The 144,179-nt window shown below is 37.2% G+C and overlaps 2 protein-coding genes across 4 annotated transcripts in view; one reads left to right on the forward strand and one right to left on the reverse strand.

Moving 5' to 3' along the window:
* Positions 1–8,076: 8,076 nt before the first annotated feature.
* Positions 8,077–108,464, reverse strand: LOC145681098 (uncharacterized). 3 transcript variants are annotated; one of them, XM_081752495.1, is made up of 7 exons: positions 108,309–108,463; positions 100,883–101,008; positions 94,531–94,696; positions 90,692–90,912; positions 81,430–81,667; positions 76,038–76,146; positions 8,077–9,718 (listed from the first exon to the last, which is right to left on the reverse strand). In XM_081752495.1, exons 2-7 carry the CDS (start codon positions 100,990–100,992, stop codon positions 9,579–9,581), a joined length of 984 nt encoding a protein of 327 aa, XP_081608621.1. In that variant the 5' UTR covers positions 100,993–101,008; positions 108,309–108,463; the 3' UTR covers positions 8,077–9,578. The 3 variants fall into 3 exon arrangements, with proteins under 3 accessions (XP_081608621.1, XP_081608622.1, XP_081608623.1); XM_081752496.1 differs by lacking the exon at positions 108,309–108,463 and adding an exon at positions 108,125–108,302; XM_081752497.1 differs by lacking the exon at positions 8,077–9,718 and adding an exon at positions 43,947–44,752 and having other exon boundaries at positions 108,309–108,464.
* A 12,062-nt stretch (positions 108,465–120,526) lies between these two features.
* LOC145681099 (coiled-coil domain-containing protein 22 homolog) overlaps positions 120,527–144,179 on the forward strand; it is a 56,251-nt gene continuing 32,598 nt past the window's right edge. Inside the window, exons 1-6 of the mRNA XM_081752498.1 lie at positions 120,527–120,684; positions 128,076–128,247; positions 133,452–133,584; positions 134,246–134,458; positions 136,243–136,400; positions 137,888–138,070. Of these exons, the coding sequence (XP_081608624.1) occupies positions 120,635–120,684; positions 128,076–128,247; positions 133,452–133,584; positions 134,246–134,458; positions 136,243–136,400; positions 137,888–138,070 (909 nt within the window). The 5' untranslated portion in view covers positions 120,527–120,634. The remainder of the gene's footprint in view (positions 120,685–128,075; positions 128,248–133,451; positions 133,585–134,245; positions 134,459–136,242; positions 136,401–137,887; positions 138,071–144,179) is intronic.

The raw sequence follows: 144,179 nt of genomic DNA on the forward strand, positions 1-144,179 counted from the left end.
TACAAAAATCACATATAAATCATATAAATTGTGTTTCAGAGTTTGTATCTCTTTTCTATGAACCACTTTTTCTGATTCAACAGTAGTTCTGAATAGTAGAGACTATTAGCTTTAATTTGACACCAGAAACACTTCAATTGGCCGAAAAATAAGGGAGTTACGTAATTTTTAACATTACGTGTCGATTTTTCCGCGGCAGAAGTCTCGGAAAATGACAGATTTTCATTTATTTTTCCTGAGGTCCGTTTAAGAGATAAAAATCTGCAAATATTCCTGTGGTCATTTCTCATGGGTATCTACCCACAGACAAAATATGAAGAAAATCCATGATGTAAGGGCAACCATAAAATCTGATATTGGTTCATTTGACATGGAATGAGCCAATAATAAGTTGAATTCTAGGGCGCTAACATCCCAGAGCAAATATATAGCCGGCGCATTTTCCCCTCTTTTTGGGGTAGGGCGCAAACATCCCAGTGCAAATATATTGCGAGCGCATTTTTTCCTATTTTTGTGGTAGGGCGCAAATTTCCCGGGCGCAAAATTCTCGCATTCAAGGAAAATATAATGTTCGTGAAGTTGACAAGCCACTTATGTCAGACTCCAATTTCGACTTTAAACGTCGCTAGTGCTACGTTAGTGTTCGATAGTGACGCAAATCGTTAGTACTCCAACTGCATGCCAACACGCCCACTTCTAAGAATCATCTCAAAAATGAGGTTAACCGTTAGAGCAAGTAAGTGCTCATTGGTGCCATTAACATTAACGTTAAAGCCTCCATCGTACGGCCCTTTGAGTAATAATAACACCACGTTTTCTGCTAGTCTCAATGCGTCCCTATATTCTCGCGAACATTCTGACGTGCCCAAGTTAGTTACTTTCTTTTTGGGGGGGGACTATTGTTTATCTGTTATTGTTTATTGTTTATTGCTAGTCTGCAGAGTAGTCCTTACATTAATATGCCATTGTCCTTGATAATCATTGCGTATTTACAAGCAATTTGTTATTACTGTTAGAAGATATCAAAAAACAACAGATAAAATCTACTACTTAACGGTTCATATTTTTCTTTTACAGTACATAAACGATTAATAATAATAATAATAATAATAATAAGACTATTCCAGCATAAAATTTATCAATTGCATCACACTGGCAACAAGCGACGCATATTTTAACTTCATAAAAAATCGTTTCTCACGATTTTCTGGAAAACTACGTATGATAACATCTTCATTATGTCAAGTTGTTTATCTCAGTGTGATATATGTCTTACCTCTGGACAATATCACAGTAAAACAAAAAATAAATATTAGGAGTATATCATACTTTTGGACTACATCTCATTAACCATGGGAAGATTGAGTAGTGTATACTTTAACACTTTAGGATGTAAGTTTCAGCTTAACTTGCATTATACATTCTTAGGATTACAAAAAGGAAATTTGTTCGTTTGCATTTGAACAAAATTCTTACGATTATAAAAAGAAAAAGTAATCTTTCCGAATTCCGGAATTTTTCCGAAATCCGGAATTTTTCCGAATTTCGGATTTTTTCCGAATTCCGGAATTTTTCTGAATTCCAGATTTTTTCCGATCCGGAATTTTTCCTAATTCCGGATTTTTTCCGAATTCGATTTTTTCCGGAATTTTTCCGAATTCCGAATTTTTTCCGAAATCCTGAATTTTCACGAATTCCGGAATTTTTCCGAATTCCGGATTTTTTTCTGAATTCCGGATTTTTTCCGAAATCCGGAATTTTTCCGAAATCCGGAATTTTTCCGAATTCCGGAATTTTTCGATTTTACTTTCCGGATTCCGGAAAGTAAAAATTCCGGAATTGGACATCCCTAATATATATATATATATATATATATATATATATATATATATATATATATATATATATATATATATATATATTTGGAGTGAAACTATAAGCTCCCTAATGCTTACGCTGCGCCGGTAGCTAGTAATATGTAAATTAATTTATGAAAGCATCGAAATTAGTGTAATGAAACTTTTATCATGATACTTTTAAGTTAATAGCAAATAAATCTGGGTAAACTTCTCTTGCGAATCTAGGTGAACTTATTCAGAGTCCTACTTCCATAGATATTTCACAACTTTTCGTTCAGAAAACTCATACTTCCGCATCTGAATGAGGTATACACATGTGCCACAATAGAAATCTAAATGCTCAGAATAAGGATCCTAAACTTTGGGTATGCGCTATCAAATATCCATTACACAGCAGTAAATTAACATATACAGCAACATTGTTTCTACCCCGCGAACGTAACACATCAGGTATTTCCTGCAATTAAGGCAAGTTATAAAATATAATAAAGTTGTGTAATCGCATTCTGCGTAAATGATCGCTTATTAGATTCACGAGTTCGCACACAAATTGCAACATTAATCAACAACTCTGACTTCATTCTATTCCCAGCCATTAAAATGACTAATATAAAAATACAGGTTGTCCACATGGAACCTCCCTGATTACAAATATTAATTGCATGGAAATTATTAGTGCCCGAGAATAACGGTTTGCGGCATCTTGAAGAGCAACTCAGATTTTTTGTCCATATATGCACTAATAATTTTGGGATGAGTTAGAAAAGGCTATATCAGAGATTAGGAATAGAAAGGTAACCGGGATAAATAATATACCAATCGAATTCGTTAAAAATATGGGAGACAAGGGAAAGAAAGAATTGTTCCGACTATGCAAAGAAATACATGAACCGAGAGAGTTGACAAAAGACTTCCTGAAGACGATCATGATACCGATGATTAAGAAATCGAACCCAAAGAGATGTGATGATTATAGAAATATTAGTCTCATATTTCATGCAGCTAAAATTTTACTCCGAATACTGAACAGGTTATATGGAAGAACAAATGAAGAAGTTGAGGAAGAGCAGTTCGGGTTTAGAGGAGGCAAGGGCACAAGAGATGCAATTGGATTATTAAGGACAATCGGTGAAAGATTTATGGAAAAAGGGAAAGAGGTCTATGTTGTATTTACTGATTTAGAAAAGGCTTTTGACCGCGTGAATTGGGAACTGTTGTTGGGAGTTCTAACAAAGATCGGGTTGGAATGGAAAAATCGAAGACTCATAAGAAACTTATACATGAACCAACAAGTAAGTGTGAAGATAGGGGAAGAACTGACGGAAGTGAGTGCAATTGGAAGGGGAGTTCGACAAGGATGATGCCTCTCGCCAACACTATTTAAGGTCTATCTATAAGAGATAGTGAAAAAGACTATATGATGATGATGGCATTTCGGTAGGAGGTAGAATGATTAGATGCATAAGATTTGCAGACGATGTGACGCTTGTTCCAGAATCTGAAAAGGAAATTAATAAAATGTTAGAAAACCTGAGGATGGGCTTTGAAGAATATGGGATGAAAATAAATGTCAGAAGACAAAAGCCATGGTGATTGGAACGAAGAGGTCTGTGTCAAATATAAAAGTGCGAGGAGAGAAATAGAACAAGCAAATAGTTTTCGATATCTGGGTAGTATTCTTAGTAATGACATGAAGTGCAAACGTGAAATAAAAGCAAGGATAGGAATGACGAAAGAAGCCTTTAGGAGGACGAAAAGTCTGTTTTGTGGGACCTTGAAAAAAGAGTTGAGAAGACGACTCATAAAATGCTTCGTTTGGAGTGTTGTACTATATGGGCGGAAAGGTGGATATTACGTAAAAGTGATGAAAAACGACTGGAAGCCTTCGAAATGTGGGTGTTGAGAAGAATGGAAAGAATTAGCTGCGTCGAGAGGAAAACGAATGATAGAGTATTAGAAATAGTGGGGGAGAAAAGAACAGCTTTAGATATTGTTAAGAAGAGGAAGAGAAACTGGTTGGGACATTACCTAAGAAGAAATTGTATCATGTGGAACGTCCTAGAGGGTATGGTGGCGGAAAAGAGAGGGATGGGGCGAAGGAGACTAATATTAATATATAAATTTTATAATAATAAATATATAGGTTCTATATAAATTATAAATATATAAATAATAAATATATGATTTTTATAATAATAAATTATAAAAACAGAAAGATCATACGTGAAGACGAAGAGGTTAGCGGAAGACCGTGGAGCATGGAAGCTTCTCAACTCCTGCAAGTGACCTGCCAGTAAGGGCAAAATACCTATGATGATGATATATGTACTTCTATATGGGCCCCGTTATTAGCTCTCAGAATGTCCAGTTGATATTCAATCAATGGTGTTATAAAATAGAGGATCTGCCCATACGTATCTTCATCATATGAACTCAATGAAGCCTAAAAACAACCGAGCATCGTCTGAACTGGCACGACTGATTGGCTACTCTCGTTTCCGCCATGATTGTTGGCTCGAAACATTGTGATCTTAGTGGCTCGGAGTGGGCAGAGTAGGTGTGGCGAAGCTGTGACGTATGGCTTTACGATTTTGTTGTATGGGCCCTATTTTATAACATCATTGTATTCAATCTTCCGCCATGTGTTGTGTAGCATGTCCGGTGTGATCGAGTTGATGACTTCCTCAATTTTGTGACGAAGAGCAGGAATATCACGTACAGGCGGGCGTAGACCCTATCTTTGACATAGACCCATAGAAAGAAATCCATAGGGGTTATGTCGAGAGATCCTGGTGGCAAAGGAGTGGGTCCATCGCGTCCAATTCATCGCTGTGGAAATGTTCGGTCTAAAGCCCTACGAACATCTAAACACCAATGGGTCACCATCCTATTGGAATATGACGTTTGGTTGCAAAGGAAGTAGCTGTGGAAAAACACAGTGTTTTTATCGCATTTTGCATGTGTTCTGTTATCAAAGGTTGGGGCATTGGTTTCAGTTTTCAAATATACCCGACATTGATATTTCATAAGACTCCCCTTCCTGTTTCAATACCTTACTATATATTCACGATAGTGACTTTCAAGATGACCGCCAAGCCCGTGTCGTAGCATATCATGTATCTTGATATCATCCCGGTGCTTCTCGTCTTTTCCGTTTTCGACATAAACGAGTATCTTGCGACATTTACCTTATATCATATTGTCGCGTGGTGCGTTATGTTGCGGAGCATATCTCTGGTGTGTATGGATGGGGGCAGCTCCAATTTGGCATTTTTTTCTTCTTTTGTATTCTGTGTCCTCTGTATATGAAAGAGGTGCATATGCATGTGGATCTTAATTTCCGCCATCGGAGTATTTCCGCACAATTACATTTTATATTTAGAAGTGTAGCGTTATTAGTGTAAAACTATTACAAGTACTACAGAAATTCGTATCACTCCAAAATAAACAATAAATTCCTTGTAAATGCAACATAAATACACTAATCTAACCTTACCTATCATACTCTAGTGAGTTAATCTAATCTAATCTAATCTACTAACGTAAACTCTCCTAACCTAACCTAACCTACCCTAATTTAACCTACCTCATTAAATTACCCTCCCTAGCAAAAGTTCGACTTTACTTTAATTGCCTAGCCTAACCTACCTCACACTCTACTTTGCCCTAGTAAATGTTAATGCATGTTTCTCCGCATGAAAAATCGTTTTCATGGCACATCACTTTGCACGTATATTTGTTCTCAATTGTTTGAATATGCGCCAGAAAACAAAGTACATGTCTAAGAGAATTCCTTCAAGGATGAAAAGTGAGGCATGTTTTTTATTTTGATGAACTATTGTAAATATACAAGCAAAGGGTTTTCTATTTATTGGAGAAACGTTGGAAGTTGGATCAAATGTTCCGTCATACGAAAACGACATGCCACTAGCTACCACACACAATCAAACTAGAATTGGATGAAAAGTTTGATTTAACACTGGATGGAAAAATGGATCGTCTATATATAGTAGCCTCAAGTAAACAATCATTAACACTTTTAGGGCCTTATGCAGAATCGTTTTGTCATATGATTAGCGTCATAATAAAGGCCAGACCACTGCAGGAAACATATGTTAGTCAAACTCTTTAGTATGGCACTAATCACGCGTCAGAATATCTCTGCATAAGGCCCTTAGTCTTTATCCCTATTCCAATGGACGTGTAGTGGTGTTTCGTGGTATTTAATCTATATTATAAAAGAGAACGTACAAATCCTTTGTTCCCTCATCACGCTAATACGGCTGAACCAATTTCTTTTATTTTTGGGGGGTTATTAGGATTTGGACCCTAGATGGTTTTTATCATATCACTTTAATTTTTAATTACCAGTGTCTTGAGATAATTGACCATTCAAGTGTCCATAACGTACAAATCCTTTGTTAGTTCATCATAGGTATAAAAATAAACGTATTTATATGCAACCCGCATGACCGTGTCACTCGGCGGGTTAACATAAATGACAGGCGCTATAATGTTAACATTTACTGCAATTTGAAAGCGAAAAAGTAAAAATTATCTAAGTAACAAAGTTTATTGCGTTCCGGGGTGACCGCAGCGAAGCGGGGTGAACGCTGCTAGTATTCTTATAAAGGAATGCTTTAGTTGAGAACATTTGATACCTTAAATGGATACATGGATACCAAATTATACTCTTAATAGAATAAATCGCCATCTGACTCTTTCCTTTTTGATTCTCTGGAAAAAAAAAAGAGATTTGTTTGAAACGATTGAAACAAAATCAAGCTTCAAAGGGTTAAAATCAAAACCGAACTCAAGAAATGAAAAGACCTTGGGGTCTCTATTTTTTAAACAAATCTTTCACTTCTATAATTTTTGACTCTTCAATGTGCGTAAGTTGAATTTTGCTGCGTAGACATTTTAAGACGTGTAGAATTGAATAACACCAAATTTGAACTAAAAAAATAAAAAGACTTAGAAACCTGTATTTTGGGGCAAAACTTCCTCTTAATCTGTCCAAGTTGAAATTTAGTGTGTGGTAATTTAGACCTGTAGGATCAATCATCATCAAATTCGAACCCACCACAATGAGGTCTAAAATAGCTATATTTTTTGCACAACTTGGACCACCCCATAACTTCTGACCTTTTAGTTTGGGTGAAAAGGCCTAAAAGTCAGCAGAAATGAGTTTTTTTTTTTTTTTTTTTAATAGGGAGGGGACGAACTTTTTTCCACGATTTCCTTGCCTGGAAAATTTTGTGCTTTTAAAAATGTATCCATAAACTAACATTTTAGTTGAAACTGCAGCTTTATTGAAACTGAACCAATAAAGTTAGCCAGATCTAGACTGAACATAGAACTCACAAGTATAAACGTTGTAAAGGCATTTCTTAATTGTGAAATCCACTTAAAAAAAACAAAGGTGATACTTGATAAGGTAATCACTAAAAAGTCAGAAAAAGTTTCCGTTTTTTCCCTAGCTTTTTATGAGGAAAAAAAACCTCATCCCAAACAAGTCACCTATTTTGCATCCCTTCTTGTCTGTCCCTGAAGCTTCCTGTTAACTACTTTGTAGTTTTATTTCCACGATCACGAAACATTTTAACAAATTTCTTCTTTTTAGTTAGTAATCTCCACTATAACTTTCTCTTTCACTTCCCTCAATACTTTTTTTTTTTTTTTTTTTTTTTTTTTTTTTTTTTTTGTTCCTCGACATAACTGACTATCTTTTCCATGTTCTCATTTTTACGGTCAGCTGACGTTCCAGAGTTTATTAATATTCATAATTTTGATGTCAACCTGTATGCATGTTTAAAAATATATATCTTCTGGAACTGTATGTGTGAATACAGATATTACCAGTGCGTTTTTGCTGAAAAAAAAAAAAAAAGGTGCAGGTAATAACTCACTATGAGTATGTTATTACAGCAACTTCCATACTTTTGACATTTCCCCCGACATACCGTCACTTCTCATTTTATTGGCGATATTATTAATGCGCACAATAAAATATAGACATTTGCAAAACCTAGAACATATACAATATACTGTATATATATATATATATTAACAATCAAAAGTGGGACTAGGTATCACTGCGTGCCACCAGAAAAGATCCAATGCATATTACCAATGAATATAAAATAACAGGACTTCAAAATTGCTAACTAACTGACTCTCAGAAGGGTTAAGAAAGGAACATAAAAAAAAAACTCCCTTTATATATCACTGCATATATATTATTCTAACACACAAGTCAATTGTCAAGAATTAATCTGCATCAAATGTTAACACAAACACAAGTATCCGTTTTATATCAGAATTTTATCATTACCTCCCTGAGAGTGAATGTAACAGAACAACTTGTCCTTACATACTGTTCAATGAACAATTTGCAATCTTATGAAACAAGTAACTACACTTCAAGGTTATCATCGTCATCTTTAACACTGCTATTCATAATAATCCCTTTGGTTTACTAACACAAGGGTAAAGCAGGATTTATCCTAGAACTTTACTTAATTTCTGCAAAATGCTTATTTTCCTAATTATATATAATCCAAAACCTATTTCAAATGCGTTATATCTGGCACATTCAAAGATGGTTAATCTTGAAGGAATAAACGACTATTTATTTATTAAATGATTCTATTGAACAAACAATACAAAGCAGATTCAGAGATGATATAGGCGGTGATTAGGTTTAATACCACTATTGAAGAGTAGAAAGAGATTTATCAATACTCTCACTGTCGAAGGTTTCCTTCATAGTTTAGTGGCTAAAACGCTTTTTGGTGCACGTGATTCTGGGTTCCACTTCCATCTTAAACTGTAGGCCCACGTCTCATACAGCTTCGGTATTGACAAGAGACTTAATTAAATATCAACAATCAATCAAACAAAATGTCTTCCAGGTGTCTTCTTTACATTTTTAAAAACCGTTTCTTTACTCAAACAATAGTGTTTAGCCATCATAAAAAGTTAAAATTGTGAATTTACAACAGTTCTCAATTGTAATTCAACGATACAAAACCCATACTTTCTTAGAAATATACTTTCCAATAGAACACCACATCCGATCCGATCCGATCCACCGAAAAAGTATAGCATTAAAAATGGAAGTTAACCTTTCATGGAGATCATCTTCGCATTACTTTTACAAGTAAGGAGCAAGCACAGGAAAACGTATAATTAAGATTTACACAATTATTTCTTATTTCACCGACAGGAAATGTGTATAGCATCTACATGTTATATAGTTTAATATAACTAATTTATCATTTCACATCTTGTTTCTACTTAACGAAATTAAACAAAATATTCCTTCGTCATTTAGTTTATTTGCTATTATGTTCACCACATATTATTTCCGTGTATTCATCACATATTCTTTTGTAATATATCGACTATTGCCGCGAAGTCATTTTTTCGAAGTTGTTGGTCGTCATGAATCTGCTGATATTCCAACATCTAACCAAGTTATCTTAGTGTATGTTCACAAAATATGCAAATCATGTTAATACTCTTCACAGAAAAGTGTTAATCCATTTGTATATCCAGTTTGACTAGCCTAGAACTGGTTCTTTTTAAAACAATTCGTGTAAGTTTAGTACAGCCAAAACATTCAATTACGGTTAACAATAATAAACAATCAATAGCCCCAGATAGAAGTGATGACTTCTGAGATGACAAGATCTTGTGTTTCTCGCTCAGCAGCATTTACTCAAAGAACTCGGCTACCTCGTTAAGCTCTCTTTCTCTCGCCTGTTGATGAGCCCAGCGGTCTTCTGCCAGCTTCTCGCTTACACGCCACTTGTCGTGGTAGATCTGTTGACCACATTCATGACATTTCTTTCCACCTGAAAAAAAAATAATAATAATAAAAACTTCTGTTACCTTAACTTATAACCTTATACAACACAGTGCTTCATGTCTTGCATTCTACCTAAGCGCTCACGTAATTTCACAATTATTTACTTCAAGTGCAAAAGTTCGGGTTTGCAAAATAATACAATTTTCATTACAACCTTTATTGTACAGCATAATTTATACTCAGAAGTTGATTTTGTCTAATACTGTGTCATCATTCCCCGCCCCCCTTTTTTTCCTCTTTTTTTCTTAAAGCGTTGACATCATTTTAATAACAAAATGCTTAGGACATTAGTTCTGTTTAACCGTCTGTTACCTATAGACTCGAGAACTGTGCAAGATAGGCAAACTCTGATTTCAGGTTCAAGTGGCCATTGGTCCAGCGGAATACAGTCGCTTTATACAAATATAGCGGTACCCATTGGACCATAAATATAAAAGATACACAAATTTCGATTTTAAATTCAAGAAGTCAAAACAAGTCTTTAAACAAAACCACAACGCTCCCTCTTAGATCGATTGATTGATTACTGGGAGTTTCATGGAGAGGCTATTTGTCTTCAAAATGATAACGTCAATGGTTACACATACTGTACACTGAATATTTAAAATAAAACTCCTAAAAAGTTCAAATACAAATTCGACAAAAACGAAAACTGGGAATGTAAATATATATTTGGTGTTTCAAATCAACACCCACAATGTTTGGGATAGCACCAAGAGAACCTGGCACCAAGGTAAGACAAAAAGTATAGACCAACCTGGGTGCACAAATGCTTCCTTTCGGAGTTATAGGCTACCGAAAACAAGAAAAAATGAACTTTAAAGGTCCATAGCTCCAACCCTACCCTAGTCGGGTCAAGACTTCACTTAGGAACTAATATGTGCACTATCCAAAAATACATGTTTCAGAATCCTAAAGTACTCTGAAAACGGTTTTTATGAAGGGAGTTTGGATACGGGCATACAATCTGAAGTACTCACCAATTACCTCTGTAAAAAATGTTTCGGAGCTACCACAGGGTTCTGAAACATGGATATGGACTAGTTTTGGAGCTATGGACTTTTAAAATTAATTTTTTTATGTTTTCGGTAGCCTATAACTCCGAAAGGAAGCATTTGTGCACCCAGGTTGGTCTATACTTTTTGTCTTATCTTGGTGCCAGGAATCACATCCCAAATGTTGTAGGTGTTTTGAAACACTATATATATTATACAAATGTGTTACAATATTTCGAGAACATTTTCTTCACATTAAAATACAAAAAAGAAGTACATATCGATCTGTGCTCAAAAGTGGATAATTTCGGAGTTATAGGTTTCCGAAAACGCGAAACAAGTGAACTTTAAAAATTTATAGCTCCACTACTACGGGACTTATCGTAGTAAGGTCAAGCCATCACTGAGGAGCTGTATGTGAACTATCCAAATGTCCATGTTTAAGAGTGCTCCAGTACGTGCACACCAATTTTTAGAGGTAGCTGAAAAAGAGTGATCAACTACTCCCAAACAATATCTCTAAAACTTATTGTGCAAATACATGAAGTTCTGAAAGATGGATATTTGGATAGTTCACATACTAGTTTCTCAGTGATGTCTTGACCCGACTACGATCGGTCCCATAGTACTGGAACTATGGACTTTTAAAGTTCACTTATTTCACGTTTTCGGCACTCTATAGCTCCGAAACTATCCACTTCTGAGCACAGATCTATATGAACTTTTTTTTTTCTTATTTTAATGCGAGGAATCTGATCTCAAAATATTGTGACGCATTTTATTTTATTTTATTATTATTATTATTATTATTATTTTCGTTTTCGGTACGCTATAACTAAGAAACTATGCACTTTGGACCACAGGTTTGTATCTGTGGAACTAACTTTATTATTTTGATAAGAAAAACCTATTCCCAAAATATTGTGACAAATTTTTGTAAAACATTGTGTGTGTATATAGCAACAATAGTAACACAAATGAAAAATTTTAATAGAAAAACTTATACTCCAATCTGATGAATAAATTAAGAATACAATCAGTAAAGATCGCACTCTCTGCCGGACCCTGATTAAGATTTTTAGATAGTTTTGCAGTTCTGAGACCTGAGTGTTGTGAAACCTTTACAAGAATATCTTGAGTACTGAATGGGATGATACAATTTTTATAATATGGATATTTAGCGCCACGCACTAAGCTGCTCCTAAGAACCACCAACTTTCGAAATTTTATCTTTTAACACCAATACGCTTTTTCGAAGACTTCAGAAAGTAGATAACTCAAGAAAGTCAGGAAGCAGATAACTCAAGAAAGCTGAAGGTGAAATATTGAAGTAGTGGAGGCCCACATAGAAGCACGTCAAATCGACAACATACTGCGTTTAATGAAAAAACAAATCCTTTTGGATGCAAGTAGATATCAAAATGTACGGTAGATCAAAAATTGATACGGAGTCACTCGGTTTTCTCACTAGAAATCCAATATAGTTGCTATTTTCAAAAAATGGCGACTTCTCCAGCTCTCCTCACATTTCTGCAAATAACTTTACATGTATAAGCATTTTCTACAAAACATCTTTTGCTATTGTTAGAGGATAAAATAAGCTTTCGAATGATTCCAAACATATACATATTTGCTTAACCAATATGGCCGTCATTTCCCTCTCCTTCGCACGCTTTTGCTAATAATTTATATTTTATTTAAAAAAAAAAATAAAATAAACCTTTCAATGAATACACACATATATATGTTCTGTTAACTAAATAGCCGCCATTTGACAACATCTTTGTTCCGGTGCGATACTATGTTATTTTTTCCAGCTTATGGATGTGCTTTCAGAAAATATCAAGAGATAGCTCTCTACAATTACGTTATTTTTATTTACAATTATTTATATTGTTTCATTGGAAGGTGAATTGTAATGTGTCCTCCTCACCTGAAACTGGAGATGTATTCAGCACTTAAAATTACTGTAATTTATATCACAACTTGTCGAGTACAACCACTCACTTTTCGTTTCATGGAACCAGTACACCCTTATTTCAGACCCCTGAAGATGGTAATCTCCTATCACACCGACCAACTGAGCTACGTTAAGTCTGCCCGTATGATTCCCCAAAGGAATACTGTTGTTGCAGCTAACTACTTAAGTCTCTACGCTTCGCCAAGTTCACTTCTACATTTTTGAATTGTAACGAATAACTTAAAGACAATGAAGAATAGCAAAAACATAGAAAGCGAGCCAGGTAGTATTTGCAAAACGCTATAAAATAAACTAATAACCGTCTCCATTTTTTTTTTCTTATTGATCAGAAATTTGGATGCGCAGTTTATGATGTCATACTTGTTGGGCACCCAAATTTATACACAATACGAAGTATCTTCAAATCATTTGTTAGTTCATGTCATATTGTTTTGGAGATACTCTCTGACTCACTTTCTACATTCTTGATATTCTTACTTTCTGGCTCACTTTCAACATTCTTAATATTCTTACTCTCTGGCTCACTTTCTACATTCTTAATATCCTTACTCTTTGGCTCACTTTCTACATTCTTAATATCCTTACTCTGGCTCACTTTCTACATTTTTGATATTCTTAATTGTTTCAAAACTACTCACTACAATTTTAAAAAAGCTGCGACGAGTTTATCACTATCATCACAGGTATTTTGAGGTAGGTGACCTACCTCAACTGAGAAGTTTCCAATGTTCCACGGTCTTACGCTAACCTCCTCATCTTTACATATGATTTTTCTGTTTTGATACCGTCTATTAATTGTCTCCTTCGCCTTCTCCCTCTCTTTCCTGCCACCATACCCTCTAGCACGTCTCTCATGATACAGTTCCTTCTTAGCCGATGTCCCAACCAGTTTCTCTTCCTCCTCTTAATAATATCTAAACTGTTCCTTTCTCTCGCATTTCTAACACCCTCTCATTCGTTTTCCGCTCGTCCCAGCTAATTCTCTCCCTTCTTTTCCACACCCACATTTCGAAAGCTTCCAGTCGTTTTTAATTACTTTTGCGTAATGTCCATGTTTCTACCCCATTCAATATTCATGAGCTTAAGTCATCTCAACCATTGTTCTTTTCATCTTGCAGGCCGAGATAATAAGACATTACTACTGGTTTTACTCTTACATACAAGAGGTACAGGAAATCAGAAAATCCTCGTCAGTGTATCATGCATGCTCAGCATGAAGCATTCTCCTTAAATATCAGTGTATCACAGCTTCACACTGAACGGAAATCAAGACACGTAAAATTGCAAAGAAGTAGTTGATACTTTTTTCTTTCTTTTTTTTTTTTGGGGGGGGGGGGTACATACGCTAATATCGACCATCCATGAGTTTGCTTCGCTGGAAAGTTTTCATGATCTACCAATAACAAAAGGATTTTTTTTTTTTTTTTTACCAAACCCTCACACAGCTAACTATTTGCGAAAATGTGCAAATAAGAGATTCAGGAACAGCCAGACTGGGAAATGGCGGTCATATTTGTTACGAAACATACGCCTGTTTCAATCGTTGGAAATCCTATTTTATGCTCTACCAACGCCGAAAAGAAAATTTCAGAGAATTTTTATACAAGTACATTAAAAGAAAGAAAAAAAGATTGTGAAGGAGTTCTAGAAAAGAGGCCATTTTGGAAATAGCTTTCACAATTATTTCTAGTGTGTAACTCAGGTGGCTTAATATCATTTTTTGACCATCTGGATACTAGGGATGGGCAAAGCTGGATTTTATAAAAACCGGAAACCGGTTTCTAGAAAAACCGAATACATTTCGGATTTCTTCAAAACCAGTTCGGTTTCCTCCAAAAACCGGTTCAATTTTAACCGAAACCCGTTTTGGTTTTCTCCAAAACCGGTTCGGCTTTCACCGAAATTGGTTTCGGTGAAAACGTTTGGAAAACAAAACTATTTCTGTGCAAACGATTCGGTTTCCGGAGAACAACAAAACACTATTCTGGTCAGAAATAGAAAAACATTTTGGAAAAAAACCGGAACCGGTTTTGAAAATGAAATGAAATGAAATCTTTGAGTTTTACGTCCCACGGTTATGCCGGTTAGGCTAAAGGAGACGGTGATGATGAGTGATGAATGAAATGGTGGAATGAAGAAAGTGGGAGGAAACGGAAGAACCCCGAGAAAACCCACGCACACGGTGTTTGTCCACCACAAAGTTCACTTGGCGGGGGCTGGGATCGAACCCGGGACCCCAAGCACCAGAGGTGAACGCTCTACCACTGAGCCACCGCGGCCCCCAGGAACCGGTTTTGAAGAAAACTGAAACGGGATCCGGTAAAAAAACGATAACCGGTTTTGGAGAAAACCGAAACAGATTTCAGTAAAAAACGAACCGGTTTTTGGAGAAAACCGAAACAGTTTTTGATTTTCAAAAACCAGTTTCGTTTTTTCTAAAAACCGAAAAACCGGTTTTTGTGCCCACCACTACTGGATACCTACTTATATGCAAAAAGACTTATTTGTTTCATTAATTCCAATATTTTAGTGTTTTCTTACGGGAATGCCGCCTACTAATAGAATAACGCCTTAAATGAATCACATCAATGCCAAAATTGTCGGGTTGGCCATTAATAGCTGAGTTTAATTTGGTTTCAAATTAATGTTGTCAAGTAATAAAGTACTAGGCGATAATTATTACAATCAATTCTTCATGTGGATAATAACAGTCTTTTATCTCTATTGCAGTTTTAGTTGGTCAGGTGGAACTTATACAGCTGCCATTAGCCTATCAATACCGAATATTACTTGTGGCTTTCTTTGCTCGTAGTTCGTTACTTCCTAATTCAAATACATCTAATAACCTCATGATACCGGGACAATACAAATCCTGTATCCACGATTACGAGGAATTAAAGTCACGATTGTGCGTGGTACTCATTTACCTACATCAATAATTGCAGTATCAATCACTGCGGGTCAGGACAAAATAAGAACCATCCTCAGGACAATTTTCCTTACCCCCTGAGGCGACGGACTGTTAAATGTGCGTAAATCGTATATTCTCGGAATCTCTTCCATTTTGAGTATCGTGCTTGTTGTTTCATGTATCTAGGCGAATTAAGAGTTTGAGCTATGAACATTTGCAAGTAACTAGATGAAATAACCATTTTTCTCAAAATCGGCCCCATATCGGCCTTACCATATGAAATAGGCTTCATACTCACAAGGTTAGAGGAAATATTTTTTAGTCAAAAGTCAAGTTTTAAGTTATGTATACGATGGCCAGCCAGACTCATCCTGTTATGTATGGAGTTAAAAAACTACAGATCATATACGTTTTAATTTTTATTCGTGGGCCAGATCCGGCCAGTGTACCGCCATATATAATAATAATAATAATAATAATAATAATAATAATAATAATAATAATTGCTGGAGCTGTCGCTAATATTTCCCATACACTATAATAAATATAAAATCAGTACAGGTACGTTTCCTACCTATGTTCAAAATAATGGAAAAGCTAATTCTCAAAACACAAATGAGAAGGAAGATTGGCTTGTTTCAAAACAAGAAAGAGAGAAGCCCGTTTAAAGAATCCTTGGAAGAATTCTGCAGCACCTCGTGGGAATGAAATGAAATATCCTTTAGTGCACCCTTCGTGATTGTCTGTGAAACATATGAGATTTGAAGACTATTGCAGCTGAGGTGCTTTGTCTGCCCTGGTTCTGCCTCGTTTGCTGGCATCTATCCAAGTACAATCCACCCGATCTATATAGCGCCCGGACTGGTCCACGTCCGACTAGGGAATACCTTGACCTCTTCGCAAAAATGCTACCCTAAATTCCATACACGATGCACCATTATAGGTAAAAATATCTTTCCCAAATAAGGGGAGAGGAATTAAAGGAAAATAGAACGATTAAAGGAAGGAAGGAAATGGAAACAGGAAGGCGCAAGAAAATAAGAAAAAGTGATTAACAACTACAGTCTTATTTAATATTCAAAAATTGATGAATAAAAATGCCGCTACAAATAAATAAGTATATACGTCCGTTTAAATGTAATCAGGGAATTCTTACGTACTTCTTTTTTTTAACTAATCAAGTCCTCTCATTAACTTCTCCAATCAAAAAGAGAATACATCTACAAAATGGCCTACTTTACTCATTATTAAAACAAACTGTAGTTAGCACGGCCACATTTCGTAAAGCTAAGTTTCGGGTTCAACCCAACTTAATGAAATAAAATGTATAGTTTTACGTCCTAGGCTTGTGTTCTTTAGGTTAAGCACTAAATGTGTGTGCAAAATTTCAAACTTGTAGGTGCAAAAGTAAGACTGCCAAATAATATCCCCACAATACCCCAGATTCCCGTATAAAACAGAATCTCAGGTAAAAATTTACTGAGACATCCCTATTTTTTATCCTAGGATCATAGTTTGTACATCATTCTCTTCAGAACAGAACATCCTTTCAAACGATATCATTCACATGTTTCCATCATGTATCTGAGGCGGAAAAACCGGGAAAAAAAGTACAGGGTGTCCAATATACAATGCAACCCGGAGTTTGGGAAAATAGAACTTTTGAACCTGAAGTGATACACGAATAATGGATATACCAAAATGAAGCCTTGTTCATGCATATATTTTTAAACTAGGAAGCAACGATTGAAGTACGCTAGGAACCACACAGTATTGCCAGGTGTAACCGAAGGTGTAATTTTTTTTTTCCAAAACATCTAAATTGACTTATAACTCATACGTATGGATGTTTTGTCGTTAATTTTCAGTTTGTTTAGTTGGAGTGGCTTGGAAACTATGGAGCAGAAAAAAGAATTTTTCATTTCCACCGATAACTAATCGGATGAGGCCTCTGTAAGGGGGAGCTACGGAAATCGTAGTTTTCATAAATTAACACTCTGAATTGGCAACTTTGCTGATGTTTCAATGCATCAAAAGGTGTGTTAAGGATCTGTCTACATTACGCAATTCCTGAAAACAATGAAAAACAAATTTGGAATTATCATGATAAAACATTTACTTACATGCACCCGGCAACACTGCTACTATCAGAAATGAGTTACCAGCTCTACAGCGGATGCTGGGAGTGTCCCCTGTTTTGATTCAAACACTGGTTCACACGTTTCATCAGGTTGGCAGCAACTATACGAACATTAGAAGTATTAATGTTCTCAATGGCACTGCAAATGTTCGTTTCCAGGTCTTAAGTAGTTCAAGAATTGTTCTTGTATACCTCTTGCTTTAAATAGCCCCCCCCCCCCCTAGAAATGAATGGCAGTGTTGCCGGGTGCATGTAAGTAAAAATTTTATCATGATAATTTCAAAGTTTGTTTTTCATTGTTTTCAGGAATTGCGTAATGTAGACATCCTTAACGCACCTTTTGATGCACTGAAACATCAGCAGGGTTGCCAATTCAGTGTTAATTTATGAAAACTACGATTTCCCTAGTTAACCCTTACAGAGGCCTCATCCGATTAGTTATCGGTGGAAATGAAAAATCCTTTTTTTCTGCTCCATAGTTTCTACGCTACTCCAACTAAACAAACTGAAAATTAACGACAAAACATCCATACGTATGAGTCAATTTACATGTTTTGCAAAAAAAAAAAAAAAAAAAAATGATTTACACCTTCGGTTACATCTGGCAACATTGTGTGGTTCCTAGTATACTTCAATCGTTGCTTCCTAGTTTAAAAATATATGCATGAACAAGGCTTCATTTTGGTATAACCATTATTTGTGTATCACTTCAGGTTCAAAAGTTCTACTATCCTAAACTCCGGGTTGCATTGTATATTGGGCACTCTTTTTTTTTGCCCCTCTGGATCCTCCCCCGTGTTTACACAGAAATCTGAAAAATACTAAGGGGGTACTGAATATGTGTGTGCAAAATTTCAATCTTCTAGGTGCAAAAGTAAGCTCTCCAAAAAATAATAAAAACAGACATAAAAAAAATATTTTTAAAAAAAGTTATGACGTCATCACACCCTATGTCTCGACGCAGAAAGGCGTGAAACCACACGTAACGTGTTCTACAATGCCTCCAGGCTTGAAAAAGAAAAGAAAAAAACGAAGTTAAAAGCTTTATTGACACTTTCCTTAATCGAATAATGAAGACATTACCCTAGTACCTAAAAATAGGCACTATAATTTAAAAGGGTTAAAGGAGACGGATGATTAAAGAAAATGAATTATGAAATAATTAGTGGAATGGAAGAAACGGGAGAAACCTGAGAAAATCCAAGGACACGATGTTGTCCACCAGAAACTCACATGACGAAGGGATCGAATCAGGGACCTCTCACACCAAAGGTGAGCGCACAATCACTTAGTCAGTGCCCCTCAAGGTTTAACTCCAAAAGCGAATCCAAGTTTCGTACAATACAGGACGTAAATATAACAATGGTAGAGCGTTTACCTCTGGTGTGTGGGGTCCCAGGTTCGATCCCCGACCAAGTAAGTCTGTGGTGGACAACAGTGTCCGTGGGTTTTCTCGGGATTTTCCCGTTTCCTCCCACTTTCTCATTCCACTAATTCTTCCATCATCATTCACCTGCTTTGCCTAAACAACATAATCGTGGGACGATAAACTGAAAGATTTCATTTCATTTCTTAAATATGAGACGTTACGATTCTTAAGTACCAGGAATATTACCATTTACAATGAATGCTATAGCATATACTACATCACTCAGTATGATATTTATATTTATTTTTAAGCTGGGGGGAACCATTTACGTACTCAACTGGTGACACTCAAATTTGTTGCTTAGCAGCGTATTGTGTTTGATATATCATCCTACAAACGAAATCAAGTGCAATTTTTTTAGGATAAATCTAGAGCATTGATACTGCCATGGGAATAATGGGATTAGTGTAGAAAATTCTGATATTATGTTCCCAAAGATGTAGCTTAGGGCTTCATCAAAGGAAAGAAAAGAAAAGTGTACACAGTGCAGTATAAGATTTGTAAAGCTATAGCTTAGGGTGCAACTCTCTTGGAGCCCCCTCCCAAAAAAAAGAAACTATGTACATTTCCAAAATATAAGATGAAAAAATAATAAAACCTATATACAGCAACAGTGTTTTGTGTTGCGTAGGTTCCTACGATAGTAATGGGGGTCTCTCATGCTGACCTGCTCTCTAAAATATCACTAGTTTGATCATTTCTGTATATAGAGTGTCACCGTTCTGCATGAACAGTTGGACATAAAAAGGACCCTATTACCTTCAATAGCTTAGAGCTTCATTAAACCTGAATCCAGCTTTGAGTATACATAATCGCATTAGCCACGTTACGAAAAGGCTAGCAAAATTGCTTTTGAAACTGCTGGCAAGTCACTAGTGGTTGTCCATCACTAGCTAAAACCACAAATATATCACAAAACTGTGTAGTGTACGCATACTTTAAGCATAGTATATACTTCCCACACTTCTGATTTCAATAGAGAATTAAGGGCATTTGTTCTTGCAATGATGAATATATATATATACAGATGATGATCAGAAAAATGGAAACACCTGTAGTTGGCAACACGTCAGATGTATGGGTTGGCAGTGGTGTCCTAGCGCCCGCAGCGCCGGACCGCTGGTGGTGGTGTGTTAGGTCGGTCTCCATACTACGTCAGGCGCAGTGGAACAGCAGTGTCCAGTGGCTGCAGCAGACGGGGGTAGTGTAAAATGGGAGACCTCTCAGATTTTCAAAGAGGGCAAATTGTTGGTGCGCGGTTATGTGGAGTGAGTGTGACGGCAGTGGCTACTGCGTTAGGTGTGCCGCGTGGGACAGTGTCGAAGGTGATGACGGCCTACACAACACACGGGAAAACCACATCGGGGAAGCGGAATAGTGGGCGGAAGAAAATCATGAGTGACAGGTCACGCCGGGTATTAAAGCGCATTGTCACGCAGAACCGTCGTGCCACTGCGGAGCAAGTGACGGAGGAACTCAATCAGCACCTCCCCAACCCTGTTTCGACAATCACAGTCCGCCGCGAATTACATTACATGAACTTACGGGGTCGTGTTGCACGGGCCAAACCGCTCATCAGGGACCATAACGCTTTCGCACGCCGCAAATGGTGCCGCAACCATGCAACTTGGACGGTTGAGGACTGGAAACGTGTGACATGGTCGGATGAGTCATCCTTCACCCTATTCCCAACCACGGGCCGTGTTCATGTCTGGAGAACGCCCAAAGAAGCTTATGATTTGCAGTGTCTCCGCCCAACTGTGAAACATGGCGGAGGCTCGGTGATGCTGTGGGGCGCCATATCATGGTTTTCATTGGGTCCTGTGGTCACACTTAGCGGACGAATCACTGCCAACGATTATGTCGCAATTTTAGGACACCACTTGCATCCTATGGTCCAGATGTTGTTCCCGGACAATGACGCCATCTTCCAGGATGATAATGCACCCATTCACACAGCTGGCGTTTTTGCAGCGTGGTTTGAGGAACATCGGGATGAAGTTTAACACCTCCCCTGCCCCGCCCAATCCCCAGATCTCAACATAATTGAACATCTGTGGTCAGTCTTGGAAACACGACTCCGGCGACGATTTCCACCTCCATCCTCTCTCACAGAACTGGCCGGTACCCTGCACGAGGAATGGTGTAAAATTCCACTTGCTACCATTCACGACCTCGATGCCTCCAATCCACGTCACATCAAGGCTGTTCTGAAGGCGAAAGGTGGCCCGACACCATATTAATCTGATAAGTTGCAATTTCGTTCAGGTGTTTCCATTTTTCTGATCACCATCTCTCTCTCTCTCTCTCTCTCTCTCTCTATATATATATATATATATATATATATATATATATATATATATATATATATATATATATATATATATATATATATATATATATATATATATACACTATGTGATCAAAAGTATCCGGACACCCCCCAAAACATACGTTTTTCATATTAGGTGTATTATGCTGCCACCTATTGCCAGGTACTCATCAGCGACCTCAGTAGTCATTAGACATCGTGAGAAAGCAGAAAGGGGCGCTCCGCAGAACTCACGGACTTCGAACGTGGTCAGGTGACTTGGTGTCACTTGTGTCAGAATTCTGTTCGCGAGATTTCCACACTCCTAAATATCTCTAGTTCCACTGTGTCTGATGTGATAGTGAAGTGACACGTGAAGGGACACGTACAGCACAAAAGCGTACAGGCCGACCTCGTCTGTTGACTGACAGAGGTCGCCAACAGTTGAAGAGGGTCGTAAAGTGTGTAATAGGCAGACATCTATCAAGACCATCACACAGGAATTCCAGTTTGCATCAGGATCCACTTCAAGTACTACGACAGTTATGCGTGAGGTGAGAAAACTTGGATTTCATAATCGAGCGGCTGCTCATAAGCCACACATCACGCAGATAAATGCCAAACGACGCCTCGCTTGGTGTAAGGAGCGTAAACATTGGACGATTGAACAGTTCAAAAACGTTGTGTGGAGAGGCGAAACATGGTACACAATGTGGCGATCCGATGGCAGGGTGTGGGTATGGGGAATGCCCGGTGTGTAGTGCCAACAGTAAAATTCGGAGGTGGTGATGTTATGGTGTGGTCGTGTTTTTCTTTGAGGGGGCTTGCACCCCTTGTTGTTTTGCGTGGCACTCTCACAGCGCAGGCCTACAGTGATGTTTTAAGCACCTTCTTGCTTCCCACTGTTGAAGAGCAATTCGGGGATGGCGATTGCATCTTTCGACACAATCGAGCACCTGTTCATATTGCATGGCCTGTGGCGGAATGGTTACACGACCATAACATCCCTGTAATTGACTGGCCTGCACAGAGTCCTGATTTGAATCCTATATAACACCTTTGGGATGTTTTGGAACGCTGACTTCGTGCCAGGCTTCACCGACCTAATTCGATACCTCTCCTCAGTTCAGCACTCCGTGAATAATGTGCTGCCACTCCCCAAGAAACCTTCCAGCACCTGATTGAAAGTATACCTGCAGGAGCGGAAGCTGTCATCAAGGCTAAGGGTGGGCCAACACCATATTGAATTCCAGCAGTACCGATGGAGGGTGCCACGAACTTGTAATTTTCAGCCAGGTGTCCGCGAATACTTTTGATCACAGTATATTATATATATATATATATATATATACTGTCCAAAAAAGTATTGTCGGAACTGTTTTGTTCTAGAAAAGGAAAAGGAGTGGGAGATGATCGTTATGCGCAGGGATGTTAGTAGAGGATGTCATGTATACGACATAACCCGGCTTAGTTGTCTGAATTTTTGCTGAGTGTGGATCGAGCCAAAAGTGAACAGTGGATCTGTGCTATAGTCACGAATTAAGATGTCAAACGTACTGCAGATGAGATAAATGTGTTCTGGATTAGTTTCGAAGGTTTTATTCGGACAACACTAGGAAACTCGTCTGTCGATTTCTCACGAACTGTTGCAACATGTGAAGCCTGAGCCTGATTATTTGGGCAATTGTAGTGAGTTTCTAGCGAAGCACAACTTGGCAACGCTGTCTCTAGCACCCTACAATCCAAATTTGACCCTGCTCAACATCTTTCTCTTCTCTCGGATGAAACAATGTCTGAAAGGACACCATTATGATACGGTGGGAGGAGTGCACGCAACTTCGACACAGTGCCTGAAGAAGATTGTTTGCATGAGGCGTAGCATTCGTGGCAGAAGCACTGACAACGCTGTATTGAGGCAAAAGGATCTTACCTGAAGAATTTCCCCACTGTACATATATCCGCAATACACATGTTTTTATGGACGTATTCCCGATACTTTTTGGATAGACTGTATTTAAAGAACTGTAAATAATTGAACTTTTTTTTGTTTCACTGAATCCACATTAAAACACAGTTTATCGCTGTATTTGACCGTTTTACTCTATTCTGATTAACACTGAAACCGGAAATTGTAATTTCTACCTTTCCGGTTGGAATAGACGGAATGGACCTTATTTTTGGCACGCTAAATCCATGACAGAAAACAATTTCTTGCTATATCTTATCGTTTCCTCTTTGATATCTATTCACAGACAGGTAGACAAATGGCAGGTGATCTATAAGACTTCAATTATTTATTCAAAGCATACAGCAGTTTGAAAGTGACACACTATTGTTAATGGACAACAATGCAAATCTGTGTTAGCTCATAATAAATTCGAATTATTTCAGTGCTACAGACATCAAATCATTGTAGACAAGCTACCCCGTGACCATTCTCGAACTGGCTGAGCTAGATATAGTTTTCAAGCTTGGGTACTTCAAAAACTATTTTGTTCGCGCATTCGGCAGTTAATAGCTATGACCAATTTATTATAATTTCTCCCTCTCTTTTTTTGACGAGAACTCTCCGTCGTTAAATTAGTTAACACGATATTTAAGTTTAGTGTATATGTATCATTTCGTAAATCCTGTACGGTGTATAGATCAAACTACTAAAATAATATAGTAATAATAGTTGTAAATTTAATGTAATGCTGGACTAAGTATTATATATTTCGTCTTCAGTAGAGCTGCTACATATACGAAGACGTGCTATATACTACGGTATCTGCGTAAAGACGAGTTACACAGTTGTGCTTCGAAATCTCACAAATAATGAATACCGAGAGACATTCCTCCTGGATCAAATGCATATGATGAAGAGACATAATTCCCCAATGTGGGCAATTTTGGTGAGCAAAATGCATCACTCGTAAGTCAAGAAGTCACAAAACCGACTTTCCAAGGAATATTTGTCTCCACCAATGAGTTTGAATAATAAGACTGGAACAATTTTAACCTGACAGATCCATTACTTATGACTTTTATGCAAGGTGACCAGAATTCTTACTTGCAAAAACGGGACGCATACGAATCAGCGACGGGGGGAAGGGGAGTAAATATCTGATTTCCAGATTGCATTTTGGGACTCAGCAGTGTTTTTAATTTTACAAAATACACAAGTAAGAGTGATAACACAGCGTTTTTAACTTAAGTACTACCCAACAATACTTTTAACTACTAATAAACTACTTACATCATTATTGAATATCTGTTATTCTTACTATATCATTACTTTCACTACATCATCTATAGCGTAATTTTCACTGGTATTTTTGGAATGAATGGATTTTCTTTAAAAGTTCTTTGTTTGTTTGCACTTAACAATTTGTAGAAATTGATACAAGACTGATCAAAATTAATCTTACTGGTCAGCACAGCTTCCAAAGTATCTGTAAACAGTTGGGTTTTTATCACTTTCCCACAAAGCATTCATGTGCGAGAATACACGTTCAGTTGGAGCATTAGTCCCGGGTAAGCAGAGAAGGAACTTCACAAGTTTTAGAAGATTTGAGTACGGTAGGTTATAAGAACAGAATGGGAAAATACTTCTACCCAGCAGTTGTCAGGAGATACTTTATTTGAGTTACACTTAAATAAACCTTTCCAATGAGTATTAGTACGGAAGAGTGCAGAGTTTGTATTGACCATTTATATTTTGAATAATAATTACGGGATACCTGGGTCATTTTTACTTAAAAACGGGACATTTAGGCGTCCCGTTTGACAATCAGAAAAAAACGGGACAATGATTGAAAAAAGGGACTGTCCCGGCTAAAACGGGACGTCTGGTTACCTTGCTTTTATGAACCACAGTCCATTCCTCAAGTAACTCGTGAACCACTTTACAACTTAAAAAATGTAATTATTGAAATAATTTGCAAATTCTGAAATGTCTGAGACTGGAGCCACCAGAATAATGGAAAGTTAAACATTTATAATGAGACAACTGAAAAGGAGGCCAAATGGGCGTCAGGCTCGACTACTAAGTCGGACACGGGACAGGACCTCCAAAAGCCGGACTATCCGGCCAAAGGCAGCAGGACATCTGGCCACCCTACACCGTGATGCATTTGCGTCGACAACTCTCTGCTACCACAGAGAAAAAAATCTGGGACCACACGAGCTCATCACTCCAGAGTACTTACATACTTTAAGAAACTACACTGCTAGTTTTTAATTTTTTTGGAAGGGGGAGGGAAAGCAGAAAGTTGCAGTGTATCTACGGTCAAACATCCTTACAGAACGAAAATCTGACATTAAATGGAATTAATGAAATAATAAAATATGACTTTAAAAAACATTATAAAAGAGCAACCTTGACCTAAATATTAGGTAGTATTGTAATCTGCAGTGAAAGTGTATCATGTTTGAGGGTACGAGAGGAATCAAGATAACTAGACATGCAATGGAGACGACTACCTATTATAACGAAATAAAAAGAAACATTAATACTGAAGACACACATGAAATTTCTTTACTTTTCCTGGACTACATATAAAAAGAGAAATAGAACTTCCTTGTTTTATTCAAATGACTCGCAAGACTTCGTGCTACTAATGAATGCAAAAACATTCGTACAAGAAAGAAAGAAAAATTATATAGTGCAAGAATATAACGGAGAAAATTATTGACGAGTAAACTAAAGGGAGTCCCAAAGTTTGTCTTTTGATGGCCTTGTTTGTATCCCGTGAATGGGTTTCGAACCCGGTTATTCATGTAAAGACAATCTGCCCCAGACGGCGCCATAGACTGGCGGCGTCTCGCGTCTCATCAGTCTTCAGAAGCCACCGAACCTTCGCATTTATCGCATCAAGCACGCGTCACCACATACTTCAACTCGTCAGCTTCATTCGTGCCCCGCCCCCACCTGTTCATATAATTACGCCACCAGAGGAAAAGAGTTACGCGATGGAAAAATAACAAGACAGAGAAAGAGTTGTGTCGACAATTTTCAGAGCGAAAAACCTCATATCTCATGAAAACACAGCATCTCTCGCTCTCTCAAACCTCTCGTATTAGCCAACTTCCACGTGCTTCTCTGTCAAACGGAATTTTTTCAGAACCGTATTTCCGTACAATCAGACAAACAAATTTTGTAATTTTTCTAATGGATTCGCTATATTAGTAATTTCAAACTTCTTAATCTTCGTAGTGTTACCTAAAATACTGAGACGAAAACGTTTCATTTCATTTTGAATATTACTAAAACTACTGCTCATTTTGAATTTCTTTATACAACAACGAGGTTATGAAGTATGTGGTGACGTGAGCTCCGAGCCACGACGGGGCTTGAACCCAGTGTAGTTGGTAGGTGCACACCAACCCTCACAGTATATAGACTGCTCCCCACTATCCTATCTTGCCTCCAAAAGCTGGATAACAGAACCACGCCACCAGTTGATTTTCAATTCTTTTACTGTCAAGCTAAAATATAAAAATTTAAATATGTGTGCTTATGACAAACACATGGATAGGAACCTGAGATTTTATTTATTTATTGTCCATTCGTCTAGGCAATATGATCCCTTGGAGGATATATTACAGTGGGACCTCGATAATTCGAAGATGAAGTGAACAGATAAAAATTCGAGTTATCAAGTTTTTCGAGTAATCGAGATTCGAGTTACCAAAGTGGCCACAACAAAAATTCGAGATATCGATGTTCCGCGTTCCTAATGAAAAGCGACTATACAACTTCTATAACTCGAAGTTTTATTCATTCAACCTCGATAATTCGAAGCTATGAAAGTTCCTTAAAAATTAAATAAGATTACTAGTAAAAATAAAATACTAGACATGAGTAAAACACAATTACAATACACATTAGTAACAATGACAATTACGTAAAAGGATAGAGCTATAGCTTCGAGTTATCGAGGTCACATCACCAGAAAATCGACTTACAGATGTAAACTTCAACACGTAGAGGTTCGCAGATACGGAAGTTCGAATTACTAAGGTTCTTAAATATGATTATGAAAATGAAACGCTTAAAATTCGACTTATCGAGGTTGTAATTTTTACACATTCGACTTACAGAGGTTATTTTAGCATTGAGTGCTATTAAGACTTCAAGAGAAAGTAAAAAAAAAAAAAAAAAAAAAAAAAAAAGGAGTTACCGAGGTCCAACTGTTTTAGGGATCCTTCGTGGCTAAGCGGTTAGCGTACGCGCCTTTGGTGTGGGAGACCTGGGTTCGATTCCTGGCGGGAACTAATGTGGTTCGGATTCCACATTAATCAGTAGGTCCCGTTTACATATAGCCTCGCTGCTGCAAGGGACGTTAAACTCAAAGTCCACTTTACTCCAACTGTATTTAGAAACACAAAAGTGGATTTTATTTCCCACAGTGAAACTATGGTAAACTTCCAAATTATAAGGACTGAGTATTGAAGCCAGAAATGTTACATTTTTCATTTCTGAAGTTTCAATAAAGAGGTAACTTCGGAGATGGAACTCGTGGGACGCTGAATTCATATCGATTTATTTATTTTACCTGGCACATGCCGACACACGCACATAAACATAACCGTTCTGTAACATTTGCAATCTTATACATAATGTAGTTTCAGACACTTAAAACACTGCAATGCAATGTCAACGCCATAACGAAGTCACTAAGCCATATTCTAGAAAATACAGAAGATATAATCAAATTCTAGACGAATGGCCTTACATCTCGAAGGCATATCCGCAATACTATTTACAAGAATATTTATACTACATGCGTTTCTCAAGTTAAATTTATAATTCTTTCTAAATTCATTTTCATCCACAAGATTTTTTCCCCGATTGTTAGCGACAGGAGTTTTTCGTAGTTTGAACTTAAACATTTCGCATTTGAAATTAAAAAAAAAAAATATTTTGTCGCATTTTGAGATATAAAATTTCTCATTTTGTCGCTTAGTAAATTATTTTACAAGCTCTAGTATACAAACTCTAATATAGGCCCAATATAAGTAATAAACAATAATACTACTTAGAACAATGAAGTTATTTTTCATGCAGTTACTAAATAACAACAAATTACTTCTTTCTTCTTTTACAAGTCCAAAAACTTAAAATACACTTGCACAGATCTTTACGATTGCCATCACAAAACCCCATACATTGTATTAGCTATACACCGGAAACACATAGACATGCAAAAAAGGGAAATACATAGATAAAACACATTAGCGCAGTATCTTCTTGTATATCTTGTCTGCAAATTATTATTCTGATGAAAAATGCAGCATGTTGCACGTTTCAGCATTTTCTTCTTTCATTTGTAACTTTCCATTATCAAACTATATTTTAAAAAAAAATCACACTCAGTATTTGTTATTGGAAGCCATAGTGCAAATAGGCATAAGTTACTGAAATTTAAATTTTTCTCCCTTTTGGTTCTCTGTGCAAGTAAAATATCAATCACACTGACATTGCCATATTGGCTCTGCATCACAACTTCCTTCAAACTCTTATGGAAATAAGCATACAAAAGGTTCATATATTGCAATTTCCTTTGAAAATCCTGGCATGTGAACAAAAAGTTTGCACGAAGTCTTTATATCAGGATTGAGAGGCATCCAACAAATGAGGGAATAAATAATTTTCCAAGGCTTTCGTACATTTCATTTAATTCCCGCTTTTCTTTCCTCAAGGCATGTAACTTTAAAAGGGACTTTCCCCCGCATCTTTTAAACAATATTACCACGACACTGAATGTACTACATTCCACAACTATCAGCTATGAACTTGAAACGATAGTAGTAATCAGCATTGCCAATTACAAAAGGAAAACATTGCTTGGAAAGTTGTACTTTTTATTTCTGTATTTTAACAACTGAATTTGACGTTTTTAAAAATTCGCTGTTAGTCGCGTTTTGCGCCATATTTCGCTCAAAATGTCAGTTATCGCATTTTGTCGCGACTTCAAAATACCTATTTCCTTATTCAATCTGACGTAGTTCGTTGAAAAACCAACTCTCGGCTTCGTCAGACAACTTTTGCGATTTCGCAACTTGCGAAAAACTCCTGCCCTTACCGATTGTACAATCCGCACCAAAAAAACTGCAACATGAGCATGTAAGTTTATTGTGAAACTACGTTTAACAGCGCAGGGAATCAACATGACGTCTAAGTGGCACGAATTAGGCCAGGAGAAACCTCGGCGTCCTCCCCTGCACATTTATTTTGGAGCAAAAGACTTGTCGTTTCAGAATAAACTTACCTGCTCATGTTGCAGGTTTTTTTGCTGCGGACTGTACCAGTGCGTAAATTGCAAAAGAAAACTTGAAATCTGTGCCTCAAATTTTCTCTATTTCGAAGATTTCTCTCTTTGTCAGTAAAAACACAAAAATCGTGATTTTCTTTCCAGCAAGAATTAAACCTGTGTCGAAACACATAACGAAGCACTAGTTAATTAATACTAAATGTGCTTACATGATTAATGTCATGGTAGCAGCAAATGTCACAGAATCGAAATATGCAAGCACAAGCCTTTTCTCCCAGTATATCACGCAAGTGAAACATCAGCGCCATTAACACAATTTATTTTATTGCGTATCAAGCTAACCATAAAACGTATACTAGCAGGAAGCAGTAATATTTAATAACCTACATCTTAGTTAAATGAAATGTATCGATCTGTGTTTCTAGAGCAGAGCTTCTCAAATTGGGTGGCGGGAACCCTGAGGATTCCGAAATTAGCTGAAAATGACTGTGACTAGTTAGAATTTAGCAGCGGGAAAATACGTTCTTGAAGATTATTCTGAATTTCTTATGTTAGTAGACATACTTTTATTTCAGCACTTATTATCAAATACAGCGAAGAATATTAAACAAATAAAGACGAGTTAAAAAAAAAAATTGAACAGCTCCCTCGTGGCTATATGGTTACCATACCGGGAGACCCGGGCTCGATTCCTGGTGGGAGCTCATGTGGCTCGGATTATACGTTAATCTTTCATTTTAACGTCCCACAATTATGCTTATTAGGCTAAGGGCGAAGGACGATTAAGGCAAGTGAATACTGTAGAACTGGTGGAATGGGAATGTAGGAGTATCCCGAGAAGACCTACGGGCACGATGTACGGACTACTAACAATGGCGCTACTGCTCCGCTATTATAAAATTTGGAGAAACAGATGTTTAAAGTTAGATTGCCATGCTGCAAGAATCTTGTAACTGTCATTAAAAAAAAATCTTACAATATTTCTCCGTGTAAACATAATCTTGAAAGGGACATGCGATATTTTTTTCGCCTTGCAAGAAGTCAAACCGTGTTCAACTTTCTGGGTCGTCTTGCTTGCTATCTGCTATCGCCCACCCACTGACCATAAAGAACAAAAGTTTCGCCGTTTACGAAAAGACGAATTATTTTGGACAGGGAGAGGAAGCGAGCCAAAATACACGTTTTTATTGTGGAAGTTCACTCTTTGTTTACTAGAGTGCAGTGCTGCATGGGTGGAGATATCTTTCTTGCTTTCAGAAAGTTGTAATGTGTAAATAGTAAATAGAAAGACTTTTTAATGACAGCTACAAGATTCTTGCAGCATGGCAACCTACCTTAAGTCTACTTGTCTATTTTTCATTGCACTTTAAAGTAATAGTTATGTGTGAGAAATGGTCACTTATCGTGAGCACTTGCGGCCAATGATTTTCTCTTTTGTTTACAATGTGAAATGTTGGGTTGATAGTTTACATTTGCTGGCCGCCAATGAAATGTCCGTCCAAAAATCAAAAGAAAGCCAGGTTCGGAGATTCGGACTGAGCATAAAACTCTTAAGTAGTGAATGTTGTAACGATACTTTTTAAATTGTAGAATCCAGTACAGGAAAACAAAGACAATACTTGAATAAGAGAATCAAAGTGAAAAAAGGAGAATTTCTATTAAAAAAAAAAAAAAACAATCCGACGTTTTATTGAAAAAATTGCCACCCCCTCCCTCAAGCTAGCTTTTCTGCATCTCTAGTCTTCAGTGAACGATTGTTTTCGTTCTTCAATATTTAATGTTGGTACACTGTCACTCGTGATACATGGCTGTTATGAATTACATTTCCCTAAGTTTAGAAATATTAATAGAAAATACTGTCTTACACAAAAAGACTAGGTTAATAGGAATATCATACGCACGGTCATTAATTATTGTTCAATCTAACCGAAGTTAAAAAAGAATATTAAAAGAGATAACCATACTCGGTGGCAAGCAGTCTGTGTGCAAGCACCCTGTCTTCACTGAACTGTATGCTTGTCTCTCTTCGACCCTATTTTCCATAGTGGAATTCCTTGTACAGAAATAACTGTCTCGAATACTGAACAGCTCTAAATTGCATCAACTGTCAACAGAAACTAACGCAGCTGAATATTAAGCGTAGGGTCAACAGTGCCATAATTTCTACGAAATGGGAAATGCACACAAAGGAAGGAAGGAAGGAAGAGAGAGAGAGAGAGAGAGAGAGGGAGGGAGGGAGAAAACTTGTCTTTCTAGTATTGCATTCACTGATAAAATTTGCAATTTTGAAAGTCTTTTTTCTCTCTTTTTTCATATTTTACTAAGTTATTTATTTTAATGTTGAATTTTTTTTTTTTTTTTTTTTTTTTTTTGCGGAGTTTGGTTCACCAAAATAATTCTTTACATATTTACTCTGCCTGGGAGACACGAAAGCTCAATAATTACTTAATAAATCAGCACAATCCTTGCAAGGATGTTAACGGTTAAAAGTATGGAATCGATTTAGTTGATGCGGGGCCGCGGTGGCTCAGTGGTAGAGCGTTCACCTCTGGTGCTTGGTGTCCCGGGTTCAAACCCTGCTCCCGCCAAGTAAACTTTGTGGTGGACAAACACCGTGTGGTGGGTTTTCTCGGGGTTCTCCCGTTTCCTCCCACTTTCTTCATTCCATTTCATTCATCTCTCATCATCACCGTCTCCTTTAGCCTAACTGGCATAATCGTGGAACGTAAAACTAAAAAATTTCGTTTCATTTCATTTCGATTTAGTTGATGGAGGTGATCCAGCCATTTGATACCAAGATATGGAGAATAAAAAATCGGTTCCCCATGTAGACGTTTGCATGGGCTCGGGCTTAAGCCCGACTCGGCCCGGGCTCAGGCCGTACATTTTTAAATATGCAACCGTATTTCTCGGGTCTAACTGGTAAATATACTGTACAACGATATTTATTGAACCTTTCTTTCTGAAGAACTTTTAATGCACAACTGCAAAATTAAACCTCTAATTGCTGAAAATAAAAATATAATTTTGAGTTAATTATTAAGTTTCTGTAATTCGGGCTCATTTGATTATCACACGAGCTTGGACCGGGCTCGGGCCTAAATGCTAAAACATATATCGGACTCGGGCCGGGCCGGATCCGGGCTAAAAATTCCGGCCTGTGCAGACCTCTATCCCCACGTATTCGAATAGGAGTAATTATTGATATTACCCTTGCTTTATAGACTACCCGAACTCCTGGTGAGACCAGCGGGTTAGTATAATGCTCAGGATGCAAAATACCGTACTAATCTATCCGTATAATAAAACGTTAAAATTAATGACTTTCTACTCAACATATCTAAAGATTTAAATATTTTATAGTTACAAATATTCGTTCACTTTAAAGTATATATTTAATTTATTTTAAAGTACCAGAGTCGTTCGGAAAGTAACCTCCAACTGGTTAAAAAAGAAACGCCAAAGGAAATAAGAATAATTTATTATATATACACATCTGAAAACTATGTTGCTCTATTTTTCAACATAGTTTCCATAAACATTCAAGGACTTATCATATCTCTGCACTACCTTAGAAATTCCATCTGCATAAAAATCTCCCGCCTGTGCCTTGAACCAGCCTATCACCGCATCTTTCAGCTTCCCATCATCATCAATGCGCTGAGATCATATAACACAGTCCTGGAAATTTGTGGAAATTCATTGGAAAGCTCCAAGATTGTAAAACGTCGATTTTCACGAACTTTTCCATCAATTTTCTGAACAAGTTCATCAGTGACCAGTAATGGCCTGCCACTTCTCTCTTCGTCATGAATATTTGTTCGTCCACTTTTATATGAACGAACCCATTCACGAACACCTTCTTCACTCATGACACTTGCACTTGGTCCATACATGGCATAAAGTTCCCGATAAGTAGCTGGTGCCGAATGTTGTTTTGCCGTAAAAAAAACTAATGCAGCACACAGTCTGAGACGCTACAAAAGTGGAACTAGTGATCAGACAACCTTCATTCTACTACGGGTGGATGAAGACTGACCTACAGCGCACGTTTGTGCAAAGATGGTAGCGCTACCCCACTACTTCACGCACAGTGATCAATCGTAGCTAACTTTACGAACGCGCCTCGTAAAATGCTATATTTATGCCTAGGCATGTTAAGTATTTTGCGAAAAAGCAAACCAAATTTCTTGATGTGGTGTACACTATAACACTGCTACTTATTTCAAGGAAAACAAGTTGTCCATCTTCCAGCTTGCCTACCACTTTCATTTGACTCTTGCGATCTGGATCGTGGACACGGCGTTACGCGAAATATATAATTAAAATATGTATTAAACTCACGTTTTAAATTTTCAGATTTTGTAGCAAGTGGATTTCGTTCATCAGTTCAACGCTACTGTATAGTTAAGAAAAGCTGGCGTTGGACAGTTGGTCAGAACACGTGATGTGATGGAGGCACTGTAGCCAAAGGCATTTTTCTACAAGCAGTATGTGTCACTGTTACAGCTATATGTTTTACTGTTACAACACAAACAAGAATAGATACAATGCATTACTTAACACCGTTTTTTAAATATATATTTACAGTGCGTAAATAAATAATCTGCTCCGGCAAAATAAAAAACTAGTTGGCAATGAACGATTTATTTTTAGCGCCGTACAAATGAGTTCCTCGCGATTTTCTCTAAAACTCCGATTTTATTCAATATATAAAGCGCAAAATGGCGTTGAAAGAAAAGTGTAGAGAGTTACCTAATGAAATTCGGTTTATTTTTCCACGTAATCACCTTTGTATATTTAGGCATTCGTCTCAACGTTTCACCAGTCCTTCAAAGCTAGCAGGAATAATGTTCGCGGTTAGTGTAGTTGCCAATCGGTAACTTCCCAATGGAACTCTGCCATATCCTGGAACCGGCGAATACCAGGTATTTCTTCAGTGGTCCGATGAGAGGTAAGTCCGATGGTGTCAAATCTGGGGTGTATGAAGAATGTTGCACTCGTTCCCAACCTAAGGTCATATTTTTGAGCCACTGTGGTATTGGCACTGTGTGGATGAACCTGTTACTTGACAGAAGAATGCCAGCTCTCAAAGAATTTCATGCAAATCGCTGACCGTAATATCCTCAGGGTTCAGGAATACTACTAGTCTTCAGTGACTGTGATCTGGAAGGCAGCAATTCCACGAATAGATGCCCTGTCCCAAAGACAGTAACAATCACTTCAACTGGGTAACCTTAACGTTGGTTGATTTGGGGTTCTCCACGTGCTGTGTCGGAGTGGGCCTCGGTGGGTCATGGTGGATGGCGGGTCACGATGGGTGGTGGGTCATAGGTCGTTTTCATTGACCCACGCCATCTCTGACTACGACTTTTGTTAATACCCGAAACTTCGATAATATTCGAACTTTCGATAATACCCGAAACTTTGATAATATTTGAACTTTCGATAATACCCGAAACTTTCATAATACTCGAACTTTCGATAATACCTGAAACTTCGATAATACTCGAACCTTCGATAATACCCAAAATTTCGAGTTTTACGGTTTCGAGTAACCGATGACAATTTGATAAATTTTCACTCCCGAAATTCGATAGGTCCTCAGGCTTATCGAACACCCCTACCATACTTCATTAATTATCAGGTAGTCTAAAAAGTATTGAACCTTCTGGGCACGAGTTGGCGTTAGTGTCATAAACCTCACGGTATATAAGTCGCAGCGGACCAGGTCTAACGCATTTGGCAGCTGACAATTGAAACTAGTATATGTGTCAAAAGTACTGGAATGTTCATAATCAGGTATAAAGTATTATGGTGTAAAGACGAATGAACTTTCCGCAAAACTGTGTTACATTTTATAATTTCATTTTTTCCATGATAAAGGTGCAAATGCTCCGCAGGCTCATGAAGAGATGTTTATGGGCAAGATATATTATTAAAACAAACTGCCAAAAGATCGCCCAATCTCTTTCGTTTCGATGTTCAAGATCCTTGCAGTGGGCGATCACTCACAACAAAAGTCGATGATACAGTATTGTGGCAAAAGTTGAGCAAGACCGACATGTACGCAGTCAAGACATCGTCAATGGTCTAAGCATCACCAAACAGTGTTAAACCATTTGTAAAAGACTGGCTACAAAATGAAGCTCGACGTTTGGTCGCCATATGGATATGATTGGACTCAAAAATATTTACTCGATCGAATTTCCATCTGCGAATCTCTAGTGAATCGTAACGAATTCAAACCATTCCTGAGCCGGTTGATCGCGATTGATGCAAAGTGGATGCGTAAGACAACGATGCGCGAGAAAGATCGTGGTCGAAACGAGGAGCTACACAGCCCACAATGAAGATCAGAAAGGGTATGCTGTGCGTTTAGTGGGATTACAAAGGCATCGTGCATCACAAGCTGCTACCGCCGCACATTGAGTAATTTCACGAATCTAAGTGGCCAAAAACCATATCTTGACAACGAATAGTCCAATTACCGTGAAATCTCGTATTTCAGATGACGTTTTGATTGCCACCCCATGTAAAGCTTAATAATAGTAATAATAGTAAGTATGATAATTATATACTGCTATCAGTAATTATGAATTGAAATTCTACAAAGAAAGACTGTGATAATATAAATGAAATCAAAATACAGGTACAATATTTTTATAATTGTTGAAGTATTGTTCGTGGCAAAAATGTTGTAGATACAATTAGTCTGAAATTATATATTTCCACTTAGTTTTAGTCAGACTGTGCATAGGCGGTGTGTGTGTGTCCTCGCAGTCACTGTCATATGCATCAGAAACAGCAATATGAGGCTCGGAAAACTCGAGAAATTGCTTTGAATTGTCCTAACCGTAATTTCCGTAAATTGGTGACATAAGGATCTGAAGAAATTAAGTTTGTCGAAAAAATCTACCATTGTGTCCTATCTTGAAGTTTTGCGTGTGAACAGTTCTCTATAACGCCTCTTCTCTTTGTTTCTTGCCTCTTGTGCTTCCTGAGATAGTTGACTGGTTGGTAAAATGCAGTGTTCAATTATTTACTCCCCATGAATCAACAACTTGTGTAAAGTTGCTGGCATATAAAACCATTCATATTGTTTTATATATAAAATGCGTGTTTCTTTAGTGTACAGGCCAAACGCTTCTTTATTAATGGTCTATCCACTTGATATTGCTTTTAATAGTATCCATAAATGTATGAGATCGATATCTATGCCTGTTATATTGGATAATAGGCGAGCCTCCCTGAAAAATCTTCTAGCTGAATTTCCATCTTGGAGTTTTCATTTCCTTGCTTTGGCAGATCAACATACAGACCCACTTCTTCTCTGAACCGATAATGCATAGCCTTCTTCCTCGTACTAACTAATGCCTTTTCCCTGTCATCTTTTATTTGCCACTTACGTACATCTAATCTGTATGCTATGTGTGGCTGGCATTTGAAACATTGAATAAATCCATGATGCAATGACAATATCCCAAATTTCAAAGTAGAAGGGCCATATTCTTTGAGTCACTTTATTAATGTTATTCATTTCTTTCGGAGTTACTTCACATATGTATAGAGATGCAAAAAAGCCGGCTTTTTTGAATCGATGGTTTTTTTCACATAAAAAGCCGGCTTTTTTGGGGAAAAAACGAGAATTTTGGAAATTTTTTTTTTCATATTCATGATTTTTCTATCCAAATAGCTTTCTTATAGTATATTCTATAGTTAGATAAGAACTCCATGACCAAAATGTCATTTTTAGCTCTGTAATTCACCATCAAGATGGATGGAGCACATGTTTTACGAATTAAAGCTAACATGAAGAATGTAGTATTTGAGTGCAATTTTACAGGTTAACTTTATTTTAACTTTTGAGTTATAGATATTTTTTTTCTTCTCTAGATCATTTTAGTTTGTCATCCGTGTTTCATTTCTAAGAGCTTAGTACTCTAGCTTCTAGCACAAAAGTTAAACATACGTTTTTCTATATATCCGTCAAAGCATATGTTTTTCAATATGTCCGTCAAATCGTACTTCCACATTTCTGTTATACTGTAGTTGTGCTATGATTTAGCAATAATTTTCCGGATACAACCTTAATACCAATTTATACAAATAATCAGTAGCGGATTTAGAAAAGTACTTTGGGAGGGGTTTCTCTGATTGTTTCGTTTACTAAAAAGTCCTAATTTTATTTGGGAGGTGCTTGAAGTTCATGAGTATAGGCATAACTAATATTTCGTTTCGTTTATATGTTTAGCAATAATCTTCCGGATACAACCTTGAAGATCATTTTATACTGAGAATCCTTGGCGAATTTAGAAACGTATTTTGGGAGGGGTTTTCTTACTACTAATGTTTAGTTTACATTCGTAATTTTTATTTGACGGGAGCTTAAAGTTTATGAGTAAAGGCATAATAGATATTTCGTTAGTTTTAGACATTCCGCAACTTTGGGGAACAGGCTTCAGTCCGAAAGACCGACCCCTAACCTTCGCAAATCCGTCACTGCTGGTAATTAGTAATACAGTAATAACGATTTAAAAACAATAAGAAAGGAAGTCGGCCAACTCCTACACTCCTAGTCGGCCAGTACATGCACTATTTCTACATTCACAGATGGAATGAAGGAAAACTTGGTCAGAATGGTCGAATGCTGGGTTGAATCCCGGACTTCCCGATAGAAGCGCAAAAGCCAACCACTCAGTCATGTTTGTTGTGCAGTTGTATTTAGCTTAACTTAACCCCTTCAGTGCGTAATTTTAAGATGCGAACCGCTGTAAAAAGTTTTTTTTTTTTTTTTTTTTTGAGAACTTTGGAATTTGTCACCTTTTAATAACTTTTGATCCTCTCAAGCAATCACAATGAAATTTTCGGCATTATGGTCTTTGTTGCTTCTAATTAGCTACTATAACTTGTCATTGTCGTATTTATGTTTATCATCATCATCATCATATGGTTAGGTTACACAAAATTTGGGAATGCCCCAACAGATCAAGCCCAATTTTTCTGTGTGGTCTCTTGGGGTTCCTAGGTGAGCGCAAACTCGCTAAATATTGTCGGGAATAACATTACTCATACTATGGGCAAGTATATTCGCCATACGCAATACAAAATAGCCAAAGCAAAATGAAAGCGTATATATACGCCATCCGCACAGCAGGTGCGTTTTGAAAACACGAGTTAACTCGCCACCCACACTGAAGGGGTTAAATATATTCCGTAGTCTTTTTTTTGGGGGGGGGGGAATTCCGTAATGATATGTTGAATCCCTCTTGTTAAAAATTCAGAAAACTTGAGGACTGGGTAAACCGTGATGGTGAAGGGCGCCCATGTTGTGGTTTCCAAGGGGGGGGCAAATATAAGCGACGTTTCAAAAATAGTTTCAAATTTTGCTGTAACTAATGTAAAAATCCTATTGGATTTTCGATATTCCGAAGTACATTTTCTTCTAGGGGGGGCACGCGCCCCCTTGCCCCCCTGATGGGCACCCTCGATGGTGGTTATAAAAACTTAACTGTAGAATTTCAAGAATATACAGAACCAAAAGTTCCAGATGTGCAACCTTTAATTGTATCATATAAATCTAAGTATTTCTCTTATGTTTTGGAATATTTTGAAGTAAAAATACTACATACAATTTTGCTAGTTATTTGTATATTTTTTTAAAAGAAGTTTTTACTTTTAGGATTGGCTCGTTTACGCCACCTTTTTTTTTTTTTTTTTTTTTTTTTTAAATAACTGGTTTAAACCAAAAAATAAAAAGAACAAAAATGCGAATCGTGTGAACTTCATGGTGACGTTTCTACATGTCAAACAATCTGCATTAGACTTATTTCCTTTTCACCTTTTAATCAAGGTGTCCCATGTTCAATTCTCGGTCGAACCACAACCCTTCTTTCATGTGTAAACCAAGTAGCGGTTCGGATGTCACTTTAAGCGAAAGTCTTCTCCTTGATAACCTCGGTATTACGTAAGGATGTTAAGCCTAAACATACGAAACGAAACCAAATTATATATTTCTGCATGCCTGTTGTTTTATAAAGAAGCCAAGGTTGCTTAAATATATTGATTGAAATTAGTAAAATTTATCGATTGCCTACGTAGCTTCCAACATTAGCTTGAATTGGACTTTCAATGATATCTACATACTCAATTTATAATTTAATACCTCAATTTAGCGTACTGATTATAATACGTTGACCTTTAAATTTTACATGGAAGGCAATAACAGGATTTTCCCGTTATTGTTTTACATTTAAAATAATGACGGGATTTTCCCGATGGCTAGGGCGGGAGTTTCTCAATTTAAGAAATTTACTGACCGGACTTCTTTAAGCTTATGGGAGTTCTTCCGGTATAACCCCGCTATGGCATTAATTACACCAAGGCGAAACAAACTTATTTCTGCGAATATGTAATATAAATACATAAAACAAAATATCTAAATCAAAAAACCTGGTTAAAAACCCAAAAAAGCCTGGTTTAAACTGCCCCCAAAAAACAGGATTTTGGCATTTTCAGAAACAACCATGATTCTTGCCAACTCTGCTTCCTTTTGTATATAGGAGTTTTTTTTTTTTTTTTTTTTTATTACATACATTGGTTAATCCTTTGGAGTTCATAATGTAGAAATGTTGAAGTAAAATTGTTTAAAATATCTTTTCGAAATTCATGGTTTATTTTCGAGGTTTTATATTATTATCAGCATCAACCACTAATTAAATGACTTTCTGTGTTATAGAGAAGCGAAACAAAGTCTGCTTTATCAATTTAAAGCAGAATTTTGAAAAAAGCCCAAAATTTCCCAAGCAAAAAAGCGAAGCAGAAAAAACTGAGTTTTTTTTTTTTCCAAAAAAGCTGTTTTTTTTCCGAGCCCTTGCATCTCTACATATGTAAGATCTCTGAGATTACTGGGAAGACAAGGTACTTCAAACCTTCCCGTCCACCATTGTCAAGTGCAGCTCATGTTCAATAACAATTTTGAGTTTATCATTCACAACTGTCTTTGTTGGCACCAAACCCACTTCTGTGCGAATACTTGTTACTTCTTCCCTAATTATATCCTCAGTTTATTTCACAAACTTCAAATTTATGGGTCAACAATAGCGGACTGATGAAGGTCTAGGATTCTGCCAAATTACTACGTTTTTTCGTTGTCAATGGCAATAAGCTTGAGTGGCACAAGAGAAGTGCTAAACAAAGATTCGTCGCTCGCTAATTCACTCACCACGAATTTTTGTTTATAGCAGCTTTGGTCGGAACTACCATCACAACTCCACTTAGTTAATGGGTTATATCGTTGATGTGGCAAACGCGTCAAAATGTCTTGTTGAACTTTACACAAACGTTTACATGTATGATCAAGTAGATCTTGTAGAGGTACTGCTGCGGATATATATCTGAAACGGTAATGTTAGCTATATTTTCTCTACTTTGATGCAGTAAGTGATATGGTGGATACATGTTACTTTTGTACGCCTTTTACATTATTTCGTAATTCCTTATACTGGTTAGAGGTCAGTTGTAAATCTACCATCACGGAGGGAGCTTCATCAGATGGCATACCAAATTTGCCTTGCACGAACAATTTTCGTGCATTTTTGAGCTTCGTTGCGCGTTGTGGAGAGGCAAATGATACCTCTTCCACTATGCTTGCAGTGTCCTTTTTTCCTGAATCATGTAAATTCTTCTGGGCTGCAGTCACTATTTCTTCATGTGATCTCTCTTCCACAAGAGTTTTAACTTTCCTTCTCTTAGATCTTGCACATGATTCTGCAAATCGTTTCTGTAGACGTCCACGACTGTTGCTGCTGGGTGAATCACCTGCACCCTGCTGCAATAAACATGACGCTATTCTATCTATTCCTAAATCGAGGCTGGCATCCCATTTAACCATAGATCATTGTATTTCAAAACATTCGTTCTACTTCTATCACATTTCGTCCATCTAAATCTAATTTTCGTACACAGAATGCTAATACTGTTCTTCACTAGTTTCTGCACATCTTCAGGATGTTCGTGCAAATTAGACTGTTTTACGTACTTTCAAATGTCTGCATTACGTGCACTTTCGTCACATTTGTTCCACAACTCGAAAATAACTCTACGCGTTAAAGCATACATTGCCAATGAAACAACATTATTGAGATCCTGTTTGCATCTGTTTGCAGCAAACACTTTTTGTGTCCTTTCAACAACACTATGAAAAATATGTTTACAAAGTTTCGACGCGGAAGACAGGAGTAATACCTTTTAAGTAATAATAAAAAAGTCTAACTGGTGAAACAAAACGATGCTGCGCACCTACTTTTTCAGTCTCAGGTTACAATCAGTAATGCAATAAATTTCGGTACACTGTTTAGCTTGCAGGAGAGTTCATACCTTCATGTATTATATCCGCCACTTTTTACCACGTTGACTGGGCGCTGTTTTGCAGCTGTTTTATACACCGTATCTGTAAACCTACGTAAAGGACTCTGTGATCGGGCATATGAAGGGTAGAGAACGAAACAAACCACACATCCTAGTTAGGGAAAGTTTTGTGCATGTGATTATTCACCAATTGCGCTCAAGTCACATTGTTGACGATAAGGATTTCTGGCCATCTAGATTAGTGAAATTACATACTCTGCGCCGGGCAGACCGAAAGATTCGTGCCTGTATTGGCCCCACCGAGAATAGAACCAGCGACAACATATACTGAAGTCGAAAACAATTCTGCTACGCAGTCTTATTATTATTATTATTATTATTATTATTTAAAAATTTTAACTCTACTTCCTATTTTAATGGCCGTGTTTGCATCTACAAATGGTAAATTTTGATGCATAATGCCAACACAGGGTGTCTACTAAAATTCCAAAATAAAATTTTGTGACTTTCGTGACCTCTTCACAAAACAATAAAATTTTGTAACATTCTTAAGACCGAATTTGGTTGCGAATTAGGCCGAATGTTCATGCGTGCGATAGAAGCATGCTTTGCTTGCGATTGGTAGCATCTAAAAGCGACTATAGACATTTTTGGTGACGAATTTTGAAGTTCAATAGAATAAAATTCTCCAGTCTGTACTTATATTTGTACAGATTTTAAAAAATCGTGACCCAAAAGCTAAATTTAGTGACTTTTTCTTGACTTTCATGAACGTTTTCTAACGTCGTTACATTCGTGACTTTTGTGACCGATAGATATCCTGCAACAAGAAAAATTAAAAAGACGAAGAATATTGGACATGACTTTACTGAACTCTTATGTAAGGTTGAAGATAAAGCTTCTGGGAAGATGTTTATATATATATATTTTTAACATTACTACATTCTTTTATAAATTATAAAAAAGATATAACACCGGGAATCATGGGCATTTTTATCAAAGCGAAATTCAAATTCGATATCACTGTACTAAGATGGGGGTTTGAGCCCCGCCTTATTACATTCTGACAGAATACTTTATACATTGAGATCCTTTAGAGGGATGAATTTTTCAAGCTCTGGCGTCAAGATGAATTTGGTCGAGCACCATCCCTCAATCAATTACATTAGAATTTAATATCTGATTATAACGACTTCCTTGCTTATTGCTCTTCAATACTATGTTCAAGTTTTCTCGCCGTTCTAGCGTTTTAGATCTCAGTAGTAAGAGAATGTTGATGCTTCTTCGATTTTCTGAAAAGGATTGTGAGTGTTAGTAAAGTGGTTTAGGTATAGTTATACCAAGATGAACAGTGTTAATTGTGTAAATTTTGAAACATGAATCATTTTTGCACTGAGAATCATCTTTGTCACTGTTGCAACTGCAGTGACGAACTTTTTTTTTTTTTTTTTTCGCAGAGAACAGAAACGAAAATAATAAATGCGGAGAACGAGTGGAAGAATAGTTAAGCAAAAATGAAAACTAAACTGTTATTCTGCCCATAGGAGAGGAAGGATCAGGCTAATAATTTTCTATAGGCTTCCAACCAACTACACCTACAATTAATAATTCCCTTATTTCGATTTACAGTAATTGAGTTTTCTATGGTTACTCACAGACAAGAATTAAGATTATCTCGTCTCGGAAAGTATAGTGCTTCTATTTTAAGATCCTCAGGTCAGTAGTCAGCTCGTTTCGTACGAGGGGAGAAATGAACATTGAGGTGACTATAATAAAAACATCAAGAAGCAGCATAAAGCTGTTTATTTACAATGTAATATATTCGTAACTGTTAGGCGTGTGTGTGTTACCGTTAGGAGACATGATCTGACAATTAACAGAGAATTTTCTCATATACAATAGATGAATATAGACAATCTGTTCCAGCGGAACTACTAATTTATGGGCAATGAACGACATACATATTAGCGCCATACATACATACATATATATATATATATATATGCACTTTGGTAAAATTCTGGGAATTGACATTTACACCATCGCTTGACACAGGAAATAAGGTCTTTCTCACTATCAAATGTTTTACCGCGCAGGTGGGCCTTCAGACGTGTTTTGCTCTCAGGTTCAGACAAAAACAACCATGTTTCATCCTGGGTAATGACGCCGTCAAAACACTGTTTCCACTCTTCAGTAAAGGTCGTCAGGAGACCCTCGCATACATCCTTCCTCATCTTTATCATTTCTCGTCAATAATCTAGGCACCCAACGTGCACAGATTTTTCTGTACCCTAGTGACTGTACCACTCATACCACACTACCCAATGACAAACCAGCCATTTCAGCAAGTTGTCGTGTCGTCACACATCTGCCATTTTGGATGATTTGATTAATGGTCTCCTTATTCACATCACTCACTACCGTCGATGGTCTACCGCATCGTGGATCACCTTCTTTACTCTGCAACCACCGCTGGGTACTGCTGCGATCCAATGTGTCCTCCTTATAAACAGGGAGCAACTTCCTGTGAATCGATGTGGCAGATTCATCGCCGGTCTTGAAGAGAAACTCCATCACCGACCGTTGTCGCAATCTGACATCTACTTCACGGTATATTATGGCTCACCTGTAAATGAAAGAAAATACTTTACATACCAACTTATAGCTAAATGTTCCAAGTATGTTCACAAAAAATTTCATTCTCCTCCTGCAACAAATAAAAAAATTAAGAGACCACTGTGCAGACTTTTTGAACACCCTTTGTATAACAGTTAACTTTTGGTGAATATTTTAATTAAATAATAATCGAAGCACCAGAGTTAACATTTGAGAGAATATTTTAGTTAAATAGTAATCAAAGTAAAAGAGTTAACCTTTGGAAAATATTTTAGTTAAATAGTAATCAAAGTACAAGATTTAACCTTTGGAGAATATTTTAGTTAAATGGTAATCAAAGTACAAGAGTTAACCTTTGGAGAATATTTTAGTTAAACAGTAATCAAAGTACAAGAGTTAACCTTTGGAGAATATTTTAGTTAAACAGTAATCAAAGTACAAGAGTTAACCTTTGGAGAATATTTTAGTTAAAAGGTAATCAAAGTACAAGAGTTAACGTTTGGAGAATATTTTAGTTAAACAGTAATCGAAGTACAAAAGTTAACCTTTGGAGAATATTTTAGTTAAATAGTAATCAAAATAAGAGTTAACCTTTGGAGAATATTTTAGTTAAATAATAATCAAAGTACAAGAGTTAACCTTTGGAGAATATTTTAGTTAAATAGTAGTCAAAGGATCAGAATTAACATTTGGGATAATATTTTAGTTAAATAGTTATCAAAGTAAAAGAGTTAACCTTTGGAGAATATTTTAGTTAAATAATAATTAAAGCACCAGAGTTAACATTTGGGAGAATATTTTAGTTAAATATTAATCAAAGTACAAGAGTTAACCTTTGGAGAATATTTTAGTTAAATAATAATCAAAGTACAAGAGTTAACCTTTGGAGAATATTTTAGTTAAATAGTAGTCAAAGGATCAGAATTAACATTTGGGATAATATTTTAGTTAAATAGTTATCAAAGTAAAAGAGTTAACCTTTGGAGAATATTTTAGTTAAATAATAATTAAAGCACCAGAGTTAACATTTGGGAGAATATTTTAGTTAAATATTAATCAAAGTACAAGAGTTCACCTTTGGAGAATATTTTAGTTAAATATAAAGGTAACTACGAAAGTTCCGTCGCTTTTTCACTTATCACCTTCGAACATTGATAGCTATCTCCTAAGACGTACCTGGAGGATCAAAAATAGTCCCCATCAGAATCGACGACTTTCTGCCAACGTTCTGGAAGGCCATGTATTCCATGGCGGGAGAACTTGGCGGGCCGTGAAGCGAAGAAGGTATCAAGTGCATTTTGCACCTCTACTAGGGATTTGAACTGGTGTCCTCTAAGGTGATTATCTAGGGAATGAAACAGGTGATAACAATACCCAGCATTAAAAAAAAAAAAAAAAAAAAAAAAAAAAAAAAATCTGTTGTAAGTGATGTGATGAGTGATCTTACCTAATTTGTGGTCGCTGAACACGAATTCGTTGTTCGTTTCTACGTATTACGTCAGGTTTTCTCGTAATAGACACCAAGATAATATATATTGCATATTATAATAAAAGCTACTATCTAAATATACGTTTGGAAACATTTACAGAGAACCAAAATGATATGTTTATACAGTCCCTGACATACGTATTTCATGTTGTGGATGTGCCCAAATAAAAAAGTTTCATGTATTATTGCAAAAACCTAGGGTCGACCCCAGTGCCTAGGAATATACGTGATATTAGTGATTGCTGTGCTCTAGCAACGAAGTCCAAGCAAAGAATTTACCAAAAAGCTAATTTATATGTAAAATAACACCTTAGTAAAAGAGAACCTTGTATCCATTCTAATTTGAACAGTCGTAATTGTCCACTTGGAATTACCGCTTGGCTGTCCAGCGTCTGACTCTTGTATGTTTTGTGAGGCGCTAGGTAGCCAGAGCCGAAACTACTGTTTACCTAAGAACACCAACACAAATAAAAAGAAAAATAATGAAGGAGAGTGGCTGGGAATATTTTAATTAACTGAAATATTTGCATAGAATGCAAATACAAAAATTATGAAAAGATTTATTCCCCTCTTGGAGATAAGATTCTCTCCTGTAAGGGCCACCACTCCCTTATGAAGTTGGTAGAGCAATAATATTTACGTTTTGTGGAACAGCAGATCTCAGGGCAATATGCATAACAGCCATGCTCAAAGATGCTACAATAGTGAGTTAGTTATATATTTCAAATAAGGTTAAAAAAAAAAAATCAATCTGACATTAAAATTTACAGGTAGCAGCCTGTATGTAATCTCACTATTTCATGACTGTTATATGGTTCCTTGGGCAGAACTCTCTCTGAGCCCCATACAGAGAGGTGGTCAAACATACACAATCAAGGGGAAAATGCCTCCTTGAATCACATTCCTGAAAACAAACATATCATTAGCACAGGTACTCACCATACAGCAAATTGAATAGACAGTTGTTCTGTAAGAGCTGGCAGTTTTTATTTTCCCACAATGGAATCAGGAACATAAAATAGGATGGATGTGTTGATATCCAAACTTTGGTACACTAATACTTATCACCTTCTTCGTAGTGCACTACACACACACTTTCTAGATATATAGATATGCTTGATAATTTTAAAACACTATTTCATCATTATAAAAATAACAAAAAGGAGAAGGTAGGATGAACCTGAAGTTAAAAAGGTCTGTCTGACCTTTCAAAAAGAAAGAAAAAAATATATATTATATATATAGAGAGATATTTACAACATTCTTTTATCTCCTCATAATTTTGAGTTTCTTGTCTCTAACAGTTTTTAGAGGAGAGATGTATTCCACTGAAACATATTTCAAGATATGTGTATATAAATACACAGATTGAAGATAAAAATAAACACAATTTAATATACTGGTTCACTGTTCCGCTATTTACTCGCTGTTCACAAGTTCTATGTTGTATGACACAGTGTCCTCCTAGATTCCCATTCCACTGAAATGTAAAATGTTCTGTAGGAGATATGGTAAGCTGGATTTCACACGTTCAATGAAGGAACTTTAGTAGCTCCTATAACTAAGCAAAATAATTGCTGGAAGCCTTGTGCTAAAAGTCCAAGGACAGGCACGGCTTAGAGACGTTACCGGCCTAGGTTTTATATCTCTAACTGAGATATCGTAAAGTATGTATTTCTTCCATGTTTGAAAAACTGGGTTTTCCCATATTAAAATTGGGAGGTGCGACGAGATTCAAATTATGTTGTCTCTATTGAGCGTCCATAGCACTCAGAGAATGAACAATTATAAACTGTTGATCTCAAATTTTATCTTCCATTGTCACTATATGTAATAAGCACCACTGATGACAAACTGCAGATATGTGTAAGTCTTACACATTTTTGTAATATGATTATAGCTTCATATAAAAAACTGAGTTCTACACACTCGCGTATTCAGTTGTTCACAGGACAAATCCAGGGGAGCCGGAAAACAAATTGCTCACACCTCGTCCCGGGTATCGAACACTCTGTAAGAGAAGTCAGGTGACTTCCTTTGAACCGAAAAACTATATGTTGTTGCTTCACGAATCTGACTTGAACTACCCCGTTCTCTCAGGAAAACGAGTATATGTTTCTGGCAAAAACAAGGAAACGAAGAAACTCGCTTCCTCAAGCAACCTTTGACAAAAGGTTCTCTGCCCTGAGGCGATTTGCGTGTGGTCCGACCTGCACAATGCACTTGTTCAGTTACTATCCGTAGCCAAATTCACCCTTTCTTGGCTGACACGTGCTGCCCCTTCTCTGAGGAACGGCCAACACAGAACTTTTTGCTCGCAGCAGAAACTATGAAAGTTTTTCGCACACTTTTGATTTTCTTCACTTGTTACATACAAATAAACTTTAGAAACATATGATATTATACATCAAAATAAAGGTAAACATACAAAGAATACATATATATACAATTTATGAACTGTCATCTCTCTCAGGAGCAGCAGTACACCCAATTTACGTGGCTGTCGTTCAAAACTGTCTGCTACTAATGCAGCCATGTTTGCTCGGAGAGAGATCGAAGGAAACATCTTTGTTAATTATTTATTTTTCACAAATACAAGATCCAAGTGTCTTGTTCGATCAGGGAAACACGCTGTTAAAATAAATCAGAATTTTGTGCGGTATTTCCAAGAACGTGTTTAGCTTAGTACGTAAATATTAATATTAAACACAGAAAATAAGTCAAATCAGAGTATACATTTTCAAATTGGTGTTGCATTTCGGGAACTAACTAAAAGGCTCGCTGGCCAGGTTACTGGTCTCTGGTGAGAAGGGGGGGAGGAAATGACGCTTGAACTCGGTGCATTGGAAATCACACCTATAGAAAGCTAAAATTTCGCATGTAGAAGCGAAAAAGTTTATGGCTTTTGAAACAATACAAACGCTCTGTTTCAACACACTGTATCAAACTCAGTGTAGATTCACCAAAGGAAGTTCGTAGGCTACTTCCTGTGTATAAAGATACTTATTTAGTTCCTATTCTGGTAATTTCTTTCCATGTTGAGTTGAGAGAGACCTCACATCTAGTAGTCTAGGCGACAGCAAGTCGGGAAAAAAAAAACTTCTCTCAGCGCTAGCTCTCTTCCAAGCGTTCTGAAAACTCATGTACGATTCCTATAGAATCTTCTCATTTCCTATTTAATTAATCCTTCCTCTATGCATGTAATATCATTCCTTCCATCAACCCCTGTAAACTATACATTATGCAACGACGCAGTAATTATATGCAACCCATTTATACACTATATAATACCTATAAATGAAATAAGCACAAATGAAATAAATACAATATAATACAATATGATACTGAATATGCTAATGTTAAGCAAATAATTATACCACCAAAATTATCATATTTACATATTCATATGCAAATGTGCCCCTCATCTGCATTTCGATATGCAGATGATGGAGAAGGGCTTCGGCCTTCTACAGTAATTTCCCCCCTATGATTCTAGGTGCTGTACTTTCTAGTACAGGACGTAGATCATACGGAGGGCACATTTTCGTTCCTGAAATATTATTTCACAAGACATCCCAGGAAAAAAAAATCAAAGTTAAACACACAGTAAACATAATAAATGAAAATCAACACAACAAAAGCTAAATAAAGAGAATTCAGTGTTCCCTAAGTTACATAAACATAAATGACATCGGTTCCCAATACCTACACTTACACTAATACACTATATCACTGAAATATACACTAACACTACCACTATATACACAGGTTGTCAAATCCGGTTACGTGATGCTTAGATGTGTGTTCTGTGTCTTCTCTATTGACCAGTACCACTGTGATCCTTCTCTTCTCTAGAAACGTATGGTTTCAATAGAAAAGCATTTCTTGTCATCTTGACTTCTTTTGTCGCTGGATCCCCTAGTGTGTACATGTTACGACCAGTTGCGGCGACAATCTGCCATGGTCCCGAGTACAAGAGCAAGAGCTTCTTCGACACACCTGCTAGAGCATCCGACTTGGGGAAAACTCTAGTTAGCACAAGATCACCCACTTTGTACTCTACAGTGCGGTGTGACTTGTCGAAGTTACGTTTTCGTGCAGCAGCATTCCTTTTGTGGTTCTTTCTTGCAATTTCTACATAGTACTGCACGTCATGGCGCTGATCCACTTCTGGGATTTCAAACAGCCTGGCTATGTCTCTAGACATAGACTGCCCAAAGTGACACTCAAAGGCTGACACGCCAGTGGTCAGGTGTTTTGCCGAATTTAAGCACTTCTCTATTTTCTCCAAGTATTTGGGCCACAATCTCTGGTTATCATGGCACAATTTATGTAGCAAACGTACTGTTGCCTTGACAGCTACCTCTGCCATTTCACCTTGCGGATAATATGGCGTCGACGTGATGTGCCTGATACCAAGATCTGCTAACTCTGTTTTCCAGCGGTTAGACTGGAAAGGTGACCCTCTGTCTGTCAAGACTAGTTCCACACTAGGGTTAACTTTCAGATACTCCTTCAGTTTCCTTATGGCAGTGGTAGTGTTTGCCTTTCTACATGCGTACAAGCCAATTAGCTTGGAAAATGCATCATAAAATACCAATATGTAATGGACTCCCCCAATTCCCTTGGTTAGAGGCCCTAACCAGTCAGCGCAGACCAAGTAGCCTGGCTTCTCAACTACCACGGGATTCAGTGGTCCCGGACGATAACATTGGGGGGGGGTTGCTTTTTTGGCATAATTCGCAGGAAGCGCAAAAACGCCTCACACTTGCCCTCATCTTCGGCCATACGAAAAATTCTGATAGAAGTGGAAGTAGTTTGCTAGCCGACATGTGCCCTCGATCTGAATGGTAATAATCGAGCAGTGGAACTACTAACACTTCTGGGATGCAAATTCGGACTCCTTCCCGGTCACGCTTGCATAAGCGCCCGTTCAAAACTTCAAAACGGTGACAAGCACCCTTCACCTTTGGTGAGTCCGTCTTCTCTTCGACATCTTTCTTGATCTTGCCGTAGACAGGATCTGAAGACTGCATCTCCGGTAGTATGGCTATCATCTTCCTCAACTCACATGGGATTTCCGTCAGGATGGACATCAGCGACTCCTGGAGGATAGGCTTCCGTGCAACACTGAGGTCTTCTTCTGTGTGAGGAGGGTACCTAGAGTGATAATCACTCAGATTCTCATTGGACTTGACAAACTGGAATTCGAAATTGAAATTGGAGAGCAACATCGCCGACCGGGTGATGCGCTGGTTTGTAAGTCTACAATAGAGAATAAACTTAAGTGCAAGGTGGTCACTGCGTACTATGAATTTAGTACCAACTAAGTACTGTTTAAACTTAACAACGCCATCTATGAGTCCATAAAATTCCTTCTCCGTTATCGAATAATTTCGTTGCGCGGCATTGAACACACGTGATGTAAAAGCAATGACACGGATGTCATCATTGTCATCACGCTGGTACAACAGAGAAGAACACGCAATATCACACGCATCACATTCGAGAATCAATTGCTTGTCAGGCAGGACGGTTTTCAGTACTACTTCCTCCTGGAAGATCTGCTTGATCCTGTCCATCGCTGCCTGATGTACAGGTTCCCATTTGAACCTAACATTCTTCTTTAGAAGTTGGAACAACGGATGGAGAACTTCCGAGTACTTCCTACTAAAGCACCGATAGTACTGGCAGTAGCCAATGAAGGAACGCAGTTCCTTTACGTTCCGTGGTGTCCTAAAATCTAACACCGCCTTCACTTTCGCCGGATCTTTGCCGATACCGGATTGCGAAAGATGGAAACCAAGTATGTTCAATGATTTTCTCGCAAAATTGCACTTTTTCAGCCTGAGAGTTAGGCCGCCCGCAGTGAGTAAACCCAACACTCTGTCGAGGTGTACTAAGTGATCATCAAAGCTCCTGTCGGCTAGAATTAAATCATCAACATAAGCGCCGCAGTACTCTCTAGCTTCTGATCCAATCAGCATATCTAATGCTCTTACGCAAGAAGCAAGGCTCTGTTTTGTCCCAAACGGAAGTTTTTGAAAAACATACGAAATGCCTTCATGTAGGAACCCAAGATATTTCTGGTCACTTTCTTTCACTTTAATCTGTAAAAACATCTCGGTTGCATCTACGCAACTGAACCAAGAGTTGTCGCAAATGTCTTGGAGAACAGATAGGGGTGGCATAGGTCTGTCGGAGAGATCCCCTGAAATTTTGGCCAGAGCTCTTCCATCTATACAAACTCGAATGCGTCCGTCACTCTTCGGCGTCACTACCAGAGGGTTTATATAAGCTGTAGGCATCTTCTTAATCACACCCCAGGCTTCCCAACGCGAAATTTCATTCGATACTAAATTCCTGAATTTCTTTGGGTAAGGATACAATTTAGTTTTTATGGGACGTTCGTCCGTTACTCCAACCTCATGCTCGTAGTTAGCTATGCAACCTGGCTTGATATCAAAAAGCGCCTGGTGCTTTAAAAGAACAGCTTTCAAACTCTCTCTTTGTGAGGCTGAGAGATCTGAGTAGTTCGAGACAAAATCTTCTATATCGGAATGGGAGGCACGTGTGTTCACTTTCAACCACTCTTCTGGTGGGAATACATGAACTGCCATTTCTTGGGCACTTGGGAATCTACCATCATCCAAGTTCGGGGCACGAGCAGCCTTTACTCTGCAGGTCTTATGCTCATTCTGTGCGCTAACCCGTATGGCCTTCCGTCTTTCGTCTGACGGGGAAAAATTACACTCAACAGTATCTACTTCCTCTATGAAACTATATGGTTTCTCGCACTCTCCATTCAATTCTAAACAACGAACTACTAGATCCTCCGTCTCGCAATCTACTGATCTAAACTTGACTTCTACATCATGAGGATGTTTGAGATGTAGAAGGCCGGTGTCATAGTCTAACACGGCATGAGATTCTGTAAAGAAGTTGGAACCTAAAATCAAAGATCTGTTCAGACCTGAAATAATGATGCCTAATGTATGAAATTTCTTCCCATGTATCTGAATGACTAACAGCGTCTGGCCTATGATTGTCGCTGATTTACTTCCGAAAGCAGACGTAACCCGTATATTCTTAGCACTCAAAAATGCGGGTGTGGGGTGGCTATTTGAGACGGAGTCCCAAATTTCTTTTGAAATGGCGGAGCAAGTAGCCCCTGTATCTAATAAAGAATTAACTTCCTTTCCAAACAAAAGTACATTAATCTCTGGCAGTGAAATGACGTTATTTCTGGGTAGTTCTTCATTACTTGAATCAAATAAATTCTTAAAAATGCCATTAGCCTCTTCATATACAGCCCTATCTAAATCGATGTGTTCTCCAGTCCTACTTAACAAGGTTAACTTATTTTTGAACATGCCTTCACTGAAATGCTTCTTTGCTTTAATTTCTAAACAAATTTTACAATTTTCTTCTTCTTTTCCTTCTACATTTTCAAAAATTTCCTTAACTGCGGTTTCACATGAATTTTCATATAAATGTCTATTTTCTACGTTCTCGTCTAAATTACGCACATACTTGGAATTTTCATTTGTCAACTCAGATGTACTCGTATTCTCCATAGCCATCTTACCGTTGTCCCAAGCACATGCGGACAATCCTCATTCTCTGGGAGCAGAAGAAGAGGATTGGTTACTCCTGGTAATGTTTTGGTTCTGGCTGGTAGGAGGAGGCGCCCGGTCATAATGTTCCAACAGCTGGATTTCCTGGTCCTCGTGACGGAAGGAATTTCCCTGCGGTCTATCCGTTTGGCGCATCCCTCCCCTCCTACCGCGGGCTCCACGAACGTTGTTGTGAGAGGAGTGGGAGTTCCCCCCACGTGACCAGCCAGACGACCCACTTCCGCTGCTCTGGTGGCGAGGCGGGGATCGCTGGTGGTTGTTTTGATTCGTGTTTTGATGTCTCGTTCTCTGATAAGGACGCTGGTTTTCTCTCGTTCTATTTTTCTTACGAGCAGCGTGCTTACCACTGTGGCCAGAGGGGTTATTGTCCTCATTTTCCACGCTCACTTGGAGCATGTTGACCCCTTTCCTCTGATTACTCTGGAAAAACTGGTCGCGATTCGTCATCGACGACTGCAGTTCCTGTACTAGATTTAAAAGTTCTGCTATTGTCTTTGGGCGAGAAGAGACTATCGCCCTAAATAGCCAGTTCGGGAAATGACGCGGAAGTACCTTCAGTAATGTAGCATCAGACATTCTAGGCTCTAATATGCTATTCTTGTGTAACAAATCCAGCAGATACTCTGCGGGGGATTTGTGTACACGATTATCGAAGTGGGAGGTGAGAATAGTCGCCCTTAGGTTTGCCAGCCGCTCTTCGCTAAGGTAACACTGTTTGAAGTTTTGCACAAAATCTTCGTAGGTGTGGATTTTGTTCCGGTTTACTTGAAACCACTGGTAACAAGTATTCCGAATTGCTCGCGGTATGAAACTGAGTCTCATCTCGTCTGGTACTCCAGTGACCTCAAAGTACCGGTCGAGATCTTGGAGAAAGTTATAGGTTTCGGTCTCAGATTCATTTCCAGCATACACAGGTAAGGTAACGTCCCTGTGTATGAGACCAAAAGCTGTTGCAAGATGCTGTCTCGTCTCATGATTACATGAGCGAGACGTCGACGGGACAGGTTCTGTCTCGCGGGAAATAGCGAGGTTCCCAGGTTGAGAACCAGGCAGATCGCGACTCGAGATGTTCGGAGATGGCGGTCTTTCTTGTGTGCCGGAGACAGAGATGTTAGCGAGTCTCCCCTCTATCACCTCACTCGTCTCCTTCTGAATGGAGCTCTTCCACTCCTCCATTTTCTTCTCGAGTTGTGCACACACGTCATGAACGGTCTCTTGCATCTGTTGGATGCTACCGTTACATTCCGACCTGATCTCATCGAGTGGCGTTTCCTGCTCTAGTTCCCCCCGGATCCTTGCTAGTTAGGAAGCGAAACTCACTTCCACTCGCCTGACCTGATTATTCAGAGTAAGTGTGGTCTGTTCGACACGAGACGAGACCTGTTTTACACTCTCTGCAAGCTCAGTGTAATTCTCCTCTAACTGTCTGGCTATGCTAGAAGCATTCTCCTGAACTTCGTCTATCCTGCTCGAAGTTTCTGTTACACGAGTAGATAGTTCTTCTCTGGTCTGATGTATTTCCCCCCTAAGCTCAGCAGTCGTGAGCTCCAGAGGCTCAGTCAGCTGACGCTCACTTTGCTCCAGTCTTGAACTCACGGACTCCATCTGGAGTTCAAGACGAGCATTGCTAGACTCAATCGCCTGTTCTAGCCTAAGGCAACTTGTTTCTAACGTGCTGTTACTTTCTTCTATTTTTCTTTCTAACTTTTCCAATCCCTTCGAGCTTTCTCCTAATTTCAAATTCAAATCTTCCTTTAAACTTCGATTATTTTCTTCTATTTTTAACTTTAATTCCTCCTTTAGTTTCTTTTGTCCTCGCAAGATCTCGTTTAGAATTGCCTCAAAATTTAAATAACTTCTCTGTTCCACCACGCTACTCTCATTAACTGCAGTGTTAACACTATGATCTGGCATTCTCGTAGTTTCTGTGATTACCTCCCTTTCCTCCCGCAATGGTACTTCCGGATCCCTACTGGGGACTGGCGGAACGGTATCCACCGCATCAGCGTCTCCCACTACGCTGACCGGACGCTCACTAGTGCTCTGCGCGTCACCAACACTATTCTCCTCTGAGAGCTCCCCAGCTCTCTGAGCGAACTCTTCAAATACAAACTCTGTGTCCATATTTCTTACTCTTCGAGACTGTGCTCGCGTTAACACCATTTACAAATACAAACGGAAAACAAAGTTTCTTCCCCCCAAAGTTCTAAAAAAACTGAATTCTCTAAACACAGTAATGGTTGTCAAAATATTCAAGACACAAATAAATTTCAAAACACAAGACACCTACGTTCTTGGAAATTTTTCGGGAAGAGAAACAAAACATATACCGAAATTTTAACACCAACTGTATGTTGACCAGCTAGTATATAACATATACTTCATGCCCTTTACGCTGATGGCGCCAAGTTATTGTGAGGTGCTAGGTAGCCAGAGCCGAAACTACTGTTTACCTAAGAACACCAACACAAATAAAAAGAAAAATAATGAAGGAGAGTGGCTGGGAATATTTTAATTAACTGAAATATTTGCATAGAATGCAAATACAAAAATTATGAAAAGATTTATTCCCCTCTTGGAGATAAGATTCTCTCCTGTAAGGGCCACCACTCCCTTATGAAGTTGGTAGAGCAATAATATTTACGTTTTGTGGAACAGCAGATCTCAGGGCAATATGCATAACAGCCATGCTCAAAGATGCTACAATAGTGAGTTAGTTATATATTTCAAATAAGGTTAAAAAAAAAAATCAATCTGACATTAAAATTTACAGGTAGCAGCCTGTATGTAATCTCACTATTTCATGACTGTTATATGGTTCCTTGGGCATAACTCTCTCTGAGCCCCATACAGAGAGGTGGTCAAACATACACAATCAAGGGGAAAATGCCTCCTTGAATCACATTCCTGAAAACAAACATATCATTAGCACAGGTACTCACCATACAGCAAATTGAATAGACAGTTGTTCTGTAAGAGCTGGCAGTTTTTATTTTCCCACAATGGAATCAGGAACATAAAATAGGATGGATGTGTTGATATCCAAACTTTGGTACACTAATACTTATCACCTTCTTCGTAGTGCACTACACACACACTTTCTAGATATATAGATATGCTTGATAATTTTAAAACACTATTTCATCATTATAAAAATAACAAAAAGGAGAAGGTAGGATGAACCTGAAGTTAAAAAGGTCTGTCTGACCTTTCAAAAAGAAAGAAAAAAATATATATATATTATATATATAGAGAGATATTTACAACATTCTTTTATCTCCTCATAATTTTGAGTTTCTTGTCTCTAACAGTTTTTAGAGGAGAGATGTATTCCACTGAAACATATTTCAAGATATGTGTATATAAATACACAGATTGAAGATAAAAATAAACACAATTTAATATACTGGTTCACTGTTCCGCTATTTACTCGCTGTTCACAAGTTCTATGTTGTATGACACAGTGTCCTCCTAGATTCCCATTCCACTGAAATGTAAAATGTTCTGTAGGAGATATGGTAAGCTGGATTTCACACGTTCAATGAAGGAACTTTAGTAGCTCCTATAACTAAGCAAAATAATTGCTGGAAGCCTTGTGCTAAAAGTCCAAGGACAGGCACGGCTTAGAGACGTTACCGGCCTAGGTTTTATATCTCTAACTGAGATATCGTAAAGTATGTATTTCTTCCATGTTTGAAAAACTGGGTTTTCCCATATTAAAATTGGGAGGTGCGACGAGATTCAAATTATGTTGTCTCTATTGAGCGTCCATAGCACTCAGAGAATGAACAATTATAAACTGTTGATCTCAAATTTTATCTTCCATTGTCACTATATGTAATAAGCACCACTGATGACAAACTGCAGATATGTGTAAGTCTTACACATTTTTGTAATATGATTATAGCTTCATATAAAAAACTGAGTTCTACACACTCGCGTATTCAGTTGTTCACAGGACAAATCCAGGGGAGCCGGAAAACAAATTGCTCACACCTCGTCCCGGGTATCGAACACTCTGTAAGAGAAGTCAGGTGACTTCCTTTGAACCGAAAAACTATATGTTGTTGCTTCACGAATCTGACTTGAACTACCCCGTTCTCTCAGGAAAACGAGTATATGTTTCTGGCAAAAACAAGGAAACGAAGAAACTCGCTTCCTCAAGCAACCTTTGACAAAAGGTTCTCTGCCCTGAGGCGATTTGCGTGTGGTCCGACCTGCACAATGCACTTGTTCAGTTACTATCCGTAGCCAAATTCACCCTTTCTTGGCTGACACGTGCTGCCCCTTCTCTGAGGAACGGCCAACACAGAACTTTTTGCTCGCAGCAGAAACTATGAAAGTTTTTCGCACACTTTTGATTTTCTTCACTTGTTACATACAAATAAACTTTAGAAACATATGATATTATACATCAAAATAAAGGTAAACATACAAAGAATACATATATATACAATTTATGAACTGTCATCTCTCTCAGGAGCAGCAGTACACCCAATTTACGTGGCTGTCGTTCAAAACTGTCTGCTACTAATGCAGCCATGTTTGCTCGGAGAGAGATCGAAGGAAACATCTTTGTTAATTATTTATTTTTCACAAATACAAGATCCAAGTGTCTTGTTCGATCAGGGAAACACGCTGTTAAAATAAATCAGAATTTTGTGCGGTATTTCCAAGAACGTGTTTAGCTTAGTACGTAAATATTAATATTAAACACAGAAAATAAGTCAAATCAGAGTATACATTTTCAAATTGGTGTTGCATTTCGGGAACTAACTAAAAGGCTCGCTGGCCAGGTTACTGGTCTCTGGTGAGAAGGGGGGGAGGAAATGACGCTTGAACTCGGTGCATTGGAAATCACACCTATAGAAAGCTAAAATTTCGCATGTAGAAGCGAAAAAGTTTATGGCTTTTGAAACAATACAAACGCTCTGTTTCAACACACTGTATCAAACTCAGTGTAGATTCACCAAAGGAAGTTCGTAGGCTACTTCCTGTGTATAAAGATACTTATTTAGTTCCTATTCTGGTAATTTCTTTCCATGTTGAGTTGAGAGAGACCTCACATCTAGTAGTCTAGGCGACAGCAAGTCGGGAAAAAAAAAAAAACTTCTCTCAGCGCTAGCTCTCTTCCAAGCGTTCTGAAAACTCATGTACGATTCCTATAGAATCTTCTCATTTCCTATTTAATTAATCCTTCCTCTATGCATGTAATATCATTCCTTCCATCAACCCCTGTAAACTATACATTATGCAACGACGCAGTAATTATATGCAACCCATTTATACACTATATAATACCTATAAATGAAATAAGCACAAATGAAATAAATACAATATAATACAATATTGTATTAATATTTACGTACTATGCTAGGTGTTTCACACTTCATTACTAATAATATCAAATAAATATGCACTGAATATGCTAATGTTAAGCAAATATTTATACCACCAAAATTATCATATTTACATATTCATATGCAAATGTGCCCCTCATCTGCATTTCGATATGCAGATGATGGAGAAGGGCTTCGGCCTTCTACAGTTTGCCATATCTTTTTAAATACCAACAGTAGTCGGTCATCTTGGATATATCCCACCTTCCCTGGTACCTTCTTTTAGCTTCCTTGATGTCTTGGTGAAACCTCTCTCCCATCTCTCCACTAACAGCCCCAACATTTTCCGGAAGATGATCGAGATGAGAATGAAGGAAGTGTATTTTCAGGTTCATTTTACATCCCAAATCTTTTATGAGATCTAGCATCGTTTCACTAATTTTCCATACTGCTCATACTTGGCATTTCCTACGAATTTTATCATGACTTCCCTCACTGAATTCCATGCAGCATACTCTACGGCATTCATCGTCTCTTCAATGTTCCGGTCTTTCAGATGTTTCCTAATTTGTGGTCCACCAAAAATGCCTTCCTTGACCCTTGCGTCCGATAAATGTGGAAATTTGTTTGCAATGTATTGAAAACAGGGGCTATCTTTGTCCAAGGCCTCCACAAACTGCCTCATGATTCCCAATTGATTTGTAGCGGTGGCAGAATATCTTTCTGTGGTCAGCTAAGCCAACATTTGTAACACTTTTCACACCCAGTGTCAACACTTGTCTCTCCAGCCAGGCAGGTGTAAACCAGTGTTTGTTCCTAGCCCTGCTGTCCCATTCACATAAATAAGGAAATTTGGTGTAAACCAGGTTGGGTAAGTTTGTGCGGGTACTACGAACTACAGAAATGCTGGATCTAGAGAGTGAAAAGCTAAATTGGCAACACCACATTTCAGATAGTAGCAATTCTAAAAGTAGACTAAATAGCAATTCTAAAAATAAAAATGCACAATAATATAGCAAACCGTGGCCATTTAGTAACTGACGATTCGCTGTTATTGCGAAGTAGTACTTATACCCGCCCTGACAAGTTTGGAGACAGTAAATGGCTATTACTAAGAAAACTATAGGTGATGCAAGAAAATCGACTACATTTCTGAAATCAGGAGACCTTATTTAGTTAAAAATACTTATCAGATGCTTTGCTGCAAAAATCATGCTGGGTAGTGTAATCGGACGGTGCAATGTCCGGGGAGTATGGCGGATGCAATAGTATTTCCCATCCAAGGCGTAGAATGGTGTCCCGGGTCATCCTAGCTACGTGGGGCTTGTTATTCAGAAGTTCTGGCTCCAGAGTTTTGAGTTATTCTTGAACATAGCTCAATTGCTGACAGTACACAGTTGCATTGATGCTCTGACCAGCGGTAGAAGTTCCCGATGCACGATGCCGCGAGCAGTCCACCAAACATAAAGGAGGACCTTCTGGTGCAGCACTGGTTTCGGCTGTTTTGGAATTGGTTAATGGGATGCTAACCAATGATGACGTCGCCATGGAGCTTTGTACAGGACCCATTTCTCATCACATGTCAACACCCTGTCCAGAAATGGCTCCTTTATCAGACGAGACAGCAAAGAAACACAGGTGTCTGCTCGAATTGCCTTCTGGCCCGGAGTCAAATCATGTGGGGTCCATCGACCCAATTTGTGCTTCCCAAGTTGATGGAGGTGCTGCCAAATCGTTTCTCCACTCACACCGAATTGTAGTCACAGTTCCTCACATGTTTGACCACTGTTCGCCTCAACTGCTGCCTGAAGATCTTCATTTTGTACATGTGTTGGTCTTTCGGCACGTGGCGCGTCTTCGAGTATTTCCTCACCGTTTTTAAATTTGTTAAACCACCGCTGCACTGTCCGCGTAGTCACGACACCCTCATGAAAGGTGTGTCATATCTTCTGCCTTGCTGCAGCGGCGTTTGACCCCAGTTTGAACTCGTACATGCCCTTATGACCCTCTGTGGCAGGCCCATGTTCAATCTGTCCTTACGCAAGTTCATGGTGAACCTGAACTGCCACAACTAGGTAATGTGTTGGATATACGCAGACCAACAACTGATCTTCGCCTTATCTCCATTCAACTCACGGTGTGGGGGCTATTTGAACACAGGCCTCCACAAAAAGCGACAGAACTTTCTTGGTTAACTTTATAGTAATCAAAGTAAAAGGGTTAACCTTTGGAGAATATTTTTAGTTACATAATAATCAAAGTACAAGAGTTAATCTTTGGAGAATATTTTAGTTAAATAGTAAAGTAAAAGTTAACCTTTGGAGAATATTTTGGTTACATAGTAATCAAAGTACAAGAGTTAACCTTTGGAGAATATTTTAGTTAACTAGTAATCAAAGTACAAGAGTTAATCATAATTCTGGTCTATATCTCATTAATCATACTACATACTATCGTCTTGCTTGTGTCACAATGAAGAGCTTCAGGAGGGTATGCTTCAGTATTGGTCTCACTTTATAGGCGACGTGGTTTCCGTTCAGTATCAATTTCTAGATTCACAAAATAATTTATTTTTCGCAATTTTCTCGAAAATTACCCATCATCTTTTACACTGACATGTGTCATTTTATGTAGTTTAATGAGGTCTTTGATTGATATATGCCTCATCTTTACGCATTTTTTTTTCATTTAACAATAACAATATTGTACAATTTATTATTTATGAAATTTGTAAAGAAAATATAGCTCCTTTTACAAAAGGATATATTATACTGACAAATACAGAGGATGATACATTTATATTGACCGAAGTCAATGTGCAACTGTACCTCGCATGCGTAACCCATCACCATGAGATTGCCACGAGGTAAGCAATAGTATCTCGTTAGTCATGCAGTAGAAGAACGATCGAGCGTAGTCTGATGCTGTGGAAACTGAACAGACTCTGGGAAGAGTTCATTGTGGCCTTTTCCGACTCTGAGTTCATGGCATCGCGCATCGGAGAAATAAGTCAAGTGTGTAACTTTCGTGTAAGTCTTGGCACTGTGAATCTTATTATACAGATATATGTGGCACGGAGTTCTGAGCCCACTATACCCACGCAAGCAGCTAAAAATCTGCTTCCTGTGAAGAGGACCCCGCCGATATTGCGCGTGGTTCATCGTATAGCGGCCTTCAAAAATCCCCACACACAGTGTGCGATGGCCAGCAAATGCCGCACATTCCAAGCGACAATCAACGGCGCCATTCAAAGATACTTACGCTTCATGGTCGTTTGCAAGAGCGTATGCGCACCTTGAAGCCATGTCATGCGGCTGTGCGAAAAAGGAACGTCATCTCGCGGGTCATCGGTGAAGTTTGTTATTACCCTTGATGAAGCGTACGGTAACGTTCGTGCTATTAAATACAGACCTATTGACGCCAAGGGTCAGAGTACGTTCCCAAAGAGTTTTCCAAAGGGTTCATGATTGGGGTCGGTTTCTCATACAGGAGAACAGTGCGTCACCGAAAGATGGACCGAAACGTCAACATCAATGCTGCGTACTACCAGACTCATGTCCTGACTGAAATATACCAGCATGAAATCTCAGCATCGTACAGACATGATATGAACGAGGTTGAACTGCATCAAGACGAAGTATCCAGCCACACGTCAAAAATATCGCTCGAATTCTATCGCCGCGCCCTATAGAACAGGGAACTGGAATTTCGGTAATTTCCTTCTTTGACATTCTTATCAAGAGTCCAGATGTCAGCTCAATGGATTATTGTACTTTTGGACTCCTCATGCGGAGCCTATCCCCGAGTCCGCACAGTCTCCGACCTCTGAAAAGCCTGTAAAGAATTGGAAGCAATACCCATGACCCAGCAACATAGTCTCCTGCAATGGAAACTCCGATACCTGGCAATAGTTAATAGAGTTATAATCAATTAAGTGTCCCAAGAATACATTCCGTCTCTACTCTTAATATCTCTATTAAAACCGGAAATGAAATAAATCTACTAACATTTCCGGTTTCAATGATAATGCCATAGAAAATAATATTCCTTCCTGTGGTATGCATGTTTCACTGCTACTTGTTCAAATGTAGCCCTAAATTTATCTTTTTTTTTTTTTTTTTGCCCTATTTGTAAGTCTTACCCTGTGAGTTTGTGATAATATCACTTCCACATTAGAGAAAATATTTAAGTTTCAATTTGCCTTCAAGACTTCCAAATTATCCTATCGGAAGTCCTATAAAACGATTATGTCCGTTTGTATGTATGTGTTGCGATAGGTATCGGAGCAAAACAGCTAACATATGTCGATAATTTGTTTTTCCCGAAATTAGATTTAGTGTCAGAATTGATTCCGTCTTATTCGTTAACTCTTTATTCAAACTGAAGTAGTAGAAATTAATCATTTCCGGTTTCAACGTTGCTTATCATAGAATCAAATCACTATCACCTACATGCGGTTTTGTGGAATCGATTCAGGATCTCAAGAAAAGATACAATCTTCACTCGCATCTCTTTAGAAAAACCGGAAGCGGTAGACTGTAACACTACTTCCCGTTTCAATATTGATCTCCATAAATTTTCTTTAAATAGATTAATTGTCCCAAATAATAGATTCTCTCTTCCTTTAACCTCCTATTCAAAGTGAAATGATAGAAATAAACAATTTTCGGTTTCAACACTGATCACCGTAAAACAAAATCGCACAAATAGATAGCGACAAGTATTTATTTTAGAATTCATTCAGTGTCTAAAGAAAAGATACCATGTCCACCTGAACCCTAGAACGGTCGGGCTGGGTATGTGAGACCCATCTACTTATATTTTAAGTAAAATTTTCTACTTAAAGTTAGCGGTTTGAGTTGTAACTTTTTATACCTTTCTAAAACGACCGATAAGAGACGATAGTGTTGCAAACCAGTTTGATTTATTGTTAGTTTGCTTTTAATAGAGCTCTAAACCTCGCGTGGGTCTGTCAGACAAAGCCCGTCCGTTCACGTAACTTTCTTTGCCAGTGTTAAGAATCTTGTAGGAAGTTTACTTTTTTATTAAGAGTACCTATTCCACATTTTTTGAGTGTGTATATACGAACAACATTTCAGTTGGTATTTTGAGCAACTTTAGAACATAATCGAACGAGAAACAGTTTCTGCGAGTAAAATTCATAAAGTTTATTCAAGGAACGTTCAGTACCTCATGTAAACAAATACACGTGGTGATTGTTTGATTTTATTGGTTAGAGAGCCTTAGAACGCCCATGCGGTAAAAGAAAATAGTCCTTGCTTATAAGGCTCATTAGCAGAATTCCTTAGAATTAGACAACAGAAACAACACTTTATCTAAGAACTAAATTGAATTAATGCAATAAAAGAGAATACGCATGCATTGAAAGTGGTTTTGACCCAACTTTAGCGCGAATCACAGTTAACAATATGGCCACATGCAGGGAATAAGTAAAACATCGACTGGGTACAAGCACGTGCTTCTCGAAAGAAGCGCTGACCGATAGCCAATCATCCGATGACTGGCGGAGTAATACAATTCTGCAATGTTTACATCAGGAGCAGAAGGTTCGTTGAATGAACTTTAGAATTTTATATAATGGTGAAAGTCAACTGAATGATTCCGATGCAGATCCCGATTTTGAATTATTTAGTGACCATTATAGTAACTGTGAGTGTTGTGAAGAAGAGGATAAGAGTGAAGAATTTTTATCTACTGCCGCTGCTGAGAAAACTCCACCCACTGCGCCATTAGATAACAATCTCGCCAACAATGAAAACTAAAAAACTTTACCCTCTTACATTCAGTACATTTCAACCTAGGGGAGCCTTAGTTTATGTTAAATAAACTTATAAGTTTCCTCTACAATATTACTTATCTATAGCAACATGTAAGCAAGTATTCCTTTTTATATAATTTTCTAAAAAAAAGCTCATATAATTTACTAACAAATATACGTAAACAATTAGAAATATGTTTTTAAAAATAAGCGAAAACACCAGTTTTGAGCTGAAATGCTTTTTCCTGCTTTAGAAATACTTCTAATTACATAAAAGTATGTTTCTATTACGAAAATTTCGGTTACAAATTAATTATGCAGTTTTATTTTCTTGGGTCTCTCAGACCCAGCCCGACCGTTTACGAAACTTTTTTCCGCCCGACCGTTGTAGGGTTAAACCCGGAAATTTTAGACATTTAATGCTACTTCCGCTTTCAATATAACAGAGCAAATATAGTTAGAGATAGGGAGAAATGGATTTTTGAATATGAATTGAATGTTTCACGAATAAGCTTTTATCTCGACACTTCTTCCTCTATGCAAATCGAAAATGGTAGAAATCTATGGTTTCCAAAGTTAACCAGTTAAAAATGCTCCAAGAGCATTCCAGAACGAACTTTAAAAGAATGAAGAGATGAAGCGGGAAGGATAACGGTGATTGTTCCTACATGTAAAAGTAAATCTTTTTATCCATACCTCCTCCTGTTTCTCGCAAAAATATCATCTCTCTATGATGTACGGTTCCCGAGAAAAGGCTTCTCAAATCTCCCGAAATTCGAATTTTTTTTTGGGGAAAATATCTGGGGAACAGTGGCCAGTTTGCCAGTAGCCAGTTGTCCAGTGGCCACCGGTTACTATTTGGTACCAAAATGTTCACCATTCTCTTAGGTATTTATCAACACCATCACTCTCTATGACTTATGGTTCCAGAGATATGGATCTTTAAATCTTCGGAAATCGGCCATTTTTTGGCCAATATCTCGGGAGCGATAAGTGTGACGCAAAAAATTCCATCACTTTCTCAGATAGTTTTTGATGCTCCATCGAATGGAGAGCTCAAAATCGAAAAAAAAAAAAAAATCGCAAATAACAGACAGACATAGAGAATTCAGTAACGAACTTTTTAAGTTGAAAATGGTAATGGACAGAGATAAGCAGCTTTCTTCTTTTAATTAAGGAATTCAGTATCGCAAGAATAAGTTCAATTTTCGACTTTATCCCTCTATTGCAACTAAGAATGTCAGAAATAAACTACTACTCCGGTTCTAATTTTGATTTCCGTAGAGAAAAAGTAATAGGAGCGACAAATGGTTTATGGTATGGTTTCCAAATCATAAGAAAAAAATTAATCTCAGCTTCATTCTTCTATTAAAGTGAGAACTAGCACAACTTCCCGTTTCAATATTGAATCACATAATAATTGTTAGGTATAGCAAAAAATTGTTTTTGATTAGAATTTAGTTTCCGGTAAATAGGTTGCATCTCTCACATGATCACTCTACTACTACCACAATAGATCTATTTCTGGCTTCAGTATTGAGTCCGTATGATTTGGAAATTTACCGTAGATTCACAACCTGAAAAATGATTCAGACCTTTTAGTAATTTTAATAGAGAGTTAAGTAATAGTTACTTCATAAGGAGCTAACAGGTGTTCATGAAGAGCTCATCCGAACATGATGTTGATCGGTGCCAACTTTGTAATGTCGTGTCACTGAAATTAAATTTAATAAGACAACGACAAATAGTGCGTTCATTCGCCATTCCTGACCCAAATGCACTGTTACACATTTTTGCGATTTAGTGTGCAGAATGTACCAGTTTCAATAGTAAATAAAAATCACTCGCAATTCTGTGTTCTTATGGCGCAAATGTATGAAAGTGTTCAACAACTCACTGCTTCTCTACTGTCTAGTAGGTACGTAACCAACCCAAAAATGTAGAGGGGGTGCGGTAAAAGTTAGGGGTGGCCGATCCAACCATATTAAAGTTCATTTGCAAGCCTACCTTGAAACTTTTAGGGAACAGTAAAAATTATGGGGGGCTCGACCCCCAGTGCCCCTGTGGATATGGGCCTCCTGCCTGGGTACTCCTGCTTGTTTTCCGGTTGCGTATGGAGTTTGTGACGTTAGTTGGTTAGTCTTACCCCCTTCCCTTCACAGTATATTTTCCAGATGTAAGTTCGCCTAGATTCGTTTGAAATTCCTCCAAGAGTCAATACTGCATCGTACGGTTCACTGTACGTTTATTTTGGAGTCAAACATTTCTAAAGATAGGCCTATACAAATATATTACAGTAACAATGGAATATTGTATTAGCGCCCGACTGTCGTCGTTGTGCGAAACTTCATCATGATATGACGTAGGGAAATGAGTTGTAAAATTTAATATTAAAGTTGAAACATCGCAATTAAAAAAAAAAAAAAAAAAAAAAAAGCAAACAATAACAAATCTCATATTTGAAAATAATTTTGGCTTAAACTAGCTGCGACTACATTTAATTCAAAATTAAATTTCTGGAATGCACAATATGAGCGTAGCTAAAAAAAAATATAAGAACGGTAGGGATTCGAACCTAAGATCATTCACGTAGGAGTCCCCTACATAACCATTCATCTAACACATACAGACATAAACGCGCTGTTTTTTAAAGTTATAGCTTCGCATCCAAGTGACACTCCTATGAGCATTCCCATTGCTTTTTTTTTTTTATTTATTTTTTTATTTTCATACGTTAACATGTTTACAACGATTTGTTTCATTTTCCATTCGAGTTTCGCAAAAGATGATTTATGTCTGAGTATTTGGCACTACTTTATCAGATGGTTCTTTCAAATATAACTCAATTTACACAGTAGTAACAAGCTTTAATTCTCTTAAAAGTGATCCTGAACAAGGGGAAGTTTGCAGTCATTATGCACTCTGTAACTAAGCTACAAGAGGTCCACGGTTGAGAGTATCCTAAGAATGCGTTCTCCGTGCAAGTTTTAAAAATTTATGACTTTCAAATATCAAATTTGAAATTTTTATTATAGCTTTATCTTATATAGACGTATATTCTGTAAAACGTTTAGCTTTCTCTCTCTCTCTCTCTCTCATCAGCAATATCATACTTCAAACTTTGCAAAAGTTACAAAATTTCAAATTTTCAAAAAATTGAAAAACTGTAGGAAGCACTTTTCAATGTTACTTTAGTTATAGTAATATATGAACGTATAATAGAAAATCAACAATGATATTTCACCCCTTTATTTCGAACTTCTGCTCCATAAACTGGAATTTTTAAACTTGCGATACTAAACTTCGGGAGTAATTTTCACCTATCATGGTTTAATTAAGACTATTCATGATAAAAGACAAAGTTTGTGCTCTCAATGTATATAGTAATAGTATATTTTACACAATTTAAAAATTAGAAATAGTCAAGCAACTCTCATTGTATCGCTTCATATGGACTAACTTTTATGCTTTTGGGGAAATGTGTGGTCAGCACAATGGCTATCCTCGTCATTAACGCTGGCTTTCTCGATAGAGTTCGCTACTTCTTTCTTTTTAAGTAGCTTCTAAATTGTTCCCACAACGCTGGTGAATGTCGCACTGCTAACACCATTTGGTGAGTACGAGCGGTCACCCAATTTTCCGTCACTGCTTAATTTTGCTGATCTCACGAAAAGCGGTATTCATGTGCGACTAGGGGTTGGCTTTTCCCTTCTCTATAAATGATTTAGAACTACGGGAAAAGAACTGTACAACTTACCATACTCTATTGTATGGGCGGCGATTAGGGGGTAAAGGGGGGCTGTTGCCCCCCCATTTTTTTGAAATGACCCATTAATGTTTATAGTTTCATTTGCAAATATAAAGTTTTTGTATCTATTAGTATTCATAGAAAAAATGGTAACATATAATATTTGATTTTGCGTCAGTATGTTTGGTTGTCTTCCCGTGGAGTTAAGCGAGCTACAGGAATTGCACTTTAATTGTCACGAAAAATGGCCCAAACATTAACCTACTGGAGCGCAACAATTCCAGTGTACTTTCATTTCTTCATACAAGGACTCGATATGTTAATTAGCCGCTTTGAATCTTATTAATATAACACTTCGAAAAAAAAAAAAAAAAAAACTTTTCCCAAGTTATTAATTGCCCAATAATTGAGTTCCTAAAATGTCTTTTCTTCTTTCCAATAGTAAGGAATATTTTGATTTGATTTGATTTCTTTGAGTTTAACATCCCCTCAGCAGCGAAGCTATATGAGACGTGAGCCTACTGATCAACGCGGAATCCGAACCGCATGAGCTCCCGCCGGAATAGAACCCGGGTCTATCACGCCAAAGGCGCGTACACTAACCGCTTAGCCACGAAAGATCTTAGTAAGGAATATTAATTAAAAAGAGAGTAATAAGAACCTCTACCTTTTCCACTGTTTTGCTGTGTAATATGCGAGCGAAATGGTGTGTTTAGGAGTGTGCCATTGTATATACAATTAAATTTAGTGAATTCAACATAATTCTAGGTTTTGGGATTACAGAGGTTGTTCAGTCTACATTTGGCCAATTTCGACTTACCTAAAAATTTCGAAGAATCCATGGCGCCAGGTCCGTTAAGTGCTCAATGTGTTTCCCTTGGTTCCTAACAATAGCCCGATAGCGTAATTGTGGCAATAGGCTTCTCTGAAGAACTGGGAGGGGAATCTTGTCCCATTCCCTTTGCACAGCTTTCTAAAGTCCTTCCACAGTTGTCACACGCAGTTTTCCCAAAGCCCGCTTCAGCAATCCAAATCCACAATAGTCCATAGGACTTGCATCTGGAGATTTAACAGGTACCTCATTGAAAGGTATCACCTGTATAACACTTGCCTTATCCATCCCCCTGTAGAATGCAAGGGACGATCGTGAGGTAGGTGATGAGGCCTTATTCATGTGAATGCGCACCAGATTGGCGTCATTTCCGTACATTGTTGAAATCTCATGCTCGTAGATCGGTCGCATGATCTGCTCCTGAAAATACTGCGAATTTATTTTGCAGTTCTTCGCCACCCTACGAATCCTCACTTTACCTCGGTAACAGTAACCAGTAACGACCATGAGCCCTTTTGGAAAGGATTCTTTACAGACACGGACCCACCTTCTGAAGTTCTTGGCGCCTTTCTCTCAGTACATGATGGCTCTCGGTTTGCCGCAGTCGGAAAGGTAAATCCATGCTTCATCGAGCGTTACGACGTACATCCACCTTTGTTTTGCCAGATGCCGTTCGTACAGCTTCTGGGCGTTACACTTTCGTTCCTTTTGGTGGACATTCATAAGAAGATAACCGCGAGCTTTCATGACTTTTTCCAGCTTGAGTTGATGGTGTAACGTCCGGCTCACTGTCCCCAAAGACACGTCAAGACGATTAGCCATACACCTTTGTGTTGGCGGATTTTCTTGCATTGCCATTTTGCGAAGTTTCCTCTGCATGGTGGAGATGGCCTTGGTGCATTCTCGCTCCCTAGGCAACTTCGTTGGTGATCCAAATGGTGGAGCTTCGTTGCCCTTGTACTTTTTAATAACATTTTTTATTCCAGTTAAACTGCATTCCATTCCAGTTGCAACCATTCTTGTTGCACTGTTTTCTAATGACAGAAATACTAAAGTGGGCGTCATAAAGAGCCGCAACATAGCCTTCCCAAAACCGGCTTAGTTTGGGCGGCATTTTGTTCACAGAGCAGAAACCCACACACTTGGAAACAAATTTAACACAACACTCACAACAATGGTTCTGTTTTGTGCGTTATTGTTGTCCGCGCGGAAAAACAACTCCGTTCCCAGGAAGCCACTGCGCAACACTGCAGGACGCCACGAGCCAGGTCGGGTGAGTCCATTCTGCCTGGGAGGGGGAAGGAACGAAATCGGCCAAACGTAGGCTGAACAACCTCTGTATTTTGTATAACTGAAGTGTGGAGTGATTCTAAGTATTGTTGTGTTTTGATGAGTTCCAAGAAAATGAAAACTGTACCTAATGGCAACGAGCACGTTTCGGGAAGTGCAAAAGTAAATATTTCTTTAAGTGTCGTAGCATGTGCTTGTAGTATTTGCTGTCTTTCGTTTCCTAAAAGTAATAATATATATTTAATGGTATGTGTGGAATTAAAAATATAAGTGTTCATTAATCCCCAGTTCCATTATAACTTCTACAAAACAGGCCTCATTATTCATTACTGTGATTTAATATAATCCTTTCTATTTATTTGTTTTGCAAATTTGTCATTAAATAATCTGATCACAAAATTTTCCAGACAGAATTTTAAGATGTTCATGAGTAAGGAATCAAATATCTTCTTACAGTTTCGTTGTTTAAGATTACAAAGGGCTAGTACCTACTTGCGTTGCTCTTGTCAATTTACTTAATAAAATATGAAATACGATATACAGTATTTTAACTGAAAAAGATAGTATCCTATTAGTTATACAACCTTTCGTTAAACAAAGTGTTAGAAGCAACCAGGGAAACTAACATTGATATACAAATATTCAAATCATGTCTTGCCCCCCCCTTACTTTCAATGTCCAATCGCCGCCACTGCTCTATTGGCTATAACTGGGTTAAAACCTGCCTCCGACAAAATCACTTACACACGATAAATATATACACAACTAGTTCCTAGGATTTAAAATTGATGCGTTTTCGTTCAATGTAACCGAATTCTCATAATAACATTGTCTGACCATCATAATTTAAGTATCACTACTGATTCTAGTTATATTTACATCCATAATTCTACTAGGTGCTAAAGTATTATAACCGCCACCATGTTATAGAAGTATTTTTTGTGGACGCTCTATATATTTCATAAAGACAGTGATTATTTTTTCGATTTATACTTTATTCTGCGACGCAAATAAGTTTTCTTCGGTGGGAATTGCTTCCTTCCCACGCAACTGGACAAAGAAGTCTTTCATTGTTTTTTCATATATATATATTTAAAACATTGCTTTGTGGTGAGAACGTTTCAATGAGCGACGAACCTTTTCAGTGATTCTCCCTGACTTATTAATATGCACCGTATATACTCTACTGTTATTTGGAACTGAATTAAGTGCTTTCTTTAATCGTTTATGGAAATACTGCAGTAGATTAGAGCAAACCAGAGCAGAACAGGTGTCCAAGCGTCTGATCGTCGCCAGCCACACCGCTTTTCCAGTTCGTTATCTGTACTTTCACACGCCCGTGTTATCGCAGTCTCGTGCGTCGTGGCCAGTGGACTAAAATTAACATCAATTATTTTCCATATTCCGTTTGCATGTATCTACAGGTGATTTGTCCTGGGTGTTTTTGAGAATGAACTGCCAATATTGACGAACCCACCAACGCTGTTCCTATCACGAACCTTTTGGTTCGGGGAGTGTGACTCCAGGTTTTGCGGTAGTAACTACGCACGTTGCGTCAAACATTAAGTATAATATTGTGCTAAGGGGCATAAGCTATTAGCCGGTGAAGGACGTTTTCGTACGGCTAGCCCCAATCAATAATTCCCAGGTTCACATACCTAGTGCGCCAAAAAGTTATAAACGCGCCCTCCAACATTAGCCTTCCACTTTAGAGAGTGTTATTTTACCGAAGATTCGTGTCGACTCTTCAGGACTTTTTGGAGCAGCAACTAGATTACTACGTGGGATTATCCCGGCAACTTTTCCCCCAGTGCTAATCTCCCAAATACGTCAATGGTGTGAGAAAAGTATTTATAGTGAAATTTCAGTTATAATCTTCTATATATAAATCAAAGTGATAAAGGGCTCCAGTATAGTGAAAAGTAAAGTGCGATTTTGATCATGGAAATAATTATATATATATCCAGTGTTAAGTGTTGTAATCGTTTCTCTTCGTTATTTTTCTTTTTAATAGTATTCTAATAAATAAGTATAGTGTCATTTAACCCAGTGTGTTTTCGTTGTGTGTGTGAATGATGTTTGTGTGCGTTGTGGTCTGGATGACCGTCTGATCGTCCGTGAGGTTTTCGAGACGAGACATCCGAACCTCTCGGCGCCTAATGCTCATCTCATCATTGAGACCGACGAGCGATTTGGAAACAATTTTGTAATCCCTTCTTGGAGAGAGATATATATGGACTGCAGAGAAAAGGTTCTCTAATTTTAAATTTTAAAAAATAAGTCATTCTCCAATCGTCAAATTTTCACTAACATCTCAATACCTAAGCAGCAGAAATTATTCGGTCTTAATTGAAAGAATTCACCAAGCCAGGTTTTCAGTTCCATGTGTTGATCAAAATGCTTGCAGATAGCGACCAGAAAAAGGGATAATCTGAGTCACTAGATCAGAATAATATGGAGGGTGCAGTAGAACTTTTCAGTTTGTTTCTTAAATATATGTTTCATTTGGAGAACAAGAGTTGAGCACGATATGTCGCCGGCCAAGTTATTTCAGTGAGACACCTCACTGAGGTGCTGCATTTGATGCATATACAATTCTGCATTGACCTTGTTTGCAAGCACTTTATAATGAATTACAATTTTCTCAAGTCCAACAAATGCAGACCACTATCTTACATGGATGCAGATTTGTCATGGCTCGGGGTATTGCTTGCATGTTGAGACTCATTCATTCATTCCTCTGATCCCTATTAACCTAAATATATTATTTTCCTACCTAGTAACAACACGATCAAGAAACAAGCATTTGTAAGAAGCGTCGATATCAGCGAGCAAATTAGCTACAATAATCGAGCGCTGGAGGTTGTATCTTTTATTCAAACCATGCGGCACCCACATGCAAATGATTTTAGGATTTTACCAATTGAGTGCAGGTGACAGGCAATTATATAATGACAGCATCCCATCTGATAGCCCAATTCCTATTAACAGACACGGATTCTCGAGAGTGAGCTCGTTCAATCATTCTTTATTGAACTGTAAATCGGTGGAACGCGGAAAATCTGTATGTTAGAATTTTCCCTCCTGGAAGCGCGGAAAACGCATTTCTATACAAGTTTTTCAGTAACAACGCCTTCAACATGCATAGCACAAATGTCCGGAGCACCCTTTGCGGAATTGGAGTCTTGACTGAAAGTGAAGGAAAACAGATGTCGAAAATGCTTTTATCTGTCTACTTGACACTGCATCGTCATACCGTTTAAAAGAAATAGTTCAAATCATATTTTAAAGAGAAAACGTGTTTAGAAAAAATACGAGCTAAAAAAGTTACTACAAAGTATTTTTCGTGCTCCAAATAACACTGATTGCGAAAAATGAACGAATTTACCTGACAATCGAATGAAGTATGAATACACTAAAACAGACTATTATGAGCATTTCGCTAAAATGCTTCATCAAATAGTAGCGGAAAGGAGAAGAAAATAAAATTTTCCCCGATATTATAATGTTATGGAACATGATCTCAGGACCCGCTATGACATCTTTATTCATGTGGAAATTTAATCAGTTATCATGGGAAGCCAAGCAGCCTTTAAAGAGTTCACTGCCTGATGTTATTAATACCGATATTCTGTTTTACGTCGCTAGCTGACTTTACATTGAAACATAAATACCTATTGCTTGCTGTTATTGAAGAAGTCTTTGTACCTGTAAGTAATTTGTAATAAACAATGGTAGCGACCTTTAAGAACCTCCACCCTTTAGAACAATCTCACATTCGACGCTTTTAGTTTGCTTTGTTAGATCAATTGCTTCTCTTAATTGGTTCGACCTTATTGGCTACTACAAGACATTGTCCGCTTCGTTCGTTTACCCACTACACGATGTTACAACAAGAAGTAATGGGCATGAATTAAGTATTTTGATTCTGATGAGTTTCCTTTTGGTATGTTTACCTATCAACGTTAACAAGCGCAGGAGGAAATTTAGGAGCTTGGTGTTGAGTCGATGACACGTGGAAACACAGACTTTGTCAATGTCATTTTTTGGGTAACTGACCACGCTCATGAAATCACTCCTCACCACTATCTCCTCATTCTGATGTCAGAGGGACAGTCGGGTCAAAAGCAATTGAGAGCATGATCTTGGTCTTTGGACCTCAACTACGACGCAGGACACATCAGTCTCCCTGCCTTCGGTCCGGCATTCGATGCCATGGTCAATTGTCGAACAAGTCTTCAACTATGGATTTCTACAAGCGTCTCGACCTTCAAAGTCACTGGAACTTTGAGTACAGCGTCAAACATAACCTATGAGTAAGGAGGAGATTGGAACTACTTCGAATTAGGGTGAGACTGTTCAAAATTAGTTGCTATTACTTTGCTCTACCATCTACTCCTTTAACGCCCTTTTGCTACCAATTCTCAAAGAAAATGTATTAGTTATTTTTAAATTATTTATAACATTAAATTCATGTGTATTTCCCATATCTAACTTTGCTCATGGTTCTACTCGCTTAAGACTAGTGGTGGAGTCACCCCTACTCAACATGTGTTTTATTTTAAACAAATTTGGTATTGTTATCCTGCACCACTAAGGTGTCCCTCATTACAATCCCGACATTCAAACTGTACCGGAACAATACTAATATTTCTCTTCATTTATTATTTCGTTGCTCTCCAAACATTCTTGCCAACTTATCTATTCCATTAGTGCTATCTTCCTCCATTAAACTCCACCTTCTTTAGTCCTCATTACCGACCTAATGGCTAGCATGTGTATCTTTGCTGCACGAAGTCACACATTCAATTTCACTTGAAAGAGTATCAACATTACAGTGCTTAAGATCCCATTTTGAACCATAGGTCTCGCCATTGCTGACAAAGGACGTAAAAAATCAATTAAGCAAATCAATTTATCTGTTTATAGTCTACTAAGTTACGTGACCGTACACGTGAACACGCATCTTCTTCCTATTTCTTCTCTGTATCTGATGAAACGTTTCAGCAAAAGCACATATAACGTCTGTTTATTTGTTTCTCTGCTATGATTACGATTTTTTTCTAATTTCTATTCCCGTTTTGGAAGAGATCCCCTTATTTCAATTACATAAAAGAGAATATATGGAAAATACTAAAATAATAAACAGATTTTGGTCAGTAAATTCACACATAACCTTACCTTGAAATGGTGGCGTTTTCATATAGGTGATAAGGCAGCCCAAATGATATAAATGTCCACAGTAGACACGTTCCACGTGACTATTTGCTGACTCATCAGTTTCAGCATCCTATAAGAAAAAATCCTTAGGTAAATATACATGAACACTTTTTATATTTATACTGAACTACTATTATACAATTTCATATTCTGACGTGAAGCGAGCCTGTTCATACTAAGCTCACTAGTCAAAAACTAAGACACCTAAGACTGAAACGTAATTAGTGGAGCGTGACATTACGATATACTGAGTAACAACTATATTTCATTCTGATATGGAAGCCACAATTTTCCACATTAAACTAGTGCCAATATTCTTTTGATTTTGTCCATCAAGATCTCGTAAATTAGATAAATTTTGTTAATTACTGACAAATGTTTTACTCGAAATAAAAAGTCATACAATTTTCTATATAGGTTAAATCTGGAGATTCTGTGGACTAATGGTAATGTGTGAACATTCCAAGAGGCATGGTGGATTAGCAGTACAGCGCTTACCTCTGGTGCGTGGCGTCCCTGGTTCGATTCCTGGACAAGTAAATTTGTGGTGGACAATATTGTGTCCGTAGGTTTTCTCGGGGTACTACCGTTTCCTACCACATTCTCTTTGTACCAATTCTTCCATCATCATTCACTCACCTTAATCCTTCTCCGAAAGGGCAGAAGTTAAACTGAAAGATTTCATTTTCGAACATTTCAAAATGTAAACATACTTCTTAAGCAGAGTTTAACGTTGAGTGAATAAGTTTGTTTTGGCTCATTGGGATTCCATGTTATATTCCTCTTATGCATTGAGTTTAAATGCAACACGTGCTTATCCTACAACTCACTGTAGATTTTAAGGTTCAAATGCACTATAATCTCTATTTCTTTATAATTAAAATATCCTTAGAACACAACAGATTCGCCTCCTGTTTGAACAATATCTTGCACATGTGAGGCCCCTGTGAAATTGTTGTTCTGGATCAAACTCTACAAACGGAAACTAGACTGACGTGGCATATTTTCTAAGACGACAATTCATATCTATTTTCAAATAATTAAAATATCCTCAGAACAGAATCGCCTCTTGTTTGAATAATATCTTCCAAACCGTCGTTTAGTACAGTCCATTGTTTCTGTCTCAATGAGCCGTTATGAATGCGCAGCGCTGCAAGAAATAACAATGACTTCTTCCGAGGTATTCTGCTTTGTAACATCAGTCTTCTTAAATTATTCTCTTTCAGAAATGAATACTGAGAGGCCTACATCAGATAAAACTGAATATTTCCATTTTTTTCTAAAATCAAATCAGTTAAGTTGAAATGAGATTACAAATATTCAACATGTGTTTGCAGACAGGGGCGGATCCAGGGGGAAGGGCGATCGGGGCAATCGCCCCCCAGAATAGGAAACTTCCTTATTTTATATATAAATAAAACCCATCCCAGAGTTTGGAGTTCTTAAAACTAGCTCTAAATCGCATTATTACAATTCACCGCCCCCCCCCCCCAGAAGTCCATCCTGGATCCGCCCCTGTTTGCAGAAGTGTCACGCCCCTGTTTCAGAAGTGTTATTTCAGATTTGCCTGCAGAAGGGGAAGGTACGATCCCCCACCACCGACATATGAGTTTCACGTTTACTCCTAGTACATAAGTAGACAATCGATTAAAATATATTTAATTCTCAAACTTAGGTGGGCACTTGCTTCCCCCTTGCTTCCCGTGTTGTGCATTGCCCCCCGAAACAATTATAAATACGCTACTGATAGGGAGTGTCGCTATTCATCTCAACGACCCCGAAAACAATGGAATGTACACTAATATCGGTCGTTTTTGATTATTTTTACACGTCGCCCCTTCCCATTTACCCTTACTCCTATGCTAACTGAATATAAATTAGGACTTAAAATGGAATGGAGGTGTAACTATTCATCTTAGTAACCCCGTGAACTACGGATTGGACATTAATATCGGTGATATTCGATTATTTTATCATGTTACACAAATTATGACACCCCCGATCCCCCATCCTTAAATAGGAATTTTTAAAAAATGCTGAGATGTGTGTCCATTTATGTTTAAGAGTTTTATCTTCCCAATTTGACGGGCTCGAGAGATATTCAATTTATGCATAAATTATAACCCAAAAAGGGCATTTTAATGAATTTAATATCATATGATTCTTGGGAGGTCTATCATTTTAATTGGGTCAGTGGTTATTAGACAGAAACTTACATTCACTTTTATAATGTAAGTTGCAAGGCAACTTCCAGCCACAATGCACTTTATAAGGGGAGGTTCCAATCCAGAACTTTTAGCCTCAACTCTGTCGATGAGTAACTGATGAACGAAATGACCGCCACTTGTGATAGGCTTGTATAGGATACTTTTCGACACACAAGAAAAGAAGGCAACTGTCTTGACACTATGTCTTATGTCACAACAATAATCCTTTTTGCAGGCAAGTAACACATTTTACACGAGACAACAACATACACGTTGCACAAACGTTATAGCACACAGAACAATTATCATCATTCACTGTTTCATATTCACAGCTACAACTCATGTTTTACAATACAAGACACCTAATCATTAGTTGGTAAGGTAATGCTACGCTTGTAACAAATATGAAACTTACTAGTAACCAGAAAAGAAAACAAATATCAGAATATACATTTTTTTTCTTTAATCTGTACCGGTGAAGAGTTGCGAATGTAAAGTATTATTATTTCGAAAACGGAAGAAGATATCCATTAAAATATTTATAAGAACCCACGGAAAAAGTAATTTAAAAAAAAAATATGCTGTTCGTATATAGGAAATCGAAATTGAATCATTTAAAACATGCATCAGAAGACAATAAAAATTTGCCTCTACACACTCCCATATCCTAACATATTTTACTGAAAAACTACATGCTTAAATTGTAAAGATTTCACATAAGTAACTTGGCCACTTAACCACAGAAATGCCGGAGAGCCCGGTGTTTCTATGGTTAATAGTGTCTCTTCGAAACCAAGAGACTTTCTGTACAAATGGTCTCGACCGGATTCAATCTCCACCAGCGTACTACGTAACTTGCACTCCACTTTAAGCATTAGCCTTCCTGCTGAAAAAAAGGGCACCAATTGTTAACATGCTTGTCTTTGATACACGACACTCCGAGATCTATTCTTGGTAGAGGTCATCACATTTCAGTAAACAAGCCAACATCGTACGATAACAGAGACCTGATTGATTGAAGTTTAATTTTGACGTCAGCATCGAGGCTATTTGTTCTTGTCACGACTAGCAATTTTATGCATAAATATCTAAAACTTCTTTTTCCGAAAGAAAATATAAGTTACCTCTTTCCATGACGAGGAACTAAATCTAATTATGTGAATATTTTTGAACGATCTCACTGATAGGACGCTTTAGTGAAGGAGGAAATACTGGAGATGAAGGATGGAGCAAAATCTAGCCATCAATTCGGACAGATCTTTTCATCACTTCGCTTAGTTACACTCTTGACAAAATTGTCCAAAACTTCCATTTCGAAAAATTACAATACAGGGCTGTTCATGCTATAAAACAAATGCTTATAACTTTTTTTGAAAATAACGATATTGATGTAAAATACATTTTAAATTGTGCAATGATCTGTGAATTTTTGGTTGACAACAATGGTACAACAAAGGTCATGAAAATGGGAACGGTCAAGAAAAAGCAAAGTGTGTATGTGCGTGTGTTCTGTAGTATACAGAACTGAAATCAGGTCTCTTGGTGCAGCGAAACTTCAGACAAGTGTACAGAGAAGTACCTCCTGATGTCAGGAGTATAAAGAGTTGGCACAGCAAGCTTCTGACTACCGGGAGTGTTTGTGATATGCAAAGAAGTGGTCGGTCGCCAGTGAGCCCACACACGGTGCGAAAAGTTACCGACAGCCCGGAGAGAAGTAAAAAAAAAAAAAAAATCGATTCCGCTGCGGTCGCTGGAGTTGGGAATCCCTCAGTCAACAACACGCAAGATAATGCGTGAACATTTGAAAGCCGAATCATACAAGATTAAATTTGTGCAGAAGATGATCAAGACACGAGATTGGAGTTCTGTAAACTGATGTTGAAACGACTGGATGATGACAGGGAAATTCTGCAGACCGTAAGATACCAGGCAGATGGATTGGGCGCAGAGGCCATACTCTTTGACCCCCAGGTTCCCGATTTGACACTATGTAATTTTTGCTTATGCGGTTACGTTAAGACACAGATGTATGTGGAAAAACGAAAGGACTCGCTGGACCTGAAAGCTAAGATTAGTGAAGTAATCAATGACATTTCTGACGACACCACACGGAGTAGCATTCATGAATTTCGCCGGAGGTTGCAGGAATGTATAGATATCAACGGAGCCCAGCTGAAGGTGTGGCGATGATTGCAACAGTGTATCTATGGATGATGATACAAATATCTTAATATTTATTTCAATGCAGTACTAATATATATATATATATATATATATATATATATATATATATATATATATATATATATATATATATATATATATATAAAAGCATTTGTTTTATAGCAAGAATTTTATAACAGCCCTGTACTATTAAGACTGCGCGTTTTGTGTTCTCTTGACAATGGTAGCAGAAAAGTCAATGAAACAATGTTTATTATTTCATTTAAGACAATTATTCGCCTATTTTTATTATTAAGGAAATACATGAAATATTTTGGATGATTACGTCTGTAGGATCTTTTCTTTACGATTTCAACCACCTATTCTATGGCCTTGTTCTCAGGTTACAAGAAAATAGAATCACTTTATGCATATTTGCACTTTTCGTGCAAGGATTCTAAAATAATGGAAATAAGACCCCTTAATAAACTGATTGCTTGTGTAGAAAAATTTGATGAGGTTTCTTTCTGAAAGAACTGAAGATTTGAGTTTTTCTGCATATAATAACAACATAAGAGTTATGTAGTCGAAACCGTAGTACAGGAAAACTCTTACGGATGCAATCAACGAAATAAGGATTTTACTCATTTCTTTTAAGTATTCGTCGCAATAGTTAAATAAAAACGACGTAAAAACCACGAATGAATTTATTGAAGTGGAGGAACAATCGTAGAACAATTTTTCCTATTTTTCTTTTTTCATATTACTTCTATGTACTTACTAAATTTTACACTGGAACTTAGTTTTCTTTCTTTAATTCATTCTTCCGCAAGATATATTTTTACTCCTCAATTAATGGAAAACGTAATGGGATACTAGGCATTACGGAAAGGTGTACCAACAAATTCTCATTCCTTTCCACCCCAGAAATAACGCACTCAGGATCACTGTAATTTACAAATCTTTAGCCAATGAATAAATACCTTTGGATCTGATGGAAGGCACTGCCCTTTGCATAACTGACAGTTTTCCTTAGGCAAACGTTTGATATTTTCCACAAGAAAGCTAAGCACTGGTTGCAGTGAAGGTTTTGGTTGGAAAGGAGGCTGATTCTTAATCTTTCTGAGAGGTGGTTCCACGCACTGTCTGGAGATTTCTTTTGACTGACCAACGAGCCATCTTTGGAACAGGGGAGGAAAGTTGGTTTCTGTTTCCTCCAAACTGAAAGAAAGAAAAGAACTGTACTAAAGTATGTTTGTAATAGAAATACAATTTCAATTAGTCTATTGAAGCAGAATGTGTTAACATTCAGTTATACCAAACACATACACCGAAGTTATTTGTTAAAAGCTATTGAAACACACTCTACACAAGTTGATTTACAAACTTTTCCCCTGGGTTCCTGTACTAACTTTTGTGAATCAAGTTTTTGAATATTTTAAGAGGCACTTGACGGGCACTAGGATTTACATTTACGCAAAGTCTTATCCAATTGCCCTGAAATGATCAGATACAACAAGGTACCTATCTAGAGCTAGTTACATACCCTAACTGACATATAAGCATTTCTTGTTACTTATAGATGCCCTAAAGAGACTGAAAAATAAGAAGTTGTACAACTCTGTTACTCGTTGGGCTTTGCTAATTCGAAATTTCCAAAATTAAGTGTCGGTTTCTTCAGTTATATGTTCTTGCTGAGACGCAAGCTTGGACATCTGCACAACTTTCTTTTATCTTTTTTTTTTTTTTTTTTTTTTTTTTTTTTTTTTTTTTTTTTTTTTTTTTTTTTTTTTTACAACTTCATAAAGCTTCGTAATAATAAAATGTTTTAAAAATTGGAAAATTAAAATTTGAATAAGTGGCAGTTACCTTAACCTGTGGCACTTTTTTTCCTTTTGACTGAGTTTCTTTTCCTTTTAATATTACTTCCAGCGTACCACCACTGACACAAGTACTTCTTTTATACCTTTCCCCCCCCCCCTTTTTTAAAAAAAAAAAACTAACGATCATGCCACTAGTAAAAAGTAGCCACGCTTAATTAAATTTCTAATTGTGCTTTTCATACTAATTAGAGAATGATGAATAAAATGGAACTATTTTTAAACATATTCATCCATAGGATCACGAAGAATATGACCTCAAAGCTGAGTTCTTTTCAGGTAACACTTATGCCAACAATAAAAATATCCAGGCTTCGATACATTTCTAATTGGGTTTTTATACTAATTTCAGGATCCTGAATTCAATGGAACTATTTTCAAACATATCTGTCCATGGAGTCACGAGAAAAAGTACCCCATCCCAAATTTGAGATTACTTTTCTAGGTACTCCATTGACGTGTATGTTTCAAAATAGTTCAATTGGATTCAGTGACCTCAATTTAGTATTAAACGCGCGATTAGAAATGTATCCAGGCATGAGTACTTTTACCACTGACATAAACGGTATTTCAAATATACCAACTTTGAGGTCATTTTCTCCTGACCTATGCACAGATACATTTACAAATAATTTGATTGGATTCAGCATCCTCAAGTAGTATAGAAAGCGCAACTAAAAATGTGTCTAAGCTTTGGCACTTTTACTAATGCCATAAGTGGTACTTCAAAGATTCCAACTTCTAACCCCAGGAACGGGTATGCTTAAAACTAGCTGAGCTCCTTCGTGGCTAAGCGGTTAGCGTACGCGCCTTTGGCATGGGAGACTCGGGTTCGATTCCCGGCGGAAGCTTATGTTTTTCGACTCCACGTTAACCAGTAGGCCTCGTCTCATATAACCTCGCTGCTGAAAGGGTCGTTAAACTCAAAGTCAACTCAACTCATTTAAAACTAGTTTCAGTGGATTCGGCATCCTCAAATTAGTATAAAAAGCGCAATTAGAAATTGTTTTCCGCGAAATGCGTCCCCCCTCTGTTAATTTTGCTGTACTCTTCGAATTCTAAAGGAGATTTTGAATCGGCTTGTTACCTAGAATGAAAATCAGTTCCACTATTTTGATCCTAGGACCAAACAGAAGTCTTGCGAGTGGCACCACTCACGATCTCAAAGCCCAAAGAAATTCGAAGCACAGAGGTCTGCAGGCAAAGTGCTTGTCTCAATATTCTGGGATAAGGATGGTGTTCTGTTATCAGACCGTAAGAGAGTATTACTGCAGTATTCTAGTTACCGGTATTAAAGAAAAGAGCAGGGGGAAGTTTGTTTCTTCAGGACAATGCTCCCGTTCACAAGGCTGGACGAACAATGGATTTTCTGAAGGATCTAGGGTTTCAGTGCATTGACTACCCACCTTACTCGCCAAGCCTTGCTCTCTCTGATTATTACCTTTTCCCTAGACTAGAAGAATTTTAAAAAGACAGAAATTTAGTAGTGATAACGAGATTATAGCAGCTGCTGAACAGTTTTTTTGCACACTTTTATTTTATTTGACTTATTTAGAGGTTTAGAATAATTGGAGCAATGATACGCCCAGTGTTGAATAGCCTGAAACTTTCGTGCCTGTAGCTAAAGTCCTTCTGGGTTGGGCCGAGAACTTAGCCCCCTCTCGTACACTTTGGTAGCTCGAGACATACCCCATTTTTAAAAATCAAGAGTCCGATGAAATTAGTCCGGCTATTCACTGAGTATTGACAAAATGCATACGCTGATATGCAACTCTATCAGCCATTTTCGTAAACTCATAACATTTCTGAAACGAACTTCTTTGCAAATTAAAATACATTACAATGAAAACACGGAAGCTGACATACGAGTATCCGTATTCCAAAAGCTTTTCATGAGATAAGCTACCATTAACTTTATGCAGGACAGGGAACTCTAAATAAGATCGAAGCTAGTGGAAACGAAAAAAGGTTGGAATTGAACGAGCGTCGAAAACTGATTTCCCACTGCATCGTTAATCCAACTGCATTTAAGGATGATTCATCAATATGATATTCCACTGCACACGCGAAAGCAAAAGATAATGCACACAACTAGGGAACATAAGTTTGCTACAAATCCATAATGGAAAACATAGATAAATTTTTAAGTTTCAAGTTGCTAAAAAACAACGTCTGAAATTGTCTTAAAATTTTCAGTCCAAATGATTTTAAAATTTCATCCTTAGCAAACAGAAAGTTCCTGATACTTGCAGAATTTCCTGACTATTTCCGGTCTTCCAAATTCCCTGACTTTTCCTGGTTTTCCAGGTTTGTCGCCACTCTGTGCAACCACAGATGAAAGCATAGAAAAAATGCACAATAAGATATTTGACGATCGGCGATTGAAGGCGTATGAAATAGCTGATGCCATAGACATATTGCAAGAAAGATCACGGTACATTTTACATGAAGAATTAAATACGAAAAAGCTATGTAAAAGATGGGTGCTGCACTTGTTGAATGTTTGTACATGCCAAAAGTAACGGATTTCTCGGCAATGCTGGACCATTGAGAACTGATTTTGTCGCCAATTTGTTACTGTGGATAAAACATGCATCCATCTCAGAAATGGAATAGCAACCAAAGCAGTGGGTGGAAGTCAATGATCCTAAATCAGAAAGGGGAAATCTATTTCATCAGCCGGAAAGTCGGCTCGTTTTACTGGGATGCACGATTTTCTTATTGATTATTCCCATTAGGTAAAACAATAACTGGCGAACCACGCAACTCTCCTGGACCAACTGAATGAAAAAAGAATACATGAGAATTATTGTTTATCAGAATAGAACAACGTGCGTTAGGAATAAAAAAAAAAAAAAAAATAAATAAATAAATAAATAAATAAATAAAATTAAATTAAAAACTGAATTTGGAGCAAGAATTGTTGGAACACATACCCTATTCACCATATTTACCACACACTTACGCCTACCTACTCCCACATTTAAAAAAACAAAACAAAAAAAAAAAAAAAAAAAAACCAACTTGAAAACGTTTTGAGCCAATGAAGAGGATATGGAAGCTGCATATGCGTATTCTGCAGACCTTCCAAAATTTGCACCTCAGGAATGGAATTTACTCACTGGAGAAACGTTGGACCAAGTGCACTGAACTAAAAGGGGACTACGCAAAATAGCAGTCTTTCACTCTCACGCCAAGAGCTTTTGGCCTTGCCCACATATGCTCAATTTTAATTTTAACTTCCGGCAGTTACATCCTAAGACACCAATAAAAGCGATGACACAATGCAAAAATGGAGTTTAAAAAACTAGCACAAACTTGCCATTAATTCCAAACGGATTAATTTGATAATAGAGGTCGCCCCATTCAGTTGCACCAAAGATAAGCGTCCGATTAAAATTCTAGTAGGGATTAAGTTCGTGGTTGGTAGTCATGCTTCGCAATCAGATCGTCTCGAATTCGAACCTAGTGGCCGGTTACTGTGACTTAGCTTTTTCCTCAGTTCCACTACTCAAATGCCGAAATGGTAACTTAATATAGGTCCTGATCAATTTCTTACCCATTGTTGTTGAATTCAAATTTTTAACGTTCTACAATTATGCCCTTAAGGCTAGAATGAGAAATGATTAATGAATGATTATGAGAGACTTATGAGAATGCGATAGAAAACGAGAGAACCCCGTGAAAACCTACGGACAGGTTGTGGTCCACCACAAACTCTCACGGCATGGGATCGAATCGGGTCGTATTTAACCAGGCGAGCGCTCTGCTACTGAACTACAGTATCCCCACCTATTGCTGCTGCTATAACTGCTGATACTTAATGATTCTAGTGTAAATTGGCGTAGCAGACTGTATTTGAAAGTCTGTTACGTAAATTAAATAAATAAATAAATAATATATAAATGGCATATGTCTTCAAATTAAACGCCTCACAACTATTCCATTCACGCTAAACAGGACATAAGTATATCTAAAATGGCTATGATGACATTAGATTATATGCCTGGGTTTTCTTGGGTACTACATTTTTCCTCTTACTTTTTTCCAATCCACCAACCAGTTAATGATCATTCACTTGTGCTAACCTCTTGTAGACTTAAGGACATAATGAAGTAATCAGACTTAGCGAGATGCAAATGAAGTGGTGGTATAGTAGCAAAACCAGACCTATAAAAAAGGGAAGAGTACTGTTTAAAGTGTATTTGCTTATCTAATCCTAATAATAAACAGCAAATGTCTCAGTCTGTGCGTCACGCTAATACATCCTGACCCGATAGAAGTCGTTACCTGCGTTATCGTCTACCTGTATATCGAAATCCTTGAATAACTGCACACATACTCAAGGCCACCTAAATATACAAGAAAACCTGTAAACAATAAAAGCTTTCAATTAAGCACGATTTTAATCCACAGTATATATCACGCTACAGGTTCGGGTGGAACACCAGTTTTGAAATAAATTCTGAGCTCCCACGAAGCAAAACAATCTTATGAGTTTTGTCCACAACATCATGAACTTAAATCCATCTTTGCTGCGGAGATGTGGTCGCACTCGGTTTCCATACAAAGAAGTTGAAGGGACGAATTCTGATTTACAAGGCTAAGGTGAATTGTATATTTGCTTGTTTATTGAAGTTTAGCGTCCCTTTTGAGCAACAAAGGCTATATCAAATCGTAAGCTCTCATTAAGTACGGGTTTGAGACAACGTAACGGAAAATATGAGCTTAAGTTTGCAATAATCGGTATAGCATTTGTAATGGCTTGTTCCAGCTGTTGTGCTGTGCTGCGGTCCGCAAAATTTTGGGAAGATTAGTACGAAATGAACTATAGTTTAAGATGGAATCTGAACCTTAGTAATGTGTTCAAATTTCTATGTTCCCACCGGGCATCGAACCCGGGATCACGCGCACCAAGGACACTAGCCACCAGACAAGCAGGAGGGCTATGGAAGTTACGGTATAATTTGTAACGTTGTTGACATTTAAGTTATAATTATTTTTAAGTAAATTTATCATTGTTTCTTTGAAAGTGTGCATTACAGTAGGGAATGAATATTTCTCATTCTATATTTGCCCCAGCGATCAGGCCATCGGGTCAATATAGGACAATGAGAAAATGTGTTGAGTGGAGCTTCATAGGACACGAGCCCGACCCTGCTTTTTACTACCAAGCATGCAATATAAATTGAATACGGAATACCTTGCATAACGTCACTCTGAAAAAAGTGGATATTGTTAAGAAGGTTTTAATTATTACATACTTACGAAATTACATATGGCTTGTCAAATTCAAATTTTTAACACCTTGTCTGTCACCATATCTTTTGACTGTTATCATCTGTGCGCCACTGGCAACAGTTCGCCAGTAATATTTTGTTTTTGTCTTTGTTTTAGGTGCATAAATGTATGATTATCTTTGTGTATGGTTTTGCATATACGTGGCGTAGTCATTAAATTTTGCCTTCTACGACATAGGTATGTAATTGCATTCATACCTGTAAAACAAACGCGACAGAAGTGCAATATATTGGTTGTGTATGAAAAACCATACACGCGGCGCTGCACGGGAGCCGTGTGTATGAAATTCCATACACATGGCAAGTCTACGTGTTAAAAATAACCAAATAAAAGCAGTAAGTAGCATGTATACATATAGATGGAAAGTCAAGTCGAGTGTGTACTGGGTTATAATATGAAGATGTTAATAACAATTGAAGACTGGGGGCGCGTTGGCCCAGCAGCAGAGCGCTTATCTCTTATTGCGAACTTATCTGCGAAGAGTTCCTGGTTCCAACCTAGGCCACGTGGGTTTAGTTTATGGTAGACAACATCGTGTCCGTAGCTTCTCCCATTTCTTCCCACATTCTCAATCCATTATTTATTTTACCAATTCTTGAAATGGAAATTTTCAACCTGACATCCAACGGTTATGCAGTTTAGGAGGCTAAAGGAGACAAATGATGAATGAAAGTAAGTGATTATGAAATAATAGTGGAATGAAAATGTAGAAGGAAACGGCATAACTCAAGAAACTGAACGAACAAGACGTTGTCTACCACAAAATTGCGTGGCTTGGAATCCCACGCACCAAAGGTGAGCGCTCGATTACTGAGCCACCGTGCCCCAACTCCATTCTTATTCATTCTTTTGCATTAATTATCTTTCTTATTTCGAATACTTGGCACAACCATGGGACAGAAAACTGAAATATTTCTTTTTCATTTGCAATTGAACAATTTTTTTACACAGCATATATGTTTACAAGGATTTTATGTATTATTTACTTATTTATTTAAAATATTTCCGTAAAGCTTGTTTATTGCCCTAAACTTTTGTGATGAATAAATTAAATTAAATGTAAGACTTTGAACAGCACGGATTTGCATAGCGTAGACGTTCCTTGAAACTAATGAACTGTGTTATGTAAGATATTTCCATATTTCATTTTCCATAGTGAGTATGGCATAATTCATTAAATTATATATATACATACAGTATATATAGAGTGAAGTATTTTACACGGTATTTATTCAGGTGAAACTTGTTCAGCGCAAGCAGAACTCGGAAGCATAAAATTTTACTACAGAAAAAGATATTCTACCCGTGAGATACCGCACTTTTCATTCAAGTACTACACTCTCTGACGCTAAAAGACACCGACGATGTGTCCAGGTGTAATGTGTTTGAGTTTTGTGCAGTCAACACATTAGATACAATCGCTGTTGTTTCTTGCTAGTCAACACATTCAATATAATCGCCAGCATTTCTTGCTTTCTAGGGAGCATGGTGACTCAGTGGTAGAGTGCTTACTTTTGGTGCGTGAGGTTCTTGGTTCTATCCCTGGCCAAGTAAGATTGTGGTGGATAACATCGTGCTCGTGGGTTTTCTCGGGGTACTCCCGTTTCCTCCCACTTTCTCATTACTAATTCTTCCATCATCATTTACTTGCTTTAATCATTTAATCATCGTCTCCTTTATCCTAACAAGGGTAAGCGTGGACGTTAAACCCAAAGATTTCATTTCTTGCTTTCTATACTAAAGTTTACTACTTCTTACATCACCGAAAAATTGGTGCACTATCATCAATCCAACTCGGAACTAAGCGCACTAACTACTCGGCTAAACGGATTTTAATTATTAATGTTTATAGACCGCCTAATTCAAATGAATGATTTTTGAACGATTACAAAATAAATGGATTCATTGACCGATTTGAGTTTGACATCACTTTCAGCGAAAAGATTAGAAGGCATAGATCTAATGTGTTGTTAAGGAAAGCTACCATCTAACAGACGTTGCACGTAAAATTAAATGAAATATTTTTAGTTTAACGTCCCACGATTATGCCCGTTAGGCTAACGGAGACGGATAATTATGGTAAGTGAATGATGGAAAAATTGACAGAGTGATAATGTGAAAGGAAACAGGAGGCCCTGAGAAAACCAATGGACATTATCTTGTCCACTACATGCTTACTTAGCTGGGGATAGAACCAGGAAACCCACGCACCAGAGGGAGGTAAGCGCTCTACTGAGCCATCTGCCCCCTAAATGCTGCACGTACGCAAACAAAAGAAAAGGGAAGGTTTTTTTGCGTCATTGCAGAATTTTTCACGTTGTTTCTAGGTACTCAAGGGCACTGACCACGCTGCTGCAGGAACTTGAAAATCTTTGAAATGAAATCTTTTGGTTTTACGTCCCACGGTTATGCTAGTTAGGCTAAAGAAGACGGTGATAATGAGAAATGAATGAAATGGTGGAATGAAGAAAGTGGGAGGAAACGGGAGAACCCCGGCAGAAAACTCACGAGCACGGTGTTTGTCCACCACAAAGTCCACACGGCGCGAGCTGGGATCGAACCAGGGACCCCAAGCACCGGAGGTGAACGCTCTACCACTGAGCCACCGCGTCCCCTCTGCAGGAACTTGAATCTTCTGTCAATAATCCAAGCACTATTATCTTGGTTATTTATTAATTATATGTCATAAATTATCCTCTCATTGTATTGTGATTATACAGTTATGCCTTGTTAACCGTTGTAGGTTTATCGCCAGAACTGCTGTCTCTATTGTTGCAGTCTTTGGCAACAGCGCCTCCAACACCTGTCCAACTGTCAGATGCCAGCTTTTCTACACCGCATAGTAGATCTGACGTAGAATCCAAATTATATGTATTTCCACTCGGAGTTGAAATAGGGCTTCCTGAACCGAAGATGGGAATGATAACTATGCAATCGAGCGAGGTCTCGATTATAATGAAAACAAACGATTATTAAAATGTTTATAGTCCACTTCTCTACTATTACTTCTCTAGTTTGAATAACTCCTACCACCTACCAATATGAAGATCAGAGTTATACTTACTATACACTCTTATCAGGGTATTCATCTGGTACTGCAACTTTAGTTTTCAAGAAATATTCTCCTTGTACAACTTTTAATCCTACAGCAGATGTCTTCTGTTTTAATTTCAATTCATCCAAATCGGGATTTAAGGTTTTCTTGACATGATTAATTTCATTGTAGCAGCAAGACAAAGGATTCTCATCAACAAACGCCCGAATAAATTTCAAAATTTTTAAGACCTGTAAGTAATAAGATTTAAGACTTAAAATAAATGACAAATTCTATATTCAGTTGCATCTATTTGTTTATTTTGAAAATATTAAAGTGGATTCATGAAAGTGGTTTGTTTTTACTTACCATAAAAAGTTCTGAATGTTCCATTTCTACATTTTTTTTTAAACCCTGGATTGGTATACATGTGAGCGCGGTGCTCACTTGCGGGAAAACACATCTCATCTATTACGAAAAGCAGCATTGTAAAACTATTTCTAGCTGCCTTTTCTACTTTCTGTAGTCAATGGATGTAGCTATTATGGTGGCGCAGCCTAGCCAGTTGAAGTTAAAGCATTGTTAAAAATTAGCATGTCGTGAATGTGAGAGTGGTACTCACACGTATACCAACAGCGATAAATATATTTTGCTAGACTCACATTTTATTATTCTTTTTACATTTGTGTGATTTTGCACTTTCTTGTGATACGAGTAATCAAAAGGAAGTTCTAGCATGGCTAGATGGAGTGAGTGAATTATAATGTATCATTTTCAACGGATCTAGATAACGTGCTTACACTAAGATTTCTATATGTAATTGCGCGTAAGTGAGTAATTATTCTGTTTTCCTCTATGAAGCAACACAGAGTTTGTTAGCATTATATATATATTTACTGTGTTTAAAAGCAAATATGTTTAACTCTTGATGCAGACCATACCATTTGGTCAATATAACGCAAGTAATATTTTCTATAGTATTAAAACTACTTGTGTTTGTAGCATCTAAAAACAAAGTTATATATATATATATATGAACCTGAGTGTATTTAACGACGAAAACAATAATTTGGTTTTATCAAATATGTAGGACTACCGTGCGTTACGTTGACTAATTTGTTTGATTGAATATGAGCTGTTAAGTTAATATACAACAGCTCATACGTTTGAAAAAAATACGTGACTTTTTGAAATTCTAAGTATATGGTAGTACCACTTCTCATTAAAACATTATAAAACAAAGTAATATTATTAAAATACATTTTTCTTGCATCATTAATGGTCATATCTTTCTGTAAACACTATGGTTGGCAGAAATTAACAATACCAAAAAACAAAGAAAACAGATATAAGCGTGGCGTTCACACGTATACCAACCGTGTGACATCACAGACGTATACCTATCCAGGGTTACGTGACAAATTTTTAACATATATTTTACAAGAAAAAAAGTTAGTATGTTGATGTGACTGAAATGTCTGATTTGACGTCTGGTGAATGAAATAAAATCTCTGTAACGCAACTAATCGATGAAGGACCGATGTCACACGTACAACATCACAAACTCCGTACATGTTCAGAAAACAGGTTGGGATATGCAGTCAGGAGGCTATGCATTGTTAAAGATGGTCGTGTCAAAGTGCACCATCAAGAACACACAAGTGCGAATGATTTTCCTTTCGGAGTTCAAACTGGAACATTCTGTACATCTTACCGCGAAAACCATCAACCGTGCATTTCAGCCACGAGTGACAAATGAACGCACCATATCCCTGCTGCTTGTAAAATTTCGTGCTGGTAAAACAACATTCTAAAATGAGCCCTGCGGCCACCAACAGCGCGTTCTGACGAAAATGAAATGAAATATTTAAGTTTAACGTCCCACGGTTATGCCGGTTAGGCCAAAGGAGACGGTGATAATGAGAAATGAGTGAAATGAAGAAAGTGGGAGGAAACGGAAGATCCCCGAGAAAACCCACGAGCACGATGTTTGTCCACCACAAAGTCCACACGGCGCGAGCTGGGATCGAATCAGGGACCACAGGCACCGGAGGTAAGCGCAGTGTGTTCTGATGAGTTCCTTAGGAACACCGAGGAAGCGGAACCCTCGGAAAATGTATGTACAATTATAGATGAGTTAACCATACACTATACCAGTGGTTCTTAACCTTTCTATCTCGACAGAAATAAACAAAACTACACAACGTTTATATAATGAAAGAGTGAGTTATGTTACTCTACGTGTACAGGCACGCCAATACCCGTAACCACGTTTCTCCTGTCTTTCCGATGTCCTTTCAGGAAACAAACGACATTTCGGAATAATAGTATATGTTTATCATTTGACACGTTTTTAAAAGAATAAAAAATTAACTCTCTAATTGATATGCTATATTATTCAATAATAAACGACATTTCAATAGTTAATCAACCATCTTCGTCAAATCGACGTAAAAATAAGAAATGTCTGAAGATAGAAATTAATCACATTTTAGTTAGTAACAAATTATCTTAAATTAAAGTCCTTGAGCACTCACGTATTGAACTGTAAGACAGTTATAAACTGTGACTAATTTTTAGTCTTCGATCACCTAATTCATGTCTACACCGATAAAGGCAAAGATGACAGATTAACAATCGAAACATGAGAGTTAATTAAGGTATAATCGAGAATATCGAATAAGTAGTAACCTGTTGTTCTTTACCATTCAGAATAAGTCAAGAGATGGATGTTGAAAGTTTATTCAAAGATAAACTGAATGAATAATCAAAGGATAATCTGTCATTCACATCCAAGAGATGGATGTTGAAACTTTACGTAAAGATAAATTGAATCAGTAGTCAGAGGAGAATATGTCATTGAAATTTAAGAGATGGATGTTGAAACTCAGTTCAAAGACACTGAAACAATAATCAAAGGATAATGTATCACTGAAATTCAGGCAAGATGGAAGTTGGAACTTCGCCTACAGACAAACTGATTCAATAATGAAATGACAATCTGTCATTCAAATTCAAGAGGTGGATGCTGAACTTGTGGTGAAAGAACTTGAATCAATACTTTTCCTCTTTGTCAACTTCAATTGAAGTTACATATGACGAGATGCAGATATTTACATGCCACGTTCTTGTTGTTAGTCATAATTTGTAATAATGAATGTTGATATTCTATTATGAGATACCAATATTGAATGCTATCAAGAATATTTTATAATAATACTTTTATATACGTTATCTGAATAAACAAGAAAAAAGAAAGAAAAAGTTCAATCTAAGAGGACAATAAGAGAAGTCGAAGACCACAGTTTAAGAAATATTGCACACAGAAAAATCAAAATCCATTGCTAAAGAATTCGACAGAGACATCGAAGAAAAGAAAAAAAGATATAAAAACACGGTAAATGAGCTAGAACTTTCAATAATTAGTTTGCAATCTTGCAGTCACCAATGATCAACTTTTTTTTCTCTCTTCTCAAGAATGCTCCGGTCGACCAGACAGAACACATTCAACTAGTCAAGACGACTCCCATTGTCTTTATCTCCAACTTATGATGCGGTAGACCCGGGTTCGATTATCGATGGGAGTTCATGTGGTTCGAATCTCATGTTAAGTTGTAGGTCCACGTCTCATATTTCCTCGATGTTAAAAAGTCGCTAAACTCTAATCCAACCACCCAAATTCAGAATTTCTTTCTTCAAACACCTTCCTATTGTGTCATCATGAAAATTATGTCCTCACTAGAAAAACTTGGAACCACACCACTTCAACATCACTCTTCAAGGCTTGTGCGCTAACAATTTGATTACACCTGAAAAATAATTATTATCATCAACCACCGTAATACGAACAGTTAATTACTGTGACTAACCTGTGGTCTTCCAAGACTCTTCTTTGCTTCTTCTTCACACACTTTCGTTAATCCATCCAACAATTTCTCAGACAGGGTCTTACTTTTCAACTCAAGAAGCAGCGGAGAATCAGGATAGTTTCTTGGGAACTGAATGCACACAATCAAATGTTTATATCTGGTACGCCTATAATGTAACAAACACATTCAGAGTTCGGTAGAAAATATGTATACATTTGGGACAAAGGAATCCCGAGAAGAGAAATTAATTACCAGAAAACACTAACCACCACAAACATATTTGGCCGGGAACTGAATCAAGGAAGTCAAGCACACGAGGTAAGAGCTCTAGCACTGAGCCCCCCTTAAGTTCTCTTTGCATAGATTAACCATTTAAACGAAATCTGACGACAAAGAAATTGTGCCAAGAACTTAAATCAATGACTTAATGATCCATAGAGATTTCTGTTGATTACTTTCAAAAAAAAAAAAAAAAAAAAATGTACACTCATGTCCAAAATGATTGTCACATATCTATAACTGTCTTCTTGTAAGCATATAATTTGATAATCATTTTGCAGGGTACTTTTAATATTGATACTATGTGCATAATCGGGAAATGTATATTTGTGGTAAATTTCATAGGAAAAGAATTATAAATACGAAAATTAGAATGAGTAAAACAAAATATTGCTAAATGAACAAGAAAGTTTTACTTTCGTTTTATTGTTCTTATTTACTGCTCTTTGACGTGAAATTTGCCACATACAAGAAAAACCGGGTGAATTCATTATCAAATTATATTTCTACAACAGCATATTTATAGACATGCGACAATAATTTGGACATGAGTGTAACTATTTTTTAAAAAAAATTAGACACTTAGATACCAGCAAATTATGTCTATAGATACAAAAAAAGTACCTATGTACAGGGTTAATGACAAGTATTTAGACATTGAAAATTTGTTGTAATCGAATATATATATATATATACAGATGGTGATCAGAAAAATGGAAACACCTGTAATTGGCAACACGTCAGATGTATGGGTTGGCAGTGCTGTCGTGGCGCCCGCAGCGCCGGACTGCTGGTGGTGGTGTTTTAGGTCGGTCTCCATACTACGTCAGGCGCAGTGAAACAGCAGTGTCCAGTGGCTGCAGCAGACGAAGGTAGTGTAAAATGGGAGCCCTCTCAGATTTTCAAAGAGGGCAAATTGTTGGTGCGCGGTTATGTGGAGTGAGTTTGACGGCAGTAGCTACTGTGTTAGGTGTGTCGCGTGGGACAGTGACGGCCTACACAACACACGGGAAAACCACATCGGGGAAGCGGAATAGTGGGCGGAAGAAAATCATGACTGACGGGTCACGCCGGGTATTAAAGTGCATTGTCACGCAGAACCGTCGTGCCATTTCGGAGCAAGTGACGAAGGAACTCAATCAGCATCTCCCCCACCCTGTTTCGACAATCACAGTCCGCCGCGAATTACATGACATGAACTTACGGGGTCGTGTTGCACGCGCCAAACCGCTCATCAGGGACCATAACGCTTTCGCACGCCGCAAATCGTGGCGCTACCATGCAACTTGGACCGTTGAGGACTGGAAACGTGTGATATGGTCGGATGAGTCATCCTCCACCCTATTCCCAACCACGGGCCGTGTTTATGTGTGAAGAACGCCCAAAGAAGCTTATGATCTGCAGTGTCTCCGCCCAACTGTGAAACATGGCGGCAGCTCGATGATGCTGTGGGCCGCCATATCATGGTTTTCATTGGGTCCTGTGGTCACACTTAGCGAACGAATCACTGCCAACGATTATGTCGCAGTTTTAGGAGACCACTTGCATCCTATGGTCCGGATGTTGTTCCCGGACAATGACGCCACCTTTCAGGATGATAATGCACCCATTCACACAGCTGGCGTTGTTGCAGCGTGGTTTGAGGAACATCGGGATGAAGTTCAACACCTCCCCTGGCCCGCCCAATCCCCAGATCTCAACATAATTGAACATCTGTGGTCCGTCTTGGAAACACGACTCCGGTGACGATTTCCAACTCCATCCTGTCTCACAGAACTGGCCGATGCCCTGCACGAGGAATGGTGTAAAATTCCACTTGCTACCATTCACGACCTCTATGCCTCCATCCCACGTCGCATCAAGGCTGTTCTGAAGACGAAAGGTGGCCCGACACCATATTAATCTGGTAAGTTGCAATTTCGTTCAGGTGTTTCCATTTTTCTGATCACCATCTGTATATATATATATATATATATATATATTCACATACATGAGCTCAATGAAACTTCATGTACTGTACATATACGTATTGCAATAAGACTCTATAATTACATACGAATTTTACAATATGATGATGTGATCTCTTTAATATGATGAGCAATAGGCTGACTGACTCAAGAGCACGCAAAGACTACGAGAGGATTCGAGGTGTGGAATTCCATACTTCCTCTGCAGAGGTAGTAGGGCAGTAAATGGTAGAAATGCAACCATCAGGCCAAATACATTAGGAACCGTAGGAAGCTTATGACCACAAACTTGGTTATGAACGTAACGAGAAATGGACTACCTTCGACCATCATATTAGGAAGAGAATGTGGTATTCATGACACCATGAATGGCGAAAGCTACCTGACTACCTGGGAAAGGGTGCTGCGTAACTCGTTGGGACAACAAGGAAGGTTTAAAAATGAAAATCAAAGAAGAAAAGACGCCGCACTGCTATACTCCGCACGTACTGTACGCAGACCCGTATTTATATATTGTGCTCCCCTGTGCTGTAAACAATTTGCCGCCCCTCCTCATAAACTTATGTCTTAAACAAGGAAACAAGCTGACGGTGAATAATGTATTTTGCAAACATACCAGCTCTTGTTGAGTAGCAGTTTAGATTTTATAAGTTACAAAAGTTAAAACGTAATTTTAAGTGACCTACTTCTCTGAATTTATACGGCCTAATATGTGATAAGAAAAATAATTGTTTACATTATTCACCGTCAGCAATGCTTTAATAGCATCTATATTAATAACACAATAAGATGTCTGTCGTAGCACTTTTCAACTCGAGAACCATACTAGATAGAAATATGAAATTTTAATATGTTTTAAAGCTCTCGGAGAAATGAACGAAATGATCTGTTCCAGGTCCCCAGGTCACATCTGAGCTGAGCCATGGGGTGAAAAGTCCTCACAATTACATGGGGGGCATTTGAAAAATAATCGAAAACGACCGATATTAGTTGAATTCATAGTTTTTGGGTCGATGATGTACAGGGACAGTTTTAATCCAATTCAAATTCAAGATCATACTCCACTCTCCAGCGAGGGGGCAGGATTTTAAAAGTAATCGAAAACGACAAATATTAGTGTTGAATTCATAGTTTTCGAGGTCGCTGAGCTTAACAGTATCAGTTTTCATGATGTTTAACCCTTTTACATTCTTGTCTTTTTCGGCGTTTTTCTTGAGTCTCAGATAAGCAGCGACAGTGTCATCCCTATTTACCCTAGGATCATGGTTCATACCTCGTTTTTCTCAGAATGGAACAGCCTTTCAAATGGTACCACTTACATGTCCCTATGATGTATCAGAAGGCAATTATTTGAGGGAAAATCAGGATTTTTTTGCCCAAAAAAAACTTCTTCAAAGTTTGGGGCCCCCTGAGGCTCTACCGGGTCTGCGCCCGAACCTCCAAACATTTGGAAAAATACTACGTAGTGTACTAATTACTTGTGACAAATTCAAATTTCCTGTCTTGAATAGTAAGGGCGGGAAAAGTTTTTGCCCATGTTGAGAGAGCATAAAAAAACGCCCAAAAATTCCCTACAAATTTAAAAAAAAAAAATCTGACACGTCCCTAATGATCATAAAATTGTAGTTCATACGTCGGTTTGTTCAGAATGGAGTAGCCTTTCAGATGGTATCACCCGCATGTCCCTCGGACATCCCTACGGATAGAAAAATTGAGGAAAATATGGATTTTTGTTGAAAAAATTCCTTTTTCCCCGATTTGGAGCCCTTTGGCGCGGCCCTGGGTAAACATAGAGATCCAGAAATCACTTTCAAAAATACTACGTAGTGTACTAATTGCTTGTGCCAAATACCAATCTCCTATCTTCAACACTAAGGACGGGAAAAATATTTTCCTCTTCTGCGAATATTCCCAGAATGTCCCAGGATACCCTATATAAATTTCAAAAATTTCTTGATACGTCCCTAATTATCGTAGGATCACGATTCATACGCCATTTTCTTCAGAATAGAGTAGGCTTCCAAATTGTATTACCCTCATGTCCCTCGGACGTCCCTAAGGAGGGAAAAATTGAGTAAAATAAGGATTTTTGCTTAAAAATCCCTTTTTTCCCGTTTTGGGGCCCTCTGGTGCAGCCCTGGGTAAACATAGAGATATGGAAATTACTTTCAAAAATACTACGTAGTGTACTAATTACTTGTGCCAAATACCAATTTCCTATCTTCAATACTAAGGACGGGAAAAATTCAGGATATTTTCCTCTTCTGCGAATATTTCCGAAATTTCCCAAGGATACTATACAAACTTCAAAAATTTCCTGACACGTCCCTAATTATCGTAGGATGATGATACATACGTCGTTCTCTTTAGAATAGAGTAGGCCTTTAGATGGTATCACCAGCATGTCCCTAGGACGTTCCTAAGGGGGTTACAAGTGAGGAAAATAGGGATTTTTGGAGAAAACTCCCTTTTTCCCCGTTTTGGGGCCCTCTGGCGCGGCCCTGGGTTAACATAGAGATCTGGAAATCACTTTAAAAAATGTTACTTATGGTACTAAATACGTGTGCCAAATACCAATCTCCTATCTTAAATACTAAGGGCGGAAAAAATATTTCCTCTTCTGCAAATATTTCCGAAATTTCCCAAGGATCTATACAAACTTCAAAAATTTCCTGACACGTCCCTAATTATCGTAGGATAATGATTCATACGTCGTTTTCTTCAGAATCGAGTAGGCTTTCAGAAAGTACCACTCAAATGTCCCTATCATGTAGCCGAGTGGAGCAAGAATCGCGAAAGTGGGATTTTTGGTCAAAAATATCCCTTTTTTCCCATTTTGTCCCTCTGAACCCCCCTTTTATGTTGACGAAGAGATCCGAAAAAATTCTCATAAAAACTAATGGGTCCACTGATTGTTTATGGAAGATATTAGGATTCTAGTATTAAAGAGAAGCTCACCAAAATATGCTGAAGTTAGACCTCCCTAAAAAAAGGGAATTTGTAAATTGATGACGTCATATCCCCCTATGCTCTGAAGCTCGGAAGCATATATACCCTTCCAAGGCTTTCTTGAATGCCTCCTCTCTTGGAAAATTAAAAAAAAAAAAACGGAACTAAATAGCATTCTTAGTTCTCTTTTAATCGAATCTTTAAGACACTACAATATCGGTCGAAAACGACCGCAAAAACTTAAAAGGGTTAAGTTCATCCTCACCCTTCGAGTGGGGGTGGTAGAGGATAACTTTTTAAGAATTATCGGATAAATAAGCTAATTAGTTACTACTCTAATTAGACCGAATTAAACACATTAACATAGTTACTCGTGCTTGCGTGGGATTCTGCGACTTGCTTATTTTAAATATTACTTTATTGTGAGTTTTTAAAAAAGTCCAGAATTTTGCCACCCCCTAAATTCTGCTGCCCTGTGCTCGAGCACAGAATACCCCTTACCTAAATACGGGGCTGACTGTATGGTTCTGGATGGATCACAAGAAGACATGGGTAGGACAACGGAGCACTAATGAACATTTTGAGGCACGAATTCAAAATATTATGACAAATATCTCGAAGGAATTCCTACTGCAAACTTGGATTCCAATCCTTCGGTTGGAGGAAACTGGAGGATACCCTTGATGCCTATTGAACTCGGAGCTAGCAAGTTTATATAACCAACTTGTACATTTACTAGAAAAAATGAAATCTTTGAGTTTTACGTCCCACGATTATGCCGGTTAGGCTAAAGGAGACGGTGAAGATGAGAAATGAATGAAATGGTGGAATAAAGAAAGTGGGAGGAAACGGGAGAACCCCGAGAAAACCTTACATTTACTAGAGTATTATCCAATAATGTCAACAGATAATAATAATAAATTGTTGTTTGTATTACGTCTCTACCGGTACTTGAAGATAATACAAGGACAGGAGAGGAAAACCTCTTCTTTATTCATTCGCTTTCTTTTGAAAAATATGTAACTAAACCAATTGTCGTACGTATCCAATGTCTTCTCTCACACGAGTTTGAAAAAGAATTTGTTCCAATCTTGTGATACACGATATAAACTAATATACTGCTACAAAACGTTATACAATGAAGAACTCTCACTTACCTTATTTCGACGCGCACCATAGTTTGCACACAAGAGACGAGTTTGGTACCTTCAATGACATGCTCACAGAGTTTTCGAACTTCTCGCAATTCATCATCAAGCAGTCCCATGGAATTCTAAACCCAACTGAAAATAAGTTGAAACGAATTTAAGAATGCATAGAAGTTTGCAATCTTTATTTACTTAGTTTCTATTTTTATTTATTTATTTCTTTATATAAAGTCTTATTTTTCACTTTAAGCAATATCTGATATTAATGGCTAATAACAGAAGGGCAGGAACCAATTTGCAAAACATACATGAAATCAAAAGTGAATGAAATATCTTGTTTTACACTCCAAATTTATGCCTTTTACGTTAAGTGAATCTGATAATTAATGCAAGTGAATGAGTATGAAAGAAATGGTGAAATGACAATGTGGAAGTAAACAGGACCCAGAGAAAATTCAAGGACACGATGCTGCTCACCAGAAACTCACCTAAGCGTGATCGAACTAAAAGCATGCCATCGAAAGTCTCCATTAACTTAATTTACTTATGTGTAGAGGCATGCTTTGCATCTACTCTGGTTCTCCACAGGGCGAATCTGGTGGGCCAACGAGGGAGGTTTACTTAAGGATGGACATATTAACAACAGTCAGTATCCGCCATATACTATAAAGCCATCTTCCCATCGTCTACTTTGTACTGTTGCTATAAATATATATAATCCCATTGCATGTTCATGAAGTGCAATTTTTAATGTTATATCTGTAGTGGACACATGACTTACCTCTTTGCCGTCTACATAAACATTACTCTCCCATTCTGAATTACGTAACAATTTTTTCCAAAAAGTAACTTTCAAATTCTTAATCAGGACGTGATGAAGATTAAGAACATGCGCGCTATATTTTATAAAATGCTATTACATCATTTTCCTTAGTTAAATAACACCTTTACGCATTCTTAAGTCCTATTTTCCTGCTGCATGCCTATTAATTACGTACAATTTCATAATATGCCATAAAAGCGACTATTCATGCGGAAAACACAAACCAACCCATCCTGGATGGTCACTACAAGCTTTACATCAATTCCTGTTCGGGGCAAGACGAGGTTGTGTCAGCGACGGTGGATTTCGAAAGATATGTTTGCAACGTTACTTTCTCCGTAAGGGTACAAATTAGCGATTACAGCGTACACTTCACGCAGAGCGTAGAAGTGCATGAACTGTACGTTATCATTCTCCTATCTACGTTACCATTCTCTAGCATTGGCAACTCACATACGAAATTCCAAACTTGTTATTCAAGATTTACAATACTCCCTTCGATGGTACTTTAAGTCGTTAGTTGGTATCTCGCTGAAATAAATAAAATTTGAAACGTTTGTCTGAATAGTGAAACAATGATGATTTAATTATACTAGCTGAACCTGCGCTCAATATATAGCGCATCATTCGCATAAATCTCCTCATTTCTCACATCTGTACATGCCCTTTAGAGACACAAGTGAAAGAAGTCTTGATAAAAAAAGGTCGGCAAGGGGTACCATAAAGGGAAAATGTTTTCGATTATTTTTTCTCAATATCTCGCACCATTTGCAAGATTTGAACCTACTTCCGGTTGGAGTTCGTAATTCATGTATGACCAGTGTTTTCTTTGCTCTTGCATGCAGTATATAATAAGCAAATACATTACACACACAATTAATTATTGTCAGTTATATATGGTGTTCACTGGGCAAAACACTCCAAAAATAAAAACTCATCTTAGACTGGAGAAATGCTTATCCTTCCTTTTTCATTATTATTTGGCCATGAAACAAACTCACAGGACAGACCTCTATATAAAACAATGTGGTGTTGGAATGTATAATGCGTAGGATAAGATTATTTAATTTTGTTTTTAATTTCAACACTTCCATTGTCCCCGTAAAAATGTAATAAAGAAATATCGGTCATATTTTTTTAAATATTCAATTACAACTGGACAATCTATGCAAAATTTGCAATCGATCAGTGAAAAAGTCATTTTTCTAGTCTGTAGTTTCCGAGATCTCATTGTCGAAAGGATGGGCCATAAACATATAAACGCCCACAAATATATCTATCTATTAAAATGCTACAATAGCAATTAAAAGCGCCTGAGCTCTAACCTATAACTTTGGCTTTCAAATCTTTCATTTACGGTTATGTGTGATTTCACGTTTAACAGAGACAAACATTTTCAGTATTTGTACTTTAAACAGTCTAAATTAGTTAACTACATCTTCTTCATAAAGTTTATGATATAAAATTATTGTTCAAAGCCTTTGTATTTTAATAAGCCTTCTCTAAAATCAATGCATGTGAATTGTGCTTCCATCTTACGAGTTCTTTGTTTGTGGCCAATCCTTTCGACAATGAGATCTCGGAAACTACAGGCTCGATTGGAAATTTTGCGTAGATTGTCCAGTTCTAATTGAATATTTGAAAAATCATGGCCATTATTTCTTTATTACATTTTTTAGTTTACACTGGAAGCGTTGAAATTAAAAAAAAAAAAAAAACTAAAGCATTATACCCTATGCGTTATACATTCCAACAGAACATTGTTGTATATTGGGGTTGTATATGTCTCAGGTGTTTGTTTCATGGCCAAATAATAATGAAAAAGGAAGGATAACCATTTCTCGAGTCTAAGATAAATCTTATGTTTTTTAGTATTTTGCCCAATGAACACCATATATAATTGGCATTACAAATAACTGTATATGCAATGTATTTGCTTATTACATACTGCATGCAAGAAGAAAGAAAACACTGGTCATATATGAATTAGAAACTCCAACCGGAAGTAGACTCAAATCTTGCAAACGGTGCGAGATATTGAGAAAAAATCTCCCCTTTATGATACCCTTTGCCGATTTTTTAAAATCAAGACGTCTTTCATTTGTGTTTGTAAAGAGACATGTACATATGTTGTGAGAAATGAGAAGGAGATTTATGCTCATATGCGAATGATGCGCTGTGTAGAGAGCCCAGCTTCAGCTACTAGTTTTAAAAAACTTCAAAGATGGAAGCACAATTCATTTGCATTGATTCTGGAGAAGGCTTATTAAAATACAGACTTTGAACAATAATATAAAAAATAAACTTTATGAAAAAGATCTATTTAAATCATATAACAGTACACACACTTTAAAATATTTGTCTTTGCTAAACGTGAAATCACAAATAACCGTAAATCAACGGTTGAAATCAAAAGTTAGAGGTTGGAGCTCAGGTGTTTTTATTGCTGTTATTGCATTTTAATAGACTTTGAAAGAAAATCTCCAAAATGAAAAACAGAAAAGAACAAAATAATAATAATAAAAAAAAAGCAAGAAATGAACTATTTCCAAGGGGCTGTGTCGGCTTTTGAGGGCCCAAAACTAGATAAAAAAAAACGTTTACAGAAGGAATAAGTTCATGATAATGACGGTTTGGCCGAAAATTTATTCAGATGTACAGTGAAGGAGAAAAATAGTGCACACGGTTTTGAAAGCCGTGGCAGATCTATACAAACCATACAAATTTAAGTTATCGTGAAATACCAAACCAAACCTAACTTAAACGAACCTAAGCTAAACTAAACTAACCTACTCTACCTAAAATTAGCCAACATTTAACAAAATAGTAGCAATTTTTACCAAAAAAAAAAAAAAAAATGCTGCCCACCCAAAAGCCGGCATACACTTTTCAATGCAAAATCGTGTTAGGGGTCGTCCAAGTATTATGTAACGCTGCAAGGGGAGGGAAGGGGTTCGGGATTGCGTTACGAAGTGTGACATGGTGGAAGAGGAAGTTGAGGCCTTCATTAAGTAACGCATGTTTTTTTTTTTTCTGTAATCTTTATTTTTATTCTCAGGTTTGTATGCAATCTTTTAAAGAAATAATTTTATTCCGTTCTCATTTTATATATAAATAAATATTTCTTTTGTTTTGAGAAATTGGGAATATATAGCATATATAAAATGAATCATGCAGAAGGGACTCGAAGACGCTACTAGACACCAGCATGACTGGTAATGAATCTTGTGCGTATTACAACACAATAAAATTCTATTTTGAAGCCATCACTGCATTGCATTTAGTCACAGGAAGTTTTTTTTTTGAGTTGGTACCAATGATAACCAGCGCTTAAACATGTCCTCGAGTTCAAAACTTTTGATTTGCATCATTACCCACTCTATTATTCTAAGGAATTTCGCGTGTGAAATAGAAGAAACTCCTCCTCGTGAAATGATATTTTCCGTTAAGGAACGAACCACGACTTGCAGAGCAAAGAAAGATAATAAAAAACCGAATTCGCTAAATATTCATCATGTGCTGAATTTTTTGCTCTTTGGATTTGAATTTTCCTAGAGAAATCGAGTTTATTCGAATTGATTTAGGACAAGAAGAATTTGAAGAGATAAATTGAAGTCCAAAGTCTAATCGAAGATGCTCGAAAGTTTGTTCACAAATGAGGTGCCTCTGCTCCTCCACGTATGCAGCCACGTCGAATCTGTGGTCAACAAGGAAGAAAACTTATTTGCATCGCCGATACTAGCGAACTTCAAACACAAAAAACATCATGGATCCCGTTGATGTCAGTTCTTTAGATCGTGTTTTACCTGCATCTTCACCAGTACTTCCTCCTTGCCAATCATCGGTGGCCTCCTAAAAGAATGGGTGCGATCTCCTTGGGAGAAAGACAATATGTAATATCGAAGAATTTAGAGTGGTTAATTAAACAATCTTCTGGGTTAAAATATTATTACGGTACTGCCATTTTCCAATACTTTGATTCGCTGCCGAAAAAATACTACACAATGTATTCAGAAAACAAACATTTTATACTAAAAAGTTGTCATTAAGATGAGTATTATTGTAATAACTCCCCAAATAAGCAAAATTGGTGAAAAAACAAAAATAAAAAAGTGTTACATGACAATTGGAAGAGGGGGTAAAAATAGGTAAAAAATAGCATTACGTAATACGTGAACGGCCCCTAATTCGGCAATGATGTAATCCTTTCTACTTTCATTTTCATCGATCTCTTTCCAATTAAAATACCAGCCAGTATTTCAATATTCAAATAACCAACTGCAACTCATGCACATTATGAATTAAACAATACGCATGTTGAAAAATGACTCACAATATTATAACATTATTTCAGACAAACATTAAAAGAAAAACCACGTGCTAACCGGGCAAGGTCCTAGAGTACAGGTCCCACTTCCCACATAGCTGTAATAAAGACAGAAAACAACATATCCTGCGGGGTTCTAATCCGCCTTCACTCGCTAACGCTCGCTCGGCTATACTATATGAATTATATATTAAATTCTGGGAAGAAATGAAACAACCTAGCTACTAACTTATATGGGGGACCTGTGTTCTAGAACCTTCCCTGCTAACCATATACCGTGACGGAGTTGCTCTCACAATCACTACACAGGCAACACGTCATAAACATCGTACACCAACATTGAAATTCGAACCAATCACAATGCTTAAAACCATGAACCATCACAGAAGAAAAAAACACACGAAGCACGTATTAACTTGGTACCAAAACATTCTCTGTGGAGTGACTGAAATAATAAATGTGAATGAATAAACACTAAACACACCTTTATATTGAACTTCTTTTGGATATAGTATACAACAGTTCCTCATCATTTCCTGAGGACTCACGAAGTTCAGTCTTTTACGGATTATTCATTGAGGATCTAGGAACTTGAAAATGGGGTAACAAAGGGGTTAAGTTTAGAGTTACCCCTCCGCTTTTTATAAAAATCAGGAAAATTTACAGGAGAAATGAGGTAAGAAATGATAATTTGAAGTTTTTATTTGATGTTTAGGAATGTAAATTCGGCAGGAGAGTTATGTTTAATACGAGGAAAGATATATGGAAGTTAGTACTATTTGCCGGATGCGGAAGCATTCGCGGAAGGTTTCAGCAGCATGGTAGTTGTAAAATATGGCGAATATGGCGAACAGGTGTAACAGATGCGCAAAAATAATGAAGAAAACCTTTTAAATTTTTGTGAAGCCCACGGAGTACTGAAGTTAAGTGAAATGTAACAATTTTTAATACTTTAAGCACTGTTTTTTGTATGTTGCAAAGTCCAAGGGCAACTCTGGACTGGAGGGGCAACTCTAAACTTAAGCCTAACAAAGCGACTTTCATTTACTTATCGACTGAAACTTGTACATGGCATACCACCATTTCTGTACGTGGTGCAAGAATTAGAACTATCCTCGAGTACGGTGCACTTTATGTGCGCCTCTGTAGTGCCCTTGTACTTTATATTTCACTATGTGTGTGTGTGTGGGGGGGGACTTGGACGCATATTGCATGTCTCGTGCTCGTGGATAGTTCTTCCTGTTGCATTACGTACAAACGTGATGGTATTTCATGTAGAAGTTGTAATAGCATACATAAACGTAGATCACGGAAAGAAAGAAAAAAAGTTACTCTTGTGAAGTGTGTATTCACTGGGCAACAAAACATTCCACAAAATACGAGGAGCAAGTGAAACAATACATATTGATTAAAGGTAAGATAAGGCTTAATATAAAGAAAGTAGTTTAGATATCGAGTAGGGGCACGCCTTCTAACCACATCACAGACTAAATAACAATAGTACTACTATTAAAATACATATCGGATCGAGTACACGTCGTGCAGAACAAGTGATTTTGTGTATTTTTTACTTTGTCCCCCAATCTTGCAAATCTAAGATCTCCAGTGTTATTTCACAAAACATAGCTAAGCGAGCGAAGGGGTTAGAATCCCCGCAGGGCCCGTTTAAGTTTCCTAGAATGTTTGGTGCAGTTTTATTATACGGGTGGGTCCACATGTTGTAAAATGTACAGAACATTTTGGAAAATCTTTAATTTGCCCATTTTATGTCAAGAACAGAAACCAACCAACCCCTGCGGGGCTTCTATCCCGTTCCTACTACTACTCCTATTAGTACCACTACTTATACTATGGATCCGTATAATAAAACTGCACGAAATGTTTTACACAAAGCGCGTTCTTGCCTACATATCTGACTATATTTAACAATTTTAAAATAATAAAATAACACACCGTCACCGAATACTCTCATAACAATCCATCTGAGAACACCAATTAACGAACTACACCTCTTGCATTACCCGTTCGTTTTTGAAAGGTCACTAGCATATTGATGTGTTTCTATTATTATATAGAATTTTAAAAGGAGATTCTTACTTACATAATGTCGAAGAATATCTCTGGTCACCTACAATTGTTTACTGGAATCAATTTTTCAAATGTACTGAATGATGCTCATGCGGTACGGTACAAATTTTGGCATTTAAACAAAACAGAGCTTATTCCTTAATTAAAGCATTGTCAACATCATCCCTCAATATCAATATACAATATTTGTGACTTACATGTATTAACTGAACTCCCAATTGAAGAGAATTAGATAAATCTGTCCTACCCAAAACATGCAATTTTGTTATTCTTTCTAGTGATAGTGATGGCAGGCCGAGAGAATTTTTTCCCCTATATCTATCTTAAAATTCCCCTGCATTTGGTTCTTCTTCTTCTTCTGCGGTTGCTAGTTGCCTTAGCATAGATCACTCTCCCGGAAATTATAGACGGTGTTTTCAAAAGAAACAGATGATGAAATGAGATGAATCTTTAGAGAAGCTTATAAGATGCTAAATAACGTAGATCTTTGTAAGTAAAGATAATAGGCAGTAAGAACAGGTGGGGATAAGGTGAAAATTAACGAATCTACATTAAATGGACTAGAACCGTGAAATTTATGAAGAATAGAGAGAAATGGCTGGTGATATTGTTGGTATAGAGGACAAGAGAAAATGAGATGATTTATGAAGCCAGTATCGAGACCACAGTTACAAAGTGGAGTAGTGCGTTTTCGGAGAAGATATAAGCATTGGGGAGTATACAGAATGTGAAGTCTGTTACGGAGCAGAAAATGGAGGTAGGAAGGAGAGAAAGTATGTTGAATGAACGAAGATGGAGAGCGGAGAGAACAAGGATGATGCAAGTACCAACGTGCCTTTGTACATGAGGCATTATAAGCAGTCCAGCGTTGATAATGAAGTGTAATAAGTAGTGGAAAACGGTCAATAGGCGAGACTGAAAGATATATGGGAGTGCCGTGCAGGGCTCCGAAACGGGCTGCATCATTAGCTAGAGAATTCCCGAGGACCTGACCGCCAACATGACCTTTGGACCAAATTAAACAAGTACTATAGTTGAAAGAAGTCCGGCGGTATAGAAGAAGGCGAATTTCATAAAGAACCCAGGAGGATTTCGAAGTCCAGGGGGATGATTGTAGAGATTGGAGGAGGGATTTAGAATCAGTAGCGATACAGATAGATGTATACTGATGCTGAAGAGAATGAAGAAGAGTCGCAAACAAGGCATAAGCTTCAGTGAGAAAGGTAGAGACATAATGGGGCAGTTTAAAGCTGGAACATTGCTGAAGAGAGGAATCGTAAAAGGCTGATTCCAAATGCAAACACTGGCCAGAACCGTCGCAGTACAAATGCACAGTGTGCTGAAGGAGAGGAGGAATGGATGAGGAGAAAGAATGTTGGTAAGAGACGGGAGTGAAAAGGTGAGCGTATTGGGGAAAAATGATAGAAAAAGATTGGGGAAAAAACTGGCAAGTAGCAAGGGAGTGTATACGTGCGCTGGATGTGTAACAGATGTGGAGCAAAATCTAGGTAGCTGGTGTATATGGTTATTATTATTATTATTATTATTATTATTATTATTATTATTATTATTATTATTATTATTATTATTATTATTAATAATAATAATAATAATATCTTAGTATCAGCCTTTAAGGGATTTTCATATGATACATATATTCATGAAAATAGTCACTACTTGTTATGTACTCATTTGGTGTTCCCTCTAGGGCTACTAGGAATTGAAATCAGGATCTCTGACACCGCAGTCCAGTATGCTAACTGACCACAGAGCACGGGTCTGGAAAACCACATTTTCATAACGATTTGGTACCCCTTTTTTTCCCGTATCGATTTAAGTGCCATCCGTGAACGAATTGTTCTCAATTCTGGGTGAAATCAGTCACTTTTTTCTGGAGAATCCAAATGTGCAATAAGAAATGGGAGTCCCACTTGAAAATTTTAAAGTTACTCCCTACCGCCGAAGAGGTGGGCATAGGGGTTGTGTTTGGTATCATTGAAATGTATTCTCATTTTGGGCGTGTGATTTCAATTTGATAATAACTTAGAAATCTATTTGAACTTTGGTAGTGCTAGCATTTCCATAGCGTTATCTTCGTATACAAACAGATGGTGAATAAAAGTGACAGAGGTTTGAAAGCTGACAGTTTATCTAATTTTGTTTTTATAACCAGTTCAAATGTTCAAAATATAACGTTATATTTATAAAATTAAATATCCTTATATTGAAAGAAACCAGACTGGGAATCGAACCGTCAATCATCATTACTGTAATTTCAAACGCCTTGCTAATCCCACTTATTTTCTTTTTAAGTTACGTCGCGAAAGGCGGACCTAAAAATCACTTACCAAAGTATGCTTTCCCCTTGTCAGTAACTTGTGTATTTTCCTACTCGATTATACACGTTTTGCAGTTATTTCCAGTAACCTTGAATGACAGGGACACGAACACAGACACTTGGAGAACATTTAAAATTCCAAAAGTTCTACCACCGGGAATCGAACCCGGGACCCTATACACCAAAAACGCATATACTAGCCACTATTTTTTATTTTTTTAATATTTTTTAAAGTTCGTCCCAACCGGGATACTGTTCGCCATTGGCAATTCGCGTAATCCAAACACGACAGGGACATAAACACAGAAAGATCCAGGACAGTTAAAATTCCGATCTTGCTCTTCAGGGCTATTCGAAACCTAGTGGATTGCGCCTCATGATCCGAAGCCGAACGCTCGAGACCACTCGGCTATTGTCACCGGCTAGACCAAATAGGAAAGTTATAAAGCCAGCGCGATTTAATAGTTCTACTGGAAATGCTCGAGATATGCACTTGTAATACCTTGAGTCATTTATTCGAGAGTGGCAAAGCACTTTATTTTGAATCATTTTCCTTCTTTCGTTTTTACTGTGTTTATTCTTTGTATTTTTCGTACAGTGCTTGAGAAAGCAAATACATTTTTCGCTACGGTGTCCTAAAATACCATTTTAACTGATCATAAAACAGAAATCTTTCGGTGAAGTAATATGGGGTAATGTGAGGTATTCTAGTTTCATACAGTAGTAAGGGCGTGACCCTATCGAACTATTGATTATTCAATTTGGGGCCTCATGGATCATAGCGTTAATGCGAATGAATTAGGGATGCTTTGGCCCGGGATTGCATCACCTATTGAAATTTTGCTTATGCTTATTCAGGGGCCATGCACGCTGGTGCGAATGAGTCAGAGGTACCTTGGCCCTGCTATGACGTCATAGAATTGGGAGTTTTGGATCAGATGTTATGATGATTTTTTTTTCATGCGTATAAAATTACTAAAAATATGATCTTGATGATTTTATTACGTTATGAAATAGTACAGGTTTACGAATGCTTTTTATTTTTCGTTCCCTTTTATGGCATAAAATTTGGAGATTGTTATCCCTTTGATGAGATGGACTAACACTGGTGCAAATGAAATCTTTAGTTTACGTCCCACGGTTATGACGGTTAGGCTAAAGGAGACGGTGACGATGAGAAATGAATGAAAGTGTGGGAGAAAATTGGAGTATCCCGAGCCTAATGTTGCCCACCACAAAACTACTTTCGCGGGGTTTGAACCAGGGACCCCATACAGCAGAGGTGAACGCTCTACCACTGAGCTACCGCCCTCTCTATTGATGCGAATGAATTAGAGGTATTTGGTTCGAGCTAATGTGTTGGTATGACGTCATTGAACTGGGATTTTTAGCTTGGAGGTTATGATGGCTTTTTCGTTTCGTTTTATGGGTATAAAATTACTAAAACAAGGTTTGATCTCTTTCTTGATGATCTATTACATTATGAATTAGTAGACCCCAGTAATAGTATAAATTAGTATTAGTATTAATATGAAACTCGAAAACTTTGGAGTTCCTCCGTGGCTAACCGGTTAGCGTATGCGCCTTTAACGTGGGAGACCAGGGTTTGATTCCCGGAAGGAGTTCATGCGGTTTGAATTTCACGTTAACTAGTAGGTTCTATCCTCGCTGCTGAACGGGACGTTAAACTCAAAATCAACTTAACTCGAAAACTTTGGGAGGAATACTTGATTTTTGGTTAAGGTATAGTTTTCATTCACGGTACTTATGGAACTCGAACCATGATATTCAATTGTCAAAAAGTGTGTCCAGGATAGCATACATTTATTTGAGACGCATAAAAGAGGGAGAGGGGCGATCCCGGACTTAGTTAATAATAATAATTTTTATTGTATTCGTTTGTGGATTAAATGAAACTGTTGGAAAGATTTAAAAAGCTTCTTTGTGTATTGACTTATAATCATATGTTGAAAAAGAATCGTCAACTATATCGTGTCACATATGCTTACGTATTCGTTGTCACAGTATCGTTGGCATTGTTTGTTTGAACAAGTACGGTGTTTAATTGTCAAATAGTGTGTAATGGTTTACTTTGAAAAGATATATTAATTCTTTGAGAAGGAAAAAAGAGACGAGATTAGGTTGTTTTGGACCTAGTTGGTACCCCTTGTTTTCGTCTGTGGATTAAAATAAAGAGATGACGTTTTGCTTAAATCTGGTTCATTGCAATAACGCATGGTTAATTAATCATACTCATGTAACGAGATAACATTGAGGAGTTATATCTAATGACATAACAATAACATATATGTGTAATGGTTTACTTTGAAAAAATACATCCATTCCTAGAGAAGGTGAAAGAGGGAAGTGATGAGCTGAACCTAGTTACTACCTTTTGTTTCCGTTCGTGGATAAATAATAATGACGTCTTGAGTATAGGCTTTTATAGGGCATAAGTACATGAACGAACACTAAAATTTCATGATTGGGGTGGGTTAATTTGGCAGAACCAAAGTCATGGTGTCCATAACTAATTTTAGTATTTGATCACCTAAAATTGTTAAGATATGATTTGGGAAGGTTCCTAACATCATGTATTCTCTTTATTACGTCATAGGCATGCACAGTCTAGATATAGTTTCCGAAGGTCATGAGTTTGATTCTCGATGATGGCTTATATGACTGATATGGCTTATATGACTTATATGGACTGGCTCCAAATTTTTGTGCTGTTTTGGATTTATGCTCTACATAGACGTTGTGGAGCTCTTCAAAGTAGAGTTTACTGTCACTTTATTTACATATAATGAGGATATGCGTACCATAATGCACTCCTCTTAAGCTTTTTGATAAGAGAACAACGATACTTTAAGGTTAACTTCTTGGTCTTGGTGTTAGTTCGTGTAATTTATATCTTAAATAACATTGACGGTTTAGTTAAAATCATCATCTCAAAATATTTTAGCCAAAATTTTTCAGTGAGTGCAAAGAGGGAATTGTTTGACTTTTAACCGTCAAACCTTATCCGGTTTTTAACTATTCATTAACAAATAAACGGTTTTTAACTATTCGATTAACAAATAAACGGTTTATAACTATTCGATTAAATTTTGAGTCCACTAATTTCCAGTTATTACAAAAGTTCAAACTAAAACTAAAATAAAAATACTAAAATTTCTAGAACTCAAAAGTTTAAAATCAAAAAATTTGAACTAAAATTTTCGAATTAAAAGTTTCAACCTGTGTCAAACTAAAAATTTTATAACTTCAAATTTTCAAATCAATTTTCGAACTAAAAAAGTTGAAACCAAATTTTAGAACTAGAAAGTTGAAACAAATTTTCGAACAAAAAAAACTAAATAAATTTTTTTCGAATACGAAATTTCAAATCAAAGAAACAAATCCAAACTGAAATTTTAGAATTAAAAGTTTTCGAAAACAAATTTTGGAAAACTACAAATTTTCGAACAAAAAAGATGAAATAAAAAATTTCGATTTCAAATTTTTCAAATCAAACAATTTTACACTGAAATTTTTTAACTAGAAATGTAAACTAAAATTTTCGAAACATGAACTCAAAATTTTCGAACCAAAAGAAGTTGAAACCAATTTTTAGAACTAGAAATAGTGATGAGCAAATGCAAGACCAAGACCAAGACCCGGGTGGTCTTGGTCTTGGTCTTGGTCTTGCACATGCGGTCTTGGTCTTGGTCTTGCAGTGGAACCCTCGGTCTTGGTCTTGGTCTTGGTCTTGCACACCTAGTCTTGGTCTTGGTCTTGTTCTTGCACACCCAGTCTTGGTCTTGCTTGCAAGAGTCTTGCAAGTTTTGCTTTTAAGAAATCTATGATTTTCATAAGTAAATTTTACTCTGGATATAAGGGATAATAAATTCTACATTGCGTCAATAGTGAGGGAAATACAATGTATGTTTCTAAATGTAATATAGGGCCTATTTTTCCTTCGTGTAAGTGTGATGATACTGTACAACATAGGCGATGACCTTTACTTTTTTTTCAATGGGTGATCACGCTTCACTACTTATAAGATAAATCACAACATTTCGTAATATTTTTATGTTTTAACAGATCCAATACTCCACTGGTTCCCAAACTGGGGAGGCTATCCCTGACAGTGAGACGCATGAAAGAAAACCAAGACGGCACAGATTACTGAAATACCATAAATTACAAAATTATTTTTACACTCTAAAGGCGTCAGATTTTTTTCTTTCCTACCACGATTAGCTCATCTTTGTATTGAACAATCTCCCAATTAAATGTGGAAATTTTGTTTTACTGATTCTAATATGTCCTGTATGGGGCAGAAATAAGAACATACGCAAAAACGATGAAACAGTTAGACTTTCGAAATGTGGGCATGGAGAAAAAAGGAGAGAATCAGCTGAGTTGAACGGAAAACGAATGCGAAGGTTTTAGAAATAGTAGCAGTAGGGGAGAAAAGAAAAATTTTAGATGTAATGAAGAGGAGGACATTGGCTGAGGAGGAACTGTATTATGAGGGACGTGCTAGAGGGAGGGGGCGAAGGAGATCGTAGTTGAAGAAAGATATTAAGACAGAAAATTGCTACGTTAAGACGAAGAGACTAGCTGAGGACCACAGTCATCGAAGCTTCTCAGCTGCAGCAAGTGACCTGCCAATAATGGCAGAATAGCTATTATTATGACGATGATGATAAGTTTTGCAATATTGACCAAAAAAGAGAGAACAAATTAAAATAATAATAATTAAACCTCTTAATATTTTAGAATATGAAATTAAATTAAATTTGTGAGTTTTACGTCCTACGATAATGCCGGCTAGGCTAAAGGAGACAGTGCTGATGAAAAATGAATGAAAATGGTGGAAAGAAGAAAGTGGGAGGAAACGGGAGAACCACGAGGAAACCCACGCACATGGTGTAGTCCACCACAAAGTTCACTTGGCGGGGCTGGGATCGAACGCGGGACACCAAATACCAGAGCTGAACGCTCTACCACTGAGCCACCGCGGCCCCAATATTTTAGAATAATTTGAGTGAAAACTGAAAACGACTCAACTGTCTGTCTTTTATATATCTATCTATCTATCTATCTATCTATCTATCTATATATATATATATATATATATATATATATATATATATATATATATATATATATATATATATATATATATATACACTCAATTTATATAAATACTTTTGACCTACATTAGAAATACATAACAACGGCATCAAACTTCAAGTTATTTGAAATAAGTACGAAATCACTCTCAGTTATGAATATAGATTATTTATTGTTGTATAATGTTATATCGTTGAATCCTTGATTTGCCGTATACTTAAGGGGGCTATAAGTTATATTGATAAACAATTATTCAACGTATAAGCATCCACCTATGAAATCAAACTTGCGGTCACATGCGCTAAGTTTTTGTGAATGTCATGAAAATGTTATTTCAATATTAATTTTATAAGTACACATTAAAAATTTCCAACGGATGCTTGAACCTCAGAGCCAAGGCCATATCCATGTAGTCGGCACCTATGGTGTACGGAATTGCCGATGTTCAATGCTACATTTCCCGTTAGTTTTGGAAGAAGAACACCATTCATATGTTTTTGAAATGAAATTAAATATCTACTTTAACGTCCCACGATTATAACACTGAAGCTAAGGGAAACAGTGATGATGAGAAATGGTGGAATGAAGAAAGTACGAGGAAACGGGGAAACCCACGCACAGGGTGTTTGTTCACCAAAAAATCTCACATATCGCAAGCTGCGATCGAACCAGGGCCCCATGTACCAGAGGTGAACGCTCTGCCACTGAGCTACCGTGTCTATAATATGCTCTAGTTTATTTTTGCTTATCCAATTCTTATGGACACAACTATTCTTCATATGATTTCCCAAAATCCAATCATGGGCCGTCGTGAATGATCAAATGATGACCAAAGTAAATCAGACACTGAAGTTATTATAGCTTGTAACAATTCATAGAATTATGCTGTCAAACGTCTCGTGAACAACCGATTTCCGGCGGTATTTTTACTGGAGCCAAGAAGTTCACGTGAAAGATGTAATGATTTTTCTTCTTCCTTTTTACATTCTATAAAAAATTCAAGTAGTGTTGGTACTTGTGCAAGACTTGCGCAAGAGTCTTGGTCTTGGTCTTGGTCTTGCAGATATGGTCTTGGTCTTGGTCTTGGTCTTGCATCCCTTGGTCTTGGTCTTGGTCTTGCATCGGGATTCCTGGTCTTGGTCTTGGTCTTGGTCTTGCATGCAAGACTCTTGCAAAAACTGCAAGACCAAGACTCTTGCGCTCATCACTAACTAGAAAGTTGAAACTAAAATTTTCGTACCAAAAATGAAATGGAGATTTTTCAAACGAGAAATTCCAACTGAAATTTTCGAATTAAAAGTTTCAACCTGTGTCAAACTATAAAAATTTTATAACTTGAAATTTTCAAATCACAATTTTTTTGAACCAAAAAAGTTGAAACCAAATTTTAGAACTAGAAAGTTGAAACTAAATGTTTCGAACAACAAAAATATGAAATCGAGATTTTTCAAACGAAAAAATCAAACTAAAATTTTCGAATTAAAAGTTTCAACCTGTGTCAAACTAAAAAATTATGACGAAATTTTCAAAACAAATTTTGAACCTAAATTTTCAAACCAAAATTTTCGAACTGAAAGTTTAAAGTTTCGAACAAAAAATAATTCGAAATTTTCATACAAACTTTTTGAGAAAAGAATTAAGCACAGGTTTGAAAGTGATCACTTAATTAGATTACACCTTAGAAATCAACGGTTTACAACAAATGAATGTTTTCGACTACATTTGCAATCTTAAAATTCAAAGTGTAAAATTAATGAATGGATTTCAAGGTCGAACTATAAGTTAGAGGTAGGGATTAACCAATTTTGGGCAAAGGTAACTTTTCATCAATAACTATTCTCTATTCAAGTTTTATAGTCATAAAAGCTTATCATTTCAGATGACGAGAAAACTCCATAAAATTAAAAAAATAGCAATGATCTGTTTGGTCATAACTCATTTCATAAGGCATAACCATAGCCCTTTACTGATTTTAAAATTTTAATTGTCTTGAAGAAATATTCGGGACTAAGTTTTTGAGACGATGAACCGTTTGGTAAGCCATAGCCGAATCGAGACATTGATATTGCTTGAAATGAAGTTTAATCCAGCTTTATCTCATCAGCAGCTCTAACTGACGAACCGCTTTTAGTGAACTGTAACCTTTTATTTGTTTCAGATCAACGTCGACGTGATGAGCTGGTTTGCCAACCATAATCGGACTTTTTCCGTATCATCTTGAAAGCACGCAAAGCTTCTTAGAATGGTTATAGGTGTTACGCTACGTGAAAACCCGAATCCCTACCACAGAACAAACATAAACGCATATTTTCAAGACCTTGAATCTCACCTGGGACCATTTTAAGAGAAGGTTACTTACCACAGCGCTTTCCAAGCCGATGTGTTCAATTGACCCAGCCACGCTTTTAAAACGGCATTATACTGTAAACTGATTGATTTTCCTTCTTAGAACGGTTATAGGCGTTACGCTACGTGAAAACCCGAATCCCTACCACAGAACAAACATAAACGCATATTTTCAAGACCTTGAATCCAACCTGGGACCTGAATATGGAAGAACCATGAAATAAAGTAAAGAGGCGCGCGTCATTTTGATATAAAATTACATGGCAAGCGCATTTTATCTAATCCCAAACGGTTATCGTCGAATATACAGGGTTACAGGAGCACTCTGATTAGCGACATTAAAAAGCGCCCAAGATTCATTACTTTGCAAGCGATGTTTCTAATTCGCCACCGTAGCCAACACGGAAGAGCACACGCCTATTAATCAAAGGTTCGCTGGTTCGCGCCCACCCCAGGCTGCTTTTTTTTACTTTTTGTGTTTTTTTAGACTCACCTTAATTTAAACAAATTACGCATAAAGGCGATTTGACATATTTTGAGGGAGTAATTTTCGCTTACGATCTGGGGAAGGACATACCTAGAACATACTAGATAAGTTCGCTAGGTACATGTCAGGCACGTCCCTAAAGAGTGGACATAGACTCTATCACTTGCCATCCATGTGATTTCTCTCTCATAGGTAGATAAGGACATAATGGATACATTCCCATATACCTGAGGGAACTTGATAGGCATATGCCTACTATATAATTGTGCTCTTAGGGCTTTAGCCTAGCCGGCATAAACGTAGGACGTAAAACTCGAAAATTTCATCTCATTTCATTTCTATGTTGGACAAAGGCAGGCATTGAATGCAGGGAATCAAGAATACCTATGACGTGGACCAATAAAATTACGTTTTTCCTTGAGAGAATTCGGACCCAATTTCTTTACATGCTATCTCCAACTCTGAAGTGTTTGAAAAAATGTTATAAGAGGCATTTTATATCAATCTTTTACAATTATTTTTGAATTTTAATTCCGTATTTTAGTGTAAATTCCCATTACAACTCCTATGCCGATCATCGCAAATAAGTGGGGTACGGTGGCTCAGTGCTCAGTGGTAGAGAGTTTACCTCTAGTGTATAGGATCTCTGATTCGATTCTCAGCCACGTAAGTTTGTGACGGACAACGTTTGTCCGTTTGTTTTCTCTTGTGCCCCTCTTCCTCCTACATCTTCATTCCACTAATTATTCCATCATCATTCACTTGACTTGATTATTCGTCTCCCTGGGCGGTATTCAGAGAGAATTCGTTAATCGAGATTTAGTCACAGACTAGTTAGTAAGCATACTAACTCTTTACTAAGGAAGGAGCACATTCTGGTATTCAGAGTCTACTTTGAGAACAACTAAAATGACGATTTAGATTGATTAACTTATATAACCCCAATGCATCGGGTGAGAAAAATAAATGTGGCAACTACGGAAAAGTAGATGAGCGCATGCATCTGTAAAAATGAAAATAGATGAAATACGACATACGAAATGTTGTGTCGCGCGCTAAACCGTGGGTACAAGATTAGCCTCTGCTCTAGATTAATTAGTCACATGTGTTTAACTTCGTCAAATACAACTTCTTAATCAGAGACTCTGAATACAATTTTGATAACCATCCTTTAGTAAACTCGTAGTAAGGTGTTAATCAGTCGTCAAAACGACTCTGCATGAGGCCACCTTCATCTAAATCCTTAATCATTAGACGTTAAACTAAAAAGGCCTTATGCATAGTCGTTTTGACGACTGATTAACACGTTACTACGAGGTTGACTAACGGATGGTTATCAAAATTGTATTCAGAGTCTTTGATTAGGACGTAGCATTGGACGAAGTTAATCATATGTGACTAATTAATCTAGAGCAGAGTCTAATCATTTACCCACGATTTAGCGTGCGACACATCATTTCGTACTTCGTATTTCATGTATTTTCATTTTTCAGACTACACATGCGTTCGTTTACTTTTCAGTAGTTGCCACATTTATTTTACTCACCGATGCATTGGGGTTCTATAAGTTAATCATACCCAAATCATCATTTTAATTGTACTAAAAGTAGACTCTGAATACCAAAAAGTGTATCTTTCTTGGTAAAGACTTAGTATACTTACTAACTAGTCTGTTACTAAACTTCAATTAACGAATTCTCTCTGTATACCGCCCAAAGGGTCTTATGTTGAGTCGTTTTGACGTGTGATTAGTGACATACTAAAGAGTTCGACTAACATATGTTTCCTGTAGTAGTCAGGCTTTTAGTAAGACACTAATCATATTTCAAAGCGACTGCATTTAAAACGCGATACGATAACGCAAACCATAATAGAATGAGCACCTCCCATAAGAAACATGGCCCAGTATCTTATTGTAAACAACATACATCGATTATTTTTGGATATCGATATTCGTTGTAAATTCTAATAATATGTTCAGTAACTTGTTTACAACTAAGTTCTTTAAAAGTAATGACTATCTATTGTGGAACGTTTAATTACCGTATTTAATTGCAATAATTGCAATATATTTTTTGTTGTTATAGATAAAACAGTTGGAGTCGATCTCTCGAAGTTATTGTCATGTCACATCGAACCGTTTCGGACACCAGTCATCAAATTCAATACATGTACGCGAAGGTGGTGCAGACAACTTTTTTTCTACGTGTGGAAACTCATGTGACATCATGGAGGAAGTAGATAAAATAATAATTCATTCGTTGCGGCAAGTAGGATGGTTAGTTTGTGCAAAATATGAATTGTAGATTTTTTTGAGATAGTGTAACCGCTAGGTTGCATGTTTGTTATTTATATTTTTAAGAAATATATGCTGAGTTAATTTATATATTTTATGTTTTTTTGGTAACTGGTCGAATAGTTGAAAGCTTTAATTGAATTGTTTATGATTCAGCTGGAGAACTTCGATGTGTATCAATACTAATATTTTTAAAGTACTAGGAAACGTTCATTTAGACCCGTACGTATAATTTGGGAGTGGTTAGTTTTTTTTTTCTTTTCTCAATTAAACCAATGGAAGGGTAAATATAGTACTAATTGTACAGATTCGTTGAGTAATTTGGCCTAAAACTTCTGCAGTAGGAATATCCTAATAGTTTGAAATTAATTTAACTGATTTTATATTGATGACAACACTTGGTATTGATAACAATGTTTTTCGGCACTGGCTAATAATAGTCCGTCACAAAAGTTGCAATTTACGATTTAAACGACATTACTCGAGCAGACGGTTGTATCGTATTTTGACACATTTCTTACATTTTCAGTTTAGGTTGGAGCTTTCTGTTTCTTTTAGCTGAGTATACACTAATTGAGGAGCTCATTGCTACCTGCACATTTACTTCAGGAGGGCTCACTATAAATACAATTTGAATCTATGGCATAAACATTATTGTGCATAAAATACGAAGCCAACTTGTACTAGGTGACTACTAAAGAACACAAATGTTATTTACTCGTTTCCGAGCAGGTGCGCAGCAAGAGGGTCCGAACGGGAGCTAGGGGGTGCGTCCGTAGGAAGTAGGCGCGTCAGCGACGAAAGGTGGAAGAGCATACTTAAACACACAATACTTTTTACTCAAAATACGTTGCAATGTGCTATGTATTAAAAATAATTACTTTTGTTCACACACTAATTCCTTCACGAAAAATATTTCACATCGTATTTTAGGCATTTATTCCGAAGTTGGACGTCCGCTTTCGCCACGTTTTTTCACTTATCTCCTTTCCACACTTTCTGCAATTTGTTCTTAGGTTCATTAATCCGTGCTCTTCACAAACTTTAAAAAAATTTTGCTCGTTATCAACGTATTGCTTCACAAATGTTAAAACTGTTAGTTCATTGCCCTTGTACATTCGCCATGTTGATAACATAAATGCTCGTTTCTTTCCCACAATGCAGCTGTTCGGTTACCTTGCGCCAAGTAGTTCCCTCCGCTCGCCGTATAGTCCCATGTTTATAACCGCTTATATATAACAAATAAACAGATTTTTTGATACTCTTATACATTATCAAGCACACAAACGATCAAATTATCCATATCTTTTCTGTAAATTTTAAAAATTTTGCTGGAAACGGACGCCCAACTTTGGAATTTAACCCGTATTTTATCTATAAATTTTATATTTGATAGAATAGTCTGCTCGAGTGAACCCATTAAAACTTACAAGCATATGAAAGATGCTTGTTTAAGATCATTCCAGCCCCCGCCAAGTGAACTTTGTGGTGGACAAACACCGCGTGCGTGGGTTTTCTCGGGGTTCTCCCGTTACCTCCCACTTTCTTCATTCCACCATTTCATACATTACTCATCATCACCGTCTCCTTTAGCCTAACCGGCATAACCGTGGGACGTAAAACTCAAAGATTTCCTTTCATTTTTGTGTTTAAGATGCTAATTCACTGTTAGAGCATTTCCATACAATGTAGAAATCTAGTATTTTATGTTTACAAGTGTAATGTGACTAGTGTCAGACCAATACAAGGGCTGTACTAGTGTTAAAATGAAAAATGTGTACGAAAGATAACAGTGTCACATAACTAATTTCCGCATAAATTCCATTAACCCTCGCCACTTTAGCGTGTTAGATTACGCTAATTTAGATTTGATTAGATTAATTTCTATCAGTATTATGTATGGTATACTACGATATAAACTCGGAATTATTTCTACATTAATATATACATATGGTACACACACTTCACATTATTGTATTGTAAACAGTAGAGGTCTGTTCTATATGGAATTGAATGCTCTAAAGGTTGAATCACTCTTTTACCGTCCAATCTCGATGTTTTACCTTTCGTTAAACAAAGCATTACTACATAGAAACAATTTCAAATGCAGTTTCGTTTTTTTTTTTTTTTTTTTTTAAAGTATTTAAAATCAAACGTGATAAAAAATATATATATCAGGGTGGATTGATTTAAATCAGTCTGATTTAAATCACTTGATTTTTTAAATAAAAATCATTGATTTAAATCAAATTGCGAAACAAGTTGATTTAAAGTGAAAATAAGTAAAATCCCGTTTCTGTTCTGTTATTTCGATTGTGGAAGATAATAATCATAGTACAATGAGACTCAAATGTATGTACAGCACAGTATGAAAACGAGTATCATGCAGAGGATGATGAGGGAAAATCCCGTTTTGAACGGGTAACAGGGGAATCCTGTTTTCTTCTCTTCGTAACAGCGTTTTTAAATCGTTAACTATTCCAACGGGGAACTTACCATGAATATTTTATTTTTTTCTTCTTCTTTTTGTTACTTGTCAGACTATTAGTTCCCAAATAATAGGGGCGTATTTAGAGGGGTCCGATGCCTTCTCCGAAACTTTTTTTTTTGTTTTGTTTTAATTTATAACTAAAAAAAACTAACTAACTCTATGGCCTCTGGAACCCGGAGGTTCAATGCCGCGTTCACAAAAGCTCTTCATTGTCTTCTATTTTTAGCCAACTGGATCTAGTTTCTACTTCGTATTTCTATTTCTTCGAGATCCATCCTAATATTATCCTCCCATCTGCGTCTAGGTCTTAATAATGGTCGTTTTCCGATTGGACTTCCAGTTAAGACTTTGAAAAAGCCCTACTTTCTTCCATCCTGGCTACATGACCTGCCCACCTGAGCCTCCTAGACCTGATGACCCAAACAATGTTTGGTAAACGGTATAAATTATGTATTTCCTCGTTGTGAAGTTTCCGCCATTCCCGTTCCTCTTTGGTCCGAATTTCATTTGTGGACCTTCACTCAAATACGTTCAGTCTGCATTCTTCCCTTAGAGTAAGCGACCCTGTTTCGCAACCATAGAGCACAACGGGAGTGATTATCGTTTTGTATATTTTAAGCTTCAAATTCCTCAACAGAATTCGCGACGACAAGAGATTTTGAACCGAATAGTAACACGAATTCCCTGCTTTTAGTTGGTATTTAATTTCTTCGTAAATATGGTTTTAGTCTGTTAATATTGATCCTAGATACTTGAAAGTGTCCACCTCATCTAATATTTCAACGCATCCATAATTTGCGGTATTACGATCCCGACAAACTTTCATGTATTTAGTTTTCTCTCCATTTACTTCTAAACCCATGTCGCTGCAAGCGTTTAATAAGACTTCTGCATTTCTTTCTATTGTTCTATCATCCCCTATTAAATTTACATCATCAGCATATGCCATAACTTGGTGAATACCATTTAAATCTAGGCCCTGGCTGCTATCTTTGATTTTCCTTATAGCGTACTCCAGGACAAAACTGAATAATAACGGCGACAACGCATCTCCTCCTTTTAGGCCATTCTCGACGTGAAAGTTCGTGGACAAACATTTTCCTACCCATACTTTACTTTGGGATTCATTTAAAGTAGATTTTACAACTTTAGGCGAAGTTTATGTATTTCGTGCCGCAAGCTGGTTCTGATTTTTCAAAAATATGCCCCTGCTAAATATCAGTAACTTCTTCTGTGAAAAAAAAAAGTGTCATGTTGATAAACGTTGCTGTACTTTTTCCTTAATACTTCAGAAACATTGGAATTTCAATAGGTTAACTACTGGGGATTAATTCAAAATTCAACCCCAATGCTTTCACTTAAATGACATAATTAACATTTAATAATCATTCCTAATGTTTTTTCTTCAGTTCGCGACTTGTAATATACGAGGAGAAAGATTTGAATTAAATTTTAAAAAATCAACAAAAATGATTTAAAAAAAAATCATGTTCTTTTTCACCCTAATATATTGTGGCGTATTTTCCAACATACACCTAGTTATTTCATACATCTAGACAGATTTTGACAACCGTTTGATAATACTGGTTAGGATTGAGTGCTGCCATTTGGGTATCATGGGCTAAGTGGGTTCCTAAGCTTGTTCATTCCATGTAGAGACCCGTAACAGTGGGAACGTTTAATGATGGAATCGGGAAATTACGAAAATCGTGTTTCAGTCATAGCTACCCAACGTGTGGGTACCAGCACCACGAATTTTCGCCGTTCTGAAACCCTTGCAAATCAGTGAACGATTTGTCTACCATACCATCTAGCGTTACAATAAAACGGGAAGTGTCAATGACTGGCAGCGTAGCGGCAGACCGCGCACAGTGAGGATACCATAGGCAGTTAAAGCCGTAGCTTCAAGGATTCTGCGAAATGTTGTCAGGACTCAATTAGTGGTGCCCCAAGATATTTCGAGACCAACCGTGTCACGAATGCTCAATCAGGACCTGGGGCTTAAAGCCTACACACAACGTATTGTTACTTCCCTGACTGATGTATTACGCCAGCAGGGTGGTGAAAGCCAAATTTCTCTTCAAAGATACGCAGGAAATGGTCACAGAACAATTCTCTTTTCCGACGAAAAGCTGTTCAGTTTAGCAGTCCTTTGATGCTCAAAAGACTGTATGCGTCATCACCAATGCAAGCTGCTGAACATGTTTCCAGGATGCAAAGGTTCCATCATTCAACATCAGTTAGCACCTACTGGCCAACGACCTAGACTTCATACCCACATCAAACTGGCCTTCTAGCAGCCTGGATCTGAACTCTCTCAACTACAAGCTGTAGTCAGTGCTTCAATTAATGGCCTGCAAGAAGAGACACTTTCTGAAGCACAGCCTGGTTAAGGCAGCCCACCACTTCTCCATCAACGCTGTTCATAAGTCCATTGACGAATGGCCCACCAGACTCCGAATCTCAAGACATACATTTTAAAAACTGCTTGTTGTTCTCGATGTTCCACAGTTCCATGTATCATCATGCAAAAGATAACAGTATATCGTCAACACTGTCAGTATTTAATTTCCAAACCTTTGACAGTATATTGATATTTACAATGCAGTGGTCCAAAAGTAAGGAAACACGCCAATAAGTAAAAACACTGCAAGGGGAAGAGGAATGGGGGGAAATGTTTGAAGACACATCAGAATGACGTCCGCCATCTTGAATTTTACGCAGTTGTCTGTAGAGATGCAAGGGCTTCGAAAAAAGCCGGCTTTTTTTGAGAAAAAAACTAGGTTTTTTTCTGCTTCGCTTTTTTGCTTGGGAAATTTTGGGCTTTTTTCAAAATTCTGCTTTAAATTGATAAAGCAGACTTTGTTTATACTTCTCGATAACACAAAAAGTCACTTAATTAGTGGTTGATGCTGATAATAATATCAAACCTCGAAAATAAATCATGAATTTCGAAAAGATATTTCAAACAATTTTACTTCAACATACTTGCATTATGAATTCCAGAGGATTAACCAACGTATATAATAAGAATTTTTTAACCTCTTATATACAAAAGTAAGCAGAGTTGGCAAGAACCATGGTTGTTTTTGAAAATGCCAAAAAACACGTTTTTTGGTGGATGTTTAAACCAGGCTTTTTTGGTTTAAACCAGGTTTTTGGATTTAGATATTTTGCTTTATGTATTTATATTACATATTTACAGAAATAAGTTTGTTTCGCCTTAGTGTTGTTATGCAACAGCGGGGTTATGCTGGAAGAAGTCCCATCAGCTTAAAGAAGTCCGGTCAGTAAATTTCTTAAATTGAGAAACTCCCGCCCTAGCCATCGGGAAAATCCCGATAATCCCTGATTCTCAATATAAAATGATCTTTAAGGTTGTATCCGGAAGATTATTGCTAAATACATAATCGAAACAAAATATTAGTTATGCCTGTACTCATAAACTTCAAGCACCTCCCAAATAAAATTAGGACTTTTTAGAAAATGAAACAATCAGAGAAACCCCTCCTAAAGTACTTTTCTAAATCCGCTACTGATTATTTGTATAAATTGGTATTCAAGGTTACATCTGGAAAATTATTGCTAAATCACTGCACAGCTACAGTATAACAGAAATGTGGAAGTACGGTTTGACGGATATATTGAAAACGTACCGTACGCTTTGACAAATATATAGAAAAACGTAAGTTTAACTTTTGCGCTAGGAGCTAGAGTACTAAGCTCTTAGAAATGAAACACGGATGACAAATTAAAATGATCTAGAGAAGAAAAATAATATCGATAACTCAAAAGTTAAAATAAAGTTAAATAGCCTCTAAAATTGCCCTCAAATACTACATTCTTCATGTTAGCTTTAATTCGTTAAACATGTGCTCCATCCATCTTGATGGCGAATTTCAGAGCGAAATATCGCATTTAGGTCATGGAATTCTTATCTAAATATAGAATATACTATAACAAAGCTATTTACATAGAAAAATCATGAAAATGAAAAAAGCCAAAATTTCCAAAATTCTCGTTTTTTTTTTCCAAAAAAGCCGGCTTTTTTTGCATCTCTAGTTGTCTTACGTAGAAGCTATAGCACGTAATTTTTCGTAGGAATTGAAATATCCAGAACTATGATTTCTTTTATTTATTAAAAAATGAAAGAAATCATTTTACAGGGAAAATGAAAACTTATAACGTGCCGAAAAAACGTAAAGCTAAGATGTGGCAACCCTATTTAAAATTAAGTTCCTTCTTCATAACCCCGTTGTCGAATAAGGACGTTAAGGCCAAATGAACTTTATGCATCCTTATTTAATCTAAACAAATGCAACAAATATATGAAGAAAAAAAACTGGTTTTTACACCCCACCCCATCCCAAATGTCAACATTTATAAAAACTCAGTTCAAATTAGGTGATGAACTGTATGTAAAAAAACATTTCAGTTGGTTGAGATGTTTCCCTCTGATTGGATATCAAAATGAGTTTCATTTTTATATAATAGATATCAGTGTACAAAAGAGCAAGGTTTATTTATAAGATTGCTTTCAGTGGCGTACATTATAATAAACATATGGAAGCTCAGTGTTGTTTGTACCTTCTCATTTCTTTTTCCTCTGAATATATTGTTGCTGAGTCTTAGTAGTTAACAAGTTACCTCAAGCAGAAATGTTATTTTTGTTATTGGTAAATTCTAGCTTCCTTAGTATTAAAAGAAAATTATCCCTAGATAGGTTTTAAAATTAATTCAAACTCTCTTGGCTCAAAGTAGCAAAATCTTTATATTCTATTGGGTTATGTCGAGTCAAAGTGATTATTTAACGGTAAAATACCCTATATCGTGCGGCATAAATGTATGTGAATAATTAATGTGATGTTTGTGTTTTCTCTAGTGACATTGAAGACGATGTAGATGCTCTAAAGCATTTTACTACAGAGTTGGTGGTAGAAGCGGCAGTGAGATGCTTGAACATAATTCAGCCTGGACTGGGCTTGTCCCATACATTACCACCATCAATGTCGGCTCGCTTCCGCCTGGGAGCCAGCCTAGCGCAAGCGTGCACGGTAAGATCCATAGTCTTAATATTTTCTGTATTATGCATGATTTGCATTCTGTACTTTGTGTATTAATTTTCATTTACTAGATCGTGCCAACTGTCCCAAATAATTTACGAGAGCCACAGGTCAGATTGTTTTGAACTCAATTAGTCAGAACTCAAAGATGTCTGTATAGTATGATCTCAGAATGTTAAGAACTTGAGACCAAAATAGCTTTGCAGTAGATCAGAATATACATAAGGTACTAACTTGGACTAATTTCGTATGCGTCTATCATTTAATAGTTGCCGAAGTTTTTTAATGGGAATTCCCATCTTCCTCGGCGGCGGCGTTTTCTTAAAGCATCGACTGCAAACTTCGATTCGCCTCTTATGCTATCAGTCGTTATGGTACCATGTACAGAAATATCAAACAAAAACCTTCCTTTTAATATAATACAAGTACTCCACTATTATTAGTAACGAAAGTTGCGCTGTAAAATATTTCAATTTTCAGAGAACCACTTTGAGATTTTTCTAGAACTCAAAACGTAGCAAACTGGTGCAGATGTAAGCAACTACACACTTAAGACTATAAACAGTTATATATAAAAAGACTATAAATCGCGCTCCTAGAATAAGATTGTCATAACTTAAAGAGGTTTTAAATTATCAATTTTTAATGTGTGTAATAATTGTAATTGGTATGTATTTAAGAAAGGTTCTTCCTATAATTAATACTGTCTTGAAATAGCATTACAATTCCCAAAAATAGGAAGAATATTTTCTTTAGGATGTTTTGTGTAAATTAATATTTTAGAGTTATAACAGTCTTATTCTGGAGGTGCGTAATCTTTAGCTTACGTGATATACTCAATGGATCTCTTACTACCTTGGCTTATCATAAGTATCCACAAACTAATACTTCAATATTACATTTTTCGTACGATATAATCGGTGTTTTTCACAGTGCACTAATTGGAATTTCTCTAAAATAATTTCTTCGTACGTTCTGTGAAAACAAATATTTAAACTAAATCATTTGCTGTTGATACCGTAGGATGTGAGTTGAAGTTTGTAGTCAACGGTTTCAGAAAACGCTGCTGAGGAAGATGGGATTTCCCATTGAAAATTTCCGCAATTATTAAATACTAGGCCTATACTAAGATTCATCCGAAGTTACGTGTAATCATGCGTCAGGTTAGTTCCCTAAGTCGTTACACAAAAGATACGAGGAACATTTTTAAAGTAAGGTCCGTTTGACAATATTTAAGTACAGTGCGAGCGTTCGTAATTTTGTGCATATGTAGTGTTTCCTGGCATCTTTTGAATATAAATAGGCGCCATTTGGAGTAGCATCAGCAGCTTTGTGGTGTATGATGGAAGAGCTGAATAACAACTTTAATTCGATTCCTGACTGCAGGAAATGTAATACTGGCAGAAATTAATCATCAAATCTGTGAGGTGTAAGATTCAAACGCCATGAGTGATAGCAAAATTCGGGAGTGGTGAGCCTACAGGAGAGTGTTCATGATGAACCATGATCGGGCCAGCCTTCTATAATCACTAACGATCTTGTGTCTGTGGTAGAGATCAAGATTCATGAAAACAGACGATTCACCATTTCCACGCTATTAGAGAATTTACCACAAGCTTCACGATCTGTTCTCTTCAGAATTGTGTTGGATGAATTGGCCTCTCACCCGGAAAACTAATGGCATGGGTCTACAAAAACTTGTCTCCCAATACGACAAATGTTTCATTATCAACGGGAATTATGTTGAAGTGTAAAAATGTAATATGTTCGAAATGTTTATTATTATTATTATAGAACGGACCTTACTTTAGAAATGTCCCTTGCATATTCCTTATTTGAAATTGGTTAATTTTATGTATTTTTACTGTTGCTGATTATGTCAGTTATTCATGAGGCATCGAGATCTGCCATTGTTTCAGTGAATGAAGCACATCTGCTGATTCGTGGAGCGATGTTAGGCAATGTAGGAATATGTGGATGAGTTACAGACAAACTACTGTTCGTGAACATTTTTCTGAGTTCTCCCATCTTTTTACACTATCTTCAATTACATTTATCGTCTGCAGGAGTTTAGCCAGGGGATGGCAAATGAGGGCTTGCTCATCCTCCTCTCCAAATGGGTTTCATCTGTTATTTGTCTGTTAAAATTATTTAATAATTTAATTACAAACAAATGACGAATGTTTATTTACAATAGAAAATGAAAGGAAAATTAAATCATATCAACAAGTTAAAATAATTGAAATAACTGTCTGTTTTCTTACTTTCATTTTCCTAATTGGATGTAGACAGTTGCAAGTTATTGCTGTACTACTGCATAATATTGTGAGCTAAACTTACCTTGTTTTTATTTTAAACCATTTATACCCATATAAACGAAAAGTCAAATATATGAATTTTTATAATCAATTACTGTTCCCTTATGAATAATTATTAGTACATGTATTTCACGCATTTTCAAGACCTATATTTCAATAAGGTACACATTGAAAATGTAATATACTGTATGTGGTGAATATTTTCATATTCTGAAAGAATACTTTGATTAGCTTGTAGTATGTGAAATACCGGCCACCCTGAAAAAGCCATGAACGACCCCTATCATAACTTGCTGGCTACACCGGTGATCGCGTGTCGTCTATATTTTTGTATTATAGGTACCCAAACAGATTCTTTTGGATTTTGTCCCTACAAAGAAAAAGATGATAACCTGTGAGAGGTATAGTCGTCCTTGTATTGCTTGTTTCTTGTCACTGATTGCAGATAACATCTTGAATTATAAATCAACAAAATCCATCAGCTTTCTTTCACCTGTGCCTCTCTTCCCCCACTTTCTGTCATAACTTGCAACATAAGCTTGTAACGCGACGTTGCCAAGTTTGTACTGAACATTTTTTAAAACTTAATAAAAGTTACTTCAGAATAGATACCTCCCATAACTCCAGTGTTGATTGAATTGATTCTCACAACACATTTTGAGAGTTGTTTTCACAAGTGAATGAAAAACTAGGTGATAAGAAGTCTTGGCAACGTCGCGCTGTGAATAACTGCATTCCAAACAAGAACTAAAGGAGATAATGCATGGAAGCAAACATGTTTCTTTCCTCCTCCTCCTCCTACGTCTTTGATCAAATGATAGAATCTCAGATTTAAGCTAATTATACAGATAAGAGGTAAGAGAGAAAACATATAACAGGAGAGCTCTATCTGGAAAATTAGAAATAGTTCTGTCATCAACAATAACCTATCTCTATCCCTCGAGCAGACTGCAATGTTAGAACTCAATGGAACGTAAACCAAAGTAGCAACCTAGTGCATGGGTCATCTTGTCGAACGTTCGGAAGCATCGGATCTCCCAGCTGATGGTCTTACAAATGGATCAAATGGTAATCCGACGATGCAATGATCGGGAAATATAGAGGATACCTTAGCATTTACCAATTAAGTCGCATAATGGTGTCATAGGTGATCTTAGCACACATACGACTTCGCATTTTCCTAAGCTGGGCAACACTTCTGCGATTGAGTAACACGGTTTGTAGTGTTTCACGCACACACTCTTAATTTGTGCAAACACACTTTGCATTGATTATCTGGGAATTAAGTGGTAGTATCTCACGATGCATGATACCATATCCCAAGCAGTCGATCAAACAGAACATAACCTTTCGTTGGGGTAAAGTGGCTTTGGTTATGGTGTGAGTTCATATGGTGTCAACCAATGACGACAACAAGTGGATTCATATGTTGCCAACAATGGTAACGGCGAGCGGGTTCATATGATCGAACCAATTATAACAGCGCCATAGAATATCATAAAGAATGAACTTCTCATCGCATGTTAGTGATTTGTTAAGAAATAAATCTGTGTGTTAACATGTATAGGGAAGATAATTTACGTAAGTTTGAAAAAGCTACGGAGTAACCGAATGGTGCTCCTAATTTTCACTACAAGTGCGGCTTGTAAGAGCCATAATATGGCACAACTACCAACTTATTTCCTTAAATTTTCAAAATTAACTGTACTAAAATTTTGTAACCTTGAATCAAGACGTGTTAGGAACAATTATTAATTACAGTAATATAGTATTGGAGTCACGCTCGTCCTAATTGTGTGCGGTTCCTACTTCGATCCTAGCTTGCGTCCGGTGGGCTTTATTGTGAGCAAACACCATGTGCGTGAGTGTCCCCGTTTCCTCTATTTTTTTTTTTCCATTCCATCGTTTCCCTTATCCTCGGAGAATAGTTAAACTAAAGAAATAACAACAGAATGTTATCTTAATGCGTATGTTATCGGAGATAATACCCGTACCATATCCTAATAGTAAATGTCAGTAGATCCTGTCACATACATACATCAAGAATTGAAACTTCAGTTCATTTTATCTTTTTCTTATGTGTTTCCACTTGCCATGTGTTACATAATTATAACATTACTGCCTGGACAAGCCACCTGCGTAGCCATTTGGCCACAAACTCGAGGTACATATCTAACAACTAATTCCTTTTCCCAACAAGGTTGAAGTATCCATTAGTAAATATAACCCATAAAGTTAAAAAACAGCAAGTGCTTTTGTGTGTTAGCTTGGGTAGCATTTTACACACCCCTCCTCTGCGTCGTCTACATTCAGTTCGTTGTTTATTGGTTGAATTGGAGTGTAGCACTGAGGCTATATGAGACGTAAACATACAGCTTAACATCTTTTTTAAACCACATGATCCTCCGCCAGGAATCGAACCTGGATTTCTATGTCTAAGGTGTTTACTCTAACCATATATTCAGTTCTGTATGAATTTATGTATAATAGAGTGCAGTGATTTATATTGTTTAAGGCACAGAGTTCCCAAATTTCGTGCCTCTGTAGGGCATAACTTTAGATAGTTAAATAAAATGTAATTACATTTTAACAGATTGTCATTTTACTTTATTTTTTACTACATCTAATGTAGATCGTATTACTATTTTTACTAGATCATGTTACTTTGTGTTTATAGAATTTTGTTTTCACGGTGGAATAAATGACATTGTCTTCAAACAAATACAGGATTTTACGGACTGTATTGTAAGTCAATTTGGAAAAAAGAAACTGTAAGGTAATTTTACTTGTAAATGAACAGTTTATAATGTGATTTAATCATGAAGAAAAATAAATATATCGAGATTTAATGTAAAGAGAAATGTGTGTTTGTTTCAGGATCTTGGCTATCCCGGAGAAATAGGTTATCAGTCTTTCCTGTATTCCAGTGAGACAGATGTACGTAAACTGTTTATGTTCCTTATTGAAAAATTGCCCAAAGAGTCGGAAAAAGTACTGGAAGAACCATCAGGTAATTAAATATAACTTTTATTTTATATTGTATATATTTACAGCATATTTGCAAACTGTTATCTTTTCTATATTAGACAGTGATTTCTATTGTAAAAGACTGTTTTGCCTTGGATGATTCGGTATGTATCATTATTATTAACTGGAGTACTGTCCATACTTAACAATATGTTGAAACCTTAATCTTCTAATGTTCTCTAATTCTGTGGCTTTAATTACTGTAACTTTTACTTTCCTCTATTAGAAACTGTAGAGAAAAGAAAGTAAGTATATATTGAAACTGTAACGCCATTTCAAGTCATAACCAAACACTAGATTATTTTATCAAGCAGATGCATAAGAAAATGATGAGAACATCGAAACTGAATGTCGCCATGTGAAACTCTGCACTGGTGACAGAAATTTGTTTACGTAATCTTGAGCCGAGTAATAGTTGCCTAAAAGTTTTGAACGGGTGCAGTTTAAATAGTTTTATTTCCAGTTAATTACATTATTTACAAATTTATGTATCACTTACGGAAAGTTATAAATTGAATTTGTTGTATATAATATAACTATAATTGTGATATTTGATTGGCGGTAATCAATTGAGCACTTCGTTTATATTCATGTAGTGTATCTAATTTAAGATAATACCCATACAGTGTGAATTTTCATTTAAGGGAAAGGTGCCTTGCTCCAGAGAGCCATCAGTAGTCACCTGAAGAAATGCCTTTCAACGCCCTGGCTTCCTAGTTATTGTAAACGGAAAGGAATCCGATGGCATGGGAAAAATGCATGGGCAAGAGAAGGATACAAGAGTACACATCCATTTAGGTCCTGTTCTCTGTCGTTCCCGGTGGGCATAGAAGATTCGAAAGGGGAACTGTCAGAAGGTAAATATTCGTGTATAGTCATTCATTTTTTCCCCCTTTTAGAAACTTGCATATGTGGTTGAATGAATCTGTATTTTTATATTGGTGTATAGACAGCATTACTATTAACAAAAGACTTCATGTTGTCGGGAATGCCTTCTGATTAGTTACGCGATCATAACCTGATCTGTGCAAAACACTAGGTTCTATCTCTAAAGTTCTTTTTCACTACTACATTTGTATCTGCTTTCATATTATACGTATAATTAAGTACTTTTATTCACGTGGGAAACATTTAAACAACAGAACTGCTCCTATTTTTACTAGAACCTCTGTCGAATCCCACTTCCCTTTTGTTGAAAAAAACAAGCTTGTTTACCTACATTTTGGGGTTTTGTCCATATTTATATTTTGAAATTTCTTTAGCTGCTGCAATATTCACTAATTTGTTATTGGGTTTATTACATGCACTGAATTCAAACAGTCGTGGAATTAAAAGAATGGTCTTACTATGTGACTCACTTTGTGTAAACCAGCTAAGACATTTAGGTAGTTTGATTTTTAAATCAAGAGTTGCTCTCTCTCTTTTTTTTCTTTTTTCTATCTTTTTTTCTTTCTTTACGTTAGTGTTCTTTTAGAGGCATGCTTAAGTGAACGAACTCCGTGAAAATTCAATAATAATACCAAAACACACAAATTGATTGCCAGTCAAACTTCAAGATTTTGACACTAGGCGTCAGTACGGGTACAGCTGGCGCAAAGCGTCGTACACCTAAATGGGAAAGATCTGCTGGTTTTAGGGTGATTATATTAAAAGTGGAATCGTAAGTTACATGTAACACCGCACACTAAGCGAGGGTTAAAAAATGTCCGCCACATAAATCTTTATTTTCTGTCCCAAAAAATGTAATATCATTCTGTATTTTCTACTAACTAGAAAATCAGACAACTAAAGGCACAGTGGACATTTTTTAATCCTCCCGTGGTGTGTGGTGTTACGCGTAACCCCTCGGTATACACGTAGGATTAAAACTAATTTTTAGTTAATCGTCCAAACTATGTAGAAATTTTCAAAAGGATCCATCAATAGAGGAAACTGGACATTAGTGTAACTAGTTACTCCCTCCAAGCCTTCGACCCGTCTGCAAATTGTCTACGCGCTTTATATAAAGTTGGAATTTTCGATCATAGTAATGTGTTTCAAACTACAACCGCCATCTATACGACGTCAGGTCGGATACTTCTGGGACTATCTTCACATATTTACGCCATAACTAAAACAATGTAGGATTTACTTTCAAAGAAAACAATGTAACTTGAGAGTTGTTGAATTTGGAATCTTTCTTCATTTAAACTCCTTTTTAGTGTCACAATGAGAATACTGTCGTTGCTACGTGAGTACCATAGTGCTTTTGAGGCCCAGATTGCTGATTTTAGTACAGGGTATATGATTGAAAATTAGCCCCGGGCAGAAGTGCATGTACTTTTACTGCTATACAAGGTGTTGAAAGTATGAACCGTACGTATTAGGGCTCGCCTCAATCCACTTGAACAGGATATTGAACACTCTCCAATCCTCGTCAACAGATGTTTTATATTTCCGTTCAATGTACGATTTCAAATCATCAGTTCATGGGTCGGTTTTAAATAATACAGTCTGTAAGATTATGTATATCTAAAAAATAAACTCTGGTGGAAAGTTTATTTTCACATTAAGTGAAAGTAAAATAAACTTACGTTTGTATAACTACCGTTAATACTGACTTTGTACCAGTTATTGGTATGACTTGTTCTTTTGCTTGTAGACTTACGGAACTACTACGTACATCATCTTCCACCAGTGTCAGATCAACCACGCCACAAGGAACAACTCCTTCCGTCTCTTATTGTTTTAAATTCAAATGAACTTGGAAAGAAAGATGCTCAAACTAGGGAGACGAGTGGAGTAGCGGCCAGTGAAGAGGTAAGCATGATTTACTATACTCATACATATCTTTCCTAAGAGTTTAACTTTCATATCTGCAGGTATGTTTTCGTAGTTCTTAAAATTTTACTTCCAAGCATGTAGTTTAAAACAAGCTATCGACGTATGGAAAAAGAGAGAGAGCAGAACTTACACTTAGTATTACTAGCCAAGAATAAAGGAAACGTAAAGAAGAGCCTCATGTTAAAAAAATAGAAACGAAGGAACACTGAAAGTTTCGTTCAGTTTGATGTTTGAAACGTAAGGTCCAGTTTCTCTAGCAAAGCTTTTGAATACATGAATCTGCAGTTTAACTTGAGATCGGAACTTCATGTACTGTCACCGGAAATCGATTCAGAGTCGCGTGCATTAATGGTAGAAATGTCAGCTATTTAGCCGTAAGGAAATTGAATAAATGCTATACATCTGACTTGCCAAAAATACACTTACTTAACGTTGTACTTTCCAAAGACACACAAGTGAAAATTCCACCGTGAGAGTTTCGGCAAAAGATTATTGCAACTCCCAGCAGGTTCCTATTGGAAAACTAACAGTGCTAGACAAACTACACCATTATTGGTAACTTTTCTATACACAATCACACATGATTTTTCAGTAGTAATGTTCCAGTGAGGTTCTTCTCGTATCATTATTTCTCCTGTTCCTGTGTACTAACATTGTGTCCTGTAAAATTTGCAATTAAACTTAATGAAACTTCGATTTGAAGTCTCGCGTGTCCCACCTGTTTCGTAGTACTTGTATTGAGGGTATTGAAAGTGTGAAGCGAGGAAGTTTTTGCCCAACATATGAGGAAAAGGAAAGGATAATAAGAATAAGTCAATCGTACTTTTCAGTTTGTAGAAATTATTTCTAAGTTTAAACTAAATTCGACAGACTTGGTTAGAAAATAAGAAAGTTTTAAATGATGTATGATATGGAGTAGAAAATTAAAAATTAAGTTTCCAGTTTAACTATCAACAGAACTAAAATCCTTATAACCGCCATGACAAGTAAGGACTGATATGTTCAGTGTTACCATCTATTGTTTTTTTTTTTTTTTTTTCTCGTGGGTACCTTGTACCATACGACAGGATTTTATATTCTTCAGAAAATAAATGGCCTCGTGTAGCGTAATTGTTAATGCTCTCTACTTAGTTGCGAGCGGTCTGGTATTCGATTGCCGGTGGGGGTACTCAGTCGCAAAGGTGAAAAAGCATTTTCAGGCCAGTAGTCGTGGGTGAGGTTTTTCCTTATTCACAACAGACAGACAAGGTACCACCCCGCTTTTTTCTTCTCCACTTCCCTGGGAAGTGTGATTTTTTGTTCTCAAGATGTGGCATGTCCGCATAAATGCTGGCGTATGGTAACCCCGCACTTTGATGTTTGTAAGTTATATAAGTTATTGAAAGGAAACAATCATGTACATACAAAAGTTGACCATATATCAATAAGTTATAAGAATTACGTTAAGATATTTTATTTTGCAGAAAACTCTTGCCAAGCAGAAGGAAAGACTACTAGAGAAGTTCGCCGAGTTCGTTAAACGAGATATGGATCAGAGCTCTCAAGAAAACTTGGCTTTAGTTTCCCAGCAAGCTTCTGAAACCAAAAGAAAGACTCCAGTTCCTAGTCCACGTTTCACTCAGAATAAAAGACTGGAATCCTCAAAGGTAAGATGTAATTTGAATAAGATTTATCCTGGCTCTATTAATTCTTCCAGTTTCATACTTTTTGCTTTTGTTGCTTATTCAGTAATATTTGGTGTATTTCCTTGCTAAGACACTGAGCAATATCCCGATTTTGTATATCCCAGATGAATCATTTCCTGTGTATCCCTGTTATGGTTGGCTTTAGGAAATTGGTTAAATATAAGAATGCAATATTCAGAAGTATGCATAGCCTCAGTCACATTAAGTTCACATTTCACATAATATAGATTTATATTCCCTGGCACATATGAAATCACCAATAATCACAGACTATCTACACTTTTCATTTAACTACATATATTAACAAAAGCTTGAACATTTTCTACTCCTCATCTTTTCCTAATAGTTATCGTCGAGGTGGTGTTATTTTCTCGCCTTTTTTAAGAGTAAATTTACGACATACTGCTGTAACATTAAGTTGCTTGTGTCTGCATGATAGATACGCATCTACAGTCACGGGAGTCTAAATCTGATATTTATGTGGGGGGAAAAGAACTACTCAGAGGCGAAATGGAAACTCTACGCAATTGATAATCTGTATACAGGAGTATTTAAATCCAAGATGGTTTGTTAGATATGTGGATGAGTACTTGTACAGCTACTGGATATAGGATCGAATCCTCTTAAAGGCGTTGTTTCCCTAATAAGCAGAAAACGGTGTGTTGTTTAATAATAGTTGGTGGAATTGGAATCTCTATTTTACGTCTAGAAACGTGACATTTTACGTGAAATCTCTATTTTACAAAGAAACCACCCTTTGTAAAAACTTTGAATATTCCATGCTAACTAGCAATAAAATATAACATATTCCACGTTGTATATTGATACCACTCGTTTTAAATAAGGTTTTTATATATTAAGTTTCATCTCACAAACGTTAGATATTCTATTTTTTGCATGAATTTTTAACTCCCTCTCCTCTTTTAGGATACTCAATTTAATAATAATAATAATAATAAAAAAGGCGTGACAACAACCACGACCCGTTCGGGAAAGTAGTACTCCTGGAAGTACGTTTTCGCGCGCTATCCTAGCCGGGTCAAGGTTGTGATGCGCCCTATATAACACGTATATCATATAGTATGTTCCTTTTACTATCTTATACTACGCTTCAAAACCTGAAAATTAATTCCTGGGACACACACATAATATAAATAAATTTGCTTACTAATCGTCTAGATAACTAGTAAACAATAACTTAATATCAATACCCAAGGTTCAGGGAATTTTATATCAATCAGACTTTTCCAAGTAGACTAGTTTATTCAAAATTTTAAAAACAGATCAAAACAAAAAAAGTTCTCTGAGATTAATATCCCTTAATGAAAATGATTTCTCTAATCAAAAAAAAAAATTCGTTCAGGTACACCTCTAGACCCAGAGGTCCCCACCTATTTAAAACCTTAAATAACAGTTCGCTCCAAACATGAAGCTTCCTTTAAAATTTGTCTAAAACTCCTTAAGAGAGGTTCTGAACATGCGTCCTCGTACAAGCCATCATGAACCTCACACACTCTAAAGACAGACCCAACATTCTGAGAACTGTCTGGCCTAAGTCCCTAATTCAGGAATCGCCCTTTATTGGACAACCCTTAAAGGAAATCAGCTAGCTAACAGACTTTAAAAAGGTAAAGGGAAATGGAAAATTCCTTCATTTAGGAATAAAGCACCTTCTCTCAGGCTCGGTAGTAGGAATAAAATCAAAACAAACAACAGCCTACCATCCCCTTATATGAGGAATCAGCTGTGAAAATTCTAATCGGTTAATCAAAAACAACTAACCGAGGGGAAAAAAAAGGTATATATTACTCATCCGGCTCGGTTGCCATAGCAACAGCCTTCCCTAAAATCCAAATAGAGAAAATTTCTGAAAACATACAGCGTTTGGAAGGAACGTTGTAACAATAGATCTAAAAATCCCTACTACAATTCATTTCTTAAAATATTCCTAACCGGGAATCGAACCTATCCTTAGACCTTACCCATGGACATACAACCAGAACTCAAATATTCTGATTCGTATTCCGCTTAACAAGTCTAAAGGTTGACCCTATACACAGCCATCTCTTTCGGCTGTACCCCTGCTCTGACTTAAAAAGAAAAGTCGCGAAGCAAAAGAGACCCAAGGAGCGCGAAAGCTCCTCCCGCTAAAAATTCCGTCTCGATTCTATCAAAAGAATCCAAAATCTGCCCCTCGCTGCCATTCCCTTCTTACTTATATATGATTTAACAGCTTTCCCCCTCTCCGCTACGACGAGAAGAAACTGTCACTGAGCTTAACAGTGTTTCCAAAAGAGCTAGCTAGCTACTAAACTTTTGCCTTACTTGGAATTATATTTCCTTTTTTTTTTTAAACTGAAAAGAATAACTTTAAAGATTAACGTATACATATATATACATACATTAAACAATACATAAATGCACACATGAATATATAAATTTATATAAGATTAATAGACAAAAATACCAAACTATAATAATTTTACCAGCGCTGGTTTTTAACTTAATTATATATGTATTAATAAACAAGAAATATGAATATTAGATTTCCTTTAAATATATGCATATATGTACAAACTAGCAATGGGCCTGAAAGTGCTCATTGCATATACCGCGACCTTTAAAAAAAAGAAAAAAAACTGTGTTTTCCACTTAACTTTCTCAGTTCATAGTCTCTTTCAGTCTTTTTCCCCCGAATACATTAAGGGAAAAAATCACTTTCGAAACACAAACACAAATTTCACATACACTCACTTAAACTTTGATAAGATATGAATTTGGGACTTATGAGTGCCCAAAAGTCTGAAGTCCGGAACAGTTTTTTTCCCCCGTTCACATTGAGGGAAAATTCACTTCAAAAACACACAATCAGCACAATTATTTACAACACACACTAAAAAAAAATCAGAATCGATAATTTGTCTCGAGGACTTATGGCTGCCTCGAAAGTCTAAAGTCTCGTACAGTTCACGAATCAATTTGAACCAAATAACACTTTCCTGAAAAAAAAAAGAATTATTGACTTACAATCAGTCCTTAAAGATCCAGCTTCCTCCTGATTTGGGATGCTTCTTCTTTTCTCTCCGGAAACCTGATGTTTTTCCCTGGAGTCCTTGGAATTCCCAGTCCTTCTCCATCCGTAAAAAGGTCTATGAAATCCTCGTCCTCGTGTTGCGTTCTTGAGGGACCCGGAAGATGCTCGAAAGAATGGTGCCCCTCCTCTTTTTCCCGCTCGCACTGCATGTCACGAATATCGCTCAGTGTCATTTCGGCCACTTCCACTCGGCTTCTTTTTGAACTTGAAGTTTCATCTTGAGCAAACCTTGCTCTTCTTTTATTATTTTTCGGTGCATCAACGTGACATAATAACTGAAGCTTTAACGGGTCTTCAGGGTTAGGTCTAGCACCTACGAATACTGACCTAGTCTGGCGAGACATGCTGTCTGAATGTACTTTAGAGAAACTAAGAATCTGAACTTTACGGTCTCGTCTCGTGACGTGAACTGCCCTCGAAGCGAACTCAGATTGAACTAGCTAAAATAAAAACATATCTAAGGAAGGTTGTTGTTTACAAAATCCAACTTAAAAAAAAAAAAAAAAAAAAAAAAAAATCAAACTACAGGGTCGGTGGGTAGTTTTACTCTCCCCTCATCTTTCTTCTTTATTTCGTTCGGACTGATTTCCTTCGCGTACTCTGCTTGTAATTCGACGACGTGTTTAGCAAAGTCGGGAGCTTTAAAAACAGGTTTCATCATATCTACATTGGTTTTTACTGTCCTCCCGGACCACTTGTTCCTTACCAAAAATGTGTTGGCGGCTACCTGACTCTGTATACACCATGGACCAGAATATCGATTCGCCAACGATGCGCTAATATTCTGAGTAGGCGAGGAAATCCTAATGACTCTCAGCCATATATCTTGTTCTACTTTAAAAGGACTTGGTCGTCTTCCCTTATTATAATTCTTCCCATATGCTCTATGCTTCTCTTCCTGAATTTTGTTTGCCCGTTGGTAAGCTTTCTCCAACCTGTTCTTCAACTCGGCCACATATTTCGGGTGATCGACATTCAAATTTGTTTCCTTCTCTTTCTTGGTTTCTAAATCTAACCAAGGATGTCGAAGCTCCCTGCCAAAATGTAAATAAAATGCAGAGTACCCAGTGCTCGAACATTTCTTTGAATTCAGAGCGAATTCAATTAATTTTAAATCCTGATTCCAGTTCTCGTGCTTAGCATTATATATGCCTAAAAGACATTTAACGTCCTTTATTGCCTTTTCAGCCTTGTTAGCACGCGCCCTATATGAACTGATAAAACTGTATCTGGCCCCTAAGCTCTCCATGGCCCTTTTCCAAATTTCACTATTGAAAATACTGCGATTATCCGTCACTAATCTTTTGTATGTCCCAAATTCTGAGAAAAAAGTCAGAATACATTCAACCATAATCTTAGCTGTAAGCTTTCGAAGAGGGAAAAGTTTCACTAACCTTGTGAAAGCATCTACTAATACTAAACAATATCGATACCCTCCTACTTTAGTTTTTGTGATAGGACCTAGGTTGTCCGCATACAGGACTTCTCCGGGTGCTTTTACTACGGAACTCTCCATATATCCGAACTTCGTATTTATATTTTCTTTAAAAATGCTACACGGAACGCAAGCCTTCGTGAAATCTTTAACATTCTTCTTCATTTCCTTCCAGAAAAAACGACTTCTGATTCTATCTAAAGTTTCTATGAAAGACGGATGCCCTGACTCTTTCTCAATATGGGCTGCTTTACAAACTGTGGCTCAATAAAACCTGTTAGTTTCTCTTCATTCTGAAAACGCCAACCATTTTTACACATGTGTAATTCTATTTTGGCTTTCGTTAACAGATCATTTCCAACTATAACGGGAATGTTAGCCGACTCTAAAACATAAAATGGATGCGACAATTTCTTTTTCTTTATACAGAAAGTTGGGAAAACAAGCTTGTGCGCGAAAACATGCCCTGAGGCCAACGAAATTTCCTGCTTTATTTTTTTACTTCGAGCGCCCTGTTTTTCCCATCTCCTAGCAGTGTTTCCATCTGTAATAGATATTTGGCTCCCAGAATCCAAGAAAAGTTCTGTCGGCTGCCTATAGAAATATCCAAATATATATGGCGGTGCATTTTTACTTGTCGCTAATTTCCTAACAAAAGTGGCTGCAGATACGTTCTCTTTTCCTGCATTTTTCTTCCACTTTTTAAACTTTTCGCAGACTGATTTTTTATGCCCGTCAGATTTGCAGAAAAAGCATTTTATCGGCTGTTTTTCCTTAGTATTCTCGCCTACAACTTTAACTTGTCTCTTAAAAACAGCTGGGTTTAGAGCTTCTGCTCTAATTTCCGGCGCACTGTCTAAAACCGTCCCCTTTGTAGCAACTACAGCTACGTCTGCCCTTTTCTGTTCAACCTCATGAGACTTTACATAATTCAATTCCTCTAATAAATATGACTGTATTTTTAAAGCATACGCTTCTAGCTGTTTCAGTCCCGAAAATTCTTTTTCATGTAAATAGACCTTGTACTTTGGGTGTACCTTGGTCAAAATTTTCTTTACTTGTTCTACTTCTCGTGGAGGGTCAGGCAATCTCTTAAACAGAAGTGACATCTCCCTAACAAAACGCGCTAGAGGTTCACTTGGTTTCTGAATCCTACTCACTAACTGCGATTCAATCTCTTCCTTATAATTAAAACTGAAATATTCTTTAAGGAAGCTGTCTTTGAATTCCGCAAAATTTGCGAATGGCTTCTTGAACTGGAACCATTCCTTACTTTCTCGCTCTAAGACTTTTGGCACGACTCTTTCTAGAATAATCTCTAACGAGACTTGTTTATGCGCCGCAAAGTCTTCTAAACTAGACAAAAACTCAAATGGATCTTGCGACGGATCCCCAGAAAAATGAGAAAGCTGTAATTTCACCTCCTCAAAATCTTGTCTACACGAGCAACTAGCGTTTTCACTTCTTCGTGTATTTTGTGAGTCTTTCAAATTCCTAATCAAATCTAATAGAGACTCAGCGCTCAACTGTTCGGTTCCTTC

The sequence above is a fragment of the Thermobia domestica genome, chromosome 3 (genome assembly GCF_964235325.1).
Source record: "Thermobia domestica chromosome 3, izTheDome1.hap1.1, whole genome shotgun sequence".
Lineage (NCBI taxonomy): Eukaryota > Metazoa > Arthropoda > Insecta > Zygentoma > Lepismatidae > Thermobia > Thermobia domestica.

What these genes read in the sequence shown, in the direction of transcription:
- LOC145681098 (XM_081752495.1), bottom strand. Translation starts at nt 100,992, where the DNA reads ATGGGACTGCTTGATGATGAATTGCGAGAAGTTCGAAAACTCTGTGAG. An exon ending in GCCTTCCATCAGATCCAAAG is followed by an intron (nt 76,147 to 81,429) that starts GTATTTATTCAT and finishes TTTTTCTTATAG; the next exon opens with GATGCTGAAACTGATGAGTC. An exon ending in GAAAACGCCACCATTTCAAG is followed by an intron (nt 9,719 to 76,037) that starts GTAAGGTTATGT and finishes TTTTTTTTTCAG; the next exon opens with GTGGAAAGAAATGTCATGAA.